Source organism: Haliotis cracherodii, unplaced genomic scaffold, assembly GCF_022045235.1.
Source record: "Haliotis cracherodii isolate W230 unplaced genomic scaffold, xgHalCrac1.p SCAF_1, whole genome shotgun sequence".
Taxonomy (NCBI): domain Eukaryota; kingdom Metazoa; phylum Mollusca; class Gastropoda; order Lepetellida; family Haliotidae; genus Haliotis; species Haliotis cracherodii.
Window position 1 is genome coordinate 62,928,941 of NW_027266264.1, and position 144,179 is coordinate 63,073,119.

The 144,179-nt window shown below is 40.3% G+C and overlaps 6 protein-coding genes across 6 annotated transcripts; 2 read left to right on the top strand and 4 right to left on the bottom strand.

Annotated features, from left to right (window-relative positions):
• Window positions 1–8,389: 8,389 nt before the first annotated feature.
• LOC139466985 (acid-sensing ion channel 1A-like) lies at window positions 8,390–17,281 on the bottom strand. The gene is made up of 5 exons (XM_071248698.1): window positions 16,847–17,281; window positions 12,930–13,011; window positions 11,886–12,004; window positions 10,839–10,934; window positions 8,390–8,989 (listed from the first exon to the last, which is right to left on the bottom strand). The coding sequence occupies exons 1-5, from the start codon at window positions 17,276–17,278 to the stop codon at window positions 8,390–8,392; spliced, it is 1,329 nt and encodes a 442-aa protein (XP_071104799.1). The 5' UTR covers window positions 17,279–17,281.
• A 7,976-nt stretch (window positions 17,282–25,257) lies between these two features.
• Window positions 25,258–53,331, top strand: LOC139466996 (DNA mismatch repair protein Msh3-like). Its single transcript, XM_071248705.1, has 21 exons — window positions 25,258–25,563; window positions 27,463–28,035; window positions 29,899–30,015; window positions 30,733–30,850; window positions 31,753–31,886; window positions 33,575–33,741; window positions 34,146–34,240; window positions 34,893–35,004; window positions 36,024–36,218; window positions 38,877–39,009; window positions 40,672–40,859; window positions 41,343–41,511; window positions 43,253–43,317; window positions 43,775–43,891; window positions 44,223–44,330; window positions 45,039–45,153; window positions 46,104–46,261; window positions 47,713–47,899; window positions 48,373–48,487; window positions 51,999–52,164; window positions 52,675–53,331. The coding sequence occupies exons 1-21, from the start codon at window positions 25,456–25,458 to the stop codon at window positions 52,760–52,762; spliced, it is 3,228 nt and encodes a 1,075-aa protein (XP_071104806.1). The 5' UTR covers window positions 25,258–25,455; the 3' UTR covers window positions 52,763–53,331.
• A 1,336-nt stretch (window positions 53,332–54,667) lies between these two features.
• LOC139467006 (epoxide hydrolase 4-like) lies at window positions 54,668–70,858 on the bottom strand. Its single transcript, XM_071248716.1, has 6 exons — window positions 70,587–70,858; window positions 68,269–68,393; window positions 65,475–65,587; window positions 62,631–62,799; window positions 58,741–58,904; window positions 54,668–56,476 (listed from the first exon to the last, which is right to left on the bottom strand). Exons 1-6 carry the CDS (start codon window positions 70,779–70,781, stop codon window positions 56,226–56,228), a joined length of 1,017 nt encoding a protein of 338 aa, XP_071104817.1. The 5' UTR covers window positions 70,782–70,858; the 3' UTR covers window positions 54,668–56,225.
• Window positions 70,859–77,433: 6,575 nt separating this feature from the next.
• On the bottom strand, window positions 77,434–94,071 carry LOC139467015 (epoxide hydrolase 4-like). The gene is made up of 6 exons (XM_071248729.1): window positions 93,698–94,071; window positions 91,323–91,447; window positions 88,979–89,091; window positions 82,044–82,212; window positions 79,875–80,029; window positions 77,434–78,151 (listed from the first exon to the last, which is right to left on the bottom strand). The coding sequence occupies exons 1-6, from the start codon at window positions 93,890–93,892 to the stop codon at window positions 77,901–77,903; spliced, it is 1,008 nt and encodes a 335-aa protein (XP_071104830.1). The 5' UTR covers window positions 93,893–94,071; the 3' UTR covers window positions 77,434–77,900.
• Window positions 94,072–99,680: 5,609 nt separating this feature from the next.
• On the bottom strand, window positions 99,681–113,174 carry LOC139467036 (epoxide hydrolase 4-like). Its single transcript, XM_071248751.1, has 6 exons — window positions 112,926–113,174; window positions 108,559–108,682; window positions 107,812–107,924; window positions 106,863–107,031; window positions 105,085–105,224; window positions 99,681–101,664 (listed from the first exon to the last, which is right to left on the bottom strand). The coding sequence occupies exons 1-6, from the start codon at window positions 113,122–113,124 to the stop codon at window positions 101,417–101,419; spliced, it is 993 nt and encodes a 330-aa protein (XP_071104852.1). The 5' UTR covers window positions 113,125–113,174; the 3' UTR covers window positions 99,681–101,416.
• Window positions 113,175–120,694: 7,520 nt separating this feature from the next.
• LOC139467026 (epoxide hydrolase 4-like) lies at window positions 120,695–133,881 on the top strand. The gene is made up of 6 exons (XM_071248740.1): window positions 120,695–120,754; window positions 127,548–127,672; window positions 128,751–128,863; window positions 130,436–130,604; window positions 131,256–131,419; window positions 133,631–133,881. The coding sequence occupies exons 1-6, from the start codon at window positions 120,695–120,697 to the stop codon at window positions 133,879–133,881; spliced, it is 882 nt and encodes a 293-aa protein (XP_071104841.1).
• Window positions 133,882–144,179: the final 10,298 nt, after the last annotated feature.

Consider the following 144,179-nt stretch of genomic DNA (forward strand, 5'->3'; position numbering starts at 1 on the left):
ACTTCCTCATTGATAACGTCTTTTGTAAATTTGGGGATAACAGACAGACAGACAATTTTTTTTAATCAGAATAAGGCCACTGGCCCAAAATACATTAGCATAGCAGATATATAAGTATCTGCACAACATAGTTATACATAATACATACAAAGGTGTATTTATATCAATAAATACATATATATATATGAAGTCGCATGGTCAGAAAAGTGAACCAAGTGAACCAAATGTTTGCAGCTCGGGACCAGTCACTTCCCACTCAAAACCGTCAATGTGTGATTTTGCATCAAAATGTTGATATGAAATGTTTATTATGTAATGAATTTGATGGGACCTTCCGACACATTGTCAGTGGATGCCCATCTTTGGCACAAACATACCATCGTAAGCGACATGATGGCGTGGCTCGATCCTTTCTTTACCTTCTTCGCAATGCTTGTAGTTGTGACACTGAGGTCCATCCATGGTACGACCCAGAATATGTCAGAGCGTCATTGAAAATGATACATATACAATTCTTTGGAATAGGCCCGTATACAGCTCAGAACTATCCAGGCCAACAAACCAGATCTTCTCCTTTTTGATAAATCCAATTCTCTATCCCTTTTGACACAAATGTGATTGACAAAAGCATGGCAAACATGCGGACCTCGCCAACGAAATGTCACTCTTGCATCCCAGCCTGTTGACTGACATTGGGAGAGTACCCGGGATTGCTCCCAAAAATACAGCTCTTCTGACAATCTGGGTAATGCAGAAGGCTGCACATTCTCCGAAACGTTCTGGGTGGATTCGACTAGGCAGCGTTTCCTGGGAGAAGAACATTAGCTGGCTGGCTGGACTGCGCGTAGAGGGGGCAAGGACCCCATGGCTGATGATAAGCCTTAATAGCCTTACTGTGCCAAGATCACATAACCCTTTGCTGCATTTTATTATTTTAAGCAATAAAAAAAATAATACTTTAAATCATAATATACATCACATATCATGACGATATAATGTTCAGGCAAAACAACACGTAACAAGTATACACAACACGTTTAAAGTACGACCCGTGAAGATTCCGGGTAGAATAGGTCTTCAGCAACCCATGCTTGCCGTAAAAGGTGACTATGCTTGTCGTAAAAGGCGACTAATGGGATTCGGTGGTCAGGCTCGCTGACTTGGTTGATGCATGTCATCGATCCCAACTGCGTGGATAGAGGCTCATGATATTAATCACTGGATTGTCTCGTCCAGACCGCCGTCATATAGCTGGAATATTCCTGAATGCGGCGTTAAACAACCAACCAACCAACCAACGTTTAAGGTACATACACTAGACAATGAACTATGATGGATATATAAAATAATTAAATGCATTAAGTACGCATGATAATTCAGATTGATCTTCTTCTGAATGAGTTTCACTTCTACTGTATATTTCTTCATGTAAGCTCTCTTCTTACTGTCACGTAAGCGTTTAATGTCTTTTGAAATGCAAGGCTTGTTATTAGGAAATAGTTTTCTCCTTTTGTCAGGATAACACTGTCAAAACTAAAGTTAATATAGTCAGTAATGACGTCACAGAGATCTCTACACAAATTTCACAAGGCCACAGTAAAGCTTTCAAAAAGTCCAAAAGGCTTTTCAAAATTGATGTATCAGTTACAAACCAATAGTGGGTTCGAATCCCGGTTCGCCCCGATTATGTTTCTAGGTTTGTCAGCACCATACCCGTGCTCGTGGGTTTCACCGAAGAGGTAAACGTCCGAGACCTGCATCACTTCGGCCTTTTCTCCCACATTAAGCTGACACGTCGCGATATAACTGGAATACTGTTAAAAGCGGCGTTAAACCCAACTCACCGGCGTCCAAGAATGTCCTAAACAAATTCCAATGGAATCAGTTCTGGACTCTCAGACATGTTGTCATCCGGAGACGGGGCGGTTACACTGGCTACTGAGGTTAAGGATTTGGATTGTCTTTCTGATAATATTACTTACCGTTATACGTAAAACAATTGCCCATATCGGTTACCTGGTAGATAAAATCATCTTGTCCGCAGGGCGCTGACTCCCAGTCACACTGAAAGAAATAATGTTCGAATTGACATATGCTATTATCAAACACCTATGATGTTAACACGACCTTGTCGGGGGTTGTGGAACCTGAATTTTTGTATCGAGATTTGATAGTTTTTGCAGCTTCAGCTACAAAACCAGATTTGTTTTTATCTCAAACTTTTAGCCTTGCGACAATGTCATTTTTGTGGCTGGCAATTCCTTTTTTTCGACAGTCAGAAGCATAATTGTTTGGGCGTTTTCAAGCAATTTCTGGAACAATTAGTTTTTTCGGCAACCTTTCATTATGTAGTAAAAGACAAAAATCCTTTCGAAACTGCCGAAAACTGAGCGTGATTTGGCTTTTACACATAGTGCTCACCAATTGTATTTCAAATTACCCATAAGCAAGTATCAGGCAGTGCTAAACCAACATATGACGTTGCGCAGTCGTTAACATTTATGGCATTTCCCTATGTTCTATAATGGTCTTGTGTCGCTTATATTTTTATGATAAACATTTTGGTACTTGGGACTTTTGTACGAACTGCAGACGGCAAACAATAATAATGTATAACAGAAATATACCCGCATAATATACCTGAATCTTAGCTATGACATGAGAACGTTTTGACTTCAAGCCTCAAATAGGTGACAAGTTCAGCGCGTGTGTTTGGCAACAAAACACCTTCTTTAGTCAAAGCTCGTCCTAAATTCTTCCCGTCATTTCTGGTTGCAAATGTCCACAAATATGCCTTCTAAGTCCCAGAAACATCCCGTAATTGAGTGAGTGAGTGAGAATGGTTTTACGACGCTTTTAGCAAATATACCCGCAATATCACGGCGGGGGACACCATTATGGGCTTCACACATTGTTACCATGTCGGGAATCGAACCCGGGTCTTCGGCGTGACGGGCGAACACTTTAACCACTAGGCTACCCGACCGCCCCTGCAATAATATGGGTTTATCCATGGTCTATTATGTAGTAATCTGTTGAAGGAATATCAGCCAAAATATAATTTACATGATTTGGTGTCATGCTGCAATCGTGTTAATGACATCGCTGTTTCTGTTTCGTTGGATAATTGAGACTGGCATTGACGTTGTATATTTATCCAGTAAATACGTATGGTAATAAGCGACGTGATTTCTGCACTTGGAACAGGAGTAGACACAGAGTAGACACAATTATAATAACCTTGCGATAACCTTGCTCCCACTATAAGTCAACAATCTACCGTTAACTGCACGAGACCAGCCCCACTGATCCAGTTTGTAATCAAGAATACGTTGTTTTTGTCAATGTTAACACACCCGAGTAGAACCTCCACCAGGTTTCTTTAAAACGCAATTGTGAAATTCCGAACTAGTTCCGATTATAAAATCGAATATAGGAGGTTTTACGGACTGTAGATACTCCATAATAAATGCCTATGAGTTTGATAATGTTTACTGTGATGATTGCTCTCTATACTTTAATGTGTATTACTCATTCTGTTATTCTAACATGGTATATTGAGACACATTCATCACCGTTGTTGGCGCCTGAGGCGTATGTATGTACATGGCATGGACAAAGTTCTCTCCTGCAATCTCTGCATTCAAGGTGACATGTAATACAGGTATCTCTATCACACAGCGATATTGTTTTATAACTATTTATGTCATCTAAAAGTGTATATTTATGTTACCTGTAATCTTAGTAAGATTTAAATGTTTAGTATTCACACAGTATTAATTTGACCCGTGAAGATTCCGGGGTAGAATAGGTCTTCAGCAACCAATGCTTGTAGTAAAAGGCGACTGTGCTTGTCGTAAAATGCGACTAACGGGATCGGGCGGTCAGGCTCGCTGACTTGGTTGATGCATTTCATTTGTCCCAATTGCGTGGATCGATGCTCATGATATTAATCACTGGATTGTCGGTCCAGACTCGATTATTTACAGACCGTCATATAGCTGGAATATTGCTGAGTGCGGCGTGAAAGAACCAACCAACCAACCAACAGTATTAATTTGAGTTTCAGAGATTAAATATACTTTTTCATTATGTTACATAGTAATGCTTGTTTCGTAATGAAATGATAAACAAGAGGATGTCACTGTATTATTGTTTCTAGATTATACAGAGACCTATTCAGTCAAACACCGTTGTGTCGAAGTTGAAGGGCCACCATGTAAATAATTCGACTTATCCGATGTTCGAAACAACAGATGCAACCTAAGTTCGACACATCAAAGTTCGAATCTTGCATATACAGCTCAGATTAAAATATTATATAAACTATAAGAACAGATATTAGATCTCTACGAACAGGCACGTGATATAGTATTGCATATCCGGATCCTGCTCAACTTGTGGACATTACGCCAATCATATATCTAAAAATATATACATTGAGAAATGAAAAAAATCCTTATAATTCATTCTATTCCTTTACGTAGCACATGTGTAGCAACCTACCTCACTGATAGCTCCTTCAATGCTGTGTCCAAAGGTTCCTGATAGTTGTCCGTCAACGTAAGGGTTGATACATCCAGTTGACTTAAGTTAACATCAGGTATAATATGTTCATCAAAATCAGTATAGGAAAACAACACTTGCATCACATTGCCCCTACCTAACCCCTTGACCAGTGCATTCCTTGCGAAATTGTTATCACATATTGTTATGGTTGGAAACAAAAGGGTGTTGCCAAGGATGTGATCCACTCTCACGTTGACAGGTGCAGACAGATATAACTATATTTGCTTGTAGATGTTGAACGTCGTGAAGGCAAGGCCGCCACAAAAGATGAGGAGCCAGACTACCCGTTTGAGAATATTGGAATTGGTGTCACATATTTGAGATAGTCCTTGCACAGTCACCACCTCGTGTAAAGGTTTGCTGCGTCTCATATTCGGCATTGTCGTGGGTACTTTAGGATTAAACTCTGTGCACACGAAGTATTAGAACATTTTGTTTCTTGGAACAGATTTTGAGATGCTGCTGACTGTGTTCAATCTAATTAAATAATTAACATCTTTCCTAATATATAGTGGTCTGTTTTTGTGGGCGTGTCTTAATTGGTTGATGGTTTACAGTATCCTTATTTTGCTCCTATGTATTGACAGTTTGTTGGTTCACGCCCATCATATTGAATTTGTTGAAGGAAGGTCAAATCAGCAGCAACAGTTAAGGGGGGGGGGGGGGGGGGGGGGAGTGGCTAGGTTGTTTCACATTGGTTGTTCCTTCCCATATATTTTAGAGAGAGAGAAGAAGAAGAAGAGAGAGGTAGAGAGAGAGAGATATCGGTTGATTGATTTGTTGTTTAACTGACGTCATGAGCATCGATCCACGCAATCGGGATACGATGACATGCATCAACCAAGTCAGCGAGCTGGACCATCCGATGCCGTTAGAAGTCCCATTTTAAGTCGGATCTTCACGAGTGGGAAGTTGAGTCCGGGTGCTGTGCTGGACGTATTTGAACTGTCTACCTATTGGTAAGTAGAAAATTCTTCCCAGCTTCCAACACTAGTCTACATGCAAGAACAGATGCATGCATCTTTGGAGTCATTCGACAGTGACAAAAGTCGGGACATTCGGAGTGTAGTCTAATGGCCTGTCACTGTTAGCTGCTGACATTCATCTGTCCCGTTGTTTGGATTTTTATTTTGTAAACCTAAAACAATGATTTTCAGTTTAATGCATTGATTATTCTTTGATGAATGTCTTGTTTGGTATACATGTATATCAGTCATATTGTAGATGGAAGCCGCGGTGAGTTTCCGCTTTTATCAACTCGGTTTCATATATTTGATGTCAAAGACACTCGGGTGAGATTTTCTAAATGTCTACTGAATTGAAATAAGAACAATAAACCAAAAAAGGATTTAAGAATACCCAACAAGTAGTGCATTACGTTTATCATAATCGCCTCTGTAATAAGAACACAATTTGCTACTGCAGGTCAATTTTGTATCAATGTTTACAGATACTTCTATACAAGTGCTCCTGTGGTCGCTTTTGTTTTTGTTAAAGTCGTATGCTCCAAGGCAAAAACACCATGCTACTCTCTAATTATGATAGAATACAGGTAATAGTTGTTATGTTAGTAGTGTTTTATGTATCGTGTGTTTCTTCTTTTCATTAATTCTTTGAAATTCATTAATTCTTTGAAATTGGATACTCTGTTTCATCAAGATCTCTTTTCGCTTCAAGCATCCTTTCAAAGTCCGGGTATAGGTCTTCAGCAAACCATTCTTATCGTAAAAGGCGACAATCCTTGTGTCTGGACTACACACACATGTCACTGACATACTGGTCAGATGGGTGTTAGACCCGACTCACTTGTTACTGAATGATGAAATGATCAGATGTATCTGAACAAGCATCTCCAAAACATTTACCTGTTCATGTGACGCTATTTCATATTTCACAAATATGTCACTGAGTAGCCAATGGAGGTTCCTATTCAGTATCTTCATCTCTGTTGTTTTGAGTGAGTGAGTGAGTGAGTGAGTGAGTTGGGTTTAACGCCGCTTTTAACAGTATTCAAGTTATATCACGGCGTGTCAGCTTAATGTGGAAAGAAAGCCCGAAGTGATGCAGGTCTCAGACGAAACCCACGAGCACGGGTATGGTGCTGACAAACCTAGAAACATAATCGGGGCGAACCGGAATTCTAATCCACAATCAAGGGACGGAACGCTGCACAGCGAATCGCGGCGCCTTTGACAACTGGGCCACCCGCGCCCCCTGTTTTGAATATGTATCATATTACTATGTATCATCTTAATAGTTTTACATAAAGTTTATTTCATAAAACCCCAGTGAAGAAAGAACAACATATGTCATTGTGCCAGTTGTAGGATGTCAGCAAAGGTGTGTGTCAAATTACTGAAATATTGCGACGTAAAATTGTTAATCGACCGCAAGACTGTGTTAGTTAGGTTGAACGCACATTTGAACAATTCTCAGTTTGACGTAAGTTGAAGACACTGATACACCTGAATAAACTCCATTGTACATTAGCTATTATCACCTGGTGCTTGACCTGTCCAGTTTATTTGCTCCAATGTCACACGTGAAAAGTAATAAAAGCACGACGTAGACCTGTCCAAATATCATTATAATTTATTGAGGTAACTACCTCGCACGGTGAAGTATTTACACATGGTAATATCCCATTAGGTGGGTTGTAAGCGCTGGCTGTCGTGTATATCTTTGTAAATATTAAACGTTCTAAACGGAAACATAACAGCCGACGTATTCATTTTAATATTCAATCTGCACGTTTTCTCAAAAGTTATATGTGTAATATCAATATCTGAACGACCCGCCGTCATGGCAGGAGTACTGCAGTGCGGATCCAGGCAACAAGAACTTCCTGTTTATGCAAATTGTGTCAGTATCAGGGTCGACACCCGTTAGGGAAGGACATGCTTACCCGTTTTCGCAAACACCTTGCCATAACGTCATCACTGTTTTCTCAGTGATCCATTCATACAATTTCCACCACTATTTTGCCTTTTACGCCAAATGGGATGACGTTTTATGATTATTCTTTTCTCACTGACTGGGAATGTTCTAAAAACCTCACAAAAGGGTTTTTCATGCCTAATGTCGTAATGAAGTAAAACACAATGCGCTACTCGAAATGATAAGTTAGATCAAGGTAGAAGCAACAAAATAAATGTATTGAAACACCAACCAGATACATTGACAATTTCACAACATAACAACATTGTACAACAATAGTTCAGTTTTACCTGGTATCGTAAGAATCAGTATCAAATGGGGATGCTAGCAGGTGTTTGCGCAAAGGTGAGATTATCCTGCCTCACTGGAGACACACGACTCAAATGCATGCCAAGGCATGTCAAGTGTTCACCCGAAAAAGGAATAGGTAGCTCCATCGGACATGATTCTCTATCATATATAAAGTCGTTCTTGGTAGGATCATTTGTCCAAAACGTATTTGGACATATGAATGAATATTCTGAAACCAAACGCTCGGCTATTTTAAACTTGTAGTTGCTAATTTCAGTATTTGAAACGATCCGTTTTGGGGAAGGGAGTGCTCTGTTTTATAGATATACCTAAAAATTATAAAACTTCAATCAGAGGCACATTGTCCTGATTTGAAACCTCCTTTTTGACATGCATGTATGTATGTCAAAAGAATATGAATGAACCTTTGAGTAGTATAAATCATTTCATGATAGATGGCAGGCATTTATTGTCCATTGTCAAATCTTCACAGTCTGTCATAAATGAGTAAATTAGCCATCTGTAGCCCAAATCAAAACAGTCATACATATTATTCCTGTTTTGTTTTTTTTATCATTTCGATCACCCATGCTTATTTGAAGTTATCTCCTATGCCAATCCTACGAACTTTGTTCTTTTCAAACACCGCCGAGAAGACAGTGATAAACATGAAATCAAACACTTCCAACACTGTCAGTAGGCTAGCACCAAGCAACAGCCCCAGTGCTCCGCCTATGTCACAGAACAGGTCCAGGATCTCATACCCCAGCTGTTTCTCCATGTTTTCGTAGGTCATAGAGCTGAAATACAACTCCAGAATGACGAGATTCTTCCGCCAGTACTCTTCAGTCTTACCCTTGGCCTTGGTGTACTCAGTAATGTAGTTCCTGGACAGTGGAGAGCTGGAGTGTTGGGTGGTGAACCTGGTATAACGACATGGTTCAGGACATCCAGCTTCACATCCAGTGTCTGTCTGCCGATATTGCTGTACAGCTGGGACTAAACATTCCTGGTATTGTTGGGGCTTGCAGAGTGGAACATCGCTTGGATTTGAAAGGTCCTTGCAGTTACACATGCTGACGATAAAATGCATCTGACACTCCTGCCTGCATGAATCTCGGGAATAGTTCCCTGTGAAATACTTCAGAGGCTTCTCGCCACAGCCACCTACACCCTCCTTTGCTGTTATCCTCTGTCATAATACAGAAATAACATCATGCAATGTAGCTTCAAGTTATCATATAAGGTATTTATTGTGATAGTTATTTTACGAAAGAATTATGCTGCAAATTCGAGTAATAAAAGATAGTATAGTCCTAAATTGCGATTCAATTTTCAGGTGTACTGTTGTAAATATAAGGGATTGAACCCTTTCCATAAATATAAGAACTATCTGATAAAAGCAGATATAATTGTACGATTCTAAATGTCGTGAACATGTGTTAACGAATCACTATCAGATATTGATGATACCAGGTGTTCGCGAGTCCATTATCGGCAGCCCACAGTATGGTATACTGCTGACTGTACATACACGTGGAAAGGATGTTTGAGGATAGAGTCCTTGTGTGTGAGCATGTCTGTTAGTATGATTTTATGTTCACTTCGCAACTCGAACAGTTTAAATGGATTACCATTAATTGAATGTCATTGCACGTTACAAGATGACGAAAATACAAAGATGCGCACTTTTTATCCTTTCACTCAAACGTTTTTTTCCATGTGTAGTTAAATATTAGCAAAAACTAACTACTGTGAATAATACGTAAATGTGAAAGTGGGAACAAGGGGAATGATTTCCCCATACGCCAATATAATCAATAGTGAATTTAGTGTGGGAGTTAACAACATAATGTAATTAAATGCATATTTACATCCTTCTGTTTTCATTTGTTTAATTTGAACAGAAAATCTTAAATAATAAAGATTTTAGAATTTTCTTGGTAAAAGCCAATAACCTGAAACAAAATTATCAACACATTCGACTGCATTCTTTGAAATAAGTTTTGCAGTGGCGTGTGGATTCGGTGCGGTAGTGGACCTACAGTTCGAAATAATAGCAGTTTGTTTAGGTCCCGTTGGCAGATCTATCTTACATATTTGTTACATAACGCGTTTTGCATTCTTTCCACATATGAGATACATATATAATGTTTCAATGTAGAGTTTGGTAACTTGTATGTTGAATTACGGTAAATTGAACATGGAAACTAACTACCCAAATCCAATATTTTATTCCTCCCTAACAAGCGCTTTGCTATCCCATATTTATTACTTCAAAAGGAAAAGGGACCTCCATACTCACTGGTACGTGTGGTCATTTTGGTGGCTTGGTTGGTTACGTGGTGTCGTGCCTTGACAACGTGGGTCATTGCTCGTGATAGTAATCATTTCATTGTCCGTTACAGGTTCGATCGTTTACAGGTCTGTCATATGGCAGGAGTATTGCTGGATGAGGCGTAGAGTACCAAAAACTTACTTTTTTTATCAAAATTGTCTAGGTGGCCTGTTCTACCGGTAAAGCAGGGAACGCTTCCTCTTCTTGCGAACACCTGGTGACATCACTGCTTTTCAGTGATTCATTCAAAAAGTTTCATCACTATTTATCCCTTCAAGCCCTATGAAATTTTTTTTGGGAAGATAATCGAGACTGATTATTCTCTGGTGTTGACGTTTGAGTTGTGTGTTCTTTACACTTAGGATATACATACAATTACAAATACAGTATGTCATGTTCTTTTCAGGATCTATGACAAATACAACTGAACATGTTTTTTGAAATGACAACTGTTGATGTCATGGACAGAAAAGAACATAGCACCTACACTGCTTGTAGTTACTTATCCTGGGTGTTACCAGCATGCATGTACGTTAGTGACTGACACTACAACAGTGGCAACACTTTATGTGATTTGAATAGATATGTCGGAAACACCCGTAACAGGTGTACTAATAGAAGTATGGAGAAAAAGACGCAACGTTCTTCTGTTTTCGATTATAATTGGCAATAATTTCCGTTATTAACAGAACATGAAACTGACCTTTACTTCGATACCCATGAAGTGCTGGAAGCCGGGAGTTACAGCTATTCCCGTCTCGGACATGATTGGGGACACTTCCGGAGGGTGAACAGCAATCTTTAGTACACAACAAACAGAACCACAAACTATACAACAGACCATGTGCATACATGCAAAAGGCGACTATGCTTGTCGTAAGAGGAGACTAAGGGGATCGGGTGATCAGGCTCGCTGACTTGGTTGATGCATGTCATCGATCCCAATTGCGTGGATCGATGCTCATGATATTAATCTCTGGATTTTCTAGTCCAGACTCGATTATTTACAGACCGCCGTCATACAGCTGGAATAATACTGAGTGCGGCGTAAAACAACCAACCAAGCAACCAACCAATCATACATGCTTCATGTTATAAATGGTATTAGGAGAGAGCTTTTCAATCGCGGTTTGTTGTAGCAAGTGTCCCTGTATTGAGATGCCCTGCTTACTGAAAATATTTATAGCTATCACCGTGAATAAAAGCAGAATCATTTAGGCAGTTTCACAGTAACCATCATGATGCTGAGTACCATGCCAGAGAGCAATCTCAACGCTATTGCTTTGCTACGCTACCCGTGATAAATATTATTATCGACCCTGAAGATCCGTGTAAGAACAGGTCTTCAGCAACCCATGCTTGCCGTAAAAGGCGACTACGCTTGGGTGGTCTGGCTTGCTGACTTGGCGGCCGTCATGTAGCTGGACTATTGCTGAGTGCGGCGTTAAACACTAGACAAACACACCACCTATTATGCTGTTACCAGCCAGCCCAATGATGGCCTCGTGTTGTGGAACGATGCCCATTTGGAAGGAAGTCGATTTTGACAACTTCCTGGCTTGGGTAGTAGTAACGATGGACAGAACAAACCAGAGGTGTTGGTCACTGTTTAAAGGGAGGGAGGGTTATGTTCCGCTGTACCCAATTCCAGAAGAGATCATAAGGTTAATCAGACAGAGGTTCTTTAAGGACGATCATTTCCGTAACCATTATTCAGAATTGAGCAACAGTTCTGTTCATCGATAGTCACCATGAAACCTGTTCCAAGATACCCGTTAATACTCCGAGAGTATTCCTCTTCCTGGACATTCAGCAAGAGGCGCAGCCCATGGGCACGTCCGGAGTTCCGAGAACGCAGAGAACCATTGACTGCAACAGAAAGCATGTGTGTGAGATATGTTTGTTTGTTTGTTGTTTAACGTTTAAGACCTATTCTAACCTGGATCATCACTTGTCTAGTTTGTTAGAAAAGAGTTGGGTTTAACGCCGCTTTTAACATTATTCCAGTTATATCAAGGCGTGTCAGCTTCATGCGAGAGGAAAGCCCGAAGTGATGCGGGTCTCAGACGTTTACCACTTCGGTGAAACCCACGAGCACGGGTATAGTGCTATACAGTGCCATGCCAAACAACGTCAATTTTGAATAAACAATATAGTGTACGGCAGCGTAGCTCACCGGGCGATACATGTGTGATCATGAAAAGGCAAGTAATAAATTTGAGGTTTAATAATTTATGACATTGTTATCATTTCAACAATATGATATAAGACGATAACAATTACTTAACATCTGTTCATAGTATACCAAATTACATTTCATTTTAAAAGTCGTTGGTCGTGAAATGGCAATCAGTGTGGGTTTTTCAAAATTGGGTCCGCTGGGAAGCCCAATGGTTGGGTTCATTACGCCGACATAAAATCCGACTTAAAATGGGACTGCTAACGAGATCTGGTCGTCAGGGTCGCTGATTTGGTTGATGCATGTAATCGTATCCCAGTTTCGTGGATCGACACTCACTGAATTGTCTGATCCAGACGCGATTATTTACAGACCGAGTGCGGCGTTTAACAACAAGCAAACAAAACCTCCCCACATTTCTGGTGTCCACCCCTATGATAGTACTGGAAAATTGCTAAAAGTTGCATTAAACCATACTCACACACACACTCAGAAATTAATAACATTGTTTACAGTGAAGAAGGCTATGGCCATTACATATAGTCACAAGACGCTAATGTGACTTAAAAGTTATGACTGAAGCAGGCATGATTTCAGTAAAAACATTATCCTTACCGTTATATGTAAAACATTTGCCCAGATCAGTTTCTTTGTAGATAAAGTCGTCTTGTCCACAAGGCGCTGACTCCCAGTCACACTGAAAGTAATTATGTTTGAATATGGTTGACATGACATTCACATGCTTCCTGTATATCGATATGATATCGTTCAATAATAATAGTCATTTCCCTTCCACTGATTTGTCTACCTCAAAAAAGGTCCAGTGAAACGGCCTTATCTGTTTCATATTTACATCTATACATAAAGATTCAGAGTGACAAAAATATCTCGACAAGACTATATTAGGGATAGCTACAAGTTTCCAATTGTCAACGTTCCCGTTATGTCGAGCAATGTCCAAGCAGCTCCAGCCTTTGGTGTCTACAATTCACAAATTTTGAGCTACAATCAATCTTGCTCTTTCCACTAGAATATGAAGAACGTCGTATGGATGTTGCTCAATGGTTGTTGGATCAGGATTAAATTCAAGGCATCAGTATAGCTAGTCAGATGAGTGCCAGGGAGTTTAGGCAACGACCCATGCCGTTGTGGTAAGATTGCAACGCCATCAGCCACGTCGTACATCGTGAGTACACGATAATAGTGTCGTCCGCCATAACAACAAACATGAGCTGCTTGGAGCCAATTCTTCCTCGGAAAATCCTACGATGCAAAGGGGCATTGAGTCCTGCACCATGACCGTGGAATATATTTATTTTATGAAAAACAAAATCTAGAAACCAATACAAAAGCAATCAGCAGAGGGAATTTTTTATTTTGTTTTTAGAGTCAAGAAGGATATTGTGTAATATAAGATTTCAGAGACTAAATGTTAGTCTAAGGGGCATTGTGCAGACATGAATCTTACGAGAGTAAGACTTCTGACACATAGAGTTTCGTTGAATAGTGATAGTATATTATGGCATGTAAGCTCAGTGTTGATTGAAAGGCTTAAGTGACGCAGATCTTAGACATTCACCACCTTGGTGAAACCTTTGGGAAAAGGTATAGTGCTGACATACCAAGGATCATAATCAGAGCGAATTGAGGATTCGAACAAAACATCATTGGCTCCCAGAATATCTCCGGGACTATGTACAAAAAATTGCTGGACCACTCATGCCCCTGTCATGGAAAGAATAATATCTTGGGTAATTAAATAATAGTCATGTAGCCTAATTCCAGTGCCTAAAGCACCCTATCATAGGTATTTCCAGCTCAGTCAAAATGCGGAAACGGAGTGCCTGTACAAACTCCGTCTGATATAATCCGTCGAGAAACGTGTTTTGTGAGCAAAGACGAGGATTTCAGCACATGAGACAGGAGCAAATACCATTTTAATTGTTATGTGTTAAGCTTATGTCGATAAGATACCCCTTGTTCGGAGATCACCTAACTTCCACTGCCAGTCGCCAGTATACGCCTCACTGTAAGAGACCTGTCATTTTTTGTCATGAAAATGATGAGGTTGTTTCGGGCAGCGGTAACACATCTGAGCAGAACATGCATCAGGTTCGTTTGCATGTCTTCTCCGAGTATGTGATGGATTCAGCACGTCAACGCCAGAGAATGGTCAGTTTCAAATATCTACTGAAATACATTCCACCGGGAGTCAAATGCAACATAGAGATTAAGACAATATGAATTGGTCCCTGTTGAAAAACACAGCCGAAAACGCCTTTCCCTATTGACGTGTTATCTCTGCTGAAACCAGTGATGACACCAGGTGTTCGCAAGACGGTAGGCACGTCCTGTTCTGCCAGTAACCCCTACCAGACAAACAAAGTTCCCAACAAAATCGTTTGTTTGTTGGCTAAAGCTGTATTGTATCATGTGACTGTGGCCTCTAAATCTAGCCTGCATCAGACAATCCAGTGATTGACATTATGAACAATGATCCACTCTGGGTACCACAACACGCTATCAACAACTGAGCCTGACCACCCGATCAATTTAAGAAAGTTCCATTGAGTATATGTTACATGTTAACATATATTTTACTGTTTCCCGTTAAATGTATTACCATTGTTTGTTTCATAGGTATGGTATGTTGATAATATATGATTTCCAAGGACAACATTTTCTCTTTTGCGTTTCCTGCATTCTGACTTCTTATGGGCATATTATGAAGGGATTTGTACTGTGTGTATATATGTTTAGACAGACAGACATATTTTATTCAATATAAAGGCCAAATGCCATGATTGCTCATCATCGAATTCTAGCTATATTTATTGATCTCGAATATCCAGCCATGGTAGTTTTCAAGCTGTAAGAGAACATATTAGAACTCTTCGAACAATCGAGAGACAGAAAGTGTGGTTCAGGATGCAGCAAACCCTTTGGACGTATATCTAAGGCACTAATTATATACATTGACACGCACAACCACAATCCTTCATATTGCACAGGCGTATCGTACTACCTACTTTAACAATAGCTCCTTCAATGATGTGTCCAAAGTTTAATGCTTGTTGTCCGTCAACTAATATGCCACTGGCCTCTATACTGAATAAATTGTTAGTCTTGTCTTGTCTTGAATTAATATATCAGTCGTAAGGGTTTTGTTGGATGCAGCTCAACTTGTGGACATGGCGCCAAATATACACCTTAAGCACGAAATGTATACATGAATAAAGGTACACACCAAATTGCCATATGTGACCACCTTTGAAATTATCATGTTATTCCTTTTTGTTACACAAGTGTACTGTACTGTACTACCTACCTTAACAATAGCTTCTTCAATGGTGTGTCCCAAGTTTGATGATAGTTGTCCGTCAACATATATGGCAGACAAGTTCAGCTGACTTAAGTTAACATTTGGTAATTGTTCATCAAAGTCAGTATATGGAAACACCGCTGGAATTACTTGGTCCAGTTTAAAAATCTCAAGCAGTGAACCCTTAGCGTAGTTGTTATTACATATTGTTATGGTTGGAAACAGAAGGATGTTGTCAAAGATCTGATCCACTCTCACGTTGACAGGTGCAGACTTATATAATGATATTTGCTTGTAGATGTTGAAAGTCGTGAAGGCAAGTCCGCCACAAAAGATGAGGAGCCAGACTCCACGTCTTAGAATATTGGAACTTGCGTCACATACTTGGGTGAGTCCCTGTACAGTCACCATCTCGTGTAATACTTTCTTGCGTCTCATTGCCAGAGAGTAGATGTGTTCGTCAAGGTAGTTGATCCTTTAGTGTCATATCAGTACACAGGAGGCATCAGAACATTTTGCTCTGTGTCCTTGCATGCCTATATGAGCACTAGAAAAAACATTCGCACTATATCTATTCAACATTTACTTAATGATCCATTCATACAATATGTATCTCTGTTTTTACTTTTGTGCTTAATGGAATCTATTTCGGTGGATAATGGAGTCTTGTTATTCTCTGGCGTTTATGTAATCACTGGCGTATTATTTAAGTAATCGGAAATGTAGTTACATTTGTGAAATGAATCTCTGCTGATTGTGGCCAACCCTTTGATACATTAACCTGTCAATTTATACGACTTGTGTTGTAGCGGGTTTTCAATACACAGAGGTCCCATGTGGACATAGCACATGTCATATCAGTACACAGAACCACAATCCTTCACATTGCACGGGCGTATCGTACTACCTACTTTAACAATAGCTCCTTCAATGACGTGTCCAAAGTTTAATGCTTGTTGTCCGTCAACTTATATGCCACTGGCCTCTATACTGAATAAATTGTTAGTCTTGTCTTGTCTTGAATTAATATATCACTCGTAAGGGTTTTGTTGGATGCAGCTCAACTTGTGGACATGGCGCCAAATATACACCTTAAGCACGAAATGTATGCATGAATAAAGGTACACACCAAATTGCCATATGTGACCACCTTTGAAATTATCATGTTATTCCTTTTTGTTACACAAGTTTACTGTACTGTACTACCTACCTTAACAATAGCTTCTTCAATGGTGTGTCCCAAGTTTGATGATAGTTGTCCGTCAACATATATGGCAGACAAGTTCAGCTGACTTAAGTTAACATTTGGTAATTGTTCATCAAAGTCAGTATATGGAAACACCGCTGGAATTACTTGGTCCAGTTTAAAAATCTCAAGCAGTGAACCCTTAGCGTAGTTGTTATTACATATTGTTATGGTTGGAAACAGAAGGATGTTGTCAAAGATCTGATCCACTCTCACGTTGACAGGTGCAGACTTATATAACGATATTTGCTTGTAGATGTTGAAAGTCGTGAAAGCAAGTCCGCCACAAAAGATGAGGAGCCAGACTCCACGTCTTAGAATATTGGAACTTGCGTCACATACTTGGGTGAGTCCCTGTACAGTCACCATCTCGTGTAATGCTTTCTTGCGTCTCATTGCCAGAGAGTAGATATGTTCGTCAAGGTAGTTGATCCTTTAGTGTCATATCAGTACACAGGAGGCATCAGAACATTTTGCTCTGTGTCCTTGCATGCCTATATGAGCACTAGAAAAAACATTCGCACTATATCTATTCAACATTTACTTAATGATCCATTCATACAATATGTATCTCTGTTTTTACTTTTGTGCTTAATGGAATCTATTTCGGTGGATAATGGAGTCGTGTTATTCTCTGGCGTTTATGTAATCACTGGCGTATTATTTAAGTAATCGGAAATGTAGTTACATTTGTGAAATGAATCTCTGCTGATTGTGGCCAACCCTTTGATACATTAACCTGTCAATTTATACGACTTGTGTTGTAGCGGGTTTTCAATACACAGAGGTCCCATGTGGACATAGCAAATGGGCTGACGGTTTATTCACATTTTCATTATTTAAATCAATTAGCAATAATTGCAGTCCATTAGGAAAATAACATTTTTTCGTGTGGTGGGTTCGGGTTACACACACAAAGCAAAGTACGATTGCATAGTATTGCTTCAAATATATGCATTGACTCATAAGTGGGTTACAGGTGGGTGGTAAAACATTCATATCTTTGCTAATGATGGAAAAAGAATTCAGGAAGTACTCCCACTATTTATAAAAATTAAGTGGCTGCTTCCGCTGGGACTGACCATAATAATCTTGAAATGGGGTTGTTTTATGGAACTATGGCAAAAATAGTTTACTTTTTTATTCAGTCTTTGCATGTTGCACCAATCCTTTGTAATTGGAAAATGCATTATACATGTAAATTCAACTCTGATTTCCTTAACAGATTATGTGTTTGACTAGAGGGCAAAACAAACCATTTTGGGTATCATCAACACATGCAAAACGTGAACTGATGGCGCTGTTTTCCAACACAAGGAACTTCAAGTTCCGGTGGTTAGGTTGAGGTGGTTAACTGCCACCATGTCGGTTAGTGATGGAGTTTTCTTTTTTGTTAACTGTGCTTCTAATCCCCAGGATGTTTCACAAATTTCCCAGATGTAGTGCCAACTAAATATATAAGATGTCCCGTTTCGACACAACAACACATATATCCATGATTTGTCAGAACCAGTGCCAAGGGGCATATTCTAATCAGGGTTCCCAATGGATAGGGCGTTACCGTATGTCCTCGGGCTGAGTCACTACAGACAACGTGCAGTTGTCTCACTCCCAACGCGTTTTCCCGAGAAGGATCAGTAAACTGTTACTTAAAGGACGATTGTACATGTAACATCTATTAAGAGAGCAATCTTTTTGATATTCAGGGCCAGGAGCGTGGAACTATTGTGCAAAAGCATCTGAGTTTCCCTCAGGTTTTGCAACAAAATGGCTCACTGGGCATACTGGACGTCCTGAAAGAAAATAGATTGTTGTTTTGTTAAGACATATGTCTTTATCTGCAAGGTGGTGCCAAATGTCTTTTCCACACTTAATATTGTTTTCTTTCAGCATCCAGTAAACAGTATTAAATACTTTCATTTATGAATTTTATATATAATTATTTTACGAAGTGAGTTCCGACCCCGGAGAGCGGAAGCTCCGGGGTTCGATCCCCGACCGCGTCATACAAAAAGACGTTAAAAGATGGTACTTGTTGTTACCCTGTCTGGCATGAAATTTGATATAAGCAAGGATCTGACAAGACCTGTCAAAGCTCAATTGCATATTTATGGAAGGTCAATGTCGTCAGTAAGTTTAATTTTGTTAGTTTAGTCAAGTTAGTTGCTCTATTTCTTCTGACGTTGTTCTAAAGTAAGATGGTCACATCAATATCATAGCCAAACGTTCTTGTAAAGGATTAAATACGTCAGAGGTTTTTATGAGATTTAAAACAGGCATCAAATGGACAATTATCTCGAACTGGCTTAGAGTCGAATTGTTCGTCCTTTATATATAAGACCAGTAGACCAGCTCCAAGTCAATTTCGCAGGTGCAACGAGTTCATGATATAGTCGGAATCGTACAATCGGCTCTGCTTTTAGCAGACATGCCTTGCGAATATGGAAGGGATTTTGTCGCTTTAATGTCAAATTTCAAATTTTATATCGCTTTTCAATTGTAAAATATAAAATGCATGAATCATACAGCTATTGCCTCACGTGGTAGTTTATAATAACGCAAAGAAACAATATAGACAACATTTTAATTACACAGTACCAGTCAGAATAACGATCCAAATATGACTTCGGAAACATTCCCACTGTTCATAAGGCCGAGGTGATCGTACAATTAGCGAAATCTAAGTGTTTGAATCCATGGAACGGGAAATAGTTTAAGAACGGTTAATACACCCATAACATTTTTATGTCAGGACTACCAATACAAGATATCCCCGTCGGAGAACAAAGACATCACTGGAGATTGTTCTATATATCATATATATATTTTAACCCAACACCATGTATCTACAGGCACAACAGACAGGAGGCGGGAACGGGACAAATGTGCATACAACTTTTTGTGCAGATATAAAAAAAAGGAAACTTTCTGGTTTTTAGTCCAATCATCAGATGGATAATACACACAACATTTTCCCAAGGTAAGTTAGTTCATTTAGGGAACATACGATGGTTGGGCTGTTTCAAAATACTAGCTGTGTGGTCCTATACTAAAGCTAATAGGTCACACAATGTAATACAGTCATGCATACAATACTAACGCCAAAGTAACAATGTTTTGTAATTCCAGAAGGCCCAGCCATACGGTATTTGATATTCTGGGCTAGCATTATTATGAGCGACAGAGATAAGGCTGGATTCCTTTGTAGCTCTTTCAAAAAAGCAATTTTGCTCCCTGAAAGGAGGGATCAAAGACTATTAGGACCCCACTCCCAGAGTAGCAAATGTTTGGCACTGACCAAAAAATTGGAACAAAGTAATGAAATATTTAACAATACATTTCTTAACGTCAGCGTCATAAAATAATCAATATGGAATACCTGCCGAAACTGATTTCTTAGGGAATAAAAGGCAGAATGATATAAAAACATAACTGTGCAACACTTTTTATACTAGAGTTAAACTTCAAGCAACACCAACCACCACTTTCTATTGATAACATAAAACCACTGATACTATTACTGAAGTTTTTCCTGTTTGTATTTCAGCAATATGTGACAAATTGACAAAGGTTAAATAATGGCCATAACTCAGCACGGAAAGGAAGACACAAAAGACTTATGGGTCCACAATTCTTTTAGATATATTTGCATATGCATTGCAAAAGTAATATCAAAGTTCGAAAAAGGAACGTTTATGTTAAACCCCACTACAGTCTACCTATATACAAGTATATCAAATTGTTCTTGTTTTCCGTCATGGCAACCGTAGAGACCGTGTTGATATTCGGGTAGGAACATCTTTAAATATGGGAGTATTTATCTAGTTTCAGTTTGTTCGAGGAGAAGCTACTTATGTACGTGTGACTTTTGTTTTTAATTCACGCAACATGATGTTAGTGCCTGCATAATGTAATCATAATTGAATGAATTGATAATTTGACGGAAAAACGCTACAAATGACAGGTTCATAATTGGGTTGCATTAAATCAAAGAGCGTTGAGTTTAATAACATTTACGGGGTCGTCATGGCAATTTGCTCAAGAAAATGTTGCGGAAAACGAAATTCGTTTCAGGGTTTTCAAACCAAAATATTTGTTCTTTTGACATGTATATCCTGAAAATATAGTCTCTAACAAATCTCTAAATCAATACCAGAACCCGAATGGACAGAGTGTTACAGCAGTATCTGCAAAACAACATGTTATGTCCGACAGGACATGTACAGCCTAACGGAAAATCCCATAAAGCAATTAATCAGTGTGAGATGACATGGAAATTGGTATACATGTAGGTGTAGGACGCCTTCGGAATTCCATATCAACGCATTATGAGCTTCATCTTGCCCATCACCGTATATCAGCAACCATTCCCTTTTGAATGAAATCATTTTTACATAGTTTACGTCTATTTTGAATGCGTCAAGGTAAGATTTGCCTTTGAGTACATATTTGAGAATACATATTTGCAAATTAAAAGTTAGACTTCTTTTAATTATAACATTTTCCTATGACAGTCTTGGCACTTTCAGTCACAGCCGATAATGCAGTAACACACATGAAATCAAACACTTCCAACGCTGTCTGTATATTGGCACCAAGCAACAGCCCAAGAGCACCGCCCATGTCACAGAACAGGTCCAGAAACTCATATCCAAGCTGTTTCTCCATGTGGTCGGAGGTAGTAGAGCTGAGATATATATATCTGGATATATTTTGGAAATAACATTATGCTTGTATTACAGATACGCATTATTAGTTTTCATGTTGAGAAATGCGTTGAAAGAATTATCAAAACATATTATCAATTAAAGTTTGTTTCTTTTCATAGCAGAAATACAGATGTTTTGTTATGGTGATTAGCTAACATATTTGATATACACGGGAGAGTGTTCAGTTAATACACTTCCAGGTTGACCTCAACACACCTTTTTTCCTATACCCATTAAGTTCTGAAGGCTAGAAGCTAAAGCTATTCTAATCTCAGCCATAAGAGTGGCACCTCAGGAGTGTGGGCGGCTATCTACAACAACATTGCGGTAAGATCATTGATAGATGTAATCGTTATGCACCCATTTGTTGCCATGATAACATACATACATAAAGAACCTCTTGCATGATAATCCATACTACACGTAGTGTCAGTTTGTCCCATTCAGCATTATTCCAGCCATATGAAGGCGTCTAAAATATCGAGTCTGGACCAGACAATCCAGTGATCAACGCAACAGTGATACGATGATATGCATCAACCAAGTCAGCGAGCCTGACAACCTATCGCCTCTTACGACAAGCATGGGTAGCTGAAGACCAATTGTAACACGCATCTTCACAGGGGTTGTATCCTATTGAGTTGATCTGACACTTAGTACTTGGAATAAACATTGACTGCTGTTTCCCCAAAAATATAATTTAACCAGGTATGTTACATTGCACATCCTACCCATGACGTCACTTTTCAAATGATATTGTCTCTAGACAGTAGGTGCGTTCATCACAAGGCGCAGTCAATGATCACTTCCAGGATTTCGGGCAAACAGAGTAACAGTGGTTGTAAACGAAAGAAATATTCTACCTCATATGGCAGAGACCCTCATAGATGTTAATAGTACCCATCTCATAAAGATTAACTTGATTTGTTTTGTTTTTGTTTGTTTGTTTAATGTCGCACTCGGAAATATTCCTTCAAAATGACGAAGGTCTGTAAATAATCGACTCAATCCAGTGAATGGCATATCCAACGCATCAACCTACGCAATCAAGTCAGAGGCTGAACACCTGAATCCGTTATTCGTCTGTTGCGACAAGCATGGGATGCTGAAGACCAATTCTAACCCGGGTCTTCTCGGGGAACACTCAGCAGTCAAGCAGCCGGTCATCCATTCAACGTTGTTCAGCTTCACGTGACCACGTGCCACAACGAAAAATAATGTTGAACACATATATGCGACTACAATCATGTGGGTACGTAAGTTCTGATGTAACAAGCACCACAACCGTTTACACTGCGTGAGTGAACATTACTGTTCCATCTACTAGTATTTTATCAACAGCTCCCTTGAACGTACAACACATACAATACCGTTAGTCGCATGTTTTGGTGATCTTCCTGGTCTTACAGTGCACCAGGCTCGATATGCTTTTTTTGTTTGTTGTTTAACGCCACACTCAGCAATATTCCAGTTATATGACAGCGGTCTGTAAATAATCGAGTCTGGACCAGACAATCCGTGATTAACATCATGAGCATCGATCAACGCAATTTGGATACGATGACATGCATCAACCAAGTCAGCGAGCCTGACCACCCGATCCCGTTAGTCGCCTCTTACGTCAAGCATAGTCGCCTTTTACGGCAAGCATGGGTTGCTGAAGACCTATTCTACCCCGGATCTTCACGGGTCGTAAATCATCATGCTTAATGATAATTTATTTCAATTTATCCAGCATGGGTTGCTGGAATGCACATGCACATGATCCTTATCAGAGAATACACAGCTCTTTGCTCAACTTTGCTTAGGTCAACATCAGACACATTCTGTCAAAATCTATGTATGGGTGCGTCATTGGAATAATATGCATGAAGCCATTGGTCTCAGCGAGCGCTTAATGAAACTGCAACTACATATGTGACTGTTGGGAAAGACAGGGTTCTGTTAAGAACATTATCAATTCTAACGTTGACAGGAACCGATATATACATTATAATTTGCTGGTAAATATTGAAAATAGAGAAGGCTGCTACGCAAGAAAATAAGAGGAACCATCCTCCAGGGTCCAGTTGCACAAGGCGATCTTAGCGCTAAGATGATCTTAACTCCCATACTTTAACATAGGCTTACAATAGTCTTAGCGCTAAGATCGTTTTGTGCAAGTGGGCCCAGGTCTAAGTATACTTGAGTGTCACAAACACGCTTGAGAAAGTGAAGAAATTCCAGCTCTTCCTGCACGTCATGCCTTCTGTTGACCTGATTAGACATCTGGTGCTCTTCTTTACCGCTCTGGTCGAACTCAATGTCCGGTGTTGCGCTCATGGGTGTAGGAGCAGGTCAAAACGGCCTTATTTCAGAACGGCCACAAATGGTAAAGTCAAAACGGCCACAGAAAAAAGTCGGCCACAACCTATAGGCAAAACGGCCATGAAAAAAATCATAACGGCCACAGCATTACCTTTGTCTGTTTCTAAGATACTATTATCTTGATATTTGCATGTTGTTAAACAATTCCTACCGTGCCCGTTGCCATGTGGTAGCCTGTCTGTCAAAGACCCGTTTTATTACAGTATAGATCTTGATTATCGATCAGATCGACTTGGCGGAAAAACGGCCATGAAAATAGGTCATAACGGCCACAGCAAAAAAGTCAAAACGGCCACACAGAAAATGAACGACTACAAACTCAATCATTATGTCCCAATAAAAACAGTGAAAGGTTTCCTCATTAGGATCAGGAGTGCAGTGTTCTTGATCACTGAGACGGTTATACCCCATGTACCTAATATCTTGCTGTTGTATAACCTCGATTTAAAAAATAAAACAACAGTCGTTGTATATTTATCAATATGTATTGAAATGTTTACATGATCATTTGCTTAACAACACACGGAGAAGAATTAGAGGAAGTATTATTGATAATGTGTAATATAACCAGATTCAATGTTTATCATGGGGGCTGGTTTCTTGTTTTGATTGTTGGAGTAATAGGAATTAAATACATTCTGTCAATACTTGTAATTGGCATTAATGATGTAATATTTATGTGTTTGCCAATCGGCACTTATTGACTTATTTCTGTCAGAAAGTTACGTAAATGGATTAAGCACGCAACCTGAATGTGCACACACAATACTATATGCAGACGTTTACGCGCTCAGCTGATTATGTGTATCCTGTTATGAAATGAGAGAGAGAGAGGCGCTAAATCGTTTCATCAAATATCATAGCTTGGCTAGTGTTAAGTATACAATAAACCAATCCCATAAACATATTTAAGTGACATTTAGAAGTTGGTTTGATGACCATGCGATGATAATGATGATGATGATGATGATGATGATGATGACATCAAATATTATAAGAATGGCATTATGTGATGAAGAAATTATTACCCTTGTGTGTTTCTGTATCGTAAATATCGTATAGGAATAAAAAATGTATTCTCTTATACATGATGTTTACGTTACGATAACACACTCGGCTAATATTCTCTATTTATTACGTAATCATAATGGAAGTTAAACATCAGGAGTTAGTCATTTTGAAAAAAATATCTCAACTTTCAACAAGCTGGTTCGATCTCATGTTTCCTGCTGCAAAGATTGAGTATAGGGCTTTATCGACGACATTAGAATTACGTCCCTTACCTGTCATGGCGGTAAATGTTGCAATTGATTCAGTTTACTAATGTGTTTGTCTTGCTTTCACACTTGGTCAGACACTTGACTTGTAGTAAGTGTGTTTGGTTAAAGAGAAATGTATCAAATCTTGATTTGTGCTAATGAAATTAAATGACAGAGTCGTGAGTCGTTGTAGTCGACCTGAACCGAAGCTAGATTGCTGACAAACACTTTTTGAAAAATGTCTAAGCAAGTTACGCTCTCAAAGTTCTTTGCTGCAAAGAATCCCAAATCGTCAGGAAACAGTTTTGCCACTGACGAAGAGACCCTGTCAAAACGAAATGGAAAGGTGGGTGTTGTCCGTCTCAAGATCCTAGAGAACAAATTGAAGAAGTTTAAGAATCCAAGTCATTTCTAGATCTAATGATTTGGCAAGTCTAAGCATTGCTCTTGGCTTCATTTGAATGTAACTTCTTTATTTTTGTAAATAGGCTCTATTTATTTTTAAATGAAAAAACTTTATTTCTGGAACTAAATTTTAATCTAAGGTATGCGGTTACTATGTGTGCATCACTATTAGGGCCGAAGGGGTCGTTGTTGGTACGGGTACTACAGTCTACAGATATGTACCCTTTCCAAAATAAGAATACAGAAACGTACCTGGTACCCTAAACTGCGATTGAGTCGATATGCCCCAACCCGAAACTGAATTTAAACCGGTTCATGTTGTATAGTTCCGGTTCACCTGATTACAAGTGCATGCGTGCATCGCGGAATATTGCCGGAATATTAGATTAATGTACAAACATCACTGTGGATGGTTGTTTCCTATATGATGCGCTGGAATGCATCTCATTCAACACTCTGACAGTACTTCCATATTGACATTATCCGCGGTTTGGCATACAAGAAGTGATGAATAACTACACGCATTGAGCCCTGAGGCCCTGATGCCCTGAATGGACTCATCTTAGGGTACGTTTCTGTATTTTGAATTTGGCTAGGATACATTTCTGTAGTACCTGTGCCGAAAACGACCCCTTAAGCACTGTAAGGCCTAATTGGGTCTGTCTGTCAGGCAGATATACTTGACGATCCATACCAACGAAAATGGCTAAACCGAACCTAAACTTCCCAGCTGATTCATCCTTGTTTTGTTGCATTCATACTTTATTTGGCTGCCTTGTTCATAAATTTGGACGAACTGTACATTCATTCAGACATGCACATATGCACACACTTTTCCTGCCTGCTGTTATGCCTTGCCTGATTAATCATGACACTCAGACCAGTAGAGTCTTCTCTTTTATGTGAGTTATTTATTCTTGAAAAGTTAAGTAAGCAATTAAACGAGACAGAATATTGCAAGTCAACTAAAAAAATCCCAAATCAATCGACCATTTCAGAAGCGGCACATGCTACTTGGTTGATGCTTCAGGTATTTTTTAGATGTTTCGGAACAATTAATTGTTCAGTTATGCAATCCAGTCAGTATGGTCATTTGTTTCAATCAGATATTTCACTGGTTCATTTCGACTAAAGTGGTCATTTTTCACCAGACATATGGGCCGTTATTACCAAATTGATTTGTCTTTTTCAGGCGCTGGTTTTACCAGTTTGTTTACAAAATGTTTGGTCCAAACTTCAATGTATACATGGTATAAGTGGTCAAAATATCTTACCACTGATAAGTTATAACATTAGAGTACTTATTTCATGAGATTCTGTCATCTTAATTTTGATACACGTACAAATACCTAGTTTGTTTAAGATTGAATCTGTGATACTGTTCATTCTATTCATGCTATTATGAATGTATAACTTCTTCTCGTTGCTGTAGAGCTGAGGAATTGCAGATGCATTATTAAATTTTAACTAGCTCGCCATTTGGATTAGATCTTTAGTACACCTGAGCTTTGTTAGAGTCAAAGAGGATTGGGTGGTTGCAATGTGTTACATGGGAGAATGTGTGTCATTGTCCCTAAGGGGTGTTTGGCCAAAAATTTATTATTTACAGTCTGCCATGATATAGTTGAAATATTTCTGACTCACATAAAACAACATTCATACACATACACACACAGAGGAAACTACTAAAAAAAACCATGTTTCTAGTTTACATATGCACATGCAAATTTCAGATTTGCTTATGTTAAAAATAAATCTACTAGAAAATATAGAATATAATGTGTGCGTAGCCTGAAACTGTGAATGAACTATTTAAGCCTCAGATGAACTTCACTTTCAGAATGGTAAATCATCATCATCATCATCCAAAAGGAAACAATCTCCTAAGGAAAGTAACAATCCCAAACCACCCAAAAAGACTTGTCTAAGTCCTCCAAGCAATGGCATTAACAGCTGTCAGGAACCAATCCCATCAACCACTGCAGCTAGCCAAAAGACTCCATTAGGAAAACTTACAGAAAATACATTGAAGAGACTGTCTGAGTTCTCAGCTGACTGTGAGCCATCAACTTCATACACAGATATAAAACAAAAAAGTTATCAGAACAATAAGACTCGGTCAGACAGCCCACCACCAAGTACGTCCAGCTGTGAGAATCCCGTGTGTTTGGACAGTAGCGACGATGAGGCCATGGAGATTCAGGGTGTCAGCAAGCAGTCGAACCTTTCGGGTAGATTTGCTTCAGGAAAAAACACTTGGAAACCAAAGGTAGCTCCTATTGTGAACAAGACAACTAAGACTAAATATACCCCCCTTGAGCAGCAGTTTATGGAGATCAAGGAACAGTATCCTGATTCCGTCCTGTTTGTGGAGTGTGGTTACAAGTACAGGTTCTTCGGAGATGATGCAGAGGTAGGTTGTCATATATTTCAAATATTGATCTTCCTTCATTGACCTGGCCAAATAAAGTGTTGCTGTTTCTACATTATTTGCAGCAAGTGTCGCAATATATTTCATGTGGACAACCGAACCAACCAAAAGTGTATTCTAAACTTCAGTAGCATCAACACAGCTTCTCTTTTCACGCTACTCTGTCACTTACTGTGACGTCATTTCTACTTCACAACACTTTGACTTCCTATCTGTAGAACTTTATGACATCATAAAAATTATGTGTAATTTCAAACAAAACATTACAAAGGTAGCTACTTTTTCTCTGGGGATGTTAGTTTGAGTAATGCTTACAGGGTATTTCAACCTTCATGCCTTTATTATGATGTGATAAATCTCTACAGATGGGAAGTGGTTGAAGTGAAAATTATGGTTTAAAGCAGAGATTATGCAGATGAAAACCAATCTGCACTGATCCCTGAATTTGCCCTTTCAACTTACTGAAAATATTAGTCTCAAGTGACACCACATCACTAATCAGTTAGGCCATGACCAAAGGATTCATGTATGTTACGTGGGCCACGGGTGGCCCAGTCTAAGGCGCCGCGATTCGCTGTGCAGGGTTGCGTCCCTTGGGCACGCCAGAAACCTATGATTGTGGGTGCGAATCCCTGTTCGCCCCGATTATGTTTCTTGGTTTGTCAGGACCATACCCGTGCTCATGGGTTTCACCGAAGTGGTAAACGTCTGAGACCTGCATCACTTCTGACTTTCCTCCCACATTAAGCTCACACGCCGCGATATAACCGGAATACTATTAAAAGCAGAGTTAGATCCAACTCACTCACACTCAATCATGTTTGTTTTGTCATTGTCACTGGTAGAATGGAGATCTGTCCTAGTGTGTTTTCAATGTGGAGGTTTCAAATGCAAATTTGAAACTTCACACCATCGTGTTTGGATTTAAATGAAATTTACATGTATTGAATGGAAGTAAGAAATGTCTACATTCACAACCCACTAGGCTCACAGCCTAGTTGAGGCATTGTATTTTATTCAATGAGCAGCCCAACTGCTTCAGTAAGACACAGGGTGAAGGAAAAGGGGACATTTGTGAGTATTCAACATGGCATTTGGAACCGACAGCGATATCCAGAGGTTTCAAATTTTAAAATTTCCTGGCATCGAACACCTGATTACACCTGTATCTTACATTGCAAGATTTATCGACATTGTAAGATTGAAAACTTATCACTGTTTTCTTAAGCGCTCTTTCTCTACATGAACTCTCACAGTTGTGAAACATTCACTCTTGAATTATAATGTCACTCTGAAATGCTATGATCATGCTACAGTGGATGAAGGCTTACTTATAGTTCCAAGTGGTGGTTGGGTACAGACACAGACTGCCATGGTTCTGGTTACCGTAGTCGACGTAATAAGTGCCCAGGGCACTCTCAGAATTAGAAAAAATAGGGGGCTCTTATTAGAATATTATTTTGGTGGAAAAAAGATAATAGATAAATTTCGTGGTTTATGATGACAGCCTGAAATGTTTATATACGACAGATATATTTTTCCAGAATTTAATTGCCCATAATTAATGGTGCATATGACACGTGAGTGCATATTATACATGAATAAATAAGTCTTGTGTACATTGATCAGTCGGAAGGGGTGCTAATTGGGATTGTTCACTTGCCAATATATTAGCAAATATCGTATTACGTCGAATACTTTAAGTGTTAAGTCACTGTTTCTGTGTTATTCCAAGGTAGAAAGGTTGCTGTTGTTCCACATGTTGTGGCATGGTAAAGAGGTTTTACCACTCTTCCAGTATTTACCATGTTTATCAGGCTGTTGGTCTTTGTGTTTACTTTGTAGATTGCAGCAAAGGTGTTGAAGATATTTGCCCACCCTGATCACAACTTCATGACAGCCAGTATTCCCACTCATCGCTTGTTTGTGCATGTCCGCAGGCTAGTGTCCGCTGGATACAAGGTATATACAATGTACAACAAATTCTCCATGTCATTCTTGAAGGGTGTGTCAGACATAAACTTATGCCAACAACGTCAATAGGTCTGAGAATGTTGACAATGTGAACAACATGTTGTTTAAGCCGAGGTCACAATGACTAGATGCTTTTTGAAACTGGAAAAATGGACAACAACTATTAGAAACAATGAAAAGTGCAAGATTGTAGGTGATGGAAAAAGCTACCCAAAACACATGCCTGAACGCAACCAGTAGCTTAGCCCCTGCATATTCATGCAATTCATGACAAGTAACAGTTAATGCAAGTATAAAGAAGTTAATATCAGATGCAACTGTAGTGCAGTCTTGGGAGTAGAAACCGCAACGTTTTTGAATATTTTTATCTCTTATCTGCGTGACCCCTCAATAATGATGCTGAATGTACACGCAATATACAATAAATAATAAACAATGTTCTCATTGCTTGTTTGTGCATTTCCGCACAAATATAAATACATTGTAACAGTACTCAACTGATATATCTCATTTCTGAGTTCCTCAAGAATCATATAAGTAAATAAATAAGATGATATAGTACCTCATTGGAGATATGATGAATTATGGGAGTTTCACAAGTAGTAGCGCTGAGACTGCTTAGTGGAATAGGGCCCCGAGTCACTCGAGTTTTGAGAAAACAAACTATATCAAGGGAGATAACTCATCAATATTTCCTTTCTCCAGGTTGGTGTTGTGAAGCAGACCGAGACCGCGGCCCTGAAGGCTGCTGGCAGCAACAAGGCAGGGCCTTTTGGCCGTAAACTGTCAGCTCTCTACACCAAGTCAACACTCATTGGGGAAGATATCCTTTGTTGTTTCGTGAAGATCTGGGTTAGAATTGGTCTTCAGTAACCCTTGCTTGTCGGAAGAGGTGACTTATTGGATGGGGTGGTCAGAAAAGAGTATACAACCTTGTCGATCAGTTTCAAGTATGTGTACATGTTACTAGGGGTGAAACAAAACATCGGTGCACCGGTGCATCATGAGTTTGCATGTCAATACAATACACAATACGTTTTTTCTCTGTATCGATACAAGACATACACTTGCTGAAATGAATTACTTACTATTCATTTGATGATCCCTGGCATTTTTAATCAGTCAGATATAGGAAAATGTGTTGTAATTAGCATTTCAAGTTCACTACTCTAAACAGCCATTACGAACATGTGTCTACAACTAGCTTTTCCTTTTGAACCTGCTCTGAAATATCTATTGTCAACAGGTTTACATGATATTTGATGTAAATATGTGTATCGTGATACGAATCATATCGTGACGTACGTATCGCGATGCGTATCGTATCGTGACCTTGCTGTATCGCTTCACATATATCAATATTAAACATCCCGCTCCTTAATATTTTTTTTTAAATTCCACTAAACCAACTACCCCAAAACAAAGTTATGCCAATTACTGTTTTTAAATATTGAGCTCCTCCAATTTATTTTTAGTTTTACTTCTATCAAAGATAATTGGTTCACACAAAAAAAGTAACATATGGCATGAAGAAGCAGATTTATGTTTGAAAACATTGAAACTTAAAATTATGAAATTGAAAGCAAACTTACTTGAAATATCCTTTCTGGAGTCACATTTTGATGATTCTCATTAACAGATTTTATAACAATGTAAGCAAAAATTAATTCCTCACTGCATGAATGATGTGTAACTGGTGGTTTGTTCAAGTCCTTATCTTCCCACATGTCGACCCTCTGTCTGGTGTAGGGGACACAGATGCTGCATCACCCGGGGTCCATCCCAACAACTACCTCATGTGTGTGTATGACTCTCCCACGGGACTCCGCAAAGGAAGCAAGCACGAAGTTGGGATGCTGGTAAGAGTGGTCGTGCTCTTGTTGGGTGGGGGATAAAGTAAGAATGGTCCTGCTCTTCTTGGGTGGGGGATAAAGTAAGTATGGTTCTGCCCTTGTTGGGTGGGGGATAAAGTAAGATTGGTCCTGCTCTTGTTCGGTGGGGATAAAGTAAGATTGGTCCTGCCCTTGTTGGGTGGGGATAAAGTAAGATTGGTCCTGATCTTGTTGGGTGAGGATAAAGTAAGATTGGTCCTGCTCTTGTTGTAGGGAGATGGTGGTAAGATTAGTCCTGCCCTTGTTGCGTGGGGACATTAAAAGTAAGAATGGTCTTGCTCTTATTGGGTGGGGATAAAGTAAGATTGGTCCTGCCTTTGTTGGGTGGGGATAAAGTAAGATTGGTCCTGCTCTTGTTGGGTGGGGATAAAGTAAGATTGGTCCTGCTCTTGTTGGGTGGGGATAAAGTAAGATTGGTCCTGCCCTTGTTGGGTGTGGATAAAGTAAGATTGGTCCTGATCTTGTTGGGTGAGGATAAAGTAAGATTGGTCCTGCTCTTGTTGGGTGGGGATAAAGTAAGATTGGTCCTGCCCTTGTTGGGTGTGTATAAAGTAAGAATGGTCCTGCCTTTGTTGGGTGGGGATAAAGTAAGATTGGTCCTGCCTTTGTTGGGTGGGGATAAAGTAAGATTGGTCCTGCTCTTGTTGGGTGGGGATAAAGTAAGATTGGTCCTGCTCTTGTTGGGTGGGGATAAAGTAAGATTCATCCTGCTCTTTTTACTTGGGGATAGGGTAAGATTGGTCCTGCTCTTGTTGTAGGGAGATGGTGGTAAGATTATTCCTGCCCTTGTTGTGTGGGGACATTAAAAGTAAGAATGGTCTTGCTCTTATTGGGTGGGGATAAAGTAAGATTGGTCCTGCTCTTGTTGGGTGAGGATAAAATAAGATTGGTCCTGCTCTTGTTGGATGAGGATAAAGTAAGATTGGTCCTGCCCTTGTTGGGTGAGGATAAAGTAAGATTGGTCCTGCTCTTGTTGTAGGGAGATGGTGGTAAGATTAGTCCTGCTCTTGTTGGGTGAGGATAAAGTAAGATTGGTCCTGCTCTTGTTGTAGGGAGATGGTGGTAAGATTAGTCCTGCTCTTGTTGCGTAGGGACATTAAAAGTAAGAATTGTCTTGCTCTTATTGGGTGGGGATAAAGTAAGATTGGTCCTGCCTTTGTTGGGTGGGGATAAAGTAAGATTGGTCCTGCTCTTGTTGGATGGGGATAAAGTAAGATTGGTCCTGCTCTTGTTGGGTGGGGATAAAGTAAGATTGGTCCTGCCTTTGTTGGGTGGGGATAAAGTAAGATTGGTCTGCTCTTTTTAGGTGGGGATAGGGTAAGATTAGTCTTGCTGTTGGTGTGTGGGGATGAGGTAAGATAATTCCTGCTCTTGTTGGGTAGGGATAGGGTAAGGTTAGACCTGCTTTTGTTTATGTGGGGATGCTGAAAAGACTTGTCTTGCTCCTGTTGAGGGTGAGGGTACTTGTAAGATTGGTTCTGCTTATATTCCTTGAACCGAAAGCTTGATTTATGATCAGATGAACAACAGTTTTTGCAATAGAGAAATCAAATACAGACACACCATGATTTCATCCTAATTATTTGCAGCACTGATGGTGATGCAATGTATGACAATCTTGCCTAGTGTAAAGATATTGTATATTCATGGTCTAGGCTGTGGACCCTGGTACCGGCGATGTGGTGTATGACTGTTTCGAGGATGGTGACACAAGAGCAGAGCTTGAGAAGAGGATAACACACATACAACCAGTTGAGATGCTGCTGCCAGACTCACTGACTAACAGGACAGAGAAGCTCATCAGTGATGTTGTGGCCTTGAGGTTAGTCTTGTACAGAAATTGGAGCTAGCCTGTCAATCAACCAACCTCACCCCTCTCCATGACAGCTAAAAAGACGTGGCTGTGAATGAAGCAAATGTGGTAAAGGCCTTAGACCTGCATCACTTCGGGCTTTCCTCACACATTAAGGTGGGTGGTCGGGTAGCCTAGTGGTTAAAGCGTTCGCTCGTCACGCCGAAGACCCGGGTTCGAATCCCGACATGGGTACAATGTGTGAAGTCCATTTCTGGTGTCTGATATTGCTGGAATATCGCTAAAAGCGGCGTAAAACCAAACTCACTCACACTCACTCACACATTAAGCTGTCATGCCATGATATGACTGGGTTGTTGTGTGATATGATTTGTACAATGTATTCGTACAGTGGTAATCAACCTGTGTTTCAGTTCAACCGAGGATGATCGAATACGACTGGAACGGTTAGGAGATGACAACTTTTTGTACAGCCAAGCATTTGAAACAGTTTCTGGCTTCTATTCTGGTAGGTAACAAGTCATATAGCAAGTAAATTCCAGGTCACGTGAAATTGCTTATTGTTCAGTGTTGGTTCATGTTTCTACATTTTTCATTATTTATTCAAAGTTCCTTTCCATGAGTAGGAGTATTCATTGAAGTATAATTTTGTGAGGTTCATCCCAGATGGTGATATTTTATTGTTCAATATCAGGGTTCACTCTAGGAATTTTCTGACATGGGACCTTTATGTGAAAATTTCAAATATTCCAGAGGTACACCCGCACTTGCCCATATGGCACAATGTTATAATACCCCATGGTATTTGAAAATGTGAGCCTTTTTTAAAATTTAGGGGCTTAAAGCACAAGGCCTTGAATATTATGATACAGTGATGGCTTGGACCTCTAGGTAAATCTTCTCTGTACACCATGGTAAAAGTGAAAGTAGGAGCAGCCCTGTAGTCTATGGTGTAACAATTGGATCTGCAGAGTAGTTTTCCTTACCCGTGCCAGTATCTGCTGGTTGTAAGTCAATCTAAGATTTGCCTCGATTATATCTCCTAGTTTGTCATCACTTTCCAGTATAAGGTTATCATCATCTACAGCATGCATGACACACCACTCACTCACAGCACAAAAAAGAGTGTCATATTGTATATAGTCCTTGTTCATATTCAGGAACCAGCCTTCAGTCGGTGGTCAACCTACCCAAGCCTGTCATCTGCTGTCTCTCAGCTATCATTGTCTACCTCAAAGATTTCCATTTACAGAATGCACTACAACTTACAAGGTAAGTGATTTACCATCTTCCTTAGGCAAGGGAGTTAACTGACTGTAAAAATCCAGTTTCCACCCTTGTCGAACTAGGCTGGCAGTATGGAGTTATATTTAGTCTGGACTAACGAGTCTATGCATAGTCGAATCCAAATAGCATTACGAAATCGACATCTGGTTAGTAAACTGCCATACAGATTTCGGTCACTTGCAGGATTTGCAAAGCATGCGTACCGCCAACTCGGCATCAACAGATATTTTCGTAATCATTTCATGTTTTCAATCAAGGTACTCACGTGATTTGATGCACTTTGTGAAGTAAGACCCGTTTTATTACAAGATACTTTTTGCTGTATCGATCATTTTGTTTGAAGCAAATGCAGGTGATATGAGAGGTGGAATCTGATTGGTCAAAAGGAGGGGGTATAGAAGGGACATAACTCGTAATAGCCACTGGTGGCGTTTCGATTGAACCTGGAAATTTTACAGTCAGTTAACTCCCTTACTTTGGGAAGATGGTGATATACTGCCTTGACATGTCTCTTATTCTAAATGTGATGTGACACTGTCACTGATGGCAAGAATGTTTTTTAATAAGCATCATTATCTCTAATTCGGTTAAATGATTTTTGTATTTCATAACCTTTTGAAATATGTCTAAGGTTTTATCTGGACCTGCTCAGATGCCCGATTAAGTCTGCAGCCAATATCAGTACGAATTGAAAATTTCCCATTTCATGTTTTTCTGGTTATGACTAATGACAACTTTGGATATGTCTTTGTAGGTGACTTGTATTTCACTTATAGCATGACTAACGAAGAGATTTAAATGAAATGAAATAATGTCTCCTAATTTGAGAAAATGAGAACTGACAGTCAAGGTACCCATCAAACACTACATCATGTCTTTGTTTTGTGATTCAGAATTTTTTTTAATAGATATACCACTTGTGTCTCAGGAGGAGGGATATTTCACATGGTCAAATTTGTTTTCTGAGTACCTGATGAAGGACGTGTTCCTGTGCTTTGTTTCAGTAATTTCACCGAGTTTTCCCTCAAGTCCAAGTTCCTGCAGCTAGGTGGCAGCACAGTGCGTAATCTGGAGTTGTTTCAGAACCTGACCGACGGCCGCCAGAGAGCCACATTGTTCTGGGTCATCAACCACACTGTGACAAAGTTTGGCTGTCGGCTGCTTAGATCATGGCTTGCTAATCCACTAATGGATGTCAGGTAACCATGGTAACCATCAACACTCGGCTAAATGTGGAATATATACACTGATTAATATTGCTTGCATGCTGAGCTGCAGTGATAGGCAAAAGCTCAACATGGTGTTTCAAAATGTAACCCATGATACCGTAGACCGCCGCCATGGTCGAGAGCCAAAGGTCGGTGGTTTGAACCTGTGGTTTCAAATGAAATGAAAAAACGTTAAAAAATGGTACTTGTTGTTACTCTCAGCCTGGCACTCAGCATTAAGGGGATAAAGCAAGGACTGGTTAACTGTGTCTGAGTGGTGTGTCCTTGTTAGATTGTGACATGACATTGCAGTGGGCTAATCCAGACTAGTACCAGCAGCCATTCACACACGCACACAAGCACACCCACCCACATTGTTGCACACGCGCACGCATGCATGCACGCACGTACATAAATGCACATTGCTTTATGAGTAAAATAATATTCAATGTGATGTTAAACCTCATTTCATCTCACAATACAATGTGTTGCAACACAATATGTGAACTATTTGAATGATATTGACATGTAATGGAGGACACTCATTATGTTGAAATCATTAATTGTTGGCTTGGGCTGGACTTGCATGAAGTTCAAAGTAGTTTTGTTGTTTCTTGTTGACACAGCTGCACGACAGTGGCCTGTAAATAATCAAGTCTGAACCAGTGACTCATATTATGAGCGGTGTCCCAGTGACTGATATTATGAGCGGTGTCCCAGTGACTGATATCATGAGCGGTGTCCCAGTGACTGATATCATGAGCAGTGTCCAAGTGACCGATATCATGAGCGGTGTCCCAGTGACTGATATCATGAATACTGTCCCAGTGACTGATATCATGAGCAGTGTCCCAGTGACTGATATCATGAGCGGTGTCCCAGTGACTGATATCATGAGCGGTGTCCCAGTGACTGATATCATGAGCGGTGTCCCGGTGACTGATATTATGAGCGGTGTCCCAGTGACTGATATCATGAGCGGTGTCCCAGTGACTGATATCATAAACAGTGTCCCAGTGACTGATATCATGAGCGGTGTCCCAGTGACTGATATCATGAGCGGTGTCCCAGTGACTGATATCATGAGCAGTGTCCCAGTGACTGATATCATGAGCGGTGTCCCAGTGACTGAAATCATGAGCGGTGTCCCAGTGACTGATATCATGAGCGGTGTCCCAGTGACTGATATCATGAGCGGTGTCCCAAGCCATCAGGGTACAGTGATAAGCAATCAACAAAACCTGTGTCATCAGACTTGAGACGACTGTCCTGAACTAGCCTATCCTAGCCTGTTTGGATCAGACTTGATTACTTACAGGCTGCTGACATATAGCTGAAATATTGCTGACTGCAGCGTAAAACAACATCACTCTCTGTATCAATGTTCATGAACTTAGGTTCACGGGTGATTTGTTCTGATATCATGAGCGGTGTCCCAGTGACTGATATCATGAATACTGTCCCAGTGACTGATATAATGAGCAGTGTCTCAGTGACTGATATCATGAGCGGTGTCCCAGTGACTGATATCATGAGCGGTGTCCCAGTGACTGATATCATGAGCTGTGTCCCGGTGACTGATATCATGAGCGGTGTCCCGGTGACTGATATTATGAGCGGTGTCCCAGTGACTGATATCATGAGCGGTGTCCCAGTGACTGATATCATTAACAGTGTCCCAGTGACTGATATCATGAGCAGTGTCCCAGTGACTGATATCATGAGCGGTGTCCCAGTGACTGATATCATGAGCAGTGTCCCAGTGACTGATATCATGAGCGGTGTCCCAGTGACTGAAATCATGAGCGGGGTCCCAGTGACTGATATCATGAGCGGTGTCCCAGTGACTGATATCATGAGCGGTGTCCCAAGCCATCAGGGTACAGTGATAAGCAATCAACAAAACCTTTGTCATCAGACTTTAGCTGACTGTCCTGAACTAGCCTATCCTAGCCTGTTTGGGTCAGACTTGATTACTTACAGGCTGCTGACATATAGCTGAAATATTGCTGACTGCAGCGTAAAACAACATCACTCTCTGTATCAATGTTCATTATCTTAGGTTCACGGGTGATTTGTTCTGTCCAAACCATGGTTAAGACAACTGGCCTGCATGACCCGTGTCTTCAGACCCGTGAAGATCCGGGTTACAATAGGTCTTCAGCAACCCATGCTTGCTGTAAAAGGGGACTATGCTTGTCGTAAGAGGCGACTGATGGGATTGGGTGGTCGGGCTTGCTGACTTGGTTAGCACAGACTTGTATAACGGATATGTAGGTCCATGGTTGATGCATGTAATTGTATCCCAATTGAGTGGATCGATGCTCATGATGCTCACTGGATTTTCTGGTCCAAACTCAATTATTCACAGATTTCTGTCATATAGCTGGAATATTGCTAAGTGCAGACTTAAACAACAAACAAACAAACTATAACTAACTTCAAAGAAAGGTATTTTACAGCCCTTTTCTACAAATTCAGCCTTGACGATAATTCTATTTGATAAACAGTTCCTCCTGGTTTCGAATATGGGTATGAAGTTTAACATTTGTCCCTGCAGATGAAAAGGGTTTGAAAGTATTTCTCTTTAGCATCAGTTGAGTGAGTAGTGTTCCTATAAGTTGTGTATTATCCCGTTCCCCCCTCCAGTGCTATCCGTGAGCGACAGGAAGCTGTGGAGGAGCTGGGCTGTGGCTCTCTGTCTGGCCTTGTCAAGCTCCGAGATGTCCTGGCCAAGCTGCCAGACCTGGAGAAGGGGCTGTGCTCCATCTACTACAAGAAGGTAACACTGTTATATCATGAAACTGCACATACAGTAGACAGAGGCGGATCCAGTAGTTTGATAGAGTAGTATGCACACCACTCCCAAGTCACCAAGTAACCAAAACACATGTTTGGTTGACGTGTAAGATGTCTGAAAAAAACCATGGTGTGCACTGGACAGTCCCAGACACAATTTGTGATTCTGCAAATGCAGAAAGATTTGCAGAAAATGTCTCTTAACACATAATTGCAAAAAAATATAGGAATTTGCCTTTTATTGGTCAGTCAATACACTAACTTTCATTAGTTTCAAATTTTCGCTTGAATGATGCATTTAACAAGCAATTCAGACATACAAAATATAAATCCTAAAATGCAACAAAGTTTGAAATATATCATTGTCTCTTATAAATGTAGTATTACAACATGACTTGTTCACATCTAACCATAAGCAAATATCAGACCTGTGCATATGTATTTGTATAATTTTATGTCTTGAAATGTCCAAATGCAAGAGATTAAGAAAATTAAAGAAAACAGTTGAGTTTGTAATTTGTATTAATGTTTGAGGGGAAATGGTTATGTTTTTACCACAGAATTTTTTTGCAAAATTGTGTGATTTTAGCAGCAGAATTTTTGTAGTTTTACAGCAGAATTTGTCTGCGACTGACTGGAGATATTGCTTCAGTAAAACAACACCCTTCAATCATTCATAGTAGGGCATGTATCCAGTATGCATATGTACTGCAAGAGTGTGTGTATTATGATGTATGGCATGGGTACTGTGTCTGTTTCCTGTGTCGGGAAAAGAGCTCCTCTGAGGGTTCAAAATGATTTCCAGGTTTTTATGTCTGTTATATGTATTGGTAGAGGGAAAAACCAATCCAAAAGTAGGACATTTATTTCCATGTCCAAGAAGAGGTACTAAGTGTTTAACAAAAGGGTAACTTAAAGATAGCAGTTTTATGAATAGATATATAACAATAGATCACAATAAGAATCTTTCTCAATACATGTGACGCATTGCAAATACTGCCAGGAACCAGTCTCATATAGGGCTTTATTGATTTCGCTGTGTGAATATTGATCAAGACTGTATACATATTAAACAGTGAGGCCACACTGTGACAGATTTGTCAGTAAATAAGGGTAGTGTGTATGCATGAAAATTAGTCATACTTCGTATTTGGAGTATAAACATCAGAGTGACATGTGAGTCAGAGTTATATATCAGAGTGACATGAGAGTCAGAGTTATACATCGGAGTGACATGAGAGTAAGAGTTATATACATCAGAGTGACATGAGAGTCAGATTTATACACCAGAGTGATATGAGAGTCAGAGTTATACATCAGAGTGACATGAGAGTCAGAGTTATACATCAGAGTGACATGTGAGTCAGTTATACATCAGAGTGACATGAGAGTCAGAGTTATACATCAGAGTGACATGAGAGTCAGAGTTATACATCAGAGTGACATGTGAGTCAGACAATGGTTATACATCAGAGTGACATGAGAGACAGAGTTATACATCAGAGTGACATGTGAGTCAGTTATACATCAGAGTGACATGAGAGTCAGAGTTATATACATCAGAATGACATGAGAGTCAGAGTTATACATCAGAGTGACATGAGAGTAAGAGTTATACATCAGAGTTACAATTTGCTTGTTTCAGTGCTCCACAGGTGAATTCTACCTGGTGTGTAAGGCTCTAGAGAAGATGTTTCGGGAGATGAAGACTCTATCCAGCTCTGTAGGAGACCAGGTGAAATCCACTTTGATAAAAACAATACTGACTGAAGTGCCGGGCCTGCTGGGGGAGGCGAAGAGCTTTTCAGGTCTCATCAATGAGAAAGCTGCAAGGTACAAGTTTGAAGATAGAAAATACACAAAATAGTATCTATATCTTCTCATGATGCTCTTTATTTTCCAAAACATTATGGAGCGGTTGGGTAGCCTACTGGTTAAAGCGTTTGCTCGACACGCCGAAGACCCAGGTTCAATTCCCATCCTGGGTACAATGTGTGAAGCCCATTTCTAGTGTTCTAGTGATATTGCTGGAATATTGCTATAATGGCGTAAAACCATACTCACTCACACCAAAACATTACAGCTGTGTTGCAGGAGGGGTGTGTTATATGCACATGCAATGAAATTTTATTTCCTTCCCCAAGCAAAACACTACCGGAAAAAGCAAGTCTGAATATCTGTTGTGAAGTGTGTTAGTCTCGTTTAAACGCTATTTTGTCTTTTAATGCATTTCATTAAATTCATTCATGTTTTGATATCATAATTCATTAGGATTTGAAGATTTGTGAAGTCTTGGGATGTTGTTGAATGTTTCAGAGAGAATGACAAACCCAACCTGTTCAGTGATGAGAGTAAATTTCCGCAGATTGTTGGCAGAAAGAAAGAGATGGCCGATGTACAACTAGACCTGAAGGACCACCTCCGAGATGTCCGCCGCACCGTCAGACAGCCTGCTCTCAACTACGTCACTGTGTTGCAGACAGAGGTCAGACACCATGGATGCAACTCATGTTGTGAATACCCGATGCATGTATTAGTTATGTGAAGGCTGTAACAGACATATTTCATAGCTTATTCAAACATACAAATTTATATGACATTCATCAACAGATTTGACGTTAATCAATTTTGAAATTATTTTAATTCTGACTTTTGAGAGAGCGTATTCTTCCTCTGATCCCATTTCTGGTCTAAATGTGAGTATCCTGTGGGTCCAGATAATTTTAGTGAATGCCCTGTGGGTCTAAATGTTGTTAGTGAATGCCCTGTGGGTCTAAATGTTGTTAGTGAATGCCCTGTGGGTCTAAATGTTGTTAGTGAATGCCCTGTGTGTCTAGATGTTGTTAGTGAATGTCCTGTGGGTCTAGATGTTGTTAGTGAATGTCCTGTGTGTCTAGATGTTGTTAGTGAATGCCCTGTGTGTCTAGATGTTGTTAGTGAATGCCCTGTGGGTCTAAATGTTGTTAGTGAATGCCCTGTGGGTCTAAATGTTGTTAGTGAATGCCCTGTGGGTCTAAATGTTGTTAGTGAATGCCCTGTGGGTCTAAATGTTGTTAGTGAATGCCCTGTGGGTCTAAATGTTGTTAGTGAATGCCCTGTGGGTCTAAATGTTGTTAGTGAATGTCCTGTGTGTCTAGATGTTGTTAGTAAATGTCCTGTGTGTCTAGATGTTGTTAGTGAATGTCCTGTGTGTCTAGATGTTGTTAGTGAATGTCCTGTGTGTTTAAATGTTGTTACTGAATGTCCTTTGTGTCTAAATGTTGTTGGTGAATGTCCTGTGTGTCTAAATGTTGTAAGTGAATGTCCTGTGTGTCTAGATGTTGTTAGTGAATGTCCTATGGGTCTAAATGTTGTTAGTGAATGTCCTGTGGGTCCAGATAATTTTAGTGAATGTCCTGTGTGTCTAGATGTTGTTAGTGAATGCCCTGTGGGTCTAAATGTTGTTAGTGAATGTCCTGTGTGTCTAGATGTTGTTAGTGAATGTCCTGTGGGACTAAATTTGTTAGTGAATGCCCTGTGTATCTAGATGTTGTTAGTGAATGTCCTGTGGGTCTAAATGTTGTTAGTGAATGTCCTGTGTGTCTAGATGTTGTTAGTGAATGCCCTGTGTATCTAGATGTTGTTAGTGAATGTCCTGTGGGTCCAGATAATTTTAGTGAATGTCCTGTGGGTCTAAATGTTGTTAGTGAATGTCCTGTGTGTCTAGATGTTGTTAGTGAATGTCCTGTGGGACTAAATTTGTTAGTGAATGCCCTGTGTATCTAGATGTTGTTAGTGAATGTCCTGTGGGTCTAAATGTTGTTATTGAATGCCCTGTGGGTCTAGATGTTGTTAGTGAATGTCCTGTGGGTCCAGATAGTGTTAGTGAATGTCCTGTGTGTCTAGATGTTGTTAGTGAATGCCCTGTGTGTCAAGATGTTGTTAGTGAACGTCCCGTGGGTCCAGATAGTGTTAGTGAATGCCCTGTTGGTCTAAATGTTGTTAATGAATTTCCTGTGGGTCTAAATGTTGTTAGTGAATGTCCTGTGTGTCTAGATGTTGTTTGTGAATGCCTTATGGATCTAAATGTTGTAAGTTAATGCCCTGTGGGTCTAGATTTTGTAAGAGAATGCCCTGTGTGAATTTGAGACATTGTCTTAAATAAAACTTGCTAGGACTGCAAACTGGCCTCAATCTCAGCCCTGTGAGCAGGCTGTGTAATTTAGAGACGTTACCCTGTGTTGTAGTTTCTGGTTGAGGTTCGGAACACCCAACTTAAACTGGTACCCTCCAATTGGACCAAGATCAGCAGGTGAGCTATGTTGTGACTTGGGGTGAACTAGCTTCCACAGGAGATGTCACCACATGTAATTGCATAACAATGCTTTGTGTCAACCATTGTGACATCATCAGCACTAACCCTTCTGCCACTGAGGCATGTCAGCTTTTTACACTCATGACACTGGTTATTACTGTTTGCAGTCTGAACAAGAAGAATGATTTGGGATGATAAATAGAATCGAACCCTCATGCCTTGAATTCAAATATATCCACACTCGTCAATAGAAGTTTACAAGTTTTATGAAGACGTAGATATATTTGATTTCAACAGACACTTGGGTGAGAATCTCTATATTTCAATGTTGGTCATCCTTGAGAAAGTTTATGGAAGAAAAGTACTAAGTTGAAAGCTTGCACATGTGTACAAAGAAAAATATTTTAGTATAAAGTAAACTTTACCAGTTACAAACAGAATTGTGTGTCTCCAGCACGAAGGCAGTGAGCAGATTCCACACACCGGTCATTGTGGAGAAGTACAAGCTGTTGAACCAGCTGCGGGAACAGTTGGTGCTGGATGCCACAGATGCATGGAGGGACTTCCTACAGTATGTACTGCACCATTCAGAGATGTCCTCCATTACAACATAGGCAGAATCATAATGATATTTTAAACCACATTCCACCAATACGATTAAGTGAAATATATATTACGATGTTTTATCAACTTATCGACCTCACAAGGGCATATTTTCATATACAACCAAATATTAATCAGTTGATATCACTTATGGTAGTGTGTGATGGTTGTTTGTGAGGAGTTTTGGTGATGAAATGAAATGCAAAAGATGAAATATTTTGATGGATTAGTCACAACACCACATGTAAAAAGGTTTTCACGTATGGTCACTTGAGTATGTTTGCGTGGCTTTGTTGCAGGGAGTTCTCGGAATTCTACCTGCAGTTCAAGAGGGGAATACAGCACCTGGCTACTCTAGACTGTCTCCTGTCTCTGTCCACACTCGCTCAGCAGAACGGATACTGCAGGTCAGTACTTCATTATATGGGCAGAAGTTCTGATTCCTGTGGTATCAAACAATACAGTGCTACTATGAATATCACACCTTGACAAATTCATTAAAAGAGGTGGACATTTTTCTGTAGTGGGAAACATATTTATATATAACATATAACATATTTGGGGTATACTTAAACATAGTCCTTACCATGATGATATTTTGTTGTTGCATCTTGAGCCATTCTGTTTTATTATGGCAGTTTAACATTAAGAGTACAGTTTTGTGCTGATATCATGACATTGTGTCAAAACCACACAATCAGAATACTTCTCATATTAAAGTCTCTACTTGGATGTAAAAGATGTTGACCTTGTTGGGAGTGAGGCAGATCTTATTGCCCACAAGAAACACCATGTCTATGAAATAATGTCTTAGATATAATGTTTAAATACAGAAATACTACATGTTCTTGATGCCAAAAAACAAATCCCCAAAGTGTTCTTTTTCTACATATTCAGTGAAAGTGTGAATATTGAAGTTTCTATTATAGATATATGTGCTTCTTGATAATTGAAGCAGCTTTCATTTCCTAAGCCCTTGAATGTAGCTTGCCATGAAAATCACGTGATTCACAGAAACGTGCAATGTGTCCCTTGACAGGGGTGGTAGGGCAAGCTGTTCCAAGACAGACCAGGAACTACTGTTCCCTTCTGTTTAAATGTTCTCGTTGTTTTAGGCCTGAAGTGGTGGATGACACAGTGTGTGTGGAGATTGATCAGGGCCGACACCCAGTCATAGACGTTCTCAAGGCCGATCATGAACAGTTTGTGCCCAATGATACACAGTTACAGGTAGGCTGTCCTTGTGTGTGGAGATTGATCAGGGCCGACACCCAGTCATAGACATTCTCAAGGCCGATCATGAACAGTTTGTGCCCAATGATACACAGTTACAGGTAGGCTGTCCTTGTGTGTGGAGATTGATCAGGGCCGACACCCAGTCATAGACATTCTCAAGGCCGATCATGAACAGTTTGTGCCCAATGATACATAGTTAGTTACAGGTAGGCTGTCCTTGTGTGTGGAGATTGATCAGGGCCGACACCCAGTCATAGACATTCTCAAGGCCGATCATGAACAGTTTGTGCCCAGTGATACACAGTTACAGGTAGGCTGTCAGTGTGTGTGGAGATTGATCAGGGCCGACACCCAGTCATAGACATTCTCAAGGCCGATCATGAACAGTTTGTGCCCAATGATACACAGTTACAGGTAGGCTGTCAGTGTGTGTGGAGATTGATTAGTAGGGTTGACACCCAGTCATAGACCATGGTTACAGGTAGGCTGTCAGTCTGTGTGGAGATTGATTAGCAGGGTTACAATAAATACCTGGAGCCATTCAACACCATAGCTTGTTTTGAGTCTGACACAAACTTGTGGGTGCTGAATCTAGCTGTCAAATCTGACAACGGCCACAAGCAAGAGACGTTCAGTGAGAAGTCACTGATCAGAGGTGGTGACATCACTTCCAACAAAAAACAATGGCATTTGTCATATTAGAATGAAGATATGATACCATGGTTAACAGAGGAGCATACTGTTGCAGTAATATGTCTTGTGCGTATTTTGTGTTGAAACCTTAAGATAGACATGGGGTGAGTAGGTCAGTGAAACTGTGAGGGTAGGCCAAAAGCTTGAGCAGGTAGTCCGACTGACAACTTTTGTCTGTCCATAAACTGGCAACATAGTAGCAAACAATCCTTGCAATGTGAACCAAGTCCATGTTAATCTGTTTATGACAGGCAAGCGGGGAGCGAGTAATGATTATCACTGGACCCAACATGGGAGGCAAGAGCTCATACATCCGACAAGTGGCCCTCATCTCCATCATGGCACAGATCGGATCGTTTGTCCCAGCCGACAGAGTGACACTTGGAGTGCTAGATGCTATATACACAAGGTAGGCCTACATGGGGGTGACATGGCTAGCTGAGAACTACTGCATAATCATCAGGGTCATGAGTGGCCCATTGGACATAGGTCTAAAGTTGCAATCCATTCCTGTGGCAAGGTCTGATCATCAAGGGTTTGCATTGCAGAGTGTTGGCCTGATTCATCAAAGGCCTTCAACCTGTCACTTTAAGATTTCCTTCCATGTTGAGCTGATGCATAGTGATAGAATACAGCCCAAATCTGTATATATACACTCAGAGTGTTGGCCTGATTCATCAAAGGCCTTCAACCTGTCACTTTAAGATTTCCTTCCATGTTGAGCTGATGCATAGTGATAGAATACAGCCCAAATCTGTATATATAAACTCAGAGTGTTGGCCTGATTCATCAAAGGCCTTCAACCTGTCACTTCAAGATTTCCTTCCATGTTGAGCTGATGCATAGTGATAGAATACAGCCCAAATCTGTATATATACACTCAGAGTGTTGGCCTGATTCATCAAAGGCCTTAAACCTGTCACTTTAAGATTTCCTTCCATGTTGAGCTGATGCATAGTGATAGAATACAGCCCAAATCTGTATATATACACTCAGAGTGTTGGCCTGATTCATCAAAGGCCTTAAACCTGTCACTTTAAGATTTCCTTCCATGTTGAGCTGATGCATAGTGATAGAATACAGCCCAAATCTGTATATATACACTCAGAGTGTTGGCCTGATTCATCAAAGGCCTTAAACCTGTCACTTTAAGATTTCCTTCCATGTTGAGCTGATGCATAGTGATAGAATACAGCCCAAATCTGTATATATACACTCAGAGTGTTGGCCTGATTCATCAAAGGCCTTCAACCTGTCACTTCAAGATTACCTTCCATGTTGAGCTGATGTATAGTGATAGAATACAGCCCAAATCTGTATATACTTGATGTATTTTATAAAGACACTGTAAACAAATTTCTCATGCTTGCAAGAGATCACTATGACTATATCAGATACAGTGGCAATACATAGTTTAAAGTCACTTACTCATACGTCCTCATGGCTTTCGTGACATAGTGGACAGAGCATCTGCCCGGAAGGGGGACGAAAAGAGTCGTACCAAAAGATGTTTAAAGATGGAACTTCCTGCCTAGTGCTAAGTTTAAGAGAATAAAACTAGGACTGGTCGGCTCAGAGTCATTATGTGATGCTTGAATGGGGTATCCATGTTAAACTGGTGCCTCAGTCAGCTGGCACTACAGAGCTGTCATTCGTACAAGGACTTTGGCTAATACAAGCACAAGCACATGCCCATGCACATGCACATGCACACAAACAGGTACACGCACATGCACCCACACACATTGCTAATAATGTTTAACACAAGGTTAAACGCCATTCCTCCACATCTCACCACACTTCATCTCACATGGACATTTCACAAACAAAGGACAGGACGATCTTTTTGCTGTATTGTAGAATGGGTGCAGCTGATGAGATCTTCAAGGGGCGCAGCACCTTCATGGTGGAACTGGAGGAGGCTTCCGACATCATGGCTCACGCTACAGAGAGGTCCCTCGTCATCATGGACGAGCTGGGCAGGGGGACATCTACCCACGATGGAGTGGCCATTGCCTTTGCCACCCTCAACTTCTTTATCAAAGAAGTGTGTATATCGGTTGAGCCTTGTGAACATTGATACTGGGGAATGGGGAAATGGTCAGACTATATGTAATATTGATGAGTTTTTTGTTGTTACCAGTAGACATATTTTGAAAACATTTTACAAATGATCTTTTGCATAACCTTGATGTCGATAACTGAACCAAAACCCTTTCCCAGGTTGATGGTACACAGCTGTTTATTTGTTTAAGCAACAACAAAAATAATGCCCACACTATATTTTCTAAAGTCAATACTTGGGAACCAGTTCTTTTAGTTTTTTAAGTCTAAGGTACAAACTGATGAATCCATGGAACTGTTTTATGGATAACAATTTCATTTCGTTATGATGTGATGAAGGGGCAAGAACTAGATCAGAAACAAACACTATAGAACTTGCTTTCAATGAAAGGTTTCATGTCTTCAAGTATTTCCAACTTTGAAAGTCCTCTTAAAGACTATTCAATGTTTTCACAGGTGAAGAACTTGACCCTGTTTGTAACCCACTACCCCATGTTATCGGAGTTTGAGGGAACATATCCAGACATTGTCGGCAACTACCACATGTCCTTCCTGCTGCATGAAGATGATGGTAGGTACAGTGATGGTCCAGTAGGGGTACATGAAGGTGATGGTGGGTACAGTGATGGTCCAGTAGGGGTACATGAAGGTGATGGTGGGTACAGTGATGGTCCAGTAGGGGAACATGAAGGTGATGGTGGGTACAGTGATGGTCCAGTAGGGGTACATGAAGGTGATGGTGGGTACAGTGATGGTCCAGTAGGGGTACATGAAGGTGGTGGTAGGTACAGTGATGGTCCAGTAGGGGAACATGAAGGTGATGGTGGGTACATGAAGGTGATGGTGGGTACAGTGATGGTCCAGTAGGGGAACATGAAGGTGGTGGTAGGTACAGTGATGGTCCAGTAGGGGTACATGAAGGTGATGGTGGGTACAGTGATGGTCCAGTAGGGGAACATGAAGGTGATGGTGGGTACAGTGATGGTCCAGTAGGGGTACATGAAGGTGGTGGTAGGTACAGTGATGGTCCAGTAGGGGAACATGAAGGTGATGGTGGGTACAGTGATGGTCCAGTAGGGGTACATGAAGGTGATGGTGGGTACAGTGATGGTCCAGTAGGGGAACATGAAGGTGATGGTGGGTACAGTGATGGTCCAGTAGGGGAACATGAAGGTGATGGTGGGTACAGTGATGGTCCAGTAGGGGAACATGAAGGTGATGGTGGGTACAGTGATGGTCCAGTAGGGGTACATGAAGGTGGTGGTAGGTACATGAAGGTGATGGTGGGTACATGAAGGTGATGGTGGGTACAGTGATGGTCCAGTAGGGGTACATGAAGGTGGTGGTGGGTACAGTGATGGTCCTGTAGGGGAACATGAAGGTGATGGTGGGTACAGTGATGGTCCAGTAGGGGAACATGAAGGTGATGGTGGGTACAGTGATGGTCCAGTAGGGGAACATGAAGGTGATGGTGGGTACAGTGATGGTCCAGTAGGGGTACATGAAGGTGGTGGTAGGTACATGAAGGTGATGGTGGGTACATGAAGGTGATGGTGGGTACAGTGATGGTCCAGTAGGGGTACATGAAGGTGATGGTGGGTACAGTGATGGTCCAGTAGGGGAACATGAAGGTGATGGTGGGTACAGTGATGGTCCAGTAGGGGTACATGAAGGTGGTGGTAGGTACAGTGATGGTCCAGTAGGGGTACATGAAGGTGGTGGTGGGTACATGAAGGTGATGGTGGGTACAGTGATGGTGGGTACATGAAGGTGATGGTGGGTACAGTGATGGTCCAGTAGGGGAACATGAAGGTGATGGTGGGTACAGTGATGGTCCAGTAGGGGAACATGAAGGTGATGGTGGGTACAGTGATGGTCCAGTAGGGGAACATGAAGGTGGTGGTAGGTACAGTGATGGTCCAGTAGGGGAACATGAAGGTGATGGTGGGTACAGTGATGGTCCAGTAGGGGTACATGAAGGTGATGGTGGGTACAGTGATGGTCCAGTAGGGGAACATGAAGGTGATGGTGGGTACAGTGATGGTCCAGTAGGGGTACATGAAGGTGGTGGTAGGTACAGTGATGGTCCAGTAGGGGTACATGAAGGTGGTGGTGGGTACATGAAGGTGATGGTCCAGTAGGGGAACATGAAGGTGATGGTGGGTACAGTGATGGTCCAGTAGGGGTACATGAAGGTGGTGGTGGGTACATGAAGGTGATGGTGGGTACAGTGATGGTGGGTACATGAAGGTGATGGTGGGTACAGTGATGGTCCAGTAGGGGAACATGAAGGTGATGGTGGGTACAGTGATGGTCCAGTAGGGGAACATGAAGGTGATGGTGGGTACAGTGATGGTCCAGTAGGGGAACATGAAGGTGGTGGTAGGTACAGTGATGGTCCAGTAGGGGAACATGAAGGTGATGGTGGGTACAGTGATGGTCCAGTAGGGGTACATGAAGGTGATGGTGGGTACAGTGATGGTCCAGTAGGGGAACATGAAGGTGATGGTGGGTACAGTGATGGTCCAGTAGGGGTACATGAAGGTGATGGTGGGTACATGAAGGTGATGGTGGGTACAGTGATGGTCCAGTAGGGGAACATGAAGGTGATGGTGGGTACAGTGATGGTCCGGTAGGGGAACATGAAGGTGATGGTGGGTACATGAAGGTGATGGTGGGAACAGTGATGGTCCAGTAGGGGAACATGAAGGTGATGGTGGGTACAGTGATGGTCCAGTAGGGGAACATGAAGGTGATGGTGGGTACATGAAGGTGATGGTAGGTACAGTGATGGTCCAGTAGGGGAACATGAAGGTGATGGTGGGTACAGTGATGGTCCAGTAGGGGTACATGAAGGTGATGGTGGGTACAGTGATGGTCCAGTAGGGGTACATGAAGGTGATGGTGGGTACAGTGATGGTCCAGTAGGGGTACATGAAGGTGATGGTAGGTACAGTGATGGTCCAGTAGGGGAACATGAAGGTGATGGTGGGTACAGTGATGGTCCAGTAGGGGAACATGAAGGTGATGGTGGGTACAGTGATGGTCCAGTAGGGGTACATGAAGGTGGTGGTAGGTACATGTGGGGATTCAGGGGAAGAATAGCACCCTTAGCTGTCTCCATGTGGGAATTCAGGGGAAGAATAGCACCCTTAGCTGTCTCCATGTGGGGATTCAGGGGAAGAATAGCACCCTTAGCTGTCTCCATGTGGGAATTCAGGGGAAGAATAGCACCCTTAGCTGTCTCCATGTGGGAATTCAGGGGAAGAATAGCACCCTTAGCTGTCTCCATGTGGGAATTCAGGGGAAGAATAGCACCCTTAGCTGTCTCCATGTGGGAATTCAGGGGAAGAATAGCACCCTTAGCTGTCTCCATGTGGGGATTCAGGGGAAGAATAGCACCCTTAGCTGTCTCCATGTGGGAATTCAGGGGAAGAATAGCACCCTTAGCTGTCTCCATGTGGGGATTCAGGGGAAGAATAGCACCCTTAGCTGTCTCCATGTGGGGATTCAGGGGAAGAATAGCACCCTTAGCTGTCTCCATGTGGGAATTCAGGGGAAGAATAGCACCCTTAGCTGTCTCCATGTGGGAATTCAGGGGAAGAATAGCACCCTTAGCTGTCTCCATGTGGGAATTCAGGGGCAGAATAGAACCCTTAGCTGTCTCCATGTGGGAATTCAGGGGAAGAATAGAACCCTTAGCTGTCTCCATGTGGGAATTCAGGGGCAGAATAGAACCCTTAGCTGTCTCCATGTGGGGAATCAAGAGAAGAAAAGCACCCCTATCGGTCTCCTTGTGGGAATTCAGGGGCAGAATAGCACACTTTGATTATCTCCTTGTGGGGATTCAGGGGAAGAATATCAGCACCCCTCCTTGCCAAACATGCCCATGAAGTATGAACATTGCATGTTGACACGACCAATTGTGTCATCGTCCCCAAACAAGTGTTTTCCTTGGACTAGACTCAATTATTTGTAAAAAGCCTGTCATTATGTAACAGGAATATTGCTGACTGCAGGCAAAACCATATCACATCCTAAATTTTATTACTGATTATATCCCCTGTGATTGTTTCCCACAGATGAGGATGATGGTGATGTGATCACCTTCCTCTACCAACTGGTGCGCGGGGTCGCTGCCAAGAGCTACGGTCTGAATGTTGCCAGGCTGGCAGACATAGCAACAAACATCATCAAACTGGCCACTCAGAAATCGTCCGAATTCGAGCAGAAGGTTCTCTGCAAAAGGTCAGAACAGCTTTCTGTAGGATCATCACTTTCACAACATTTTTGTACGAGATGCTTGAGAATTAGTTGGTGTTAATAATGTGAACATTGTGTCATCTCAGCCTGAAGGCACAGATTAAGTGATGATTGATATATGGTCAGTATGTCGTGTGGTTTGTTGTTTTACGCCGCAATATTTCAGCCATATGACGGCAGTCTGAAAATAATTGAGTCTCGACAAGACAATCTAGTGATTGACATCATGAGCATCGATCCACACAATTGGGATATGATGACACGCATCAACCAAGCCAGCGAGCCTGACCACCCAATGCCGTTAGTCTCCTCCAACCACAAGCTTAGTCGCCTTTTACGGCAAGCATGGGTTGCTGAAGACCTATTCTACCCCAGATCTTCACGGGTCAGTATAAGATGATACAATTTGCGTGGAACGTGTAACAGAGAAAGTAGTTCTTTTTTTAATGTATCCAAGTTGATCACTTTTACCTTTGACATGTTGTTTTATTACAGGAAAACCATGCAAGTGTTACTTTCCTGTTTTGGAAGCGAGTCCGACATACTGCAAGCTGTGAAAACCTCTTGTGACACAGACGTTTGACGTCAAGCTGCAAAGAAAATTCATATTCAAATTCCCCAAACCTGCATGCATATGGAATATATTGAAGCATTGTGCTTACTGCAGACATTGATGGTTGTTGCATGTGCCTTAACAGTACTGGAGAAGAACAAGGTCACAATATTTTCCACTGCTGGACCAGTTCATTACTTTACATCCTCAATTACACAGTGCCATTCTACTATGATAAATACCCTGGACCCATTCGCTACCATGGCTTTGTTTTGAGTGAGTGAGTGAGTGAGGTCTTACGCCGCTTTTAGCAATATTCCAGCAATATCACGGCAGGGGACACCAGAAATGGCCTTTGCTTTGAGCCGTATTTGAATGACACAAGGCTAAAGTAGATCTATCCAATCAACTTAATTCAGTCTCTCTCCTGCTAAATACTAAGTTAGAGATAGAGGTAGTGATGTCACTCCTGAAAGAGGCTGTGGTAGCAATTGGGTACAGGATATGCATCTTAATAGAACTGTGATGTAATACCCTGGATCATCAAGGATGAGTCTGCACACTATGTCTGCGCATCATTCACTCAATCAATCTCAAGAGTGGACAGCTAAGACAAAAATAAAATTATGTACAGAAACTAATCTAATATCCTGTTTTTCCTTGCATTTTATGCCTAACAACCTTCTGGCCTATTGGATAGAGTGTCTGCCTGGAAAGTGGAAGGTTGGAGGTTCGATCCCCGGGTCGTGTCATACCAAAAGACGTGGTACTTGTTACCTACCCTTCATGGCCCCCTGCGTTAAGGGGGTAAAACAAGGACTGGTTGTCTCGGAGTCAGTAGTATGTGTGGGGGATCCATGTTAGACTGCAGCATGGTATTTAAGTGGCCTAGCACTATAAAAACTACTTTAGTCTGGACTGGAACAAACAGACACACATGCATGCATGTGGCTATAAAAGTGAAGTAGGCTTGAACACGATGTTAAACCACATTTCACCTCCGCACACATATCCATGGTGTTGAGGCCTCTGTCACATATGACATGATAGATTCAATCATCTTACAGTGAATGTGGTAGACAAACCGGGGTTTCACTGTGTGTAAGATGATTGAATCTATCACATCACCACATATGACAAGCAGTCGAGTGCTGGTGTCACAGGTTTCTTACCCTGATAGATTGATGTTCACACTTTGCTAGTCTTGTATCACACCTTGAACCATATTTATTTTGCCTTCCACCCAGTCCTTACTGTAATGCTATAGCCCATAGGAAGCAAGCCTTTATTTTTCACAGGTTCTTAATCTCCTTTTTCAATTTAAATGGAGTTGCACGTTTCCATCAAATTGTATATTTTCAGGCTGCCATGTGATAGATTGCGTCATATTAGCTGTGAAGGCAGGGTCCATAACCACACCATCGTTTGCCAGTCAACAATAACAGAACACATTGTGTCAACTTTTCTCAAAGGCATGGATATATATTCACTCTCTACCATGATGTGACATATAGCAGAGTTGACATAATCAATCATTGTTTGCCATTGGCATACTGCGTCAAGCTACCCTGAAGGCATGACTTTGTTGACCATGATTTGCCACATGTTGGTTGGTTTGTTGTTTAACGTCGCACTCAGCAATATTCCAGCTATATGACAGCAGCCTGTGAATAAGCAAGTCTGGACCAGACAATCTAGTGATTGACATCATGAGCATCGATCCACGTAATTGGGACACAATGACATGCATCAACCAAGTCAGCGAGTCTGACCCCCTGATCCCGTTAGTTGCCTCTTACAACATGCATAGTCGCCTTTTACGGCAAGCATGGGTGGCTGAAGACCTATTCTACCCCGTATCTTCACTGGTCTGATTTTCCATACAGACTATAGAGGCTAACTCCTCACTAACTAAAAAAAACCATAATACCGAGGTTAATACTTGTATTTATCTATGCCATCACACAATCAATAAATGAATACAAAGTATTGTAGACAGTAGCTTTTCACCCTTTATATATTCCTCACAAAAAACAACACAAAGCTTGTCTAAAAAGAAACAATAAGATTAATACAATCATAGCAAAAATAGTTTGGCACAACCAGTTCTTGTACTCGCTTCCTGAGGACATATGTTGTTCCCAAAACAAGAATGATGTACTAAAATATGATCACATACACCTGGATTTCCATTCATTAAAAATCTATACACAATTACATGACAAGGCGATATAAACAATCACATGATACGTAATCTGAAAAAGATTTCTCACACCAGTTTCCACACATAACATTGAATGAGGTTAGATGATCATATTTATTTTGGTTGAAAGACACACATTTTCCAATAAAGAACATTCTGTATATTTGGGGCTGAGCCAAGAATAACCGGCAAAAAATGAAAGGGGTGTAAAAGAGAGTTGGTCTATATATTAAACCAAGTTTTAAAGTACACCACTCTATGCAAGAAAGACAAGTTCTATGGATGAACAACTTCTTTATTACAATACCATTGTAATAAAGAAGTTGTTCATCCATAGAACTTGTCTTTCTTCATCACACCAACTTCTAAATGCCACAGAAAGAAGTCACTATGCACGTAACCGATAGCAGCCTGAAACTGAATGTCTCTCATAACAGTTAGTTGCATGTATATACGATGGTGACAATTTGAAATAAGTATCCAATATGGAGATAAACACATATCTTGCCTGTGGACTAGTTGTGTATATTGTTCACTGTAGTCAAGGATGTAATACCTCTACACTGTAAATAACTCGGTAGTAGGGTAGGATCCTTAGTTGAACAACAGAACATTTGACACGTGAAGGAGCTTCATTCCCACAACAAAGTGACATACTCCCGACACGACCTGACCATGTAGTGAACTGCAAGCTATTAAACATCCAGTGTTGTAAGACCTCTTGCAAACACACCTGGAAAGACTTTTTCATTATTTGGCAAAGAATCCATGTATCTGATTGGCCAGTTGTCATCTTGTAAAAACCCATACAAAGTCATGGCCTGTATGTATCACGTCGTGTCACATCATAGCAGGGTGTACGGGATTTTACAAACTAAACATTCATGTTACAAGCCCCGTCAGCTCAAAATCCAATACACCTGTATTGACAGGTAACTCACAGTAGCAACGTTTTGGAAGGAAATAAGTAGTCCTATAAGAATATAATTTAGTCTCTTACTAGAAGACTAGTGACTACAACATAACTGTATCTTGGCATAATAAATTGTAAAGCAATGTAAATTCAGTAATACTAGTTGAGATACACACCGGTAGAGACTATAATAATGCGAACACAGTTACAACAAAACATAAAAATTTGTACTTGTCACCTTTCAAAAAAGAATTATGTTTCTTCAAAACTATTTCTGCATCCTATAAACGTAAAACAAAATATACCTGAATATATTTTAATAGTATATTATATTGTTATTATCTTGGGTTTCTGTCATAGATCTGAATGTTACATATTTACTTAAGAAAATCAGTCATGTGTTTGTTAACTTTGTCCGGAGTGTCCATCATGACCCAGTGACTAGCCTCCTCTATGTATTTGACTGTGTGGTTGTCTACGACAGCATCAGCAGCAGCGGCCAAGCCTGTCTCCAGGGCTGTGTCCTTGCAACCCCAGATGGTCAGCACTGGGCAGGAGATCTTAGGGATCCTTTTCGCAGGAAACCGGATTGTAGCTCGATAATAATTGATGGCAGCTGTGGCAGCACCTGGAGGTTGGAAACAAAAGCTTAGCATGGAGTTGAATACATACAAACAATCTGCATGAGTCGCAGTGTCACAAGCTGAAACTCCCAGGGTTGTCTCCAGGTGTCCAAGATGCTGATCTCAATACCACATCAATGCCCAAGGCAAGTCCGAGTCCCCTGTGGGGTTTCATGGTTCAAATAGGTCCCAGTAAACTATGCTTAGCATGGGGCGACTGAATGCATCTGTGGTCAGACTGTGTGACTTGGTGGATTGTGTGTTATGATGACCCGATATGAGACAATGCAATTGGACTGTGGCATTCAAAAAGAAATATGAATGAATGAATGAATGAATATGGATTAACGACGGGGACACGAGAAATGGGCTTCATTGTACCCATGTCGGGAATCGAACCCGGGTCTTCGGCACGAAGAGCGAACGCTTTAACCCTAGGCTACCCGACCGCCCCCAAAACAAAAAAGCCCCTGAACAAACGAACTTAACAAACAAATGATCAATACTGACCTACATTTCTGTTACCTGGTCAGCGATATTCACAGGCAGTTGGTCATTTGACCCACAACGACTCGAAGCTCTGGACTGATATGAAAAGAATGCGTACACTATCTACCTGTGAAGATCCCGGGTAGAATAGGTCTTCAGCAACCCATCCGTGTCGTAAAAGCCGCCTAACAGGATCGGGTGGTCAGGCTCGCTGACTTGGTTGATGCATGTCATCATATCCCAATTGCGTGGATCAATGCTCATGAAGTCAATCACTGGATTGTCTGGTCCAGACTCAATTATTTACAGGCTGCTGTCATATAGCTCTAATATTGCTGAGTGCGGCATTAAACAAGAAACAAACAAACATACACTGTTAATAGTCCAATGTCAACACATTGATGATATATATCCATAGTTGACATGAATATTGAAAACTCATCTTGATATGAGATGAACAAGAAAACAGCATTATTACTATCCCCCACCGCGGGGCAGGGTTTGTTTTGTTTGTTGTTTAACACAGCACTCAGCAATATTCCAGCTATAAGAGGGCAGTTTGTAAATAATTAAGTGACTAATGGAATGACCAATCAGAAGTAAAATTTCTCGTGTTTTACAGCACTAATTTCAAATTGGCGACTACGCTTCAAAACATATTTTGACAAATTCTCGATAACAAATTTGAAACCTAAACAAAAGTACATTCTGGAATGGCTAATAGATGGTCTAGATTGTATAGATTCAGTCGTTAAACACGTAACTATCGTTCGGAATACCCAGTGTTAATATTTTTCGTTATTGCATGATTAGAAATCACATTCCAACTGTCACTTTCATAATCTGGTAAATGATGCTCTGATTGGTCGGATGAAAGGTCATTCTGACGTGACCCCTAATGGGATGTCTTCAGATGTTTGTTTAGCAGTAGCGAGAACTAAGGTCTGATTTAAATTAGATTAGGAAATACCAAAACATCAAAAGGCACCAGATCGACAAGTGATATACAGATACAGATATTTAGGCAAAGTTTTGTAAAAAAAAATTTGTACAGTTTCCAGTTATGCTCCGACAACGAATACAACACATATTTGAGTATAAGTCCATTTCGTTACCAAGCAAACATAATTTTTTTTTACATATACCAAAACATCAATGTTCAGCGTACATTTAATACACATGCAAAGTTTCATAATAATATATTTATTTTGAATTTTGAATGGTTTCTGAGTTATGCTCTGGAAACAAAATGTGACTGATGGACAGCACCCATTCCCATATCCCCCTCCCACTTTGTGGCGGGGGATAATTAATACTGATAATCATCATAATCAGTCACCTTACCATGTGTTCTTATTCCAAATAAAAATAAGATGAAAAGACTTGTGAGTAACAAGAGTGACTTCCCTTTCTAACAATCTCTCCAATAATCTGTTGAACCTGGGACAAGCCATGTGTACAGCCTTGATATCATGTTCATAAGGACAACTAGAGTGACTTCCCTTTCTTACCATATCCCAAGCAATCTACTGAACCTGGGACAAGCCTTGTGTACAGTCTTGATATCATGTTCATAAGGACAACTAGAGTGACTTCCCCTTCTTACAATCTCCCTTGCAGTCTACAGAACCAGGGACAAAGCATGTTTCCAGCCTTGACATATAAAATAATTTTATGAAACCTACAGTTAGAGTGTTCCTCTAACTGTCAGAACTATTCCAATAGTGGTACTCCTATTATGATAGCATCATCGAGTTTTTAACCACAGCACCATAATTACCTGGTCTAGAGAAAGCATATTTGTAGGCCTCTATATCGTCAGTGCTGCATTTGCCTGTGGTGAGACCACCCTTACGCCCCGTGAAGATTCTTTCCAGAGCTTTCATGTCATTCACTCTCAGCATCAACTCAGGAAGGAATGGAACTTGGAAGAAGAAAATATACCTGAAACAGGACACGAAAGTCAAATTATCACAAATCCACAACCCTCAGCAAAAGTAAACGGTTATTATTATCCAGTACCACATCTGTACTGCATATTGCAAATTCATAACAATACAAACAGAAATGCCTGGGTAGTTGGCAAAAATATTATGGCTGCCATGCTGACCATGTTAGAACATGAAAAAACTTGGTGGAGAATTTTATTGACCACCATAGCTGTGATCATATACTGTAAATAATGAAATTAATAAGTCTCCCTTGCTCGCATTAATAAAGTGACACATTCTTACCTGGACATATTGGCATTCATTGATGCATTAGGGTCACTGAACATGTGTTAAATTTGGTCAGTTTGTTGTCACAATTTGATCAAGCAGTCACCAACTGTAAACGATAGTATCTTTGTTCTTGGTAACCTTGCCAAATATTCTTATGATCACAAGCACTGCCAACCCACACAGAGAACATGTCTAGGAATTTGTTCCAAAAAGCGTTCTTATCCCCTATGTGTCTCCTTTTGGGGATTCAGGAGCAGAATAGAATAGACCGAAGACCCGGGTTCAAAATGAAAAAAATATTGTGACATCAGGTTCACTACACATGACTGTGTCAAGTGTGGTCAGTTACACGGGTAAATCAAGAAGTTGCCAACTATGTATGATGGTGTCTTTGTTCTTGAAAACCTTGTCAAATGATTACATCAAAACACTGCCCGACGACATAGTGAAAATGTCCAGGAGTCTTTTCCACAAAGCGATCCTAGCGCTACGATTATCGCAAGTCTGTGTTAAAGTATGTTAGCTACAATCATCTTTGTGCAAAGATCACTTTGTGGAACAGGGCCCTGTACACTGACAGCAGCTTTGGTGAATACAAAGCACTGCCCATTTGGTGACACATTAATTTCAGGAATTACAGCAACAAAGGTTCAGCAACAAAAAGCCCAGCTTTTAAGGAGATGCTGAAAATGAGGTAAAACTTTACCTATCTCAAGTGAGCTGAAACTATATTCCTAATCTCATCCCAGTGTATGAGGGTAGAACCAATATCAACTGTGAAAGACCTTTCTCTCTTGCTACGGGCATGAACTTTGGGGTCCAGTCATGTTTAAGGAAGCATCCTCTGAGGTCCAATGGGTCAACAGTTACCATGGTTACCTTTAGTAGGTAAAAAGGTAAGAGGGGATGGCTGGGAGGGCACTTTAGCGTATGAGTCAGGATAAGGATAAATAATATTTTTACCCTATAAAATAAGTATTTTATCTTATCCTGATTCATTCTTATAGCTTGAATCCCACAGTTGGTGATGGGTTCCACTTGTTTGTGGTTTAGATCGAAATCTGTTCATTGAACCCTAGGAACATGATATTCTTCTTAATTTCTGTCTGACTTTCTGTAGTGCCGGTGGTGGGAACATGTATTCCTAACAGTTGAGTTCTTATCATAAATAACTTGTGTTTGAGCTGTGGGCCTAATTGGTTATGGCGTCGTTGCAATCTGGTTGCAAATATATCCACTAAGTTACTGATGTGGAGATAGCATTCATCTACAGATAAACTGCCCGGTCCCATGTGGATGTAATAAGTGTGGTCCCCTGATTGTCGAAGTCTCGACGTAACGAAATGTTGAATGTAAGCTGCATATCTAGTTGATCCAGGCTGCACACATAATTCTTTGGTCTGAATGATTGTACGAAGTATGATGATCAAGACAAGGTGGTCACGTGTGTGTATCAGAAAATTGTGCCTTGAAGGAACCTAGAGAACATTTGGAGCAAATGCCGCATCAATGTGTCTGTTTTCACCAATTCCTGAACCTCAAAAATGTAGGATGACGTGTCCCTCCCGGTCACTATGTCGACGAGTAGTTTTGGTGAAAAGGCAATGGATTCTGTCCCATAGGTGTTATATAAGTGCTCCCGTTCTTATATCGAGGAAACAATGAAGAGTGGTGCCTTGGTGTGAATCGGGGGTCTAATGAAGTTAGCAACCCATGCACATTGATGTATATCATCAGGCTTCTGATTGTCCGGTTGCACAATTATGTACAAGTAATCATGCAAACCAATTTGTAAAGGTGCACTGCATTTCTCGCATTAGGTCAGTTTGACCATAGTCCCATAGAAAATTGCCTTCTTTCTGGGGACGAGGTCCAATGCTCCACACACTGACAAATCCACTGTGAACTGTATGGTAGATAGACAAAATGATGTATCAAGTTCTGAAGCAGAATGGTGTGTATGCAGTCAGTTCCTAGTAGAATCTGTGACGTGTCCCGTGCAGAAGCAGTTTGATTTCCGTGATATTTGATGCATGTAGGTAACTGTTAACTGTCAATATTCGATGAAGCTTTGCCAATTGTACTGGTGAAGTTACAATGAACAGCCCAGTTGATTGCTATCTTGCCTTGATCGCCCATGAATGGCTGATCCTCTTGGTACAGATACGCCAAAGCGATAATGTACTGCAATCACCATAGCAGGGTTTGGATCCCATGGTGAGAATCATGAAGTTATGATTGGTGATTCCAGAATTTGGGTATCTGGTAGTACGACTACTGAGTAAAATGTCCAGGCAGTTGTAAGTGTTGTGATGATCTTTTCTGACTAAACGCGGGCATCAATCTGGAGATCGGTGACGATTACTTCATAAACGTATCTGTGCCAAACCTCATGCTGAGAATTCGATGAATTTTACCACCTATTCTCCCTGTCTAATCTATTGCTGCGTGCTGCTGCATAGCAAGTAAAAACTTGCTGGGTAACACAAATTACTAAATGAAGCTAATATCGCACTCTGCCACAAAAGGTTAGGCTGCGTCAATGTTAAACATGTAAAAGGTTGCGTGAAAGCTGGAGGCTGTCCGCAGGTTGGCTGCATGCAAGCCCTGCGCCTGTGAAAGGGCTGGTGGCTGCACGAAAATCTGCGCCCCAGTGTAGATTGCTGGCATGTACCCCTGCACGAACCCCTGAGGCTGCGCAAACCCTCTGAGGCTGCGTGAATGCTGGAGGCTGCATGAAGGCCGAGGCCGAGGCCTGCAAACCCCCTTAGGCTGCATGAAGGCTGGAGGCTGCATGAAGGTCTGCACCAGCATGAGGGGTTGTGTCTGCATTGCTGGTGTTCTCTGCTGCGTGGGCAATGGCTGTGAATAGCTCTCCTTCTGTGTCTTTGATGCAGCCTTTGTAGACCCTTTCCCAGCTGCAGCAGTCTACTTTGTGATATTCAGGTTAGCACAGACGTGTTGAGTCTTCGTTGGCATTGACTTTGATGAAGTAGGGTGAGGATCTCGATCTGAGACACGAACACCACAGATATTACATACTTTCATAGTAAAAATCAAAGTCACACGTTAACCAAATTTTGTTGAAAAAATTTGGCCAAGGGTAAGAAAATATGCTTTACATATGATAGTTGAAGATTAGAAGAATGTAATATGAGCAAAAACATCTATGAGAAAGATTTCATTTTGATAGGATGGCTCAGATTACAAAGCCAAGGAAATTTTCCCCAACCACTCAGCTGGAGTGAAAATAAGAGAGAGATAAGTAACTGGTCTTGGTGACATGCTTCCGGTGCGCTTGCGCAGTCCAGGGAAGCATTCGGGTCAGATGTTTTCTCTGTTCCTCTCGAACAATGTTCAGGATAAGAGTCAGGACAAGATAAAATGATACATATTTGAGTACCATGAGCATGATTAGCCAATGCAGAACACACAATATTTTTGTTACCAAGATTTCTTGAACTGCACCATATTCTTCTCCATGTAGCTCCGAAAGATGCCTGGATGGGGGCAGTTCATTACAATCAGTTTGTCGACCAGTTCTGGGTGCATGGCAGTGAATGTCCAGGCAATGGCGCCTCCCCAGTCATGGGACACCAGCACACAGGATCTGTAGCCTGGAGAACAGAAGCAGGTCAGATGTACTGTGTTCTCATGTCTAGACCCCATAAAACACAAGAGAGGCATCAAAACACATCTGTGTATCTGAATATTTATCATGATCATGATGATTATTTATATCTCACTTGGCATATTAATATATAAATAGTGTGTATTTTATTTGTGTATTGGCTGATAGTTTATTTAGCAGGTATACATAAATGTTCAATTTGTTTGAAACGATGGAAGGTTATTACAACCTTCTCCAGAACAATATTCCAGACATACAGCAATCCTAAAGTTTTCTGCCAAGAAACTGAACAAGTGGGGACAAGGACCCCTTCAGCATAAATACATGGAGTCATATTCCAATATCATTAAAATCAGATCTTAGTTCTTGCTAAACAAAGATCTGAGGACATACCATTACAGGTCACGTCAGAGCGACCTTTCATCCAACCAATCAGAGCGTTGATTAATAGAATGTGTTTTCTGATCATGCAACCTCGAAAACGTTAACACAGGTTTTTCTGAACGACAGTCACAGTCTCTACGACTGATTCCATCAAAATTATCGTCTATCTCTCGCTTCCATGGGATAAACATTTGAACAGATGAGGCGTTGCACAGTATGTGGAAAGCACTGCCATACCATCTCAACCATATATTAGACATTCTGGAATGTTTCTTTATTCATTTTTCAAAATTTTAATCAAGAACTGTGTCAACATATTTTTCAAGCGCTTTTCAATGGAAGTTGCCAGGTTGAAACGAGTGACGTAAAAATCGAGAAAGCTGCTTTCTTATTGGCTGATGTTGACTTCTTGTTAGTCATTTCAGTGGTCAGTCGAAGTTTGCAAAAAGGTTGTTCTGATGTGACCCATAATGGGATGTCTTCAGATCCTTGTTTGGCAGCAGTGAGAACATAGATCTGAATTTAATGAGATTGGTAATTTTAAAAACTTATTTGGCCACACTCCAAGAAATCATATAAAACTTAAAATGCCATGGTATGCAGGTTATTGATGCAGAATTGCCGTTAACAAGTAACGTTAGCGATACACAGTATTTGGGCATGGCATCTTTTTCAGATATTACGTATTGCAGCAACAACGTCCGATGTCATATACAGTTAGCCTCAACAGTTTGCTTGTGATCACTGCCGTTAGCCTGACTCAAGGTACTTGTTAATAAAATGTAGCTTTCTCACTGAATTAGGTTTCACATGAATTACACAATGTTGACATGCTGTGTTCTGAGTTATGCTGCAACTATGTCCAGTCATGAGGTGAGGTGAAATGGTGTGTAACATCATGTCCAAGAATATTGCACTTATATAGCGACATTTGTGTGTGCATGCGTGCATACGCTAGTCAGGACTGATGCTGATATATAGTGCTAGCTCACTGAGATAACATACAGCAGTTTAACACGAATACCCCACTCAGACACAGTATACTGAATCCAACCAACAACCCTTGTTTAAGCCCCTTAATGTAAAGCGCCAGACAGGGTAACAACAACTACCATCTTTTGGTATGACGCGGCCTGGGATTAAACCCCGGACCTCCCGCTCTCTGGGAGGACGCTCTACCACTAGACCACAGAGGCGGTCTGCGCAGTCATGAAACCAGGTTCGCTGAAAATTTCTACCTTTCCTCAGGTGAGCCATGCAGCACATTCAGTATATCGCTAACATTACTTGTGGTCGGCGATTCCATGATACCGAAGTCATTTGAAGCAGAAAAATCTTTGGCATTACCAGAACCAAGACTACTACCGTATATTTTTACAGATGGTGTAAACTTGATTCTGATTGGACCATTTGTGACTTTCAGCCAATGAAAGGAAACTGAGATCCATAAGGCAACGAAAATCATGATGTTTATATTCAATAATAGGAACAGCTGTCCTGTGATGTAAACTGTTTTTGAGAAAATAAGTGACTCCCATCTACATGAATGCTACATGAATGCACCCTTGTCCCACTGAGAGTAAATATCATGCACCAATGAATACTGTAAACAGCTTTATTTCTGCGCCGTTAAAATATTGCGAATACCACACCAAAGACAATACTGCGACGAGATATTTTTGCGAGTTGCCGTGTTGAGATGACACCTCGATTACCAAACAATAGACAGCTTCTCTCCGAAGCTAGTTAATCTGAGTTGGCCGGAAAGTTGACCAGTGTCATGAAACCGATTCACGCAAGATGGCTTGTTTCCTGTGTGGACGCAATCAAGCAAGGTTGGGAGAAGGCAGGATTACTGTGAGGCAACAGTGACACTAATTGGTCTGTTTACACTGTCATTTGTGATGTATTGTGTGACCATTCTGCATTCATTTGTGTTTTTAACTTATTGACTAAACTTGTGGTTCTGGTTGATGATTTCAACATTTGATGACGTGTTACAATGAACAAAGTATGTATGTATTATTTATACTTATTTTTGCGTTTTTAATTTTTGCGATTGAGTCTCGTTCGCAAAACTCGCAATAATAAAACGGTCGCAAAAAATTCCCTGTTTACAGTATAATATTGTGAGAATGCTGTGAGGCCGCTGCATGGCCAGAACACTGCATTATAAACTAGATCCAAGAATTCTATGACATAGACAAAATATTGAACATATGCTTCATTCTCTTCTAGAATTGATTTGTTTACAAAGCTTCCAAATTTAAATGTTACCTAGAGCAGGGATGAGTTGTTTAAGATCGGCCACCATCTTGGACATCTGGTAATTGGCAACACCGGAAGGCTTGTCAGATTCACCATATCCTCTCAAATCAATGGCCACAACCCTGTGGGAAAATAACACAGGTCTTCAAACTTGAGATGTGATTAAAATGGAGGAGAAAGAAATGTCAAGCAACAGAAAGTGATCTTATCACCTTTGCAGAATCAGTAACTTTGTGACAGTGCATGTATCTTTCTGGCAAGACTGGAAATTAGAGCTGTTCACATTTTGATAGTTGGTTACTATCTGATGGTGTAGATAACTTTTTGAAAGGTGGTAACATTTTGATAGTTGGTTACTATCTGATGGCGTGGGTACCCTTCTGAAAGGTGGTTACATTTTGATAGTTGGTTACTATCTGATGGCGTGGGTAACTTTCTGAAAGGTGGTTACAATTTGATAGCTGGTTATCATCTGATGGCGTGGGTAACTTTCTGAAAGGTGGTTATGTTTTGATAGTTGGTTACTATCTGATGGCGTGGGTAACTTTCTGAAAGGTTGTTATGTTTTGATAGTTGGTTACTATCTGATGGTGTGGGTAACTTTCTGAAAGGTTGTTATGTTTTGATAGTTGGTTACTATCGGAGGGCATGGGTAACTTTCTGAAAGGTGGTAATGTTTTGTGAGTCAGCTACTTCCTGATGGGGTGCTCTTGAAGAGCAGGTAACTGTGGATACTGTGGACTACTCTCTGTTAACTTTCTGGTGGGAGAAGGTAAGGTTGTGTTAAGGCCGGTTACTTTCTGGTGGGAGGAGGTGATGTTGTGATGAGGCCGGTTACTTTCTGGTGGGAGGAGTTGATGTTGTGATAGGGCTGGTTACTTTCTGGTGGGAGGAGATGATGTTGTGATGAGGCTGGTTACTTTCTGGTGAGAGGAGATGATGTTGTGATAAGGCCGGTTACTTTCTGGTGAGAGGAGATGATGTTGTGATGGTGCTGGTTACTTTCTGGTGGGAGAAGGTAAGGTTGTGATGGGGCCGGTTACTTTCTGGTGGGAGAAGGCGATGTTGTGATAAGGCCGGTTACTTTCTGGTGAGAGGAGATGATGTTGTGATGAGGCCGGTTACTTTCTGGTGGGAGAAGGTAAGGTTGTGATAAGGCTGGTTACTTTCTGGTGAGAGGAGATGATGTTGTGATGAGGCCGGTTACTTCCTGGTGAGAGGAGATGATGTTGTGATGAGGCCGGTTACTTCCTGGTGAGAGGAGATGATGTTGTGATGAGGCCGGTTACTTTCTGGTGGGAGAAGGCGATGTTGTGATTGGGCCGGTTACTTTCTGGTGGGAGGAGATGATGTTGTGATAGGGCCGGTTACTTTCTGGTGGGAGAAGGTAACGTTGTGATAAGGCCGGTTACTTTCTGGTGGGAGGAGATGATGTTGTGATAAGGCTGGTTACTTTTTGGTGAGAGGAGATGATGTTGTGATGGTGCTGGTTACTTTCTGGTGGGAGAAGGTAAGGTTGTGATAGGACTGGTTACCTTCTGGCGGGATAAGGCGATGTTGTGATAAGGCCGGTTACTTTCTGGTGAGAGGAGATGTTGTTGTGATGAGGCTGGTTACTTTCTGGTGGGAGAAGGTAAGGTTGTGATGGGGCTGGTTACTTTCTGGTGAGAGGAGATGATGTTGTGATGGGGCTGGTTACTTTCTGGTGGGAGGAGATGATGTTGTGATAGGGCCGGTTACTTTCTGGTGGGAGAAGGTAACGTTGTGATAAGGCCGGTTACTTTCTGGTGGGAGGAGATGATGTTGTGATAAGGCTGGTTACTTTCTGGTGGGAGGAGATGATGTTGTGATGGTGCTGGTTACTTTCTGGTGGGAGAAGGTAAGGTTGTGATAGGACTGGTTACCTTCTGGCGGGATAAGGCGATGTTGTGATAAGGCCGGTTACTTTCTGGTGAGAGGAGATGTTGTTGTGATGAGGCTGGTTACTTTCTGGTGGGAGAAGGTAAGGTTGTGATGGGGCTGGTTACTTTCTGGTGAGAGGAGATGATGTTGTGATGGGGCTGGTTACTTTCTGGTGGGAGGAGATGATGTTGTGATAGGGCTGGTTACTTTCTGGTGGGAGAAGGTAACGTTGTGATAAGGCCGGTTACTTTCTGGTGGGAGGAGATGATGTTGTGATAAGGCTGGTTACTTTCTGGTGGGAGGAGATGATGTTGTGATAAGGCTGGTTACTTTTTGGTGAGAGGAGATGATGTTGTGATAAGGCTGGTTACTTTCTGGTGGGAGGAGATGATGTTGTGATAGGGCTGGTTACTTTCTGGTGGGAGGAGATGATGTTGTGATGGGGCTGGTTACTTTCTGGTGGGAGGAGATGATGTTGTGATAGGGCTGGTTACTTTCTGGTGGGAGAAGGCGATGTTGTGATAAGGCCGGTTACTTTCTGGTGGGAGGAGATGATGTTGTGATGAGGCTGGTTACTTTCTGGTGGGAGAAGGTAAGGTTGTGATAAGGCTGGTTACTTTCTGGCGGGAGAAGGTAAGGTTGTGATAAGGCTGGTTACTTTCTGGTGGGAGGAGATGATGTTGTGATGAGGCTGGTTACTTTCTGGTGGGAGATGGCAATGTCGTGATAAGGATTGAGAAAAACAGGTCTTTAATCCCAGAGTGCTGCACATCTTGAACGTTTACAGCTATGGTGAAATCCAATAGCAAGGGTACTGTGCTGACAAACATAGAAACATAATCAGAGCAAGTCTGAGATTTGAACACATGAAGATAGGTTTCTGGTAAGAGACTCTGATCACCTGTAATCCTTCTTGAACTCTCGCAGCTGGTATCGCCATGAGTACCAGAACTCTGGGAACCCATGCACGAACAGCATCAGGGGCTTGCTCTCATCGCCCTGGGCAACGTAGTGGATTCTTACATCCTGAAGTTAGAAAAGCCTGGTAAACATGGTGCAGCATTTGCAGCAGCATAAATTTGATTCCAAACAAAATGTGTCACAAACATTAATCTATTTATCTTTATTCCTTAACTATAAAATGTTTCATGTTCTTCTGACTTTCATATATCCTATCAGACATTAACTTGTGTCATGTCATTCATAAAAGTTTATAACAATTGTATTTACAGAATAAACATAATTAACATGACTAATAACTAAAAACAGCGTGGGTCATCTCCTTCCTAAACTTTCAACCCATGAAGATCAAGGTCAGAATTGATTGCCGTAAATGGTGACTACCAGGTATGCTTGTCGTAAGAGGCGAATAACAGGATTTGGTTGTCAGGCTCGCTGACTTGGTTGATGCATGTCATTGGATCCCAATTGCATGGATCGATGCTTGAGATACCAATCATTGGATTGTCCGGTCAAGACTGGATTACTTACAGACCATCGTCATATAGCTGGAACATTGTTGAGTGCAGCGTTAAACAACAAACAAACAAATCATAAATTTTTATCATCACAATTGCACATTTTAAGTGTGCAAAATTAATTAAATTTGAAACTGTGCATTGTGAGGTTACACATGACAGATCCAGGGCAATCAAATTGACAGGTAACACACCATACATGCCACAGCCACAATATTGAAACCACAGGGCCACGGATAGCCATACTATACTGACTGTACTGATTACATTAAAAAAAGAGCTCTCTTTTTTTAATGTAATCAGTACAGTCAGTATAGTATGGCTATCCGTGGCCTTGTGGTTGAAACCACATAACCTCCATTCTATGACCAAATCAAACGCGAACTGTGATGTCAGCGAAGACGAAGAATTAAGTAGCATGGGCTGAGATCAACTTTTTGAGTAGTGGTACTCTGGTCTAGTCTGAAGTTATGTCTATCATATCTGTACTTGTTAATACTTGGGGTCTATCATTTATTGAAACATTTCATTCTTCTATTTAATTATTATGTATCTTACCAGCTTCTCAACAATGACCAATATGTGGATATTACTATCATAAACTTAAAAGCTACCATGTGATAAATAAATAATCACAGTTGACAGAATGTTTGAATATAAAGTTATTGCCCGTTGTGTTAGGTTTGTTTACATATTGTGCGCACCTATGTGCCGCGCTATTACGCCATATGTCACGTGCCCCAGCATCGGGAGTGACGTCATGACTATGTACCTGTGGTCATTTACAAATAAATCATCATCTAGTCCAGACGTCGGTTTGCTTGATGTTCCTTCCAGTTTAGGTGCGGGTTGTACAAGTACCTGAGCATGATATACAGTCTAACAAATACACTACATGGCCCACAGGGTTAGAAATAACCGAGTTCATAACAATCGTATGTGCGCTGGTTCAAATATCACTTCACGTGCAGCAGTCTAGTGTTTACGTCATCCAGAAGGCATGGCTGACGTCATCCAAATCTTATTGCGACGTAGGATTGGAATGATGTCACACTACAAATGTCATAGCTGAAAGTTGTTGACATTATTTGACAACTGAGTTTTTTCAAACACTGTGATTGTGATCAGTGCATTTTTCTAAAGGGAAACTAGCTGATGTACATGATGTAGCTTAGAAGGACTAAGAAATTATGGGTAATAAAGAAATGTTAACGCTCACATGTGTGTCACACTGACTTTATGAAACTCGTATGAGAATTGATGTATTAACCTCACTCTCACTCGCTTATTGTTTTTTTAATTATTTATAAACACCACACTGAAATTGCATATGATAATCATGATTATGTTCATAATAATTTAGATTACCAAAATAAAATTTATATTGTTTATTAATATATAGTGATTAACGCCTATAAAACATGTAGAAATGATTTCCAAATGACTCAGCACAAGTGACCGTCACTGCTTTAGTTCAGTCCAAAGTCCACAAACCACCAGTATTCATGCTGGTGATAAGTATGTCACGACTGCACTCGCTTGTAAAGAATATGTCATGCGATTGTGACCAATGTTGATCCACGTTATACAAGTTAATGTCCTGAAATCAGAACTGACATAGAGGCGTAACAGAAATCTGGCACATCTGCATAATTCAGCACAAATAATTTGCAAAGAATAATTCAAATGTTCCGCGTTGACAAAAGGTATGTTTGTTTGATTCACTCGGTCACTTACTTACCTCCAAGTGAAGATAGCCATGCGTCCCCAAGTCCGGGTCGTTTAGAACTGATGGCATCACATCTCGTTTCTTGCGTGAGAAAAATGCGATAGGGTGTTTCACAAACCCCAAAGATAAATTGAACAAAACGAATGTTGAATAAAAACAGCCCAATCCGAAAGAAATACACCTGAGCAAAAGGTCCTTAATCGCCATACTTCCTGGTTGGGAAAGTCAAAAGTGCTCACGGGAATGAAGAGAAACGAAGTTAGTTCGACCCTGTTTTATATATGCGGCAATGCGCATGAATGAGCGGACTTTAACCCTTGTGGTTAACTGTATATCATTGATAACACTGTAGATAGTAGTATATGAATGTAGTGATTTCATGGATACATAGCTACATTGTTACGCGAACAATGTCCAATTGGAACCACGGAAAGAAAAGATAGGTCATAATATATCGGTTTGGTCCATTTCAATGTTTTTCGCAGCCTGTGATTCCGTGTATTCAACTTTTTATTAATTTTCATGTATACCTTGATATTTAATAAAACATATTCACTTGTCAGCTGTGACAACCAACGGCCTACCTTAATGCAAGAAATTAGTAACCTATGAGGCGCCGTTTTACAAGTCATTCCCTTTTGTATAATATCAATAATTTATTCATTGATATTAAAATTGGGAATATATATCTGTGTATCTATCGATATCACAAATTCACCTTTAAGATATTAATAAATCCGATGTATTGATATAAAAAATGAATTATTGATATCACTAAAGTTTATAGATATCACAGATTCGAAATGCATTGATATAAAAAAATCGAATATGTGATATCAATAATTTACTTCTAGGTTCATGAAGATAATGAATTCTTCCTGAAAGTCATACTGTAGTAAATAATTAAGTTACTTAAAAAGTGTCTACAGTATTGTCTTTCTCGCTTTTCTTGCATAAAGTACATTTGATATACTAATTTTGGAAGGGGAATTATTAAAAAATAGATTTAATGAATTTAAGCTGTTAAATCAAACGTGATATGGCAGTCTGATAATAAGTTTAAAATTACCCGCACCACTTGTCTGCAATCAATAAATCATTTTGTGATAGATGTATCTAAAACTTGAATTTGTGATCTCAATAAATCATTTTGTGATACCTTAAAATCGAATTTGTTATATAAATAAATCATTTTAAAATCTAATAGTCGAATTTGTGATATCAACAAATCATCTAAAAATCGAATTATCTCTGAAAGATCACATAATCTGTAGCCTAGAAAATGTAATTGAAACGTAGTTTGAATAGAATGAAAGATACCGTCACACAGAAATATCTCTTCATCTTTGCCATAATATACAACAGGGTATTCTTTTATAAGACAAGGATACTCTCTTGTTAATTTTACTATGCTTGTGAAACGTAAACTGCCACGTGATGTTTTCAAGATGTTTAAATAAAGCCGGTTACAAACATATTAAAGCAGCTGAAAATAATCGTTTCTCAGTCAACCATGACATGACAGATTGTGTTATCTCTTCTGAAAGGCGTGGTCTCACGTCATATCAACCATTGTTTCTCAGTCACAGGAGGCAGTAGGGAGAACAAAAGATCTTGTGGAGAAATCCATGCGCGAGGGCCGTGTGCTGAGCTGACAAACATAGAAACATAATCAGGGATTCGAGCCTGGGATTCGAACACACTATTTAGATTTGTGTTAATGCCTAAGTTAAACACCTCGGACTTTTCGGACTCACGCAGCTGGTATCGCCATGAGTACCATAACTCTTGGTGAGGTGAGGTGAAATGGGGTTTAACGTCGCGTCCAAGATTATTGCACTTATATAGCGACGGTATGTACGTGTGTGTGTTTGTGTGGCTGCTTGTACTAGTCCGAACTGATGCCGATTTATAGAGTTAGCTCACTGATATACCATGCCGCAGTTTAACATGGATACCCCACTCAGACACAGTATACTGACTCCGAGCCGACCAGTCCTTGTTTTAGCCCCTTAATGCCGAGTGCCAGACAGGGTAATTACAAGTGCCATATTTTAATGTCTCTTGGTATGACGCGGCCGGGGATCGAACCCCGGACCTTCCGCTCTCCGGGCGGAAGCTCTACCACTAGACCACGGAGGCGGTCCCAGAACCCATGCACAAATAGCATCAGCAGCTGTGGATTTGTACCTGAAACATGATGCAGTATTTACAGCAGTATACAAACCAAATGAAACTTATTGTAAAAAAAACTTCTTTCCAGGCGCTGGGCATTAAAGGAAAGAAAGCAAGGACAGCTCGGAGTTAGTATAATGTTTCTGAAATATCTCGTATCTATTTCTGGCTTTATCTCGTTATATAAGCATATAAGTGCAATTATCTTGAAAGCGACGTTAACCCCGTTTTCACCTCACCTCATATATCCTGTCAAAGACTTTAACATGTGGCATTTGATAACAAATGTAATTACATATGTCAAATATCACGATTAACCATCATCACAATTGTACATTTGTATACGTACAATATTATAGGAGATACAATTAGATTTGAAAACGCACAGGGTGAGGTTACACATGATAGAATTAGAGCCATCAAATCTACATAGCTCCACATTGAAAACACAGAACCTGGTACATTTTTCTCCATTCTACCATGAAAATATCAAACCCAAACTTTGATGTCAGCGAAGGCAATGAGTACAGCATGGTAGTGGCTATAAAAAGGCAAGCACAAGCCAATAATGTGTCATTCAATTGTCAACATTTTTCAAGTTCGAAAACTTAGCGCTGCCGATCGGAACAGCGCCATAGGACGTATCCAAAAAGGGGAATCGCAGTCTTCTGTTGCACGCCACTTCAGCGTTGTCCACAGCACCATTTGCCGCCTTTGTGACCGATACACACAGATCAATTCCACGGCAGACCGTCCGAGAACCGGCCGACCAAGAGTTACCACCCCTGCACAGGATCGCTACATTCGACTGTTCCACCAATGTCATCGCAATGCCACAGCTACGGAAACTGTAGGACGCATCCCTGGTTTGAGGAGGATATCGGACCAGACTGTCAGGAACCATCTTCGCGAGGATGGAATCCGACCCAGAAGACCAGTTATCGTCCCTGTTTTGCAACAGATCCAGCGACAGCGGCGCTTGCGTTCGTGCCATACCTTACAGCCTTGGAATTTGAGAAACTGGAGACGAGTGTGGTTTAGCGATGAATCACGATTTCTTTTTTACCGGCGAGTTGGAAGACAACGTGTTAATCGTCGTCGAAATGAGCGTTTTGCCCCACATTACGTGAATTCGACAATTTCAGTGGCGGTAGTGTCATGGTGTGTGGGGCCATATCCAACACTACGAGATCTGATTTGGTTGTGGTTCAGGGAAATTTGACAGCAAATCGCTACATGAATCAAATTCTTCAACCTCACCTTCTTCCAATCAATGACTGCCAGATGGAGCTGCCAGGGGAATACCAACATCAACGTCTTGCCCTGGCCGTCGAGATCTCCACCCAATCGAACACTTCTGGAATTAACTCGATCGACGTGTACGTCAACGTCACAACACGCCACAGACACTCCCACAACTGCCCAACGCGTTACAAGCAAAATGGCGCAGAATTCCACAGGATAGAATTCGTACACTTATCCACTCAGTGCCGAGGGAATGGAGAGCCGTGATTGCTGCCCGAGGCGGTCACAGGAGATACTGAGCTCAGCGCAACCTTGTGGCCTTATGTGACATGACAATGAAAGTTTTCAAAGCCTTTGTACAACGACAACATGTGATTATCGAGCTCCAAAATTTCATATTTGTATCTATGATATTAAATTAAATATATCGAAAGTTGGATAATCTACTCCCGATAGACGCTACTGATTTTTATGAAACTTTAGAGGTACATTAACAGAACATTGAGTGGACAACCCCGAAATGAAGTAAGTATGTTTTACGTGTACCTTTCTTCCTGAGCTTATCTGGTTGTTCCTTTTTAGCTCTGTATTGTTCAATTCCACTGCTCATTTTGGGAGACGACTACACTGCACGATTACCCAGCATGCAAACTGACATTTACATATTGTGTTTGTATTATTCGTGGGTTTTAGCAGTTGCCTAAGAATCATGATGGTATAAAGTCATGATATATTTCAGGATTCGAGAACAAATACGTTTGAAACCGAGAGAGAGTATAATAAACAAATCATTAACCAACCATCATCACAACATCCATCGCCGCGTCTACTTAAGACCTTGAACTTCATTTTGCAAAGAAGAGTAGCCCCCCATTCACTAACTGAATCATCTCACTCAACGCTTCACTCAGCAATATTTGAATTATATCACAGAGGCCTGAAACAAAGTAAGTTGGGACCAGACAAACCGGAAGTTGAAAATAGATATGTCAAGGTACGATAACATGCAATCATCCACGTCACCAAGCCTTACTACCCGATACATTTGAGCAGATGAGTGCTGGTGACTTCACTTCTTGTTCACTTTCAACCGCAGGTTGCCTGCCAACTGCAATGTGATAGATTGTATCATCTACCTCTGTGGGCAGGGGCCACAATCATGCCATCGTCTGGAAAGTATGGATCGATCTTCACACAATCAATCATTGTTTGTGAGTTTGCCATGAAAAGACAAGACAAGTTTGCCATGACAAGGGAGATGGTTCTATGTATATACATCTTCTTTGTTATAATGAATGCGGCGTTCCATTAATGGTGCTTTTGAGATTTGCAAGCATTCCTTTTCACGCACCGCACACAACTACAACACCATGTCTTCACCTCGCGTTTCATGCTCATCCAAACGAATCTGGCTCTTATTTTCTCACGTGTTCGTTAATGAACTAAATGCCTCGATCTTGGGTTGTCATGGTCCAATTTCATTACTTCTTTCCCCAAACATTCTGGGACAATTCTCAATATCTTGGTACCAGCCCTGTCCCCACCTGATTCCCATCTGTTACACCTATGGAAGAACTTCTATTAAGTCCCACTCAGACCAGAGTCCTGTCATTTCTCTAATGCATTGTCAATGTCTTTCCAGTCTGACTGATGTCTTTTATTCACCCACCTCCATACTCCTCTCAAGACTTTGTCTTTCTGTTGCTCCTCTATCCAATTCATTTCCATTGTCCATCCATTGCAATTCCACTCAGTGCGAAGTTGACATCAGTATTGTTTTCAGGGAAGACTTTAAGGCACTGTGAACAAGGCTTTCTTGACAGCCTGTTGCCATTTCCACATGATTTGATCTGTGTTCAGTTCGAAAATCTGGTAAAGGATATATCCATCTTGCAACTTGACCCTCCTGATCCCTGAATGTATATTACAAATTCATAGAACCATGGTCAGTTCTTTTCAGACAGTGACTTATAATGTTTGAAATGTTTATGGATGTGTTCGACGGAAAGTAGTTCTTTTCTTGTCGTGCAGTATCTTTTCCATGTTTTGCTCAGAACTCTGCTAGCATATGCAATACCAGTTTCTTTACCATCTTGAATTTGATTCAAAACTCCATTTACATCTATATTGTTTGTATCTGTGTCAAGACGAAATTCCTTATCAAATTAGGGGTATAATCAGATTGGAGCTTCAGTTAGTAATTGTCCAAACAAATTCCCCCAAATTGTTTGAAGGTTTGCATAAGGTGATGCAGTGGAGGTAGAATTCTTCACAAATCGACAATAATATGAGCACATTCTCAGAAAAGATTTCAATTCAATTATATTTGATAGGGCTTGCCATTTTCGAATACCTTCAGTCTTTGCAGGAGCCATTGAACCACCTTGAGCAGAAACAACATGTCCAAGATAATTCACCTCTTTTCAAAGAGTTGACATTTCTTTGGTTTACACTTCTACCCTGCCTTCCTTTATCAATTCAGTACTTGTGAGAGAGCAGGCATGCTCGTGCACACTCTGAACCAGACTCTGAACCTGTTTACGTATTGTCTAACATTATACGTGAATACACTCATGGACACAACAAGTCACACGCCAACACTGATACCTGGACAATGGGCAGTCAGAGGCTTATTAACTTGTTTACCGAGCAACAGCTTCTACACTGACTACTTGTTGTATAGGAACGATGGTTGCTCGGTAAAATATAACTACACTGCTTATTGGCTATGTTCAAGTAGTTTCTATACTACTGGAAATATTTCTACACGGAACTATACTAAGAAACGTATAGTGTTTTCTACATGAGGTTCGGACACATGACCTTGGTTAGTCAGGGTATAACTCATTGGGCAGTGCATGTCTAGGGTAGATACCGACCCAGCAGGGAGAAGTTGATTTATTTTCTCCCGCAGAATGGTCGTTTGAAACACTGCCCGCTGTACTAGAATTTTGGCTTGTCATGTCATGTCTTTGTGATATCTTCAACAGACGTCTTCGTCGCCGGAAGTGAAATGGCCTTCTGTCATACCTGTATGTGTGGATATCACAATGTCATAACGTTTAATGTGACGCTACGTCCGTGTCTGGTCCTTGTTCGCACTTGGAGTTACCACACTGAGAGTCCGACGACAATCTCAACATGGATCTTAAATGGTAGTCTCATAACTATCAGACCGGTGACGCTTTCTAACCTACAGCAAAATATGGTACCTTTTTCATGGCACATAACAACTGAAAGTGATGAACCGATACCATTTTGAATCATCACAGGACTAACCAGTTTACGATGTTTGGCACTTCAGTATGACACACACAGGTAAAGATAATGCTGCACCGTAATCAAAAAAGAAAGTACAGTCTTGTACTGATCACTTTCCAAAAATGATAACAAAAATTATTCTTCAAGAAATAAACACAAAAATATGATGTTTATCCATATTAGTTTAATAGTTATCAACAGGAAAGTTACAACATGCTGCATTTATCTTTGTCACTCTGACATCACAACAATAAATGTCACTTTGAACAAGTAGCACAACACTGTGGTTGGTAGGACTTTAATCTATGCCAGAGATCCCCATGCATGGCAGTATGAACAATTTTATTGTTATGACATCATGACGTCAAAGTCAATACCGCCACGTCATGTTGAGAAAAGTTGATGTGATGGCCAGGGATGCCATCTGTTTTCTTCTTAAGGTTCTGTCCCAGTCCAACAAAGCAAATCTAGTTTCATTACTCAACATGATTCTGACAATGTCGGTAAGACCTCCACAAAAGTTACAACACATCTGAGAATCCACCACTCATTTGATACTGATCTCCTTCTTATGATATTTACTTTATGATATAATTTATTGATAATCTCTGATGTGTTCTTACCATGGATCTGAGCCTTACATATTTACTTAAGAAATTCGGTCATGTGTTTGTTAACTTGGTCCGGAGTGTCCATCATCACCCAGTGACTGGCCTCCTCTATGTATTTGACTGTGTAATTATCTGCAACAGTATTACCAGCCGCCCCCAAGGCCGTCTCCAGGAACGCGTCCTTGCAGCCCCAGATGGTCAGGACAGGACAAGAGATCTTTGGGGTTTTACTCGGAGGGAACCGGGTTAAAGCTCGATAATAATTGATAGAAGCTGTTGCAACACCTGGAGGCAGGAAAAAATGGGTAAACATGAAAAATACAGCGTTACATATATACATAAAATCGATCTGCATGAGTTGCAGTGCCACAAGCTAAGACTTCCAGTGTTTCCATATGACCAAGAAGGTTACTGATCTCAAACGACTAATCCCTGCTCCAGGCAATACTAAAATACTAATCCCCCTGTGAGAATCCCAAGGGCTGAATCGGTGACTAGCAACTTGTGCTTGCAGCATGAGGCGGCTAAAGGGACCGGGTGGTTAGGCTAGGTGACTTCATGACTTTTGTGCCATCATGATTGGAAGGTGCGAGACGTTGTTCATAATTACAATCACTGGTTTGGTTTTTCCAGACTTGATTAATTACAGCCTGCACAAAAACAATATCTTAGTGTTGCTTTATAAACCAAACATCCTAAGGATATATTGGCCGCTGACCCCTGAAAGAACAAACAATCCTATTTCACGGATCAATTTTGATGCCATAATTCTGTTACAGGTAATGTGTCATTTGACCCATGAGTACCCTCAACTACTCGTAGCTTTTGACTGGCCATTGTCTAATATCAATATATCCATGTAAAGTTTAAATATAAATTGTTAACATTAATATTGACAATTCATCTCGCTATAATGACTAAATACTGAAAACAACATAATCATCTACTACACCACACGTTCATAGCCACAACAGAGGTGACTTCACTCTTTAACAACCTCTCAAGCAATTCATTGAACCAGGGACATGGCTCATATGGTGACTATCCGTTTTGCAGATACCCCGACCAAGTTAGCATCAACCGCTAGCATAATAAACAAACAAAAGACAAGGTTAAATGCACTGCAATGTACTCCCTTCCTACCTCTTCATTGAAATGGTATCGGCCACAGATACCCCACTTTGTTGCCATTAGTTAAAAGAAATACAATAAAGAAACTTGAATTTCTCCATAATTCAGGGCAGGCACTGAAAGTTCGATTCATGTAAATGGTGTCGGCTGACTGAAGCAATCTCATCATGTTCAGTTGTTCAAGAAGTGACAAACGCAACCACTGAACGCCAGCCATGGCTTTTGATGTGCAAGGATCTGACCATATCATTAAGAAGCAAATATTGCAATAACAACTCCACTAAACAGAAAGAGTTAACTAACTTACTGTCAATTACTGCTCGAATCATTATAAACAAGCTTACTTTAATCATATTTTCATATCAGATGTGTGTTGTGATAAAGAGCTTGTTTACGAGCCATTACTGGGCTTCTAATCAGCAAACACATACACGGGTATGTTTGAGGTAGGGTGGCCTTTCACTTAGAAATGATGACAATCCATTTGATCGAGGCATTTATGGCACAAGTCTCATTCTTCTACATTGTAACAAACAATTGTAAAATATATAATCTGTATTCTGGAAGATTCCATTCCATTGTGAGGTACACCTGTCAGACTGCAAAATGTGGTGTCTGCACAATGGGGTAGAACTGCCACATGTTGGGCCTTGACACCAAGTAGAATAACGATAACTGTAGTGACATTACTCACCAACAACCGCCCTAGCAATGTATTGAACCCGGGACATGCACACTAATGTAGTGAAACCTACAGCATGGGTAGGTCCAAGTCCTCCTCTAACTGTCACAACACAATTCAAATAGTTGTACTCGATTACTATTATCATAGTTGTACTCCAATTACTATTATCATATTTGTAACCACTGCAATTACCTGGTCTGGAGAAAGCATATTTGTAGGCCTCAATCTCGTCTATCTCTGTAGTGACCCCATACTGACGCCCCGTCAAGATTCCTTCTAGAGCCCACATGTCATTGACTCTCAGTGACAACTCAGGAAGAAATGGAACTTGGAAGAAGAACACGTACCTGATACAGAACAAGAAAGTCAAATATTTACAAAATCACATTCCTCCTCAAAATAAACCAATTATTATTTACCCTTACCCAATTACTGGATACACAAATTCATAACGATACATGAAGAAATCCCTGTGTACTAGTATTGGACAAAAATATCATTTTCAATATGACTCCCAGGGTGGCCATGTTCAAACTGGAAAAGACGTCTTTGACAGTTTTATTGAGATAGGATCATATATCTTTAATCACGAAATTAATGTGTCTCCCTTGCTGGCGTTAATTAAGTGGCCTCGAATTTACCGGTGATCAACTTTTACAAAATGGTGTGTCCACTGTCATCAGTATGCGGATTTGTCCATGGGGACTTTCGTTTATTCAGTGATCGTATATATATATATATATATATATATATATATATATATATATATATATATAAAAATATGCCATGTAAGACGGAAATACACATCAGCTCGAAATTATTATAAAGACCTATGAATGGAGAAAATCGATGGTGGATTTAATATGTTTGTTGATAAATTTAAAGTAGCCTTCTGTGAACACGACAGTGAACAGTTCTGTTCCATGCTTTCGTGTACACCAGCCCATAAAACGAACTCAATCACAGCCAAGGACCGGATATGTCACTTTGAGACTATATTTGGAGGCATGGGTGATATTGATGACTATATTGATTTCCATACAACTATCGACGACTTTGTAAATTATTATCCGATGAACTTATTAATAATTCGGTTGATGAATATTCATTTCTGGATTCTGATATAACTGAATCTGAACTCTTGGAAGTCATCCCTGATATGACATCTTGAAAAGCACCTTGATATTGTGGTCTGGCAATCGAATTTTCAAATAATATACCACAACCCTGTATCGAAATGTTATTAAAATTATATAATGTTGTCTTGCGGACGGGAATTTATCCCGACCAGTGGACATATGGTGTTATCTTGACTATTTATAAGAAAGGACGATCCAAGGATCCAGGAAACTATAGACCTATCACATTACTGGAAGTTGTAGGGAAATTATTTGCAAAACTTATCTGATCTAGATTGACATCTGATCATGCAACATGAAGTTCGCTTGTTGCATATTGGGAAGGACGTGTGGCCGAATAATCTCATGCGTGTAACGTTGTGCCGTTAAAATCCCCAGCACCAAGCCTGTTCTACCATTGTAAGAGATGGCTTCCCGCATCATCACATCATGACAATACCATCACCGGCGCGAATACCTGGTATTGTTGTAATTGTAGAGGTGGCCGTGGTGGTTCTTTTACGCAAGTGACGTAGCCTTATGTATCTGCCCTGTGCTCTCGTAGCGATACGTAGTCGACCGTATCTGGGAAGGTCCCGTGTTTCCACTGTGTCTGATAACGGTTCCACGGTCTTGCAATGGTGCTTTGTGCTATGTGAGAAGGCTGGCTGCAACTGAAGATGATGCTACTGTTTGCAGTCGGCCGACGGCGTTGTTGCGTTTGGCTTCCGTCAGTCGTGACATGTTTTCGCTCTTTACTTGCTTTAAGATTGTGATGGCATGCATTCTAAAATCCAACGTTTTATAGCCCAACAAGTGATGTTGCATGTGCATTTCATGTTTGTGTGTCTCGGCGCCAGGCTCTCACGTGGTTGTGTTTTTGAGACTTTTTCATCAGATTTCTGCAATGCCTCATTCTTTCCACCACAAATCAACCCAATCCATGCAGAGCTGACCAATTCAATTGTGGTATTAACTTTGTATGGATGTCGGCAACACTATCAGATATTAAGTTTTATCATCCAAAACTTGCTCCCACAGGAGATATCGCTTGGATGAGATCAAGCGATATCTACACTGTAGATATCGCTGCAATGAAATTACGTCAAAATGCTTTTCAATGGATACCATGACATCACACAACAGTTACCATGGCTACAATTAGTAGGTAAAAGATGCATATTCGTGTATCGTGTACCTTTAGTGTGATTAGCAAATGGAGAATAGACTATATTTTTGTTACCAAGATTTCTTGAACTGTGCCAAACTCTTCTCCATGTAGCTCCTAAAGCCGTCTAGAGGGGGACAGTTCATCATAATCAGTTTGTCGACCAGTTCTGCGTGCATGGCAGTGAATGTCCAGGCAATGGCGCCTCCCCAGTCATGGGCTACCAGCACACAGGATCTGTAGCCTGGAGGACAGAAGCAGATCAGATGTACTGTACACAAGAGATAAATCAAAATAAATCTGTGTATCTGAATTTTTATCATGGTTATCACACTTAATTATATTTCATTTCGCAAATCTATACCGATACACGGACATAACTTTCAAAATTAGTTTCTTGTATTAGTTGTATGATATTAAAGAACGAATTGGGAACACATTACAACCAGTAGTGAAGTATGCCAGAGGGTGTTCAATCAATCAATCTTTATTTCAAGTACTGAAAAGGCCATAGACCTATAGTACATATATACATACAGTAGCAATGGGTGCAATAGGAATTACATATATCGTAACAAAATATCACATCTATAATGCAGAGGATCTGATGTTCATTGCATGATATATATACATTGAAAGATATTTTGTGACTGTTTCATTTTGGGATGACATGAGGATATAAAATTTGTCTATTCTAGGATTCAGATAAAAATATTTATTTATGTATTCTTTTCTGATATTTGCATACAATGGACAGACTAGCAAAAAATGGTATTCATCTTCCATCTCTTGGCAAGTACAATATTTACACAATCTGTTTTCCGTTGGTATCGCTAAATGTCTACCTTTTTCTATTAGAAGGTCATGAGAACTACATCTGAAACGGGATAGTGCTGTTCGGAATTTCTTAACATTTATATCCAAAAGATATTTTTCGGTCAGAATGAATTATTTAAAACAGGTGTAATGCTTTAACTTATTATGTAAGTTTAGTGAAGAGTACCACTTTTGAAAATACATATCTTTTAGCCTTTGTCTTAAATTATATATGAAACGATCTGGTACTGTTACATGTTGCTCTCTCCAAATGTACTCATACCCGCAAGATTAGAGTATCTTTTTAACACCCGAGGCCCAGTTATTTTTACCTCTGCTATCGTAAAGAATCATCATGGTGTTATTGCCGCTATGTTATGATCTTGTAGGATCTTGAGGGATGATAGTGTTAAGATAGGAAATTTCAAAGTTGACGTTTTTGGATCAGTGTTGCGTAATGCCACGATGTGTCAAAAATTAATTCACACGACGAGGCATATTACATATGTGTCTTCCAGTGGCGATTGGAAAGAGCCTGTCCCACTCATCTTTCAGCGCTTGGCCAAATTTAGACAACGGAGTCGGCGGCCTGACGTTCACGCACTCGTTTCCCTATCATGTCCCAGACGTTTTCAATGGGGGAATTGCTGGTCATGGCATTCTATGGATGTTGTGCTGCTGGAGGTGAGCATTGACGATTCGTGCACGGTGAGCACGGGCGTTATTGTCCTGAAAGACAAAATGTCGGCCCACACGCCTTGCTAATTGGACACCAAAAAGTGTCAGTATGTTGTCCCAATAGTACTGTCCAGTGACCCTTCCTTACACAATATGGAGTGGGGTTCGCTCAGTCATAATTGTGCCACCCCATAATCCCATAACCGTTCCACCGCCAAATCTGTCATTAGGTCTCAGATTAACATTGGCTTGACGTTCTATTCGACTTCGATAGACACGACCATGCCCATCAAGGAAGTGCAAAGTCTCTAGGGACTCACTTAAAAACATGACACGTTGCCAGTTTTGATGTGTAAAACATTGACGTCTGTTGGCACGATGACGATTTCTTAGTGGAGGCACAACACGTGGCCGTCGAGCATGTAACTCGTACTTCTGTAGCCTGATAAAAGTTTGAAGCAAGTTGATTCACCGTTTGAGCTTGATTTCGTAGAGGCTGGTTTCGGATTAATCGATCCTGTACTCTGATCGTTGACCTGGGACGCCCAGAACGGGGTCGATCGTCACCATTTGGGGTTTGTTGGTACCTGCTCCATAGTCTGCTAATCGCAGACTGTGAAACATTGAACGTATTGGCCACCACACCCTGACCTCTGCCATTTTCCAGCATGTTAATAGCCTATAGACGCCGACATCTCTAGTTCATACAAAACAATGAGTGAAATCACGCAAGTCACAACTGTATGAGAGGCAGAGACAATAAGATTGACAGAAATAAGGGTCCACAGAGATTAATCGACATTCCTTTAAAGTGTCAAAATCACGCCCTACGCACTTGTGTGGTGCTACTGTGTGAGGCACGTGCACACTATAGGATGTGTTTTGATGTTATGTTTTACAGACATAAACGTTCCTACAAGGATGTTTGTCGCCAACACGTATCCTTGTTCTTATACTTGGTGCATACATTTTATACTGCATGATACTTTTTTTGAAGAATATATAAATTGTGATTATTTTCTTATTGTCTAACCTGAATTTTTTTTTATTGATTTTTTAATTTTTATTTTATTTTTATTTTATTACGTTTCCTATCATATTTCACATTTCATTTTCACACATAGGGTGTGCATGGACTAGTTATTACATTCAGCATAATTATTATAGTGAGATGTGGTTTATTAATTATAGGCCAATGACATAATAATAACAAAATACATGTTTGCAGCATGGACAGATGAAATATCATAGTTAATACAGGGTTTCTAAATAATTAATGAAAAGAACCAGAAGGCATCGAAACTTGCATAAATACAATATAAATATGCAATACATTTTGTAATTTCATAATATCTAAATATTTCTTTTAGAATAAGTAGTACAATTGTTTTTGCCTTTTTTATTAAATGTATAAAGCATCGATTTTGTTACCATTATTAATGTAGTGATTGAATTGTTATTCGTCTCTGACAAGACAAACAATTTGTTTTGTTCACTACTAAAATTAACTCTTTGAAACTTTTCTATTACACTTTTGGATGAGCATATAGGTTTTAGTGTAACATTTAGATGTCAGGGTTCTCTTTTCCCATATTTTCATTTCCTTTTCTATCTTATCAAACTTGTTTGTGTTGTTTAACCATATTTTCCAATTTGTGACCAGTCAAAATTCCAGTTTTTACGTAACTTGTATCCTTTTCTCACCACAATAGCAACTTGTATTTACTTTCAATCCTGAAAATCGGGCAAAATATTTATTTTTTCAATGTACTCAATGTGGCAGAGATCCATCAAAACTTACTGTAGTATTATCTGCAAATTGTGCAAGCAGATATTTAATAGTACCCATCAGCATGCCTTTGATTTTATTATTATTTCTTATCATTTTTGCTAAGATTTCTGCACAAAGAATATAGATATATGGGGATATTGGATCCCCCCTGGCAACAACCCCTCATAACATTAAAAAGGGACTAGCATATTCATTTACCAAAACACTCGATTCGATATTTTCAAGAAATTAAAAATGTAAATACTTTTTGCATGAAATTCCCTTCCACAGAATCAAATGCTTTTTCAAAATCAGTTTATAAAAGTATATTTGTATATCTCAAAGTGAAAGAGAAGTACTAGAATGATCAGAATGTATACTGAGGATTATAGGATTATCTCGCATTCTTCAACTGAATGTGAAACATTGTGTGAGACTGAAACATAATCCAAACGTGCTTGGTGTTGGCTGTCGGCTTGGTGTTGGCTGTAGGCAGATGAATCTTTTTGAAGGCGTATATAATTCTCGCCATGGGTCTTTAAGCTCTAAACTATCAACTGTCTACAAAAAAGTACTTTCCTTGCTTTGAGATGATCAATACGTTTATAATTCCAAGTGTCCTTGTCGTCATCAAGTATGAGGTTCCAATCACCACATGAAATGATTCTTTCTTATGTTTATTCTACAGTTAGTTCATCAATACTATATCTAATGTCACAAAGGTACCTTCATCTTTATCTAGAATTGAATGCATAACCTTGAATGCAAAATTGTTATTAAATAAAACCTTGTACCCTTTGCATTGCTTTTTGAAGAACAAATATAACAATCTTTATAGCCCCATTGTTGTTTAATTATCTGGGCTTTTTTCATTTCTCCAAAAAAACTAAATACTTGTTTCTTTTTAAAAGTGTTATGTAAGCCTCTACAATTTAATGATAATATGTTAGATTTCCCATCTGTGTACTTTGTCATAAATTACATATTTTGCCATTATAAAATAGGCATAATTTTGTTTATGTTGTATATATTAGCACACGTCAGGTTTTGATGGGGAAAAGTATAAAATATGAACATAAACATGAAAAATAAATGCTTCCTTCGGTTTCATACCGAATCCATACCTAAAACCGCCCAAGTATATGTAGACAACGGTATTAATACAATGTCAGTGACTGCTCAGCGTCAGGTATCAAACACAAGTATTTTCGATTAAATGAATCACTTGCACACTGATAAAAATCAATGTTTTATATAGCAAGGACTAATATATCTACGGGGCATTATTATCTTAAAGACTTTTTGAAAGTGTCTTGTTACATGCATTTAAAGTCAGTAAAACATTTTATCGCTCGTGAATGGACACAGAGAGAAAACACGTGTGATGTGTCCTTGGCCTTGGAAACGAAAACATCCGGATAAGAGTTCACACATTCACCTGGTCAAACGTTGATAAACAAATCAACGTGCTTATCGGCAAGCTTTCACATGGTCTCATTTGTTATCATATAATACCGTGATCCGAAGAAGATCCAACGTTGGATCCATATATGTGTAAAACAAATTTATGAATGAACTTCATCAAAGATGAAAACAGATATATATACAAAAATGAGGTAAATGTTCACTCGGTGTACATGTAATATATAATAAAATAATAAAGTCCACGTTAGTCCATCATCTTCTTTATATCAGTTTCATATACATAGTACTTTCGCTGTCTCATGACAGCTCTTCAGTGTAACAAATCACTGAAGAGCTGTCATGAGACAGCGAAAGTACTATGTATATGAAACTGATATAAAGAAGATGATGGACTAACGTGGACTTTATTATTTTATTATATATATATATATATATATATATATATATATATATATATATATATATATATATATATATATATATATAATCATCTGTGCATCTTCAGCTGACACTGACATCACGTTCAGGTCACAGATGATATCATCTTGAAGCCAATGGCTTTCCACGAAGAGGTAATGTTCTTTCTGTACCCAAGGATCACATCGATGCCTTTCTAGGAGATTATGGTCTGTACTTTATTTTATGTGCAGAAAATGTAGGCCTTTGCCACTGTACCTTTTCAGAAGAACGGGTAGATCAGTATGGTCGATACCTTTCTTTCCCTCAACATTGCCGAGTTTGAGAAACTACCTTGCCACACATCCTGATTATCAGCCATATGTACAAATTAGGATATGTACAGATTAAGGAGAGTTTTTTTAACGCTCATCTTTAGTGTGGCGTGACAGCCGGTGAATGTCTACAACATCCAAGGTGGATGTAAACCCCATGTCCGAGAAAAGTTCATGACAAGATACACCTGGCTGTTCTTTGTCGGGCATGCCATAGAGAAGCAAGTTTTGTTTTGGGGAATACATTTCTTGTGTAAGCAGGTTATTTGCCATTTCGTTTCTGAAATCAGCAACATTCTGTTACATGCGATATGCTCAGTGTTCATCTCGGCATATTGTACTAAGTCATCGGTCACAAACGAATTTTCACTATTTCCTCATTTATTTGTTCCATTTTCAGTGTGAGTTCTGCAGCATTCTTAAAGCGTTTTTTATGAGAGTTATCACGTGATTTTTTTCGCCTACCTCGTTTCCTGTGTTGTTTTCTGCTATATATGTTGTGTTTTCATTTTGTTGTAGGTATTCCTCCATTCTGCCTTTTGAAGCTCTTTCAGAGGTGTCTGTTTTACTTTGTCCAGATCCTTGTCGTGTTGCTGGCATTGTATTTTGTCAGGATTGTGGCGGATTTCGGGAGCTGGTACAATCTAGCGACCTGTCGCTATACGAGTACAACCCGAAGTTGGCTGATACTTGATGTAGCGGGAAAACATTAATGCTCAGTATGTGTGAAATGAAGAAAGTGTATTTGCTTCACACGAACACTATTCCCTACCTACCACACTAGAACCATGAATTCTATGATATAGACAAAATATTTAACATATGTTTCATTCTCCTCTAGGAATAGAAAGAAATGCACAATCAGCTATCTAACTATGTATAAAATGTAAGGCACCTGGCAGCATTTCATTGATTTGTTTACAAAGTTACATAGAGAAATATCAAACCCATCTTAACCATGTTCAATTCAATGCTTCCAAACTGACATAACTACAGCAGGGTCTTGTCGATGGATCCCTGCATGCATGGTGGAGGACTTAAACATTATGATAAAGGTGGTTGCATTTTTCCTATTTTTATTTCTTGTTTAAAGGCGGAATATTCAAGCTATCTGAAGGCGGCCTGTACATAACTGAATCTGGACCGATAATCCAGTGATTGATAACACTCCCGGACGGCTTTTGTTTGTTTGTTGTTTAACGCCGCAATCAGCAATATTCCAGCTATATGACGCCGGCCTGTACATAATCGAGTCTGATTCAGACAATCCAATGATTGATATCATGAGCATCGATCCACGCAATTGACATACATCAACCAAGTCTGCGAGCCTGACCACCCGATCCCGTTAATGGGCTTTTACGTCAAGCATAGTCGCCTTTTACGACACGCATGGGTTGCTGAAGACCTATTCTAACCCGGATCTTCACGATATTTACGTGCAACGCTCCCGCTACGCTAACATACCCACAACCAAGTCACCGATCCTAATCATCCAATTCATTAAGTCGCATCTGACTTACAACCACCATGGGTTGCTTGTCACCATTTCGTACCAAGAATTTCCTTTGGAGTAAATTTAATTTTACCTAGAGCAGGGATGAGCTGTTTAAGATCGGCCACCATCTTGGAAATATTGTAATTGGAGATACCGGAAGGCTTGTCGGAGTCACCATAGCCTCTCAAATCAATGGCCACAACCCTGGGGGAAATAACACAGGTCTTCAAACTTGTAATGAAAAATGAGGAAAAACGAATATCACAGGAATCAGTAGGACACCAGATCTATGGTGGTGAGATCCATGAACAAGGGTACTGTGCTGACAAAGATAAAAACAATCTGGATACGATGACATGCATCATCCAAGTCGGAGAGCCTGACCACCCGATCCCCGTTAGTCGCCTGTTACGACAAGCATAGTCTTCTCTTACGGCACGCATATGAGTTCCTGAAGACCGGTTCTACCCCAGATCTTCACCGGTCCTTCAACATGTGATATGTTAAATAATAAAACTAAATAACAATAATTATCCATCCATTATAGTAAAAGCGACAAAACCCATTTTCATAAGACATCTCTGCTAAACGCAGAGTCGATTCTACGATTCCGACTTTATCATGAGCATGTGTTTATAAATCACTATCAAATAGTGATGATACAAAACACATGCAAAGTCGAGTCAATTCTTCACTTGGAAAAAAACACGGGAACATACGGTGCAAGTGAAAATAAGGAATTGCATCGGATATCATTTTTGTCAATGATGGTCAAATTTGGAAATATTCTCCACGTGTCTACATAAAACCTTTTGAAAGCTTTACCGAGACCGTGAATGTTGTAACCTTGATCAAACAACCTCTGAGAAAGGTAATATGACACTCTTTGAAATCGTGGTAGAAGGAGAATGCTCGATTGTACAACAACAGCTGTGATAAGGCTGGAGTGGCTAGAATATTGCTCGACGTGAAGGGACAGTTGACCATTGGAAAGTTGAAGTTATCCCTCTTATCCCCTAGATATAAATACAAAACGGATAATGCAATCTCACTGGTCTCCGGCTCAGATGTGAAAATCAGTTGAAGGGAATTAGCTATCTGATGGTTATTAAACGATATTAGATCATCGATATACCTAAAGCTATAGTTAAACTGGTGACCAAATTCCCTTGTTTTGACTTTGCCAATCCGAGTTGAAATTCCGATTCATATGGTGGGTATATATGCTATGCATGAACGTTGTGGTATAGGGGAGGTAACTCTTTGGTAACTCTTCACGTGCGAGGTGCGTCACATGAATGGAACTTAGCGATATAAGCGATATAACACATGTGCTCGCCGGGGTCAGCCATCTTAGATGTTGTGCACGACTGTAACATTCCTGAATAAATATTGGAACTTGTTCAAGACTTGTCATACGACGGACACAACACATACTAGAATGCATTAAAAAACATGTCTTGCCTCCAAATTTTACATGGATGTAATCAGAGTCCAGCATTTCGCATATTTTTTTCTCAGTAAACTTCAGATGGCATTTGCTTTCATTTTGGACAAATTGTCCTCAACCTCTTCAGATCGATATGTAACTGTATCTATTTTGCAACAACAGCCCCATGGATCAAGGAATGAAGTTTTCTCTTAAGTTTCTCACGTGGGATAGTGTTGTACAAACTTGAAAGTTCAAATGTTTTGCCTGAATAAATCTTGGTTCTTTTCTGCGATTGCAAAAAGTCAAGCAAATCCTTTGAGTTTTTGAGAATCCACTTGTCGCAAATACTTTCTGTGAATATCAAAAAAGTCCTTCCTTGATTGTATCCATGATGATGTTTTTTCTTTGAGACTGGGAGTTAGTGGTACATTTTGCTGGACCGGCATATATCTGTCTCTATTTTTTTATGGACCTTTGTAATCCGGTATAAAAGAGGAATGGACATTTCTGCAGGTTTTAGAGTCAAATTAAAAGTTGATAATACTTATGCATGCTTTTGGCAGGTTTCTTACTCCGTTAACATACTGGCCTTTTATGTGACATGTCACTTATATATTTAACAAGTTCTTTGATCAAGCAATTGATAAGGTGATGCTAACATATGATCGTTATGTTATTTGAGGCCTTGTCAGTGGCAACAACTACATGTACAAACTTTTCATGTAAGGCAGCCAGACTTTTGATGAAAGCTAGCTGGGACAGAATGGGTGTATTCCAATTCTTTTTCAATTTGTGCATTCTACCAATGACAAGATCAAGCACTGACTTAACCCACCCTGACAGATATTCAACAGGCCCCTCTTCTCCTTTTGCCCATTTTTGGCAACTGTTTCGACAGCAAGTTGTGATGAAACGGTTACATATCATCATGATCATTTCATAATAAGATTGGAAAGACCCTATACACATAGTAATTCTGTGTGGTAAAAGCTGTCATAATCACCTGTAATCCTTCTTGAACTCACGCAGCTGGTATCGCCATGAGTACCAGAACTCTGGGAACCCATGGACAAACAGCATCAGGGGCTTGCTCTCATCGCCCTGGGCAACGTAGTGGATCTTTACCTCCTGAAATGAGTAGATCAATGTTAATATGGTGCAGTATCTACAATAGCGTACATTTGATCCAAACAAGATGAAACCGTTTTATGGATAACTTCTTTATTCTTTATCCATAACAAGTTTAATGTCTCCATGTTCTTCTACCTTCTACCATGACTATATATCCTGTTGATAGCCTCTGCAGTCTCATGGATAGAGTGTCTGTACGGGGTGCGGAAGGACCCCGGCTCCGTCATACCAAAAGACGTTAAAACACACGTGCATTCACGTCGCTATATAAGCGCTATACGTGTAAAAATCTTGAAAGCGACGTTAACCCCGAAATTCACTTTATCTCACATCTCCTGTCAAAGACTTTAGCATTTGTCATATCATTCATAAAATGTATTAACAAATGTAATACAGAATTAACTTGACTAACATGACTTAAATAACATAACTGAAAACGGTGTCAGCATGATCAGCTCCTTCATAAAGTTTCATCCTCACAATATTATTTTTTTTGTATGTTCTGTATATTAATATAACTCACCGCTCAGGGTGAGGTTACAAATTATAGATTTGGGGCCATCAAATCTTAAGGTAACACACCGCACATGACATAGTTCTGTATGGAAAACACAGAACTTGATGTATTTATCTTCATTCTAGCACGAAAATATTAAACGCAAACTCTTTGGTATCAGCGTGAGTGAGTGAATCATCATCGACTGATTTCAGCTTTTTTAAACAGTTTGTCAATAAGCAACGGTCAGAATCAAAGATACACTGATCACCATCTTGAAAAAATGAAAGTCACTTTGTACGAATGATACACTGAAACATTGGTTTTTACATCGATATACTTTGCTCACACATATGATGAGTATTTTAAAATATGTAGAATTATAGCTACTGCAGACATTGAGTGGACAGCCCTGAAATGAAGCAATCCTTGGTTTCGTTCTGCACCGTACACCACATTATCATGATTATGACACCACATCGTTCATTGTGACGTAATCGCTATGACAGAATCGACAGTTTTATCTGTCAGTCGTCACAAAAACGTGTAGTATCTTCCATAGTGAATGTCTATTATGTCTACCTGATATGTATTGCCATGCATACATTGCTTATTGTTAGAAACGTAACTCTGCATTTAGTATCCTACAAATTGTATTGATAATATATTTTAAAATTTACAGACAATGACTGACACGTTTGAGAAAGAAGTACTTTCCAATATAAATATTATCTTCCCTTGTGATAAATATTATCTTCTGTAGTGATGCAGCTGTCAAATCAGCTGTGTCAATCAAAGGTAGTTATTGTGACTTGAAACCTCAAAATATACCGACAATGATTGACACGTTTGACAAAGAAGTATACAAGGAGACTAAATGGATCGGGTGGTCAGGATCTGTGGCTGTGTTGACTGTGTACCGTCGATGTGTATTATTGTTCATAATATCAGTCACTGGATTGTATGGTCAAGGCACAGAGATGTATGGACCACTGTCATAAAGTTGGATTTTTATCAAACAACAAACAAACAGCAAAAGCCTGGAAGTAATATTGATGTATCCGACTTTTGTTTGGTCTTTTGTCTGCAGGTATGTGTGTCACGTCTATTGTACAATTTATCATTTATGTATGTCATCAGCTGATCAACATGACCAATATGTGAAAAATACTTCTAAGCTGCCCAGTGATAAACAAATAATTACTGCTGATAGAATGTGTGAATATGTATATGTATTGTCTGTGAGACCCTTGACATTTTAGAGCCGAAATTAAACATGCATGAATGTGTGCACATGAAACCATGGTAACAGAGATTTCTGTGGAACGTTTATGGACATTCATGTTGATAATATTTATTGCAATAATGCATACACCAGGGAAAATGTAATAATTATAATCATGTCACTCATGATAAGGTTTTTAATAATATCTTAGATTAACATAATAAAATCAATATTGTTTTTATCATTATGCCTCAACAGCGTATTAATGCCTACAAAACATGAACAAATGGTTTTCAAATGACTCAGCACAATTTTAGTCGAAAGTCCACAAAATACATGTATCCATGATGGCGATAATTCTGTTAACTGCACTCGCTTGTAATCTGTGGCCAAAATTGCTCCACTTCGTACAATTTCATGTCGTGAAATCTGGAACGTCTGCATAGTTAATATTATGAGCACAAATAATTTGCAAAGAATACATCAAATGTCCTGCTTTGACGAATGACATGTTTTTTTAACTTACCTCCAAGTGAACATAGCCATGCGTCCCCAAGTCCGGGTCGTTTAGAACTGACGGCATCACATCTCGTTTTCTTCGTGAGAAAAATGCGATAGGGTGTCTCACAAACCATGCAAATAAAGCGAACAAGACGAATGTTGAATAAAAACATCCCAGCCCGAAGGAGATCCACCTGAAAAAAATGTCTTTAATCGCCATACTTCCTGGTTGTGAAAGTCAAAAGTGCTGGCGGGAATGAATAGAACGAAATTAGTTCGTCCCTCTTATATGTGGTAATGCGTGGACTTTGATCTGTAACATAAACTGTTTTACATTGATAACACCGTGCATGCCGGTATATGATTTCATGGGCACGTAGCTACTTTGTTAAGCGAACATTGACCAATGGGACGGAAAGAAAAGATAATCTGCTCGTCATATCATTACAACCTTGAACTTCATTTTGCAAGTGGGAGTAGCTCCCGTCATAGTGTAACTTTTCACACACAGTGAAACGCTGCGCACAGCAATATTTTAGTTGTATCAAAGCGGCCGGAAAGTGAGCATGTTGAGACCAGACAAACCTGACGTTGAAAATAGATATGTACCACGCAGTCAAGCTACGATGACATGAAATCCACCAAGCCTTACAACCCGATATTTTTAGTCGCCACTTATGATAAGTAGTTGAGTGCTGGTGACCTCACAGCTGGTTCTCACTTGCGACAACGGGTTGCCTGCCAAAATGCAGTGTGCATTGAGTGTGTCATCTAGCCCTGAAAGCAGGGGCTATAATCACACTATCGTCTCGTCTGAAATAAAGCGACAAAACCCTTTCTATGGCCATAAAGCAGAGTCGATTGTACGATTCCGACTATATCATAGTTTTTTTTATGAATCACAACCAAATAGTAATGATACAAGGTGTTCGCGACTCGAAAAATGGCAATGATTTTGTAACCTAATGGAAGTAGTAGGTCGTACAAATATAGCCTTTGTAGCTCTGTAGCACAGATGAAACAGTTTTCTGTAATATAATATTACCATTATTTGACCAGAAAGGTTATACAAACACATGCAAAGGCAAGTCAACTGTTCATCTAAAATACATGGGAACAGATGGTACGAGTCAAAATAGGGAATTGCATCGGACTCATTTTATCACTGATGCGTCAAATTTGTACGCAACGTGGCAATGTTCGGAAGAAAATGAGTAGTTCTTCCAAAAACAAATTAGTCTCAAAACTAGGAGACTTGTGATGGTCATTGATAACAGCTATTGCAGCACATTGGGACAGGAAACAAGGGGTAAACATGGAATATACAGTGTAAAATGTATTGGAAATTACATAACATCTGCAATGGTGTCAGATGGTAGTCTTGACACAGCATCAGAATCCATATGCTTGACTCCTGGTCTGTGTTGTATGGCAAACTCATACTCAGAGAGGATTTCCAACCAGCGGGCCACCTGTGCCACTGGCTCGTGTAAAGTCATTTTAAACTACCATGGTCAGTTGTGAGTAAGAATGTTTCCCCTATCAGATAATGTTTAAAGTGTTGCGTCGTGTAAACTGCTGCTAAGAGTTCTTTTCTTGTCACAGGGTATCTTCTTTTAGCTTTAGACAAAGATCTACTTGCAAATGTCACTGGAAGCTCCACTCCATTTATTCTCACTGGTTCATATGTCCCGTATGAAAGAATGCAGTTGTTAGCTTTTGCTTCAAAAAACAGAATACTTCCTCCAGCAAGGATATCCACTTGAAGAGGTTCCCCTTTTTGGTAAATCTGTACAGAGGTGATGCTATACTTGCAAAAGTATTAATGAATCTTTTATAATATCCACAAAAAACCTCACATCTGCTACATCTCTTGGTGTGGGCCATTGTGTGACAGCGTCAATTTTCGATGGATCTGTTGCCACCCTTCCCTCAGATATGACTCGGCCTAGATAGCTAACTTTAGACCAAAACAACCTACATTTATTAGGCTTCAACTTCAGTCTTCTGAAACACTTCTTATTAAGCTTATTAAGTGCTCCTTAAACGTGTCACTGAACACGACGATAGCGTCTATGTATATTAAAATAATTTCCCATTGTAAACGTATCAGAACTTCTCTGCTAATCTCGGCTGAACCTAATCCCATGGGCATACTACTGAACTCATACAGTCCATATGGTGAAGAATTGGCTGTTTTCTCGTAATCATTTTCCTCAAGGGAGGCTTGCCAATATCCCGAAGATAGGTCCAGTGTGCTGTACCACTTTGCATGCCCTAAACTATCCAAAGTATCATCTATCCTCGGAATTGGACAGGTGTCCCCGCAACGGAGTTCATACACATTCACATTCACATTCACAAAATCGACACACACCCTTGTTGACCCATCAGATTTCTTAACCAGCACTATTGGAGATGACGATGACTATGGACTTGATGAAGGCTGAATCACAGCTCGATCCAGCATATCTTTCACCAGTTCTTTCACTTCCCGTCTCTTGTGAATAGGACCTCTCCTTGGTGCATGATGAACAGGTCGATGATTTCCAGTGTCAATCTTGTGCTTGATGATGTTAGTTCTTCCTAAATCTTTGTCCGTCTTCGAAAACACTTGATGATATTTGCTCAAGATATCTTCCGTTTTCGTCTGTGTTTTGGAAGGATTGCTGTTTATAATGTCTATCTTGTCTTGCCAGGGTTTTTATTATTCCCTAGGGTTCCGTCTGTATTCGTGTCTAAACAGCATACTTCCTGATCCATTATCCATTAAAGGTATGCACTTTTTAATATTGGTATTCTTCTAGACTGTAATGGGTTTATCGCCTGGATTGAAAAGTCGGTGTTCTGTTGTTGTGCTAGTACTCGTTCAGCCATGATTTCATGACGTCATGCTTGGCTCTATCAATACTGCAAATCATTTTTATTACTGTGACTTTATTTTTAGGGGAATGACTCATGAGTTGCTTGTGTGACAAAATTTGCATTGGCTTCAACTCTACATACTTGAACTGAATTTGTCTGGTCCTGTTTTGATTTTAGATGAAATGATTCTGATCCAATAATTTATGCAGATTTATGAAGATCAATAGTTACGCCAACATTTTCCCGAAACAAATGAGCACCTGGTATCAACTCTGTACAACTGCTGCATACAAAAGCCTCAACATCATAATCCGGGTTTTGTATTATGTTAATTATAGTGTTCCCAAATATGTCAAGTTCCTCTGAATTTGCAGAAATCCACTGCTGTCAAAATTGCTTAACTACTCACAGAGTTTAGAAATCCTCTGTCGATGACGTTTACTGGTGCTCCAGTATATATTAAAGACAACTAAGATGTATTTCCCACCATAACTTCAGCATAAACTGCTCCCTTTTTGTCGGTCTCTTGCACAAAAGGAGAAACATCTGACATGCTCCCCTGAGTTGAAGATTTTATCTTCAGCTCCTACTTGTTTAAATGTTTGTTGTAGGTAATCTCCCGCTGTTATCTTGAGATGTGGGAGCTAAAATTAATTATGCATCATGGTGTGGACATGTAACGATGCTAACAAATTATTTGACCACATGGATGTTTTATATATCTTTCTGTGGAAACGGTTATGGAAATTTATGTTGATAATGTTTATTTCAATTATATATTCACCAGGGAAATTGTATAATGATAATCATTTCATTCGTGATTATGTTCACAGTATCTTATAAGCCAGTTCACTTGGCTGTTGACACATCGACTGACATGTAGTCGTTTACAGACTCTCCCTCAGGGTACGAAAGATGGTGAAGAAGTCTGAACTTTTGCTGAACTTGTTCACTGTTTTTATTTATTGACTTTTTCGGAACGAGTCCGATTAGAGAAACTATTATATCGTGAAATAGTGGTGCTGTAAATGGACCTACATGTATATTCTACCTGGATCAATTTAATTTTGTAACAATGTTGCCATAATCTTTAGATTCAAGGACCCCTTGGACCCATATACTGTAGAAAAAAACGTTTGATAAAAAGCTTGCTGCGTGGACAGGAGTGGTGACTAACGAGCCAAGGTGACAATATACGCATTCTAAAGGGAGCTGGTGCCAGGCCTTGAGTTGGTATTGTTTGCGTTGGGTTTTGTTTGAGTGCTGGGGGTTGGAACAATTTGTTAAAATCCAAGCAAGACTTTGGGACAGTACCGGCAGTTGCGCTACCCGTGTTGACATTGTTATTGTGGTGGTGTTCGTTACGCGTACGTGCATCGATTGTTGATTTGGAAGCATATACCGTAACCATAAATAGCCATCTATCACCCACCAGGAGCGAGGCGGATCGTGTTGCATTCTTCGCCTGAGACTTCGGTCATATTGTAACCGTGAATATCCACCGAACCGAACAGCAGCCCCCACCCAACAACCAAGCAGGTATCTTGTCTGGGCGTTTTCTATGTACGCTCATGAAGACGTTAAACGCTGACATCCATTGTCAATGCCTAATGTACGCGTTTGTTGTTGTTTGGGTTTAAACATTATCTGACCTGTGGCGTTGAGCGCCAATGTGAGCGCCGATATCTCTTGAGGTGCCTGATCTAGGGCCGATAGGAGTTGATTGAGCTCAATGTATCCGCTGTTGTTTATTTTCTTCCGTAGTTGCTGGGTAACTATGATCCGTTGTATTAACTGTAGACTGGGTGTATTTTTTGCGGGTATGCCAACCTTGGTTGACTCATTTCAATTCCTAGTTGCGAATGGATTGAGTGGTGTTGCAATGGGCGGATGCATATTATGCATGTTATCAATGCGTGTTGACCCTTCCCTTTTTGTTTGCGAGTGTTCGCGTGCCGATGTGCCAATGTCTAGTCGTCCTTGATAGCTTAAAAACCTCATTGTCTACAAAGATATGCGTTTCCCCGTTTGTGAGCGTGCTGTTAGCAAGCATGGCTGGATTTGTTTTTGTGATGGTAGGAATCACTGTCGTGGCCAAGTTGGTATTACACGTATGCATAATATTGTGCGAATTAATACAGACTCAATCCTGCTGTGTTTTGGTCTACTCCATCTCCACCGCTCCACAGCTAGATCCTATGGCTGTTGGCACCTAGACGTCTGCTCCAAACACATAACTCCTCCTAATACCCGTCCTACTGGCTTTTACCCGTGAAGATCCGGGGTAGAATAGGTCTTCAGGAACCCATGCGTGTCGTAAGAGGCGACTAACGGGATCGGGTGGTCAGGCTCGCTGACTTGGTTGATGCATGTCATCGTTTCACAATTGCGTAGATTGATGCTCATGATATCAATCACTGGAGTGTCTGGTCCAGACTCGATTATTTACAAACATATAGCTGGAATATTGCTGAATATTGCTGAACAACAAAGCAAACCAAACTTACTGGCTTTTGGACCTTTTACTAGTGAGTGGGCCAGCGCCTGCTTTCCTTATGGGAGGCATCGCGTATCCAACTAAAGCAACATGGAGGAGGTGAAATTATTAACACCCGGACGTAATGGTTGGGGAGTAAATTGAGTAACGTCATATGACCTTGGGTAGTGACGTTAAAGGGCATTTGGGGCTTTTACGTCGGGTTCAGCATTATTGCACTTAGGTCGCGACGTTCATATAACATTGTTAACATTCTACGTACTAGTGTGTATCACTGTTTTAACAGTGTTCCAGTTATATCACAGTGTGTCAGCTTAATGTGGGAGGAAAGCCTGAAGTGATGCAGGTCTCAGACGTTTACCACTTCGGTGAAAACCATGAGTACGGGTATGGTGCTGACAAACCTAGAAACATAATCGGGGGCGGGCGAACCGGGATTCGAACCCACAATCAAAGGTTTCTGGCGTGCCAAAGGGACGCAACTCTGCACAGCGAATTGCGGCGCCTCAGTCGACTGGGCCAGCTATGCCCCCTGTTACACAATGCAGTAATACAGTGACTTGTACGTTGATTTAGCATTTATATCTCCGGGTGAGTGATACAGATCAATAAGAAGCAGGTGGGTAATAAGCATTTTATTCACCCTAGAGCAGTGTTGACGTTATGCAGACACCATTTGTGATGTAATACAATATAATTGTTGAAGTGATGTGTGATGACATTGCTGCCTGTCTTTGATGACATCATATTGACACTGTCAGCTTATCGATACGTTTTGTAATAGTGTAAACACATGAGAACATGGGCCGTATTGGCCAGATTAGTGCCTACATGTTGACTGGAAATATCTGGGTCATTTTAATACACGTGAATCGTGGCGTCTCAGACGACTGGGCCACCCTGCCCTGATTCAACCTTGAGATAACAGTCCATGGTCGACTTTATCAGCCATGAATGTTGATGACATACAATCAACCACGTCACCACTGGATATATTTTAGTCGCCTCTTATGACAAGCAACACGAATGATATATTCAAATATGATCACTGACACCTGGATTTTTGTGCATTGAAAATCTATATACATTTATATGACAAGGTATCATATACAGTCACATCAAAACGTAATCTGAAAATTATTTCTCTCATTAGTTTTAATTCAGAAAAATAATCGAGTGAGGTCGGATGATTTTATCTATTTCAGTTTTAAGTGTGAGTGAGTGAGTTGGATTTAACGCCGCTTTTAACAGTATTCCAGTTATATCACGGCGTGTCAGCGTAATGTGGGAGGAAAGCCCGAAGTGATGCACGTCTCAGACGTTTACCACTTCGGTGAAACCCACGAGTACGGGTATGGTGCTGACAAACCTAGTAACATAATCGGGGCGAACCGGGATTCGAACCCACAATCAAAGGTTTCTAGCGTGCCCAAGGGACGCAACTCTGCACAGCGAATGTATGTATGGATATCAATGTCATAATGTTTGATGTGACAACACATGCTTGTAACGTCCCTGTTCACACTTGGAGTTACCACACTTCGATGAGTCCCATGGCGGTCTCATTACGGACATATATATCTTTGAAAATAACTCCACGTGAAGTGTAAACGTTTCAACAGCAAGTGTGTGGGATTTTACGAACTGAACGTTCGCATACATCCATCGAGTGACTGACTATCTAGCCTAACAATATGATTCCTGTATCACGGCTTGACATAAAGCAAGGCAATACACAGATGCTACCACAGCGCTAACCAGTCAACTGTGTACATGTGTTGCACTTTAGTAAGGCTAGCTGGGATACACACCGGTAATTATTATGCTGCATCGTGAACACATGTGTAACAAAAAATACAAATTCGCACCAATCACCCTTCAAAACATATTTATAATTCTCAAAAACTATTTTCTCATCAAGTAAAAAGAAAACAAAGTATTTACCTGTCTCATTTTAGTAGCGACAGTAACATTTATCAGATTGATAAGGTTGATGTTGCTGCCGTGGTGTCATCTGCTTTTTTCGTATGATTAAGTATCAAGTCCGCCTTGACTAAGGTGTCCCTCTGTACACATTACTATAAGGGGCAGTTATACATTTTTGCTTTTTTATAGCTTAACGAAAGAATCTAGTCCCATTGCTCTGACAATTTCAGTAAGATAAAGAAAACTTGCCACACGTCAGAGAATCTACTTTACATCTGATATTAATCTTTATTTCATGCATATTTACTTAATGATATAATATATCAATAATATCTCACGTGTTTCAATCATGGATCTGAGCATTTCATATTTTCCTAAGAAACTCTCCTGCGTTTCTGCCATGGCTTACCTAAGAAAATCGCATCTGTATCTGCCATGGATCTGTGCGTTACATATTTACTTCAGAAAATCAGTCATGTAGCTGTTAACTTGGTCCGGAGTGTCAATAATAACCTGATGACATGCCTCCTGTATGTATTTGACTGTGTGATTGTCTACAGCATCAGCAGCAGCGGCCAGACCTGTCTCCAGGGCGGCATCCTTGCAGCCCCAGATTGTCAGCACAGGGCAAGAGATCTTAGGGATCCTTCTCACAGGGAACTGGATTTTGGCTCGATAGTAATTGATGGCAGCTGTGGCAGCACCTGGTGGTAGGAAACAAGGGCTAACATGGAAAATACATTGTTAAATAAATAAAAATAAGAGCGACAATGTCCTCTCCATATTCAAAAGGAATATATGCCAAAAGCAGAGTCGTTTGTACGATTCCGACAATATGATGAGCACGTGTTTATGAGTCACTATGAAATAGTGATGATATAAGGTGTTCGCGGAAAGGTAAGCATATCTGCTCGAGTCTTTATAACTATGAGTCGCAGTGCCATAAACTACGGGGGTTCAAAGTGTCCTTGCTATCTAGGCAATGCTGAAATCTGAACCCCCTGTGGAGATTCAAGGTTAGGATAGGTGCCCAAACAATCTGCATGAGTTGCTGGCTGATCGAAAAAACTCTTCTCTGCTCTAGGCAATACTAAAATCTAACCCCAAATTTGGGATTCCAGGTAAGAATAGGTTCTAAACAACCTATTCTTGTAGCATGAGGCGACTTAACCCATCGGGTAGTAGGCCACGATAAATTAGCTGACTGCCCCGACGGTGAGAAATGATGTTCATAACGTCAATCAGTGGTTTAACTTTGTGGAACAGGGCCTTTATATTCACTGGCAATTGACCCTTTGGTCCCTGTGTTCCCACAACTACTCGAAGCTCCGGGCGGAGACGAATGTAACACTTACACTGTCCATGTACGTCAAAGTACGAGAAGTTAAAATATCAATGGCCGATATCATTACTGAGTGGCCATCAGTTACCCTTCCATGTGGTATTATTCCAAATACACCATGAAGAGATACAAGGATCTCCATTCAGAACATGGGGCTCAATCCCCGGCCACATCGTACCAGAAGACGGTAAGAGATGGAATTTGTTGTTACCCCCGCATGATGCTCGGCCTTAAGGAGCTAAACCAAGGACTGATCGGCTCGGAGTCTGTATACTGTATCTGAGTGGGACATTCGTGTTAAACTGCGGCATGGTATCTCAGTGGGCTAGCACTATAAAATTAGTCTGGACAAGTTCAAGCAGCCATACAAACAAACAAACAAACACACACACACAAACACACACACACACACACACACACACACACACACACACACACACACACACATGTATAAGTGCAATAATCTTTAACGTGACGTTTATCTCCATGTCACCTCACCTCAAAGAACGTCATACGACTTTTGCTGAGGAGTTGCTACAACATTCAAGGCCTTTCAAAAAGTGTTTTAGTTGACATTTGAACGACATTTGACGAATTTGACGAATCAGTGACATGCAATTCCATATTTCGACTTGCACCATATATAAGTTCCCTTTTCTTTTTCAGGTGTCCAATGGACGTACCTTTGCATGTGTGAGTGTGTTGGGGGGGGGGGGGGGGGGGGGGGGGCAAGGATATTCTCACCTTTTCGCGAAAACCTGGTACCATCATTATTTGATAGTGATTCATAAACATGTGCTCATGTTACGATCGGATATAAACAGGCCAATGGAAATTAGCTCATGTTTTGACACTTTTCAAAAGAGGTGATCCAACACTATCCTCAAATTATACCAATATATTTGATTAACTGTATCGAACGAGTTGTGTTCAAGCACTTGCACAATTATTTTCATGTTAATTTGTTATTGAACAAATACCAATCAGGATTCCAAGCCGGTCACTCGACCGTCCACCAACTGGTGGAATTATCAAGTGTGCAAAGCAGTCGTTAACAAAGTCTATTGTATGGTATTCTTGTGATATTTCAAAAGTGTTTGATACAGTATGGTGGAGTGGGCTCATATATAAATAGACATGTTATAGTATAAACGATTAATTCCTGGAGTGGCTGGCTGATTACGTAACAGCTCGCAAACGATCTGTCTTTTCAAATGGAACATTGTCTGATACTGAAAAGTATGGTGTGCCACAGAGATCGGTACTTTGCCTTTTCCTGTTCCTGTTGGAGTGAGTGAGTGAGTTGGGTTTAACGCCGCTTTTAACAGTATTCCAGTTATATCGCGGCGTGTCAGCTTAATGTGGGAGGAAAGCCCGAAGTGATGCAGGTGTCGGACGTTTACCACTTCGGTGAAACCCACGAGCACGGGTATGGTGCTGACAAACCTAGAAACATAATCGGGGCGAACAGGGATTCGAACCCACAATCATAGGTTTCTGGCGTGAGCAGGGACGCAACTCTGCATAGCGAATCGCGGCGCCTTAGACGACTGGGCCACCCGTGCCCCCTGTTCCTGTTGGATGTGAAGTTTGGGACGTTTGTACCAAAGAGCAGAGTGACAGATTAGAAAAACTCTAACAAGAAGCAGCAAGTCTACCAAGCTATTCTTCTGTCAAAAAAAATAAAATTGGGAACTTCCTGGGAACCCTTATCAGAGCGTAGGAAAAAACGTAGATTGTGTTTATTTTATAAATTATATAACAATACACACAGTCATACCTTAAAGATCTATTACCTCACTCTGTCGGTACAAACATTACACACAACCTTAGAACTGCTCATAACATAACTATGCCTTTACTACGAACAAAGATTTATGAAAACTAGTACTCGTTTATACCATCATCTATTAAAATGTGGAATAAATTGCCCATTCAACAAAGGAACATGGAAACTTTCTCTCGATTTAAATCCATTGTAAGAACAGATAAATCTACTGTTCCATCAGTTCTCATCTATTCAGATGTATGTAGGATATCGGGCCATATTAAATTGTTACCGCAATATTTCATCATATTTCTCATATGGTCTCAGGAAAATTAACATAATACAACCACAATTAAGACATGGTGACAGTGAATTTTAAAAATGGCCTAGAAAAGCCGATTTGGCAGCCCATGTGAAAATTAATGTCAGTTTTACATTGAATGCCCTATCACAATTGTTTATTGTGAGAGATACTTGGGATTTTAATATTGACCTGTTTTGGTTGGCGATGCAGTTTTACCTAATCATGTGAACGAAAAAATTTGTAGGAATGCACATACATAATTATATAAAGAATACAAAAAGGTTTGAGTGAGCAGTGTTAATGTACATACGTTTCTCTATTTCTTATCCTTTCCTTTCTGTCATTAAATTTAATTGTAAATATGCATGCATATAAAGCTTTGGGAGAGGGCGTTCTAAGTTGTAATAACTTGGGCCCAATGCTTTTCATGAGAATGAAATATGAATTTGTTTAAACTGTCTAATCCTTTTCTTTTGAATATTGGAAACGGTTTTGTCGTTTGTATTCTAACAGTCTATTAAAGCAATATATTAAATCTGGGACATAGCAACAACCTCCACAACAATCTGTTGAACCTAGGACATTGCCACACGTACGGCCTTGCAATGCCATCTACAGCTTGAGTAGGTTAAATGACTCCTCCTACTGCCACAACTCTATCCCAATAGTTACTATAGTATTTTTGCTTTTAACCATTACGTTGTAATTACCTGGTCTAGAGAAAGCATATTTATAGGCCTCTACATCCTCAGTGTTACATGTCTCTGTGAAGATGATTTCCAGAGCTTTCATGTCATTCGTTCTCAGCATAAATTCGGGGAGAAATGGAACTTGGAAGAAGAAAGTGTACCTGAAACAAATAATGCGTTTTGTATAATGGTACTCGGAAAATGACAAAGATGATATAATCTACTGAAAGTCGACGATGGAGCTCTGTGGCTCTGTAGCTCAGATAAAGTCTTTTGTAATGTAGTGTTACTATTATTCGGCCAGAAAGGTAATACAAGGGTAAAGAAATATCAGAAATAACAGAAGTGTGTAAACGACAGACTTCCTCACATCACGTTATGAACATAATAACGTATGCATGACCGGCTATGTGGACGCCAAGAAATACACATCCATCCTGATTGCTATGGCACAGATGGCAGCAGCAGCCGCAGCTGAACATGACAGTCAAATGTTCACAAAATCCACAAAAGTTAACAATTGTTAGTATCAGTTACCACGTCACTGCATATCACAAATTCATAACAATATACTAGTATGAAGAAATGCCTGGGACAAGAATAACATTTTGCAATATGGCTGCCATCGTGGTCATGTTGCAACTGGAAACTACTCGGGGGACAATTTTATTGAGACACCACAGCTGGAATCATATACTGTGAATCATGAAATTAATGCGAGCATGGAATTAACGAATCTTCCTTGCTCGCATTAATTAGGTGACACATTCTCCTCTGGACATATTGGCCTCTAATGTCACACCACGTTCACTGCACACGTGTCAAGTGTAGCCATTTTGTTTACAAGTTGATCAAGTAGTTCGGACAGTCGTATGCTATATGGGATGGGATTTTTGTTCCTGTTAACCTTGTCAAATAATCTATAAATTACAAGCAAACCTCTCTCTCTCTCTTACACACACACACACACACACACACACACACACACACACGCACACGCACAGACAGTGAAATGTGTCCAGGAGTCCGTTCAACAATGCGATCTTAGCGCTACGTTTTTCATAAGTCATAAGTCCATGTTACAGTATGTGAGCTACGGTCGCCTTAGCGCAAAGACCGCTTAGTTGAACGGGGCCCTGTACACCAACAGCCGCGGTAGCCACTGCTCGTTTACGTTTAAAAGGATTGTTCTGAGAAACATGTTCAATCTCTGTCAGCAACTTGACCTATCTTATTTTAACATGCCCTATTTGGAACGTAATGCTACTAATTTCATGGCAAGTAGATCAAGTTTATGTAGATTGGGTGGGGAGCTATCATCTCATACTTAATCATGGGAAATATCAGTCTACAGTCGTAGTGTTATTGTTTGCTGATTATTGTGATTGCAGAGTTACTCGCATTTGCCTTATGACGCATTTTTGGCTAGAGGCGACACTCGCTTTAATTTGGGGAAGCATTAGTTTCAGGGTAAGTACACAACATTTAATCAATAAAAGCACAGCGGTTTCAAGTGAGATTTCGTAAATGATGTGAAACGTGACCCTACCTCAAATGAGCCAAAAATATTCTTCCTAATGAAATCCCAATGTACCAGTATATAACCAATATCAACTATTCAAGACATTAAAAACCTTTCTCTCTTGCTATGGTCTTGTAGGTGGGGTCAAATCAAGCTTTAAGAAGCACCTCCTGTGGACTCATGGGTGAACTGTTCCCATGGTTACCATTGGTAGATATAAGACGTATAGTTCTGTGCCGTTAGTCAGTGCAGAAGAGAATCAATATAGTTTTGTTACCAAGATTTCCTGAACTGCGACAAATGCTTCCACATGTAGCTGTAAAAGATGCCTGGATGGGGGCAGTTCATTACAATCAGTTTGTCGACCAGTTCTGGGTGCATGGCAGTGAATGTCCAGGCAATAACGCCACCCCAGTCATGGGCTACCAGCACACAGGATCTGTAGCCTAAAGGACAGAAGCAGGTGAAATATACATTGTTCTCATGTCTAGATTCCACACAACATAAGAGAGGAATTAAAATACATATATTTATCTAAATATGTATCATTTTTATCACGCTTATGTTCATTCATTTGGCAAATGTATACATATATATTGTATAATATCTTTGTGCAGGCTGATTGTTGATTTACAAGGAAAAACTTAAATGCTCAAAAAGTTTGAAGTTTACTACTTTTTTCAAGAACAATATTCCGTACATCCATTGATAAACTAGAACCAGGAATTCTATGCCATAGCAAAATATTTAACCTTTGTTTCATTTTTCTTTAGGAATCAGCACAACTTACTTTAATTCTAAATTGATAAATATCAGACAGCGCTTGGTTCTCTGGTTTACAAAGTTACATACAGAAATATCAAACCTATCTTCAGCATGTTCAGTTCAACGCTTCCAAACTGAACTACAGCTGGGTCGTGTCGATATATCCCTGCATTGATTACATGGTGGGGGATATAGATATCATTATCATGACAAAGGTGGTTGCATTGTTTTTCGTTTGGTTATTTGTTTGTTATTAAGAGTCGCAATATTCCAGCTACATCATGGCGGCATATACATAATTGATTCTGGGGAAAATCCAGTAACTGGTATTAAAGTCAGGGCACGATGACACACAATCTACCAAGTCACTGATCTTTACCATCAATCCATTAAGTCGCCTCTTACAAACAGCTGGCATCAAATACTAACCCGGAATTGCTCAAGGTAGATTATAATGTTACCTAGAGCAGGGATGACTTGTTTAAGATCGGCCACCATCTTGGACACCTTGTAATTGGCAACACCGGGAGGCTTGTCGGAGTCACCATAGCCTCTCAAATCAATGGCCACAACCCTAGTGGAAAATAACACAGATCGTCAAACTTGTGATGTGATTAGAATGGAGAAACAAAAACAAATGCCATAGGTATCAGTGTGTAGGGAACCACAAAGTGCTGGTAACAGAGTTGGTAACTGTCTCATGGGTGGTTACGTTTTGATCATACGTTCCGCCCTGACGGGGTGGGTAACACTTATGTTTTGATAGTCCCTTACTCTCAGATAGGATGGCTTACTTTCTGAAAAGTAGTTATGACTTTATAGACTGTTACCTTATCATAGGGCAGGTAACTTTCTGATAATGACGGGCACGCTTGGATAGTCAGTACCTTTCTGATAGAGTGGACCACTCTCTGAAGAGGTTGATTATGTTCTGGTGGGAGCTTTCTGATTAAGATGGAAACAGGTCTTTGAATTTGATGTGGGAAGAAGATCCCGGAGTGCTGCAGATATCGATATCAGACGTTTTCAACTGTAGCCATGACTTAGAACCAAAGATCACAGGTTTCCTCTGCTCAGCAAATTGGACAATTGATTCAATATATCGAGTTTACTTCACAACTTTAAATATGTCATCAATATCACCATGATCTTATTGGAAATACTCAGTAAACATAGTAAATCAGTCTCATGAAAGCTGTCATGATCACCTGTAATCCTTCTTGAACTCACGCAGCTGATATCGCCATGAGTACCAGAACTCTGGGAACCCATGCACGAACAGCATCAGTGGCTTGGCCTCGTCGCCCTGGGCAACGTAGTGGATCCTTACCTCTTGACGTTAGAAAAGCACTGTAGACATGGTGCAGTATTTGCATACATTTGATTCGAAACAAATGGGTCACAAACCTTTTATTGATAATAATTTAACCGGTTTCACGTCTATTAATTCTACATATCCTATCAACGACTTTAGCATGTGCCATGTCATTAATAAAATTAATAACGAACGCATAAACAGAATTAACATGATTAACTTCACTGATAACGAAAACCAACACTGGCATGGTTGGCTTCTTCATAAATGTTCATAATCAAAATAATATACTCAAAAACAAAAGTTCCTGTGACACCAATATTTTAGTGGATTTTTCAAACAAGTAAAATTTTCAATATTGTAGTGCATATATGGAATCAAGTCACAAAAACGCAACTTCTACAGAAAAGCATGCATTCCATGCAAAAGTTGAGTTTTATGCAAGCCCCATGCATTTCACTACCCAAGAATGGGTATAAAATATATGTGCGTTAACGGGATTCCATATGCATTGTTTTGCATCGTACTGACAACAACCACTCAGAAAAACAACAAAATTTCGCAATTATTCAACATTACGAAATGCCACGCCTGTCCGAAAATGAGCGCCTGCGAGCCATTGTTATGCTTGAAGCAGGATCGAGTCAACGTGATGTTGCAAGACAATTTAACGTCCACAGAAACACCATTTGGTGTTTATGGCAACGTTGGCAACAGACGAATACAGTCAGAGACCATCCTCGGAGTGACAGGCCACGTGTAACCAATAATCGACAAGACAACTGGATTCGTACAACACACCTAAGAAATCGATTCCAGCCAGAAAAAGTGACTGCAAGAAGCACCCCTGGCCTTCGACGAATATCTTCACACACCGCACGTTGCCGCCTCAGATGTGCAGGGATTGTTGCCAGAAGACCCGCCAGACGTCCCATTTTGATTGGAAACCACCGTCAAGCACGTCTACAGTGGTGCTGACAGCGCCTACGCTGGACGGCCATTCAGTGGGGACAAGTTCTATTCACTGATGAGTCTCGTGTTCACCTCACCCACAGCGATGGACGGATTCGAGTGTACCGACGTCGAGGTGAACGTTACGTCAATCATTGTGTCATGGAAGAAGATCGGTTCGGGAGCGGCAGCGTTATGGTATGGGGTGGGATTACAGCAAGACAGAGGACCCGTTTGATAGTGGTAGAGGGAAATCTCAATGGACAGCGCTACCGCGACGAGATCATCGGCCCTGTTGTTCTACCGATTTTGCGTCTTCATTGCCCAGGCATTACCTTTCAACATGACAACGCCCGGCCTCATATTTCTCGACTTGTTCAGGATTCTCTTCAACAAAACAACGTGAATGTCATTCCCTGGCCGGCTCGCTCCCCTGATCTCACACCAATCGAGCACATGTTGGTCGAAATGGATCGGCGCCTTCGACGTCAACCACGTGTTCCACAGACACTCAATGAACTTCGAAACATGCTGCAGCAGATATGGACAGATATCCCAAAGGACTTTGTACTACGACTGGTCTATTCCCTGAGACGAAGATGTGTTGCTTGTATCGCAACCAGAGATGGACACGCTATTGATTTGTAAATTGACATTTTGGCATGTTCATGTTTTTTATGAAATCATGCATTTTCTGAAGTCAGTATGGCAAATTAAACCATTTGAACACTTTGAACACTTACAGGAATTGCAAACCGAAATTGTTTATTCAATGTCTGAGGAACTTTTGTTGTTCATTATACATTTGTATACGTGCAATATATACTCAACCGCAAAAGAAACGCAAGTTGTACATAAAATGCGGATAACGTTAAGACCATAAAAGATATGTACATGTAGATAATGTTAAGAAATGATAACAGAGAAAACATTTAATAACAAATGGGCGTTAATTGTTTGATGACAACCACTCGTGTTAATTGAAAATCCCCCCGAAAACAGGGTACCCCAAAAACAGAAAAATGACAAGTGTCAGTCGTGTCCATCAATAGTGTGTCCCCTCCGTTAGCTGCGATACAGGCTGCACATCGCCTTCTCGTTGAGTCGACAAATCTGTGGAAGAAAGCTTGGGTAATCCCTTTCTATTCCCGCCTAACAATGCTTCCAGTTCCTGAAGTATATGTGGCTGCCCTGCAGCCTGAAAATGTCTCCCAATGTCGTCCCAGATATGCCCAATAGTCGGTGTCCGGTGACAAAGACGGCCAGGGCAACACAGAAACTTTGAGGAAGTCCATAGAGACCCGTGCTGGATGACGTGGACTTTGAATGGTTGCAGCTGTCTGTGTTGCTCGTCGCTGTTGGTCACGCAGATGTGTCACCCGGATGTAACGGACCTGCGCTGGAGTAGTAACCCTCGTCCGTCCAGAATGAGGCCGGTCCTGGACACTGCCTGTCTGTTGATGCCTTGCGACCAATCTGGTGTTGGTTAACACATGACATCCAAAGTGCCTCGCCACTGCAGGTGACGTTAATACTGTCTGTAGTATCCCAATGGCAACGCCTCTCTGGAGTCGAGTGTGACATGTTTGGTGTTTTTTTTCATATAGTGGCTTATAAAGAATGGAGAAGGAAATGCACGCATTTTTGCTTGCTGCTGCACGTCTGAAAAACAAACGAGATGAAACGACTGCGTTCCTGGAACGTTCTCAAAATCAATTATGTGAACAGTTTAACAGTGTTTCTTCAATGCGTCTCTTTACGGTTGTATACATTTCTTTTCACAATTTTTTATTTTATGCATTCCACACACACACAAAACTTGACATGCGTTTCTTTTGCGGTTGAATATATCAGGAGATAGAAAGGGTGCAAATATGCGGACCTCGCTATGTTGATGGTTCAGTACTGCTGGACGGTACAGAAATAAGTGTTAACCAAGCGAAGTGTCATATCAAATCAGTTTTTCAAGGATAGACTATATGAACGACCACTGCATCGAGTTTATGTGCAGTGTGTTGACACGATCAGCAACCCTGCAGAGTCCTTCGCTTGGAAGAAGTCGGCTTGACTGAAAAGTGAAACAAAGCAGAAGACTTTCTGTTTGCAGCTCAGGACAAGTCACGTCCCACTCGAAATCGTCAATGTGTGATTTTTCATCAAAATGTAAATATTGAATTAGATTATGCAATGAATGTAATGAGACTGTCCAACACATTGTCAGTGAATGCATATCTTAAGCGACATGGTGTAGTGGCTCGGTCATTTTATATCCGTCTTCGCCATGCTTGTGGTTTTAACACAGAGGTCCATCCATAGTTCGACCCAGAATATGTGAGGGCGTCATGGAAAATGAGAAATACAAAATTCTTTGGAATAGGCCCGTATACAGCCTCAGACGTATCCAGGCCAACAAACCTCTGATCTTGTCCTTTTGATAAATCCAATGAAATCATTTATATCATTGATTTTTTCTGTCCCTTTTGACACTAATGACATTGACAAGATTCAGGAAAAACATGGCAAATATGCGGACCTAAGTGTCACGTTTGCATCCCAAGTATCCGAATCCCTATTGTTCTCAGTGCCTTAAGCTTGGTACCTTCCAAAATGACATTGGGAGAGCACCCGGTTTTGTTACCAGGAATACAGCCCTTCTGACAATCTGGGTAATGCAGAAGGCTTCAGTGTTGTGGAGTGTTAACATTCTCCGACAAGCTCTGTGAGGGTGCAGCTAGGCAGCGCTTCCTCGTAGTCCCATTCGCTGTCTGGGCTGCGTGTAGAGGGGGCAAGGGCCCTGAGCTGATGAGCCTAACCAGCCTGACTGTGCCAGGATCATCCAAACCCTCTTTGCTGGATTTTGTTTACTTTGATATTCTGAATGTGATAATAATAATAACGTGTATATAACTGATAATAAATCATCAATGTATAATTGATGTCGGTATCAGTGTGTCTCAACAGCCGATTAACACTCACGTATATGGAACAGGTGAAAAGAAATGATTTCCAAATGAGTCAGTACAAGTGACCGTGACTGTTCTATTTTCGTGCAAAGTCCACAAACCACCAGTATTCAGGATGGTGATAAGTATGTCACGACTGCACTCGCTTGTGAAGAGTTAAGTGTGCGATTGAGGCCAATGTTGATCCATGTTATACAACTTAATGTCGTGAAATCTAACTTGACGTTAAAGGTGTAAAGCATATATGGAGCGTCTGCATATATTATGAATGTGGCAAAAATTTGCAAAGGACAAATACAGTGTTCCGCTTTGACACAAGCTATGATTGCTTCTCTCGGACACTTACTCACCTCCAAGTGAACATAGCCATGCGTCCCCAAGTCCGGGTTGTTTAGAACTGATGGCATCACATCTCGTTTTTTACGAGTGAAAAAAGCGATAGGGTGTCTCACAAACCATATAAATAAAGCGAACAAAATGAATGTTGAATAAAAACAGCCCAGTCCAAAGGAAATCCACCTGAGAAAAATGTCTTTGATCGCCATACTTCCTGGTTGGGAAAATCAAAAGTGCTGACGAGAATGAGTAGAAACGAAATAAGTTCCACCCTTATGTAGATAATAATGCGCGGACTTTGACCCATGTCATAAGCTGTATAGTTGAAGCGAAATCGGGTTTAACGTTGCGTTCAAGATCATGGCACTTATATAGTGACGTTCATAAGCTGTATATCATTGATAACACTTTACGTACTGGTCCACGGATTCCTCACTCAAGAGTTGAGGTGATTAGGTGCGAATCAAAAACGACCAGCCCACTTTAATCACACTTACCCATATTCCTAGTCAGCAAGTACGGACTAGTCTGCTTTATACGGCAAATATTTGTGTATGCTCTGTTAATACCCGTATCGATAAGCCAGGAGTGGCAACATGGTGTCTACAATGACAGGCGACCATCCCATTACATAACTGCATAACGTCAACAATGCTGTATCGTGTATAAAATCCTCATTTCTAAATAACGCTTGCTTCGTATGGGTTTGTATTACCTGTTGGAGATATCACTGTTTAATTAACATACACATTGTGTAATAACATCAGGGGCTAGCTGGGTTATCTAACTGAGACGTCGGTTGTAGATTGCAACTGCTCCAAGGCGGATAATCTGCTCCCGACAGGCTCTACAACTTATCGTGAAACTGAGGAGATGAATTGATATAACTTAAAATCAAAACTAGCAGACTGGTGACCCTATCTAACCTAACGATATGACAGCTGTGTCATGACATAACATATCGCAAAGTGATGCGCCGACACCATTTGGAATCATCGCAGCCCTAACCAGTTTACCATGTATGGTGTTTCAGGAAGACTAGGTGGGACACACTGGTAATTGTTGTGCTGCTTTGTGAACACAGTTAAAACAAAATACACAAATAAGTGTAAATCACTATTAAAAAAGGACTTATAATTCTCTAAACCTATTTTTCATCAACTAAACATAAAACAATAATATTTTACCTGTATCATTTTAATAAGCGATAGTAACATTGATCAATAGGAGAGATTTAACAAGCTGTCGTTATCTTTGACGCTGTGACATCACAAAAATGGGTGCCATTTTTGGCAAAGTCTGATTGCTCCCGACAGAACGTTGAATTGCGTAACATGACAAATAGCTCAACTGTGTGGACAGTAGGATTCTGTGGCATTATGTCTGATGGCACAATTAAAGCTACACGGTGTTGATAAGGTTCGTGTGACTGCCAGGGGTGGCATCTGTTTTGTTCCTATGGTTCTGTATCGTCCCCCCATGTGGTAGGCCCTTTGTGCACATTACTATTAGGGCAGTTTTATTTTCAGGCTGTTTGTTAGTTTTACAAAAAAATCAAGTTTCGTTACTTCACATGTTTCTGAAAATGTCACTAAGATCTCCAACATAAAAACACATGCCACACTTTAGAGTTAGTGAGTATGGTTTTACGCCGCTTTTAGCAATATTCCAGCAATATCACAGCGGGGGACACCAGACAAACTTCAGAGAACCTACGACATATCTGATACTTGTCTCCATTTTGTACCTCCATTTTGATCATTTGATAATATGTACTCTTAAAAAAGAAGGGGATACTTAGAAATAACTTAAAATTTCAAAGTTGACGTTTTGGCATCATTAGTGCGTAATACCTCCACGATCTGTTAAACATTCATTCTCTCGACATTTCGCAATGGCGAGTGGAGAGAGTATGTCCCACTCCTCTTGCAGCTCCTGGTTCAGAGAACGTGGTCGGTGGCCCAGGACGTTGACGCACACGTCTCCCTATCATGTCGATTGAGGTATTAAAATCTGTTTTAAAATCTGTAAAGTTACTATGTAGGGTTTACTTGCTTCCATAGAAAAATCGAAAATGCACTGTTAAATTCTTGCAATTTCTTTTTGACTGTGAGTTATATTTACATTTCAAGCATTTATTTACACATAATTCACTTAAGAGTTACACATGATTCACCCAGTGTGTTGATTGATCTAGGGCACTATTGAGCCTTATATTTTAACAAATAATACTCTTGACAATCGTCCATTAAAGTGAAGCCTTTTGTGTTTTCCAAACACTCATCATGGTCCCTATATACAGAAATACCTTTGTGCGTGATTTTCCAGGCGGGGAGAGCACACTAAAACATCCCACGTGTTTCAGGGAATGTGTGCAGATTGAAAGAACTGTCCTACATATCTTCACCTACCACCTGTCACATTACATCGTACATTAAACATCAGTTCTCCATCTGAAGCGACTGGTTGAACGAGGCCCGTGTGGACAAAATCAACTAAGACACCATTAATGTATAATGGAAAATGTTAAGATATTTAGAATGCTATTTCCTCTACCAACTTACTACTTTATAAAGCCACAGGTTGTCGTGTAAGTCCGTTAAGATGAAGCGCTTTAACTCTACATTCTCAATATAGTCTCTATCACAAGTGTTCATACTGTCACTGTTCATCGTATTTAAAGCAAACACTTTTGAGACGCCATGTTCCCTCTACTCTCAACACTGTCTCTATCAGAAGTGTTTGGTCTGTGTTCAGTCCGACATGGCCCGGGTAGTGAAAAGCAACAAGCCTCAATGTATCACGGAAAGAGTGTGTATCTATAGGCTAGTGTTATATCTGCAGACATACCATTTATGCTGTTTATTATATTTTCTCAAGAATATCAATGTCACAAGTGTTTGGTCCAACTTGGTCCGGGCTGTCATAATCAGCTTAAAATGTACCATCACATGTGTTTAGACATGCAGAATAGTATAACTTCTACCTAAATACCACTTTGAAATGTCACAGATCGTGGTATTTAAAACAAACACGTTGCTCAATGCGAATCTCTCTTTCCTCACAAGTGTTTACTCCGGCTTGACGTCACAAGACAAATACGTCGTGTAAATAACTCTTCGTTCAGCCCTCTGTATGTCATAAAAGTCTATAGTTGATGTGTTTACTAGATGACACAGTAAATTGTCATTGCACGGAATCCATATCTCCTGCGTACCTCCATTCTCACCTCTACTAAGTATAAATGATCTCTGACAGAAATATCCGAATATCCTTGTTGGATTGTTCAACATGATGAAGGACAAATTAATCTTGTGACATTGTTGTTAGTTCACCTCTTATATTCACAGTGAGTGTGTGAGTATGGTTTTACGCCGCTTTAAGCAATATTCCAGCAATATCTTACTTACTTAATTATAATTGTATAAGTTAACGTTATCTCTGAAACTGCATTCTGTTACCATGCTTGTAACTGTTTTGTTACTATAAACAAGTTGCACTGGTTTACCAATGTAGGTTTGTTCTTGTCTGTGCGCATACTCAAAACATAGAGATGTCACTTATCACATAATACTGGAATTTCATATTTTCGAGGGAAATGAAATTCCCATTAAAGTCAGACATATTAACGGAAAGCTGAAATTACAATATCTTTGATTTGTTAATTAACCGTCACGGATGTATAAGTTAACGTTATCTCTGAAACTGCATTCTGTTACCATGCTTGTAATTGTTTTGTTACTGGAGCGTTATTAATATAAACAAGTTGCACTGGTTTACCAATGTAGGTTTGTTCTTGTCTGTGCGCATACTCAAAACATAGAGATGTCACTTATCACATCATACTGGAATTAAGTAACTAAACTCATTCAAAGGCCGCTTTTGTTTCTCAATGACCAGTGAATTTTTCGGGTATGAAATATTATTTCTCGTATTAATAGTGATATAGAGATTATATATATGTGTCATACTGATTATACGAAACGAGTGTCAGAATTCTTGTATTTCCCGAGCGAGAGCGAGTGTATTACATGAATTCTTACACGAGTTTCGTGAAATTAGTGTGACAGACCAGTGAGTGTCATAATTTCTTTATTACCCATTATTTCTTACTTCTTATCAGCTCCCCTAAATAATGCAATGCTCACCACCGTGTTATTTCTAACACTATATGGGTAACAAATAGAGGTTATTATATGAGTGGTCATACTATGTTTACACACGAGTGTCTAAATTCCGGTATTTCGCGAGCGAGAGCGGACATGTTTGTTTATAAACAGTTAAAGTAGTCCCTACTTGACCTTTTATATTTGCATTTCTATCCGCAATTGACCCAAAACGGATATCGTAAGACTTGTAGTTAAGCTAATAAATTCATTACACCAACATTGCCGCAAATAGAAGGCAACATCTTTAATGCTTCGGTCCGCCTACGCAACCTGTCAAGATCTAATCATGCGGAATAATCCTTTGCCTAGTTTTTCCTTTCCATGTGTTTATAGCTGCAAATCAAATAAAAACGACGAATGTTTTATCTCCAAAACATAAAGTATTAAGACTGGCGTGTGATCTGGTCAGGGTGACCTCCCATTAGTTACGCGTCCCATTTGTCACACACGTCTATATCCTCAGCCTTGCGGAGGCCAGGGGGATTAATTAAGACAAAATGAAAACCCGACCATACTACAATCAGCAACTATCACTAAAATTCACACAACCTGGGACAGCTGCGCCCATATATACACTAATGGATGCAATAATCTTATCAACAACAGTGCTGGTTACGGGATCCATAGCCACTGCTCCAAACCCCAAGCACACTCGGTTCGCCTGTGTGATGGTCAGTCAGTATTCACGGCTGAATTGGAAGCAATTCATCGTGCACTCAATCTCATACCGGAACTTCCGGAAGCAAAGGCAGTGGTCCTATCATACTCGCTAAGTGCACTTCAAGCCATCATGATCAGCGGCAGAAACTCAAATTCCAGGCCAAACACAGTCAACAACATTTTATACGAATATTACAAAACTATCGGACCAAGGGCAACAGCTGGAACTGTGTTGGATCCTCTCTCACATAGATATTCATGGAAATGAAAAAGCAGACTCACTGGCGAAGCTAGCTCTAGGCAAAGCGGATATACAGCCTATTCCCTTTAGTAAACTAGAGATAAAAAGCAAAATCAAAGCCTCTATAGCAGAAAGATAGCCCAGTGGGACGCAAGTAACACCATGTTATCTGTTGTTTGTGTCATGAGGAATAGCAATGGCCTTGGATATGACCGCTGTATGTACAGGTATTGTTGTAGCCTTCAACTCTTATCATGTCGCGTCAAGGCCACTATCAGAAGTAAGCCAAGGCTGGGACGCCCTGACCTGCACTACGTGACACTGGCAAATACAGGTCCGTAACGCTGTGTTATGCAATAACACAAAACTGAGACAACTCGTTATATACTACTCAACAGACGTTAAAGAACACCCGAGTATTTCATATTACTATAGTGTTCTTTAACTTCTTTGATGTACTAAATCGGGGCGGTCGGGTAGCTTAGTGGTTAAAGCGTTCGCTCGTCACGCCAAAGACCCGGGTTCGATTCCCGACATAGGTACAATGTGTGAGGCCCATTTCTGGTGTCATTCGCCGTGATATTGCTGGAATATTGCTAAAAGCGGCGTAAACCCATACTCACTCACTCACTAAATCATTTGCACAGTGCTTCATTCTGCTTGTTACCCAATGGGAGCCGGGCTAGTATTGGACCCCTGCAAGCAGTGATCGTTTTAAGAGTCGACTGATGGGAATCGTGTTGTCAGACTCAGTGACTTGGAAACTGAGAGACCGCGTACCTCGACGTTGCTCATAATATCAACCATTGGTTTGCCTGACCTGGACTCGGTTATTTGCTTCAGTAATCCAGATCAGGTTAGGTCTTCATGTTTTTCTTGACGGGATCACTTAAAATTGGGATCAGGGCCAACTTGCACAAAGCGATCTTAGTGTCAAGATGATCGTAACTCCCATACTTTAACATAGCCTTACGATCGTCTTAGCGCTAACATCGCTTTGTGCAAGTGGGCCCTGGTGGTTGAAATATGTGTAAAAGATGATCATGTGTTTTATCGTTATCCTCCGACGTGGTTGGTCGCTTCGAATTCTCAGGTTGTGTTGTCCGGAAACAATCACGTGTAATCATTGCTGAATGGCGCGTAGAACATTCCTTCACTTCAGTAATAGTATAGTTGTATTTGCAGAGTTAGTATTCAGAACCAGTTTACATTTTATACTACTTTACCTCTTTCACTGACGACAGCGCACCAATGCAACTTACTTATGCTGCCACTTAGAGCTGAATACACCTATAATCCATGGTCCATGATTCTGACATGTTAACCGTCAACCTGAAAGAGTTATCTTCCCCAACATCACGCCCGCCTTCACTATGTTTCTGCCGGGGACGGGGACAAGCCGTTGATGTTGATGGTGCACGGCATCCCTGAGGCGTTATAGTGTAGGATAAAGCACGTCCGAGGGTTTTTATGATATGTAAAACCCGCATCCGCGGGATAAAACCGAGACGCGTCAGGATAAGGATAAGGGGATAAAAACCCGCGGGGAAGTATTTTATCTTACTTGTAAACCGTAAAAAGAAACTTAAAACATTTATCAACATTTTCAACATGTTTCAAACATAATTTTTCATGAACCTGAGGAAACGGTCGTAAAATATCTGTTGGTGGCTTACGATTCTTGAACAAGACGTTTTAAAAAGCATTGCGACTTATCAGCGCCAATGTAGCCTAGTAGTTAACTCAATGGGGTACAGTTACAAAAGTTGGAAATCCTTGGAATTATAAAAAAATCATTTGATTTTGCATTTCATTCCATGGAAGTTGTGTCAATAAAATACCCGGGATATTATAACTCATTTTGTAGCAAATGTGCCTGGAATATCCTATAACATCCAGGGAATAGTCTATAAAATACCGGGGACATTAAAACATCCCTGCTTATGAGATTTAACCCGACTGGAGAACAATAGGATGACGTCACTGGAGGTTTAAACCTGAGAAAGACTACAGAAAAACAACCAAGGCCTGATATAGAGATACTAGCCCCGGCTTCAAACAAACATCCTTCAATCTAAATAGGCTTTGATCCCAACGCAACCCAACTCAGTCACCACGTTATGCTGTTTGAACATAACAAGCTGCTAATTGCTTGCATATGGATATTTTGTACTGCCAGCTATATTGTGATGGTGTGCGTGTTTGTCACACCCCTCAAAGGAATTAGAATATGCAAAAAAAGCATGATCGCGATTTCTCCGTCTTGCTTGACTACAATGCAACTCCGGTCGTCTTTAATCCAAACCCAACTCAATCCGTGACTCACCAAGTTAATATACAAGATACTGATAACTGTATGTTTATGGATAGTTTGTACTGCCAACTATATCGTGATGGTAGCAAGTCACAGCTCAACTGGAGAATGATCATGTTCGCGACTGTATGGAGAGCACTTCTGATCTGGCGACCCCGCCGTGGTATTGTTGAAATATTGCTAAAAACGGCGTAGACCATACTCACTCACCAGTTAAAATAAAGTAGTAAAACAACTCTCACATCGGCACATCTACAGAAACATTAATGTTGTTCTAGCTATACCACGGTAACGTGGAAATAATCAATCTGGAACAGAAAAAACATATTCTTGACACCATTAACAGCAGCACACAACGTCCGGGTACGAAGACACCCCACCAGCCAGGTCACGCAATGAGACCATGCATTTCAAATTTACTATTGTTTGTGACCATATGGACAACTGACTCGGAGGTAAGAATTCACTGTTATCTAGATTCCAAGTCGTCCTCATTTCTCATTACTGGAGTTGAAAGCGATGCACTTATTGTAAACTACATACGTTCGCAAATAACACTTCCGCTCCATGTAGATAATATTTTAGAAGATCGAGGATTGATGTTTTATAGAATTTTCAATTTTAGTGCTCAAACTTGAAGCCCCTGATGTCAGTCACTGGCCTGTCTGGCCAGGATTCAGTTATGAATGTAGGCCGCCGTGAGCTGGTTCAAATATTGCTGATTGTGTCGAATAAACTCACTCACTCTAAACGGGCTTGTGGTCATAAACCAAGTTCATCTACCCAGCAGCTCTGGAGGAGAAGTTGAAATAACTGAAGCCGGATCCTTCCCATACACTTAATAGTCATTCACGTGAGACTTCCGCCATTATTACTTTTAGAGCAACTGGATGCAGCGCTTTTTAAATCAGTATTCTATACCGATCTCTAGGCTTTATTATTTCATATACATATTGATAGCGTGAATAGGCGGCCAGGGACTGATGAAATGTGTCCGGCATATGGCGTCTGATTCTAATCACCTGACGACGGAGGGGGCTGTCACAGGTGACAGGTAAATATGTTAAGGGACATATGTGAACATCAATGAAAATGAATTATGAAATCTGATAGATTTGATTTCAAATACACACACCAGACAGAATATGGGGTTCGGAGCAATATTCGCTTTGGCTGCCTACATTGTTCTAAAAGAAACAATGGCTGCATGGCTTAACCAGAGTATCTGTAAAGAAGTGTGGGCAATAATGCAATCTCAGCTGAGCACTACCCCGTTTTTGTTTATGTGGAATTTTACGCTTAAACTGTGTTTACTGTCACTTAGTGTCTCTTTGCATAGTTGCCGTTTAACGGCGCTATGAACTTCTATCAAGGTTTAAGCCCAGGTGAAATTTGGGGAATGGATATTAAGGGAAGAAGTAGGCATTCTCAAGGGCACCAATTATGCTCCACTTCTTGCTGATCTGTATATATATGCACACGAATCAGAATTTTTGGATTCGTAAAATCAAAACAAGTACATTTGGCCAAGAAGATTACCACTCACTCAGATTACAATAAAAAAGATATCACTAAATAGTCATGAAACATTACAATGTAAAAAAGGGCTACAGATCGCCAGCATCTGAAGGTAGATCACCATGCTGGGGTCCATGGGGACTTACAGTGCTTTTGCTACCTGCATGGACCCGGTGATCTGATGTCGATCAATAGACAAGTGTAAGGACCACTAATAACGGTGCACTCAAGAATCACGCGAGACTCGATTGCATCGGTTGATATGAGGACGACATTTTCCTAACGGTTGGTGAAAAGGGGCTACTTTCAGTTGCAAAATGAAGTTAAAGGTCGTAATTATAAGCGGCGATGAATTGCGATAAAGCCGCGAGTACGTACACTTTCTATTTCAAACATTTTTGCTCGCGACACCTGCAGTAAATCATAGGCAACCCACGGACAAATTCAAATAGAATAAGTCACTAACACAGCGAGTTTTGTGAAGCATGCATGTGATGCCGATGCATCTCTGGAGTTTCATGAAAACTAGTATCGTCTAGATTATACGTCTGGGAGTAGAGTAGTTTCATAGCTGCAATGTGCTTCCGACGCCTCTATTCAAATAATCAGCGGACGACCCTCCGTACATGATGTTATTACACAATGTGGAATACAGCTGTACGTTAATGAAACAGTGATATCTCCAACGGGTTAGAAATTATACTCCATGCAAATCACATCTATAATAAGGATCTTATGCGCCATATATGACATTGTCGCCTGCCATTGTTGACGTTCTGCTGACACTGTCAGCTTTTTCATACGGTTTTAATAAGGTAAACACTTTACAAATATGGGTCATATTGACCAGACTGATCAGTATTTAATAGGAATATGGGGAATTTTATGTGCCTGGTCCGTTTTTTATTGGCACCTCATCATTGCTAAACTCTTTGAGTGACAAATCCGAGCTTTCAACATGGCAGAAATGATATGGACTATTGATGAAACGTCATATATTAGTCAACAATAAAGGTTATTAGTTAATCATGTATTTTGTTCAGCATGGGACACAATATTGCTTGATAGATATTTATAATACACATACATATTGATGGGTTGCTCTCACTCAGTAGGATCCCGATGATTCACTCAATGTGTATCTGGTACATGCACCAAATCATGGCGTTACTGATCACCTGCATATCAGGGGGTAGGCAGTTGGTTGTGACAGCTGACAAGTGAATTTGTTTTATTATGTGTGTTATCATTGTCCTACAGTTAATAACATTGGTCAAAGTTTTCGCATCCCTGTATATAAAAGGATCGAGCTCATATACTTATTCCCATCAACACTTTCCCAATCAGGAAGTATGACGATTAAAGGAATTTTTCTAAGATGTTTTTTCTTCGGACTGGCCTGTTTTTATTCAACGTTCGTTTTGTTCACTTTATTTGTGGGGTTTGTGAAACACCCTATCACATTCTGTTCAAGAAAGAAACGAAATGTGATGCCATCAGTTCTGAACGACCCGGACTTGGGGACGCATGGCTATCTTCACTTGGAGGTGAGTCAAGAAATCATTATAGCTTTAGTCAAACCTACATTTGATTTATTCTTTGCAAATTATATGTGCTTCTGTTCTTAATTATGTAGGCGTTCCAGATATGTTTTACGTCTTTACCGTCAATTTAGATTTCACAACATAAATTTTACAAAGTGGGGCAACACTGGTCTCGGTTTACAAGCGCGTGCAGTCAACAGACTTATCACTATTTTTACGCTTCAACAAGCTGCTGATACATATTAATACACAATATTGATTTTATTATGTTAATCTAAGATATTATGATGAACATAATCATGAATGACATTATTATCGTTTTCACATTTTCCAAGGTGTATGTATAATTGAAGTAATCATTATCAACATGAATTTCCATAAACGCTTCTACAGAAAACTTTTTAAAAAATCAATGTGACCATAGTTACATGTGTACCCACAAATGCATGCTCCAAAACCTCAAGGTTCATATGTGGTGTAATCACAATCGCACAACATTTTTGCTTATCGCTATCATGGATACCGGTATATTGTGGACTTAGGATTAAAATTGAGCACGGTCACTTGTGCTCAGTCATGTTCTATAAGTCTTAGTCATCAACATGTGGGACATACTGATTTCCGATATTAATTGTATATTGATAATCTAAGTTATTATTATGAACATAATCATGATAGCAATTTCACTGGTGTATACATTAATTTTATATAAACTGACGGCCAAAAGAAAATGTCCACAGTTACAAATCACTCTAGTTTATAAACAATAAAGATAGATACATGACTGACTGACTGAGTATGGTTTTACGCCGCTTTTAGCAATATTCCAGCAATATCACGGCGGGGGACACCAGAAATGGGCTTCACACATTGTACCCATGTCGGGAATCGAACCCGGGTCTTCAGCGTGACGAGCGAACGCTTTAACCACTAGGCTACCCGACCGCCCCTAGATACATGAAGTAATATGTTTTGAAAAGATCAAAATCTCAATGAAATCAACATTTATGATGCCAGTCATACGGCATCCGATGTTGGCATGCCAGTTGAGGTGAGGTGGGGTAGCAAAAACAAGCTTTCAACGTAATGGACAAAGTGCGCACACATCTAAAAATCGCTCAAGTTCAATTACACGTTTACTTGTCATGCTAAAATGGGGTTGTTGCCCTATGAGTACCACGTGAACCTGTAATTTGGTGCATTTACATGTCTACGTAACCTGTCAATACATTGCATGTGTATTTGATAACAGGGTTGTATCATCATCATGACTCAGCATGACAAGCAGTCTCTACAGTGTGTTTAGTATTAGAATGATCAGTTCAACGTGGTAAAACACACAATGTACATTCATAAAGTCTACAACTCTAAAGCGAAAATAACTGTATAATAATCAAAGTTTCGGCGGATAATCAAGACAGGTTATTTTCTTGCATTGACAATGTATATTATTTTTAAATGTTTTAAAATATTGTAAATTTATTATTATTATTAATGAACCAGGTTTGATTGTTCTGATGTTAGGTTTGTACGTATAGTGTATACAAGAAATACATGTAGTTATTACAATCTAGTGGCAAATCTAAACTTTCGCAGTCCTCCCGAACTGAACATTTTATTTCCATCCTTGTTTCATTCTTCTGGAGAAGTTGTACACTAATTATATGTTACCGAGTCACGGACACAGGCGATAACAAAGCCCAACAATACGTACATCAGGGTTTTGGGGAGTTTTCTAATGTAGAACCTTACATTGAAGGTATATACATGTCCATTGAGGTAGATACTTAAACTAGTCAATATTGTGTAGAGTTTTTATTTTTTAACGATTTTTAACTTGTTGATGAATACTGTTCAGTGAAACCTCCTATTATAATTAGGTATGTTTTCTCTTGAATACACAATGTCACTCGCCAATCAGAGAGTCGGCCTAAATTACAGCATCTTCCCGAGGCAAGAGCGTTAACTGACTTTAAAAGTCCAGTTTCCACCCTTGCCGAACTAGGCTGGAATTCCTGGGCTCGATCGTAACGCCACCAGTGGCTATAACGAGTAACAGTATTCAAGTTATATCACGGCGTTTCAGCTTAATGTGGGAGGAAAGCCCGAAGTGATGCATGTCTTAGACGGTGAAACCCACGGGCATGGGTATGGTGCTGGCAAACCTAGAAACATTATTGGGGCGAAATCATAGGTTTCTGGCATGACCAAGGGACGCAACTCTGTACAACGAATCGCGGCGCCTTATATTAGACCGATGGGCCACCCGTGCGCCCCACTCAAGGGAGCTATACATATTGTGTGTATGTCCTTTCCTATGAAAACTGTGGCACTCAAATATTTTTAATTGTAGTAAATACAAAATTGAATAAAACTTGGTAACTCAAGTTAATTTGCGTGTCTCCGATAGATATGATTGGCAGTTTATTGACAGCTTTGGTTAATAGGGATTATAAAATCACTTTCTCTTATTCGCTTGATAATTAGAATTTTTTAGCAAATTCTGATAACTATTTTGAATGTCTTAGTTGCACTGTTAATCAAATATTTTATATAAATATTGGCTGTTAATATTCTACATTTCGTCCCCTGGACCTGGATCATTCAACTCGCTGGGGAAGGTCGAAAGTCGTATATGGCTTTAAAGTGCATATACAGTGTATATGTATAACTATACGCATAATACATATTCATGATGACCAATTAAACTCGTTCCTAATTCGAATGAGCACATTCTGAATATATAAACGTGTAAGATGACCGACAAAATCCAATTCTTATTTGTACAATACAAACGTACATGTAGTGCCTGATAAAACAGACAATAACTGAATAATCTAAAACGTATCACAAAATTCCTGCGGAGTTCATGGGGTGTCTCCACGGACGTTTGGCGACAAATACTTTTCCGACGTGTAAGTTTCTGGGGAACAATTCCAACCCGGAATCCCCAATGGGTTGTTACGAGACATATTTTTATCACAAAGGGTAAGAGATAAATTTAAATTGTCAATTGTATTTATTATGTCTTTGGTCACTATGGTTACCGGTCCAGAATTTACGTTCACATATCAGCAATCAGAGAAGAAGGGTTTTTTTAATGTTCATCATGTCCATGACTGTAATACCAACAGAGATAGGAAAACACATTCACAACCAAAGCGTGATGTCGCATGGCTCATCATACTTACTTTTAAAGATATATGCTGCCCTGGGTTTGGGGAATACTGGATTGATCAATCAGAGGTTTGAAGTCACAATATTTACCCCTTATTTACAGCTTATTTGACGGTCGCAGCACTGAGTTTCTAACAATAACTAAATTATGCGTGACGATACATATCAGGTAGAAGACCTGAATATAAATTCGTTGAGGAAGGGTACTACACATTTTGTGGGCAACAGACAGCTTGAAATATGGATCAACACTATCCTTAGCTGCGATGCTACAGCTATTGAGCCACCACGAAGGCGACTATGCTTGTCGTAAGAGGCGACTAACGGAATCGGGTAACACTTGCCTGATTTTCCTGTATTAAAACAACATGTTCAAGGTGAAAGTGATAAACTTGGATACATTAAAAAAAAGTATTACTTTCTCTGTTAAATGTTCCATGGAAATTGTAACATCTTGACTATTTCAACTAACGGGATCAGGTGGTCAGGCTCGCTGACTTGGTTGATGCATATCATCGTATCCCAATTGCGTGGATCGATGCTCATGATATCAATCACTGGATTGTCTAGTCCAGACTCGATCATTTACAGACCGTCGTCATTATAGCTTGGATATTGCTGTGTGCGGCGTTAAACAACAAACAAACAAAACAAACAATGTTTCTAGACGATGATGAGTGGTCTCCCTTAAATTCTAACCATTGCTAACAATGCTTATTGAAAAACTATTCAAAACGTTGAACCCTAGCTGACCCCGCTAACACTTTTTTAGTCATTTGTCATGTTAATCAAGATTTAGTTAATTCTGTAAATACAATTTTAATTTTTTTTATGAACATGTTAAAGTTTGATAGGATATGTGAAAGTGAAAACATGAAACATTTTATAGTTAAGAAATGAAGAACTTATTCTACATAAAAAGCTTCATGTTTGTGACACATTTTGTTTGGAATCAAATTTATGCTGATGCGAATACTGCAGCATGTGTACGGTGCACTTCCTATTTCAGGAGGTAAAAATCCACTACGTTGCCCAGGGCGATGTGACCAAGCCACTGATGCTGTTTGTCCATGGATTTCCAGAGTTCTGGTACTCATGGCGATACCAGCTGCGGAAGTTCAAGAAGGATTACAGGTGAACAGAACAGCGTCCATTGACTGATTTACTATGTTTACTGGGTCTTTTCAATGATCATGATGATGTAACATATTACATGTAACCCGTGAAGATCCGGGGTAGAATAGACCTTAAGCAACCCATACATGTCGTAAGAGGGGGACTAACGGGATCTGGTGGTCAGGGTCGCTGACTTGTTTGATGCATGTCATCGTATCCCAATTGCGTTCGATGTTCACGATGCCAATCACGGGATTGTCTGGTCCAGACTCGATTATTTACAGAGCGCTGGAATATGGCTAAGTGCGGCGTTAAACAACACACAAACAAACATGATGGCATGTTGAATAACATTTATATCAGTACCTGGGGATACTTGTGGCGCAGCTGTGTAAGGCGTAACTATTTACTGTGATGGGAGACATTATCAGAAACCGATGATCGTGGGTTCAAATCCCAGTTCGATTTGATCATGTTTCTAGGTCTGTCAGCACCACACCCGTACTCATGGGTTTCTCCTCAATGGTATACGCCTTTGAGACCTACACATCAAACTCAGAGGCCTGTTTACATCCTTATCAGACAGTAATCATCCTTATCAGAGAGTAGCCTGCCCTATCAGAAAGTTACCAATTGTATCCGATAGTAAAAGAGTATACAGACGTGAACACCTTTCATATAGTTACCCACCCCATTAACACTACGATCAGATAGTTACCAGCTGTTATATTAACCAGTCTTGCCAGAAAGATACACACACGATCACACAGTAACTGACAAGATAGACACAATTTTTATGGATAACAACTTCTTTAATACTGTGAAAAGCGACGTTTCGGTATAGATCCTTATACCGTTGTCAAGCAAGGATCTATACCGAAACTTCGCTTTTCACAGTATTAAAGAAGTTGTTATCCATAAAAAATGTGTCTATCTTGTCATCCGTCAACTTCTAAGTAATGCCTATCAAACAATTTACACAGTTACTGATTCTGCAAATGTGATCAATCATGTACTGTTGCTCCACCTGTGACCTTTGTTTTTCTTCTATTTTAATCACATCTCAAGTTTGAAGACCTGTGTTATTTTCCCCCAGGGTTGTGGCCATTGATTTGAGAGGCTATGGTGACTCCGACAAGCCTTCCGGTGTTGCCAATTACCAGATGTCCAAGATTGTGTCCGATCTTAAACAAGTCATCCCTGCTCTTGGTAACATTTAATTTACCCCTGTGTGCATTCCGGGTTAGAATTCTTTTAAAGCTCTTTATGTCACAAAATGTTTTGAGGTAGATTGGTAAACATATAATTATATATCAATACCGCTCCAGATTTCGTACAATTAATCAGTTATGCTGTACAGTCAAGGATAAACATTAAGGTAGTTATATTGTATACAAACATACATATCGACTCTGATGTAAAACATTTGTAAGCAAAAAGGAAATAAATGTTGCGAGTTTAAACGACAGTTTGCAATTTGATAAAATTTGGAAATCTCGGAGAGGCGTTTGTAAATCTGTGAACGGATTTAAATATTTCAATTTTATATTTGCCCTAACATTTCCATTTCCAAAAAGAATAGGGTTTCTTCTTATAACAGTGCAGTTGGTAAAGTAAAGAAACAGTGGAGTGCGTCTTCATAGTGGAAGTCACAAGACCAACGGTTACGAGTTAGTGCTAAAACACGACTACGAGTTTTTTTTTGTTGAAAATGTAACACCACGAGCGAGCTTTTACATGTTTAACCAAAACTGAGGAGTTATTGAACTAGATTATGAACCATCTAAATGCAGGAAAATCCAGAAAGAATAGAAAACATAGGGGTACCTTTCAGTGAAACAATACAGTAAGCGAGGTATACAACGAATTCGATGACAGCGGACAGAGGAAGACTATGTGCAACATGCAGACAACTGAAATTAGTGACATGTAAGATTAAGCACGGATGTTTATCACCTGCCGCGGTGGCTTAGTGGACAAACAGTTGCAGTTCCATTCGCAACATGGAATTTTCATTTAAACCAATCGCGACCATTAACCAGTCAAAAGTCTACATTAGATGCTCATTAAAAAGGATGTTTTTAAATCTTCAGTTAATTTAGAAAGTCGAGGGCATTTTCTCGGAATACTAGCCACTGAGTTTGTGGGCTTTCCACTATTTTAAGTAACCCTAGGAAATTAGGATGACGTCACAATTGGTATATGAATGGCCCCCATCTAGGACATAAGGGGCGAGACCGAGGACTTAATGGATTTGGTGACTTGGTTATGGCGTCTCATCGTATCCCGACGGCAAAGATTGCTGCTCATGAATATTAATCACTGGATTGTCTGATCGTAACTCATTTTTTACAGGAATCTTCAGGTAGCTTGGATAGCAACAAACAGTAAAATAAACAATGCATCTACCTCTGTATCCCCCTCCATGTAATCAATGCAGTGATCCATGGACATGACCCAACTGTAGTTTCAGTTTGGAAGTGTTGTAAACAAATCAACGAGGTGCTACCTGTTGCCTTTTAATTTAGAATTAAAGTAAGATCTGCTGATTGTACATTTATTTCCTAGAGGATAATGAAAAATATGTTACATATTTTGTCTATGTAATAGAATTCTCAGGTCTACTTTATCATAGTATATATGAAATATCGTTCTTTAGAAGGTATTTCAAACATATTTATGTATACCTGCTAGATCAACCATCAGCCCACACAACGGAAATACACACTATATATATATGTGTGTGTGTGAAATTAAATAAAACTTGCTCTTGTCCTTCAGGCTACAGATCCTGTGTGCTGGTAGCCCATGACTGGGGTGGCACCATTGCCTGGACATTCACTGCCATGCACCCAGAACTGGTCGACAAACTGATTGTAATGAACTGCCCCCACCCAAGCATCTTTCGGAGCTACATGGAGAAGAATATGGCGCAGTTCAAGAAATCTTGGTAACACAAATATATTTAGTCTATTTTGCATGTATTTGGCTCATCATGCTAATGGCTACATGCCACACAAATATACACCTTTCAACTACTGATGTCAACCATGGTAACAACTGACCCACGAGACAACAAATGATGCTTCCAGTAGCAGCTATAGACCCCAAACGACCAAAGCATGGAAAAAGGGGTTTTAATGTCTCAGTTGATATTGGCTCCCCTAAAGATTTCAACTCTCCGATAGTCAGCTTTCCCTTCATGTCGCATTATTCCAGCAGGTCACAACGTTTGAGATACAATCGTGCATGCTCTTTCTACCAAGATTTCAAAGAGCGTCATACGGCTCTTGCTCATAAGTAAATAATTGTTGTCTGATCAAGGTTACAACATTCAAGGCCTCAGTAAAGCTTTCAAAAGTTTTATGGTAGACATGTGGAGGACATTTCCCAATTTGACGCATCAGTGAGAAAATGATGTCCGATGCAATTCCCTATTTTGACTTGTACCATATGTTCCCATGTTTTTTAGATGAACAGTTGACTTGCCTTTGCATGTGTTTGTATAACCTCTCGGGTCAAATAATGGTAATATAATATTACAGAACACTGACAGAGGGTTATTATCCGAGTTATATAAAATGAGTGGTATTTGCTTCAGGTACATATTCTTCTTCCAAATTCCATTTCTTCCCGAGTTGTCAGTGAGAGCAAATGACATGAAAGCTCTGGAAAGAATCTTCACGGGGCGTAAGGACGGTGTCACCACAGGCAAATGCAGCACTGACGATATAGAGGCCTACAAATATGCTTTCTCTAGACCAGGTAAATGTAATGTACCTATGTAATGGTTACAACTTGATATTATGGTAATAGGACCACAGCTGTGATGACCTGTTGTAATTGTCTTGTGGCGGAAGGGGAGTACTTTAACCTACTCATTCAGCAGATATCATTGCATTATTTTACTTGATGTCAAGGTTGTACATGTGGAGTTGTCCTAGGTTCAATAGATTGTCAGGGAGTTTGTTGGGGACATGTATTTGGAATAAGAGCACATTGTAAGGTAACTGAGTATGACGATTATCAGTATTTATTCATGTTATATTAAGATAAATTGGCAATACTGATGTCCACAAATGATACTTTAACTTGTCTCGATGTCTTACATTCTCATCCCTCAAGAGCTTCATGTAGTTGTGGGTACTGATTAGTCAAATGAGCATTTGCCTATGGACATTATTGACCAGGTAACATATATATACTACTCAAAATTTGATAAGGATCGTAGATATTTTTCTTAATAAAAAAACAAAATAACTGCATAAATGGCAATATTGTGTTCAAGTGAAATAAAAAACGTCTCCAACACACTTACACGTGCATTTCATGCCATGGGAAATGCGTTTCACATCACAGTTCATGCTTTTGCTACCATTGCACGATTTCCAATCAGGCAACGGTGTCTGATTCATTCTGAAACTGTAAACTCAATTGAGTGTTTACACTACGTTTATCTACGCAATGCCCCCTCAACGTGTAAGGCGTCGCCTGACGACAGAACAACTGGGCAGATGTATTGGAATGCTTGATGCTGGCTATTCACAACGTGACGTTGCCAATGCACTAAACGTCAGCCAGAGCGTTGTAAGCAGGGCCTGGTCCCGACAGCAAACGTTTGGTACAGCAGCACACCGACATGGGGGTGGTCGTCAGAGGTCGACAACCCAACGCCAAGATCATTTTGTGGCTCTTCAGGCAAGACGTCATCCCTTCTGGACAGCAACCAGCCTACGTAACGACCTCCTGAACGTCTCGGTGGTGAAAGTGTCCACTCAGACGATACGGAATCGTCTTCACAATGCAGGTCTCTACTCGAGAAGGGCATGTGTCCGAATCCCCCTGACTGTTCGACACCGGCGGGAGCGATTGGAATGGGCTGAAGATCATGTCACTTGGACACGGAACGATTGGGTTCCAGTTCTGTTCACCGATGAGTCCAGGTATTGTTTGGACTTTACAGACAGGAGGCAGCGGGTGTGGCGACGACAACGTGAACGTTTCCATGATGCCAACATCAGTGAACATGACCGTTATGGTGGTGTTCCATCATGGTCTGGGGTGGAATCAACAGAGATGGAAGGACAGATCTTCATGTCCTGGAGAGAGGAACAATGACGGGGGTGAGGTACCGGGATGAGATCCTCGATGTGTACGTCAGACCCTACGTTGGTGCTGTTGGCCCTGGGTTCATCCTGATGGATGATAACGCCCGTCCTCATCGCGCCAGGGTGGTTGAGCAGTACCTTGAGCAGGAGACAATTGTCCGCATGGATTGGCCAGCGCGCTCACCGAACTTGAACCCGATTGAGCATGTCTGGAACATGCTGCAGGTTGCCCTTTCACGCCATAGAGCACAACCCACGACTTTGGCAAAGCTCGGACATGCCCTCGTGGAAGAGTGGAACAACCTTCCCATTGGGAACATCCGGGTGCTTATTGACAGCATATATCGACGTTGTCAGGCCGTCATTGATGCAAGGGGAGGTCATACTCGATATTGACACTTCATCGACTAAGTGTAATGATGGACTATCCCTCATAACTGTGTAATTCTTTCTCTTGTTTGCTGTTAACATTTTTTAATGAAATGCCTTTTGTTGTTTGCAGATTTCAAACATTCCATATTGATACAAGTTCATGCCGTTCATGAATTTTCATTCATAACATGATTAAACACGTTTCTGAGTCAGAGTCATGTCTTTTGTTATGTTTGTGGTAACTTACACACATATCACCTAGTGATCCTTATCAAATTTTGAGTAGTATATATATAGGATCCGTACTGGTCACATCAATTGTTCAAGGGGTTTTAGTCCCATGGCCCTTAGCTTGTTCTTTTTCTCAATGCCCGACTCAGACAGCATCTTTGACACCTGGAGACAACCATGAGATTTTCAGCTTGTGACACTGCGACTCATGCAGATTGTTTGAATGTATTCAACACCATGCTAAGCTTTTGTTTCCAACCTCCAGGTGCTGTCACAGCTGCCATCAATTATTATCGAGCTACAATCCGGTTTCCTCCGAAAAGGATCCCGAGGATCTCCTGCCCGGTGCTGACCATCTGGGGCTGCAAGGACACAGCCCTGGAGACAGGCTTGGCCGCTGCTGCTGATGCTGTCGTAGACAACCACACAGTCAAATACATAGAGGAGGCTAGTCACTGGGTCATGATGGACACTCCGGACAAAGTTAACAAACACATGACCGATTTTCTTAAGTAAATATGTGATGCTCAGATCACTGACGGAAACACATGAGACTTTCTGAAATATACATGTGACGCTCAGATCCATTGTAGAAACACAAACAAAATTATTAATATTACATGTTATTAAGACTTTTCATATACAGTAAACTACGGTTATAACGAACACGCTTATAACGAACTGACGGATATAACGAACTTACTTTTTGGTCCCGACTACTTGATGTAGTTATGCTGTATATGTACTTATAACGAACTACGGTTATAACGAACTAAAATTAGTAGTTCCTTTGAGCTCGTTATAACCGTAGTTTACTGTATGTGTAAAACGGAGATCAGCGAACGATTTGTGGAATAATCTCAGATGAGTGGCATTTTTATGCTGGAGACCATGTTGAGTAAAGGAAAAATGGTATATTTTCTTAAACTATCAAACAGACTTAACATAAAATTGTCTCCAACAGTAATGTGTACAAAGGGCCTAAAGTATAGCTTATTGACATAATGTCACGACAATGAGATTGTTAGTACTGCAACACATGAGAAACTCTACCATAAAGATATATGTATGCTATTTTCCATGTTACACAAAACAATACTATGTCAGGAACAATCAGACGTCGCTAAAAATAACATCCATCGTTGTTTTGTCACGGTACGAGAGATAACGGAAGCTTGTTATAACGTTCATGTTGATAACTTTCGCTGTAAGAATGATAAGGTAATAATATATTTTTATGTTTATTTGACGAAGAATATGTTTTATTGTTACAAATCTGTTGGGGTTTTTAAATTTTTTCGCGATGCAGCATAATAATTACCGGTATGTATCCCATCTAGACTTACTGAAGTACCATACATAGTAAACTGGTTAGAGCTGTGATGATTCGATATGCTATCGCTGCATCGCTTTGCAATATGTTATGTTTTAATACAGTCTAGGGTATTATATTGTTAGGCTGTAGGTTAGATGGGGTCACAAGTCTCCTAGTTATGAGACTAAATTATAACTTGCAAGGACTCCTTTTGGCTTTTATTTACATGACATGTATTAATACGGGTGAATGGGGTTTTATGAGCTGATTGGGCATGCTCGTTAAACCCATGATTACATCCTGCTGTTGATACGTAACAAGATTATCATGACAAGTTCACACTTTACTAGGAATATTTTCGGAGATATATTCGTGTATGACAACAACATCTCTCTTAAGTGAGTGTGAGTGAGTTGGGTTTAACGCCGCTTTTAACAGTATTCCAGTCATATCACGGCGTGTCAGCTTAATTTGGGAGGAAAGCCCGAAGTGATGCAGGTCTCAGACGTTTACCACTTCGGTGAAACCCCACGAGCACGGGTATGGTGCTGACAAACCTAGAAACATAATCGGGGTGAACAGGGATTCGAACCCACAATCATAGGTTTCTGGCGTGCCCAAGGGACGCAACTCTGCACAGCGAATCGCGGCGCCTTAGACGACTGGGCCACCCGTGCCCCATCTCTCTTAAGAGCCATCGGGATCTCACAAGCATGTCCGTTCATGCAGGCCAACGGATTTTGTATAGGCATTTACTCCAGTTAACTACATGGTCATTAAGTTTGATGAAGAGGGCGCGGGTGGCCCAGTCGTCTTAGGCACCGCAATTCGCTGTGCAGAGTTGCGTCCCTTGTGCACGCCAGAAACCTATGATTTTGGGTTCGATTCCAGGTTCGACACGATTATTTTTCTAGGTTTCACAGCACCATACCCGTGCTCGCGGGTTTCACCGAAGTGGTAAATGTTATTGTTTCAGGTCGTTTTTTTGCCTTTTATCTTGCTTTTCTGAAAGGATAAACAGCCATCAGCTCACACCCTGTAGCCGTTTGTTGTGTGTTCACCACCCCGACAACTAGGTGCTACTACGTACATATTGACATGTGGCAGAATAAATACTATAGTTGAAAACTGGTGTTGGCATGTCAATAACCGCATTTAGCTGTTTCTGGCTAAATGTAATTATTGACGAACGTATATACATGTAGTTTGTATGAAGTGCCCAACTGCATCTATAACATCGCTTTGAACTGTAGTACGGAAATGAGGACTTGGAATCTAATAGTTATGAATACTTTCTCCTGGTCAGTTGTGAATGCTTATCACAAAAGCACAAATATAAATCGGAGGCATGGTCTAATTGTGTGACCTGGATGGTGGTGCGTCGATGTAGATCCAATAGCAGATATTGCTGTTCATTGTGTCAAGAACATGGTTTGTCTGGTCTACACTCGATTATTTCCATGTTACGGTTATATGGCTGGAATATTACTCAGAACAACATTCATTCCTTGAAGATATGCTGATGTGAGAGTTGCTGCAAGTGTTTTTACTACTTTATTTTAACTGGTAGGTGAGTATGGTCTTTCGCCGTTTTAGCACTCAAACTCGGGCCTTTGGCGTGAAGAGCGAACACTACCCAACCACCTCTTATTTAACCGCGCAGACCACAGCATGATGCAATTAGCAAGAGTCCATCACTGCTTTCAGACATATATTTTCATTGCTAATTATTCCAGGGTTAAGGGTGTATTGGTATATGGGTGTAAACCAGGAAAAGGAATTGACATTGTAAGTTTTGTAAAAACATAAAACAAATACAGGAGTCAATAATCGTTTGAGAAAAGCATTTCATATTCTAGAAAGGTAAAATAATGATTACATCAAAGCATGTAACATATGAAACATGATGCATTAACATATGAAAACATAATAGTTAAACATCACAAATTTTCTATGATGTCATGCTTAATATACAATCATACATAACAATATTGAATACCAGGCTATTGACATGTCATGGCTGTTAATCAATGCTTTCTCAACTGGTTTCTACTTGCGTATTACGTGCACACGCACACGTTCGCGCACGACCCCTTATCATTTGTCACAATCATAGGGTCTTTCTTTCCATCAAATGCTTACACACCACTTGTGTTCTAAAAGCAGTCACACTAAATTAATGTTTAAAATTGCGTTTTTAAAGATGGACACTTACGATTTGTGGCTCCCTGCATCTAAGTCTAGATCTTGTAATTAGTGAACTGAGACATTGTATCAGTGTAATTACTTATAGGGTAAGCATTAACAGCTAGATTGACATCATAAGCAGATATAGAAGTGTTCGAAACTGGGCCAAACTAGCTGGGACTGCCATTTAGGTATAAGTCAGTCCCTCTTTAAAGACGTATTCGTATATACCAGGTTCGTTGCACCTTCAAAAGAAGTAGCTTTAACAAGGTACGCTTAAAAAGTCTCTCATATGGGCGTTGACAGCATCTGGACAGTCCATCTGTCCCCAGTGACTGGCCTCATCCACATACTTTGTGGTCAGGGAGTCGGTGTACTCCCCTGAAGCGGAGGCAACTCCTTTCTCGAACACCCCGTCCTGGCTACCCCAAATCTGAAGGGTAAGGGTAGTTATCCTCTACATTGGTGGTGGCATGGTGCGTATGGATGCCCGGATGTAGTTAAGGGCGCCGGTAAAGCTGCCTAAGATCTGAGGAAGATCGTATTAGGTAAACTTTCTAATAATCCACAAGTCTGCGACGAGGCCCCTAAATTTTCGGTAACAGTGAGCGAAGCATTCGGACCAGCTGATCCGATTGCCGTATCTTGAAAAGGAATATAATAGGTTTTCCTGCAAAAAATCATAATGCTGCGCCATCATATTGATTGTTGTGGATATGCTATACATCCTGTCGTTTGTGAGACTGATCCAAGGAAAATTAGTGTTCTGTGTGGATCTAGTATAAATTTCTGAATGGAGGTGGTAAACAAATGAAGCCGAACCGTTTTAAAAAGTGGACATCTGATTAGCTCAAGAACCTACGCATCCTCCATTTAGGTTGAGTGGACGAGGTGTCCTCATAAAGTTATCTTTATTGTGACGTAAATGATATGTGACTTGGGAATAATTTCTTAGAATGTAAAAACTGCCACTTACCTTATGTTGGGAAGGCAAACTTATAAGCCTGTAATTCATCCGTGCGTACAGCGAGTCCCATAGACTCTGCCGTTAAAAGAGTTTTCCAACATCCTCCTATCCCGGATACAGAACCACAGCTCCGGCAACAAGGGGACGGAGAAAAAGAATTGGAACCTACGAGAAGGAAGAAGTACGTATGTATAACATGTGCTAACAGGGGAAAGAACGAGCAACAACATGTACAGGAGGAAGAAGGAGAACCAACATGTACAGGAGGAAGAAAGTGCACCAACGTATATATAAGGCTTGCAGGTGTCCCACACTAACGGGGTGACAAACAAAATGAAGCCCTTAGAAAATGATTTAGATATTTATACTACTCAAAAGAAGTGAAAGAACACCCGAATCGTTCATCTTTTCATATTTAATCTCTCGTGTTATGACGGATGAACTATAGTAATATCAAAGAAGTGGACGTTCTTTACCTTTAAAGTTACTGTATTTTATAACGAGCTGTCTCATTGATTGTGCTATTGCACAACACTGTGAAACGGGCCCGTATTTGAAAGTCACGCTGTGCAGGTCAATATATTGGCATACTTCTGATAACAATATGATAAGAGTTGAAGGATTCACAATAAGTGTCCATTCAGCAATGGTGTTGTTTTACCCTGTAGTTAGAAATCGTCCAGTTGTCACAGGCAAACAACATGACCCACGCTAACACATACAGTCAACCAGTTTCAGATACTTATTGAACCTGAAAGCATGAGGTAATAATTCCTACCAATGCCCAAAATTAAGAGGTGACCAAGAAGATAGAAATGGATATTATGTTGTCGAATTTCCACATTAAAAGACAAATCAGTTCAAATAAACACGCTGAAACGAGTTGATGTGGCAGTTATGAGACGACCAGTCTCTCTGAATAACAACGACGGGCATTCTGTTGACTAGCAGGGGTAACCGTATCTCTGTGCTGCTCCTTAAAGCGATTTTGATATTGACTTGTCACTTCAAAGCGAAAGTCAAAATCAAAATAGTTTCCTTGGTGGAGCAGCACAGTCTGTCTTATAGTCCCTGAACTATATTAGTTTCCCTCCGCCTAGCCATTACTAAAATGTTATAGCTCTAGCACTAGATTTTCCACAGGTTCTGGATCTCCCATCTCACTGGGGCTCCTTTTCAATTTAAATGAAGTTATTTGTTTCTGTCAAATTATATATATAAGCGTTACTCTATTATCAGCACAGAAATACGGTTACCGTAGCTATCTGTTGACGTGTTCGAAGACCATTGACGTAAAGAAGCCAAGCCCTCTTGAAGTATCATTGAACCTGAACATATTGCACAGTGAACATTACAATGTCCAATTTAAAACTGTTCAATGTTCAATTTAGAACCTTCTTCTTGAACCAGTTATATTCATGTTGAAGAGTACCATACAAGAATACAAGAAACATTTTCATTCCAAACGGCATCGTCACAACCGTCTTCCTTTGCATACTCACACCAACGTGAATTAGATTGGGATTTCGCATATCCGCACTTCGAAACAGGGATTGTATATTTCGGACAACAGTTATTGATGGCAAGTATTCGATATTCATATTGCTATCATCATTGCTTAGTTCTAGGTTTGTCAGCACCATACCGATGCTCGTGGGTTTTCTCAGACAGGTAAATGTCTGAGACCTGCATCACTTCGAGCTTTCCTCTCAAATTAAGCTGACACGCCGTGATACAATTGGAATACTGTGGTGTTAGGCGGTGTAAAAATCATACTCAGTCACTCATAATTATTAAAAGTGAAATTCGAAATCTTGTAATTTTTCTGTAACAAATTGCCATAATGTTGTTGTGTTTTGTTTTTTTAAATGATACTAGTCATACAGCGTTTATCTGTTTGGCCATAGTTGTATAATCTTTCGATTTACGAATTCGACGGACCGGAGGCAAAAGTCTCAATCAGAATAAAACTTAAAAATATAAATCTATTTTGATTTGCCTGATTGATCCATCTACCTGGATATACGATAAAAAGGTACAACTACAAATTTGTAACAAAGCAATAGAACCGTTAACCTTCCATATCATAAATAATCAATTTCATAGCTTAAAAAGAATAAAGAAGCAACCATTTGCTAAAGAATATCTCACATTATATGTAAAAATAATGTGCCTTTTTTTCGCAATAAACAAAAAAAAAAGTTCGTTATTGTTTTTGGTTTAAAAACATGATTGAGCACATACTTATGTTGGGGGTACAATGAACTCCTTACCATTAAAAACTTTTTCTGTTCTCAAACCAAAACTCCACCACTCTAAATGTCTCTAAATAAAGATGACAGTGCCTTCTATGACACGCATATAAATACATGTATTCTCTTTTGCAAACACTCTGCACTATGAAGAGACCCCGGTTTTTTTCTACCTACTAGCTATAGATTCACCGACATAAATCAGTTTATGTCACATAGAATATAGAATGTTAAGCTACACAATATATTTATATATGCATTTACTTCACCAGCCACCAGCAAACAGTGCGGCATGTCGTACCTCTTCCATGATATCTTCCCACGATATTTCACGCTAACAAAGATCATACGTAGTAACACGAAAATTGACAGGAAGCATCCTATCGTGAGGGTAAAGGCATCGATAGCGCTTTCCTTCAGACCCATGTTTTTGCTGTGATAGACTCTGGCCCCTCGTCAACAAACCTCCAGTTTCTACTGAAATCATATTACTTTGTGAGCTATCGCTTCAATGAGCTCTCTTATATCACAGTCCCGTGCACCGATGACTAAGCATAACACCCTTGCAACAGGCAAATTCGACCAGACGTTTCTCATGTATACTCACACGCAAAAGAAACGCAAGTCGAGTATGCAGTATACATGTTATTTATTTTCAACAGTAAAGACAAGAAATACCAGGGCAACATTGACAAAAATTTAACTGAAGACAGATTAATGGATTAAAGGGCAGATGACATAATTGTTTTTTTCAAATGTTAAGGGCTTACACAGTTTCGGGTCAATACCCAAAATGTCAGTCAATACCTGGTGTGACCACCATTAGCATTGATCACTGCTACACATCTCCTGTACATTGAGTGGATCAGACGATTTGTTAAGGCCCTAGGGATCCTCCTGCACACACCCAGAGCAGCTGTGCGTAGTTCATCGGCAGTTGTAGGGACTGGGCGTACATTGTGCAGACGCCTTTGAACCTCATCCCACAAGTGTTCGATGGGGTTCAGATCAGGGCTGAGGGCTGGCCACGGTAGAACACGGATGTTGTGTTGTTGCAGAAAGGCCATGGAACCTCTGGCAACATGGGGACGAGCGTTGTCCTGCTGGAAAATGTGTTGTTGATGTTGTGCAAAAAAATGGAACAACGTGGGGTCTGATCACTTGGTCGATATACCGCTGAACAGTGACGCGTGTACCCGACCTTGACCAACATTCAGAAAGCACATGGATCCAAGTCTCGCATTGAGTCCAATCCCTGCCCATATCATGACGCTAGGTCCACCCCTTTCCACAACGTTTCTGTCAGCGAAACGATCACATCGACGCCACCAAATTCTGACTCTTCTGTCTGCATGGGAGACATAAAAGCGACTTTCATCAGAGAAGATGACACACCTCCACTCAAGATGACGCCAACTGCGATGACCCTGTCCCACTGAAGTCGTGCTTGTCGATGCCGTGGTTGAAGATCAGGACGACGTGCTGGTCGGCGACTTCTGAGGTTGTTGGAACGGAGACGTCGGATCACAGTATCCCGGCTAATGTGTCGATTATGTGTTCCTTTGGTCTGTCGAGCACTTTCACTTGTAGTTAGGAACGGATGTCGCTGGTGTTGACGGGTAAACTGGCGATCTTGTCGAGGTGGGGTGACCCTAGGACGACCGCTCCGAGGAAGGTCATCTTTAGTCTGTGTAGCATTGTATCGTTGCAGGAGACGGTAAATTGTGGTTATGTTAACGTTGAAATGACGGGCAACATCTTGGACAGACTCTCCAGCTTCCAAACGTCCGATAGCCTGGTTTCTCTGAATTTGAGTTAGGCGTGGCATTGTTGACCAAGGAGTGGTAGAACCAAGAATCGGCCACGGTTTTATACCCACTACAGTTCGTGACAGTTCGGGCATTTTCGATTTCGCCAGAAATGGGTGCATGATACCTACATATTCATTTAAATGGTGCGTTTAGGCGATTCGTTTTTTATGTTGCGTTTGTACTCGGGGCTTCCAAAATGCTACAAAAAATATTGATAACACCACCAGACTTCACTACATGCTAAAACTTGTATCAACTAATGGTTCCGTGTTGTGTTTGTTACCTATTTGCTTAAAACCATTTACGTTTCTTTTGCGTGTGAGTATATTTTTTAAAAAAAACTTGATTATTTTGAAATCAGGCCTAATGCAAGCCTTTTGGAGGGCTTTACATACTCCATACAGCCCGAAGCGTACAAAACTTCGTGATTACGTTGAAATATTGCTGAAAACGGAGGAAAATTCACTCACTCGCCAGTTGAAATAAAGTAGTAAAAACACTTCCAGTAACAAATCGGCACATCTACAAGGAATGAATGTTATTCTTCACAATATTCCAGCTATATAACATGGAAATAACCGAGTCAAGACCAGACAAACCATACTCTTAACACAATGAACAGCGACCTACCCTATCGGGGTACAAGGACGCACCACCAGCCAGGTCACTCAATGAGACCATACATCCGATTTTTACTTTTGCTTTTGTGAAAAGCAAATTATATATATTTTTAAATATGTGTCTTTAAACCGAAATAAATCCCATTTCATTCGATATCATGTGTGTGGAAACCAGTGTACGAATTACGTATTGATGTGATTGTATATATAGCATTGTCATGTAACTGTATATATAGATTGTTAATAAACAGAAATCCAGGTTTCTATGATCATATTTTAATACATCAATCATGTTTAGAGAACAACATTTCATTTATGTTATCAGGAAGTGAGTGCAAAACTGGATGCACTTGAACTGGATAAGATTAAGCTTCCTCCCTTCCTTTTTTTATTGTGTTAATAAATTGATAAATACATTTTTTACCTCAGTGTAGAGTTTTATATCTATTTAGTGAGAAGGGAGTTGGGCTATATAGCAAACCATGATGAACAGGGTGCCAAACTCACGGATTAAACGGCAATGGTTGATAGTGTCATCGCTAACAGAGTAAATACAATATCTAAACTGATGATTCGATAATGGGCTATTCTCTCAAACTGTAAACTGGCATTAAAGCGCGCAACTTTTTCTAGGATCCATAAAATCACGTTGATAATAGCATAAATACAATTATCGCCAAATTAAAAAGCACTGCATTCAACCTGAAAATCGAGCTTCATAATATCAAATTCAGTTCAGCGAAGGGAGCCCGAGAAAAAACTCGAGTCAACCAGTCACGTCATGTTGACTATGATTTCATAAAAGGCATTTTATATGGTATCGAATTGATGGTAATTAAAGTTTCCCAAGGCCAATAACGATGCCCAAAAGATTCACGACACGCAATTGCATTGGTTGACATAAGTACGACATTTCTATCTACTGTTCTCTTGGTGCAAGGAGGCTCATCTCATTTTCAAAATGAGGTTCATTGTCATAAGTCGACGTGGCCATGAATGATGGTTTGATGTAACGTTTTGTTTATTAGAGATGCTTGCTGATGCCACAACGCTTGCAATACTGCCACACACAATGAGTATCTGACGCACATACTAAATTACGCACGGCGTTACTGATCACCTGCATATTTGATGGGTATAGGCCGTAGCTTGTCACAGCTGACAAGTGAATATGTTTGCCTACCCCCTGATATGCAGGTGATTGGTGTAGACTTCAGAGACACATTGTGTGTCTTACCGGGAGGCTGTATAATGCGAGAGAAACACGTTAATGTTATATATATATGTCATCAAGTTAACAGAACAACAGTTATTATATTGACATATTGAGCTGTCATATTTTCTTTCTTTCTGTCATCATCACAGATTCTGCCTCATTCATGGAATATGGTTTGGACACTCGTGACATGATATGATTGAGTTTGTTTGAGATTAAGCGAACTAACACCCCTGCATTGTTTATATAATCAAACACTGAAATGACTGTCAGCATTTGGTCATTCATCTATGGAAGGGCAATCATAAATGCTGTGCTTTTATTTATTCCAAAAATCAACACCTTTGATATAAACGGTGACATAAGTACACATAGAAAGAAATCCGAAGAATTACTCAAAGTTGGACAGAAAACATGGAATTCGTGCCAACAATTGGCAAGGGACA

What these genes read in the sequence shown, in the direction of transcription:
- LOC139466985 (XM_071248698.1), bottom strand. Translation starts at nt 17,278, where the DNA reads ATGAGACGCAAGAAAGCATTACACGAGATGGTGACTGTACAGGGACTC. An exon ending in TTGAAGAAGCTATTGTTAAG is followed by an intron (nt 13,012 to 16,846) that starts GTAGGTAGTACA and finishes AATTACTTTCAG; the next exon opens with TGTGACTGGGAGTCAGCGCC. An exon ending in ATCTTGGAACAGGTTTCATG is followed by an intron (nt 10,935 to 11,885) that starts GTGACTATCGAT and finishes TGTGTACTAAAG; the next exon opens with ATTGCTGTTCACCCTCCGGA.
- LOC139466996 (XM_071248705.1), top strand. Translation starts at nt 25,456, where the DNA reads ATGTCTAAGCAAGTTACGCTCTCAAAGTTCTTTGCTGCAAAGAATCCC. An exon ending in TAGTGTCCGCTGGATACAAG is followed by an intron (nt 30,016 to 30,732) that starts GTATATACAATG and finishes TCCTTTCTCCAG; the next exon opens with GTTGGTGTTGTGAAGCAGAC. An exon ending in AATGCACTACAACTTACAAG is followed by an intron (nt 35,005 to 36,023) that starts GTAAGTGATTTA and finishes GCTTTGTTTCAG; the next exon opens with TAATTTCACCGAGTTTTCCC.
- LOC139467006 (XM_071248716.1), bottom strand. Translation starts at nt 70,781, where the DNA reads ATGGCGATTAAGGACCTTTTGCTCAGGTGTATTTCTTTCGGATTGGGC. An exon ending in ATGGCTATCTTCACTTGGAG is followed by an intron (nt 68,394 to 70,586) that starts GTAAGTAAGTGA and finishes TTCTAACTTCAG; the next exon opens with GATGTAAGAATCCACTACGT. An exon ending in ACAACTCATCCCTGCTCTAG is followed by an intron (nt 62,800 to 65,474) that starts GTAACATTTAAA and finishes TCTGTTCTCCAG; the next exon opens with GCTACAGATCCTGTGTGCTG.
- LOC139467015 (XM_071248729.1), bottom strand. Translation starts at nt 93,892, where the DNA reads ATGGCGATTAAAGACATTTTTTTCAGGTGGATCTCCTTCGGGCTGGGA. An exon ending in ATGGCTATGTTCACTTGGAG is followed by an intron (nt 91,448 to 93,697) that starts GTAAGTTAAAAA and finishes TACTCATTTCAG; the next exon opens with GAGGTAAAGATCCACTACGT. An exon ending in GAGTTCAAGAAGGATTACAG is followed by an intron (nt 89,092 to 91,322) that starts GTGATTATGACA and finishes TATTTCCCCCAG; the next exon opens with GGTTGTGGCCATTGATTTGA.
- LOC139467036 (XM_071248751.1), bottom strand. Translation starts at nt 113,124, where the DNA reads ATGGCGATCAAAGACATTTTTCTCAGGTGGATTTCCTTTGGACTGGGC. An exon ending in CTATGTTCACTTGGAGGTGA is followed by an intron (nt 108,683 to 112,925) that starts GTAAGTGTCCGA and finishes TCTAACGTCAAG; the next exon opens with AGGTAAGGATCCACTACGTT. An exon ending in ACAAGTCATCCCTGCTCTAG is followed by an intron (nt 107,032 to 107,811) that starts GTAACATTATAA and finishes TCTGTCCTTTAG; the next exon opens with GCTACAGATCCTGTGTGCTG.
- LOC139467026 (XM_071248740.1), top strand. Translation starts at nt 120,695, where the DNA reads ATGAGACCATGCATTTCAAATTTACTATTGTTTGTGACCATATGGACA. An exon ending in TATGGACAACTGACTCGGAG is followed by an intron (nt 120,755 to 127,547) that starts GTAAGAATTCAC and finishes TTCCTATTTCAG; the next exon opens with GAGGTAAAAATCCACTACGT. An exon ending in GCGCAGTTCAAGAAATCTTG is followed by an intron (nt 130,605 to 131,255) that starts GTAACACAAATA and finishes TATTTGCTTCAG; the next exon opens with GTACATATTCTTCTTCCAAA.